Here is a 143,301-nt window from a genome sequence, read left to right as displayed (position 1 = left end):
AGGGGTATGGGAGGAGGGGTTTGGGAGGAGGGGTATGGGAGGAGCAGTATGGGAGGAGGGGTATGGGAGGAGGGGTGAAGGAAGAGGGGCGTGGGAGGAGGGGTATGGGAGGAGGGGTATGGGAGGAGGGGTATGGGAGGAGCGGTATGGGAGGAGCGGTATGGGAGGAGGGGTATGGGAGGAGGGGTATGGGAGGAGGGGTATGGGAGGAGCAGTATGGGAGGAGGGGTATGGGAGGAGGGGTATGTGAGGAGCAGTATGGGAGGAGGGGTATGGGAGGAGGGGTATGGGAGGAGGGGTATGCGAGGAGCAGTATGGGAGGAGGGGTATGGGAGGAGGGGTATGGGAGGAGCGGTACGGGAGGAGCGGTATGGGAGGAGGGGTATGGGAGGAGGGGTGAAGGAAGAGGGGCGTGGGAGGAGGGGGTATGGGAGGAGCGGTATGGGAGGAGGGGTATGGGAGGAGGGGTATGGGAGGAGCGGTATGGGAGGAGGGGTATGGGAGGAGGGGTATGGGAGGAGCGGTATGGGAGGAGGGGTATGGGAGGAGCGGTATGGGACGAGGGGTGAAGGAAGAGGGGTGAGGGAGGAGGGGTATAGGAGGAGGGGTATGGGAGGAGGGGTATGGGAGGAGGGGCATGGGAGGAGGGGTATGGGAGGAGGGGTGTGGGAGGAGCGGTATGGGAGGAGGGGTATGGGAGGAGGGGTGAAGGAGGAGGGGTATGGGAGGAGCGTTATGGGAGGAGGGGTGAAGGAAGAGGGGTATGGGAGGAGGGGTATGGGAGGAGGGGTATGGGAGGAGCGGTATGGGAGGAGGGGTATGGGAGGAGGGGTATGGGAGGAGGGGTATGGGAGGAGGGGTGAGGGAGGAGGGGTATGGGAGGAGGGGTATGGGAGGAGGGGGTGAGGGAGGAGGGGTATGGGAGGAGGGGTATGGGAGGAGCGGTGAGGGAGGAGGGGTATGGGAGGAGGGGTATGGGAGGAGGGGTGAGGGAGGAGGGGTATGGGAGGATGGGGTATGGGAGGAGCGGTATGGGAGGAGGGGTATGGGAGGAGGGGTATGGGAGCAGGGGTGTGGGAGGAGGGGCGTGGGAGGAGGGGTATGGGAGGAGCGGTATGGGAGGACAGTCTTCATTAGCTTCTGACTGAGTCTCAATAGAGCTGTTAGGTTTGGATTGAGACTCAAACAGTGATCTCAATCGGAGTGATGTGCCAAAGGGATTCCATCAGAAGCTGAGGGGGAGCTCAAGACAATGAAGTCCATTGAGGTCAAAGGAAGTGAAAAGCGGGAGTGCCGATTCGCTATCACCCATTTTACACTATCGCACAAAGTCAAAATGTCCTGGGGGAGTTTTTGCACTATACTGAAAAAGGAATAAGGCAAAAAAATACAACTCCCTATGAAGCAAAAAAGTAGAAGATAAAAACGATATAATACAATACTTGACTTGGCTAATTTACTATATTATCTACCATTTTCTTACTACCATCTTATCAGAAACAGAGAAACGTAGAAAAATAGGAGCAGGAGTAGGCCATTCGGCCCTTCAAACCTGCTCTGCCATTCAATATGATCATGGCTGATCCTCTATCTCAATACCATATTCCCGCTCTCTTCCCATACCCCTTGATGCCTTTTGTGTCTAGAAATCTATCTCCTTCTTAAATATATTCAGTGACTTGGCCTCCACAGCCTTCTGTGGTAGAGAATTCCACAGGTTCACCACCCTCTGAGTGAAGAAATTTCTCCTCATCTCAGTCCTAAATGTCCTACCCCTTATCCTGAGACTGTGACCCCTCGTTCTGGACCCCCCAGCCAGGGGAAACATCCTCCCTGCATCCAGTCTGTCTAGCCCTGTCAGAATTTTATACGTTTCAATGAGATCTCCTCTCATTCTTCTAAACTCTAGTGAATACAGGCCTAGTCGACCCAATCTCTCCTCATACGACGGTCCTGCCATCCCAGGAATCAGTCTGGTGAACCTTCGCTGCACTCCCTCTATGGCAAGTATATCCTTTCTTAGGTAAGGAGACCAAAACTGCACACAGTACTCCAGGTGTGGTCTCACCAAGGCCCTGTATAACTGTAGTGAGACATCCTTGCTCCTGTACTCAAATCCTCTTGCAATGAAGGCCAATATACCATTTGCCTTCCTAACTGCTTGCTGCACCTGCATGTTTGCTTTCAGTGACTGGTGTACAAGGACACCCAGGTCCCTTTGTACATCAACATTTCCCAATCTATCACCATTTAAATAATACTCTGCCTTTCTGTTTTTCCTATCAAAGTGGATAACTTCACATTTATTCACGTTATACTGCATCTGCCATGTATTTGCCCACTCACTCAACTTGTCTAAATCACCTTGAAGCCTCTGCATCCCCCTCACAACTCATAATCCCACCTAGTTTCATGTTGTCAGCAAACGTGGAAATATTACATTTGGTTTCCTCATCCAAATCATTGATATATATTGTGAATAGCTGGGGCCCAAGCACTGATCCCTGCGGTACCCCACTAGTCACTGCCTGCCACCCCGAAAAAGACCCATTTATTCCTACTCTCTGTTTTCTGCCTGTTAACCAATTTTCAATCCATGCCAGTATATTACCCCCAATCCCATGTGCTTTAATTTTGCACACTAACCTCGTATGTGGGACTTTATCAAAGTAACCTTCTGAAAATCCAATTACAACACATCCACTGGTTCTCCCTTATCTATTCTACTAGTTACATCCTCAAAAAACTCCAGTAGGTTTGTCAAACATGATTTCCCTTTCATAAACCCATGTTGACTTTGTCTAATCCCGTTGATATTTTCTAAGTGTCCTGTTATCACATCCTTTATAATAGACTCTAGCATTTTCCCTACTTGATGTTAGGCTGACTGGTCTGTAGTTCCCCGTTTTCTCTCTCCCTGCTTTTTTAAATAGTGGGGTTACATTTCCCCCCCTCCAATCTGCAGGAACTGTTCCATAATCTATAACATTTTGGAAGATGACAACCAATGCATCCACTATTTCCATGGCTACCTCTTTTAGTACTCTGGGATGCAGATTATCAGGCCGAGGGGATTTATCGGCTTTCAGTCCCATTAATTTCTCCAGCACTATTTTTTTACTAATACTAATTTCCTTTAATTCCTCCTTCTCACTAGACACTTGGTTCCCTAGCATTTCTGGGAAGTTATTTGTGTTCCGTGAAGACAGAACCAAAGTATTTGTTTAATTGTGCTGCCATTTCCTTGTTCCCCATTATAAATTCTCCCGTTTCTGACTGTAAGGGACCTACATTTGTCTTCACTAATCTTTTCCTTTTTACATACTTGTAGAAGCTTTTACAGTCCGCTTTTATGCTCCTTGCAAGTTTACTCTCATACTCTATTTTTCCCCTCTTAATCAATCTCTTGGTCCTTTTTTGCTGAACTCTAAACTGCTCCCAACTGCTACTTTTTCTGGCAACTTTATATGACTCCTCTTTGGATCTAATACTATCCTTAATTTCTTTTGTTAGCCATGGTTGGGCCACTTTTCCTTTTTTTTTGCGCCAGAAAGGAATGTATAATTGTTGCAATTCATGCATTCATTCCATAAATGTTAGCCATTGGCTATCCACCTTTTAATGAAGCTCCCCAATCTATCATAGCCAACTCACTCCTCATACCTTCGTAGTTTCCTTTGTTTAGATTTAGGACCCTAGTTTTGGATTGGACTTCTTCACTTTCCATCTTAATGAAGAATTCTATCATGTTATGGTCACTCTTCCCTAAAGGACCCCGCACAACAAGATTATTAATTAACCCCTTCTCATTGCACAATACCCAATCTAGGATAGCCTGTTCCTGAGTTGGCTCCTCAACGTACTGGTCTAAAAAACCATCTTGTACACCAGGAATTCATCCTCCACAGTATTATTGCTAATTTGGTTTGGCCAGTCTATATGTAGATTAAAGTCACCCATGATTACTGTAGTACCTTGTTACATGCATCTCTAATTTCCTGTGTGATGCCATCCCCTACATTACCACTACTGTTTGGAGGCCCATAGACAACTCCCACCAATGTTTTCTGCCCCTTGGTGCTTCTTAGCTCCACCCAGACTGATTCTACATCTTGATTTTCTGAGCCAATATCCTTTCTCGCTATTTTCCTTTTCGCCTGTCCTTCCTAAATATCGAATATCCTTGGATATTCACCTCCCAGCCATGGTCACCCTGCCACTATGTCTCCGTAATCGCAATTATATCGTATCCGTTTACATCTATTTGCGCTGTTAGTTCGTCTACCTTATTACAAATGCTTTGTGCATTCTGATACAGTTCCTTTAGATTTGTCTTTTTAGCATTTTTAGACATCTTAACTATGGTCCTATTTGTCTTATTACCATTTTTTCTTACCCGGACCCTATTTGTTAGTGCACTCCTTTGTTTGTACACTCTGGCCTAGAAATTCAGTTGTTTGCACCAGCCGCTAGCGCCTTAGGAGGAGGAGATGTGGGGCGCTAGGCGGCTAGCGGCCGGGCGCAGCGCGATCTGCGCCTCTCCCCAACTTCAGTAAAGATTTAGCGGCGGCGCAAAGCCTTTGCACGCGCTCAGCTGCGCGCGCAGATCCTGACGTCATTTCATCGTGCAACGCCCTTTGTTCGCCCCAACCGGAAATTCAGTGGCGCCGGCCTATTGTGCGCCTGGCGCCCCTAGCGACTGGTAGAGGGGAACGGTTCTCAGTCGCTGCGGGGCGCGGGGGGCGCAAATTAAAGGGCACTCCTCCTGCAGTAGAAAAGGCAACCATTTTGCAACACTCCTTCTTTGTGAGAGACGGATCTTTGCAGAGAGACAAAGGTAGAGAGCTTTCTGGTTTGGCTCAACACTCGCACAGGTACTTGTGGCTTCAGGCCACAGCTTTCCACTTGTCTTTAACTTCAGAGCCATATCATTGATTGGAAACATATAATGGGGGCTGCAATGGGTGCAAACGTTGGCCTTCTCCATTGCATTCAAAGGGCTCACAGACGCCGTGAGAGAGTGGCAGACATGGCCAGACGGAGAGGGGGCAACAGGCGTCGGCAAAGGAGGCCTTACCCACCCAGGGTATACCGCCAGCAGTTCTCATATCTGAACATGTCTGACGAGCAGTGTGTTCGGAGGCTGCGATTCCGAAGGGCGGTGGTCACTGAGATCTGCCACCTGCTTCGCGGAGATCTGCAGCCACATCTGAGGAGCAGGACGTCTCTGTCGGTGGCAGTGAAGGTGACGGTGTCTCTCAACTTCTATGCCACCGGCTCCTTCCAATCCGCTACTGGGGACATTTCTAACATCTCCCAGTTTGCCGTGCATTGCTGCATCCGCCAGGTGACCAATGCCCTTTTCAGAAGGAGACGTCAGTTCATCTCCTTCTCCATGGCCCTTGTCAAGCAGCAACAGCGTGCAATGGGCTTTGCAGCATTAGCGGGCTTCCCCATGGTGCAGGGCGCCATTGACTGCACGCATGTGGCTTTGCGGGCACCTCTGGAGAATGCCGAGGATTACCGCAACCGGAAGGGCTACCATTCGCTCAACGTGCAGTTGGTGTGTGACCACAGGCAGCTCATCCTAGCTGTCAATGCCCGCTTTCCAGGCAGCAGCCACGATGCCTTCATCCTGCGCCAGACTTCTGTGGCAGACATGTTCCAGGCCCAGCCTCACCCACGAGGATGGCTTCTCGGGGACAAAGGCTATCCTTTGTGCACATGGCTGATGACCCCGCTCCGTGCGCCCAGCACCCCTGCTGAAGAGGGATACAATGACAGCCATCAAACAACCAGGAACATCATTGAGCAAACAATCGGCGTCCTGAAGCAACGGTTCCGCTGTCTGGATCGTTCCGGAGGAGCCCTACGATATTCGCCTGAGCGAGTCTCCCATTTCGTGGTCGTGTGCTGCATGCTGCACAACCTGGCTATCCGCAGGACTCAGCCACTGCCACCAGACATTGGAGGACCACCAGAGGAGGAGGAGGAGGAGGAGGACCAGCACAGGAGGGAGGCAGAAACATAGAAACATAGAAGATAGGAGCAGGAGTAGGCCATTCGGCCCTTCGAGCCTGCTCCGCCATTCAACGAGATCATGGCTGATCATCCAAACCCTAGCACCCGGTCCCTACACCGACAGCCATCCCACCCAAGCCCTATCCCCGTAACCCCACATATTTAATCCCCCCTAAAAGTGCAAGGGCCGCCCGTCGGCGGCTTATTGAACGTCGGTTCTAGGCCCCCTCTCAGCACAAGAAGAATGTAGCCGCTCCACAAGCCCTCAGCCGAGCAGGGCAACCAGGACTTCCAAAAGAAAGCATGGACAGTGCGATTTAAGAACATTTATTTCTTTGAAACCTCTGCCCTTCCCACATTACAAACTAATGGAGAGAAGCCCCCCCAAAAAACACAAATCGACCAGTCTCGGCCTTTCAAAAAACACAAATCGACCAGTCTCGGCCTTTCAAAAAACACAAATCGACCAGTCTCGGCCTTTCAAAAAACACAAATACACCAGTCTCGGCCTTTCAAAAAAACAAATCCACCCTCCCCCTTTAAGAGCTCACCGGCGCCAGAGTGTCTGCCGTCAATCAGCAGCTCGCCGCACCTGCGCTGCGCCCGCCCTCGGGGGTTTCGCCCCGGGCCGCCGGCTTAGCGCCTAATGATAGTCGTGCATCGCCTGTTTTAGCGCAGCAGCAACCTCTTGGGGCGATGCCACTGAATATCGGCGAAGGTGGCGCGAAGTTGCGCCGGGCGCAAACTTTGCGGCCGCCCGGCTGTAGCGCCCCAAACGTGGCTATACTGAATTTCTAGGCCTCTGTCCCTTCCTGACTCAATCTGGTTATCCTTACCCCAATCACTTTCCTGCACTGCTTCCTTGTCTTTTCTCTTTAGCATTCTAAATTTCTCTCCACCGGAACCCCCCCCCCCCCCCCCCTCGCCACCTTATTTAGTTTAAAGCCCTATCTACCTCCCTGGTTATTCAATCAGTTTATCAATACTAATATTGCCAGTGCTTCCCTGAATTCTTTTGCTTCTTCTAACTCTAAACCAGTGGTTCTCAAACTTCTTTGGTTGAAGGACCCCTTTTCAAATAGATTAGTAATCACAGACCCGCCATCTAAATTATACTATATAATACTCATAATGTGAAAGTGCTGCATGTAAAGTGTGTTTTAATAATGCTTTTAAGAAAACAGGTATCGGTGAGACAGGTGTGCCTGCTTCTCACTGCTGAGTCTGTCTATCCTCGGTGTGACGTTTGACCATTTATTTAAAGCTGCGCCTGCTGTTCACTTTCCTATTTGTTACATTAATTTTAAGTACCGTCCTAAAAACTACTGCTCATCTACGAATTTTAACTACAAACCTTTTTTTTTAAATGTATAATTTGAAATTAGCAAATGCCTCAATTTTAATTCAGTGCTAAAGAAGTGAAATTAAAAAGAACTCAAGACGAAAAACAAATTCCCCAAAACATACAGCTGCTGGAGTGATTGGGATCGCCTGCTTCACACCCGTCCGCCGACATCCACATCAAACAAACTTGTTCTCTTCGCAGGTCAGAAACAAGTCCTTGCATTTCCAGCTCTCAGCCGTAGTCACTGATATCTTTGGGGGAGAAAACTGAGAAAAGCAATAACAGAAAATCCGCGCTATTGGAAATGATTTTTGTGTGCTTACCATAGTGAAGAATGACAGCAATATTAGCGGTTGCCCACAGACGATGGTGGTATAATTACATAAAATTTCCAAATCATTACTGATGATGCAGTGTCACCATCTGCTGACAGAACATGGTATTAAATACAGTTTACTGCGTACAGTTTTGGTCTCCTTATTTAAGGAAGGATATACAGTACTTGCATTGGAGGCAGTTCAGAGACGATTCACACGGTTGATTCCTGAGATGAGGGGGTTGATTTATGAGGAAAGGTTGAGCAGGCTGGGCCTATACTCATTGGAATTTAGAAGAATGAGAGGTGATCTTATTGAAACATATAAAATACTGAGGGGACTCGACAAGGTAGAGGCAGAGAGGATGTTTCCCCTCGAGGGGAAATCTAGAACTCGGGGGCACAGTCTCAGAATAAAGGGTCGCCCTTTTAGAACTGAGATGAGGAGGAATTTCTTCTCTCAGAGGATCGTAAATCTGTGGAATTCTCTGCCCCAGAGAGCTGTGGAGGCTGGGTCATTAAATACATTTAAGGTGGAGATAGACAGATTTTTACAGGATAAGGGGGTGAAGGGTTATGGGGAGTGAGCGGGGAAGTGGCTCTAAGCCCAAGATCAGCCATGATCTTATTGAATGGCGGAGCAGGCCCGAGGGGCCAAGTGGACTATTCCTGCTCCTATTTCTTACGTTCTTATGTAAATCAGACATTTTAATTTTTTTGGCTAAACAAAATTCAATGGCCCAAATGGGGTTTGGACAAAATTCCACTTTTTTTCCCGCAGGCATAGTGACAGGCCAGAAAAATCCACCAATCAGACACTATGTGAACCACAAATGCAGAGCAAGTACAGAGGCAGGGAAAGGGGGGAGGGGAGGAAAGAACAATGGGGAAGGTCTGTGATAGGGTGAAAGGCAGGAGAGATTAAATGACAAAGGATGATGGTGCAAGGCAAAGGGGATGGTAATGGGACAAGTAAAGAGACAAAAGATGAGTCTAGAAGAGGTGTAAATGGCAATGGCAGAATCATCAACAGCTGTCATGCGAAAAAACAGGGGCCGAGGTTATGGTCTGAAATTGTTGAACTCAATGTTGGGTCTCGAAGGCTGTAAAGTGCCTAATCGAAAGATGAGGTGCTGTTCCTCGAGCTTTGTTGGAACAATGTAAGAGGCCGAGGACAGAGAGGTCAGAGTGGGAGTGGGACAGGCGACCGGAAGCTCGGGGTCACGCTTATGGACTGAACGGAGGTGTTCTGCAAAGCGATCACCCAATCTGCGTTTGGTCTCCCCAATGTAGAGACCGCATTGTGAGCAGCGAATACAGTATACTAAATTACAAGAAGTCCAAGTAAATCGCTGTTTCACCTGGAAGGAGTGTTTGGGGCCCTGGACAGCGGGAAGGGAGGAGGTATAAGGGCAGGTGTTGCATATCCTGCACTTGCACGGGAAGCTGCTGTGGGGAGGGGAGGGGGTGTTGGGACTGATTGAGGAGTGGACCAGGGTGTCGTGGAGGGAGCGGTCCCTTTGGAATGCTGAAAGAGGAGGGGAGGGGAAGATGTGTCGGGTGGTGGGATCACGCTGGAGGTGGCGGAAATGGCGTAGGATGATCCGTTGAATGTGGTGGCTGGTGGGGTGAAAGGTGAGGACAATGGGAACCCTATCGTGGTTCTTGGAGGGAGGGGGAGGGAAGGGGTGAGAGTGGGAGTGGAGTGCAGGAAATGGAATGGAAGTGCGGGATATGGAATGGACACGCTCAAAGGCCATGTCAACCATGGTAGAGGGGAATCCTTGGTTAAGGAAAAAGGAAGACATATCGGAAGCACTAGTATGGAAGATGGCATCATCAGAACAGATGCAATGGTGTAGGAGGTTACGTTCCCTTACCCCCCCCCCCCTTACAGCCAGTTTTTGGACTTCAGGATTTATAAGAACAAAATACGCACAACAGAGAGTTTGGCTCAACCTTCGATTTGTTTGTTTATTGAACTTACAAAATTCCCCCCAGTACAAACCCCTCTGTGGTTTGACCGGGATAACACAAAACCCAGAATACAAAACCCTTACATAAGGTTACCTGAAACTGACATGAAATACTAGTTAAAACCCTTCCGCAGTTTAACTGAAACTAACACGAAATCCTGTGAAGGAATAATCTATATAGCCTTTTTGGAAAAATACACTATCTTATGAAAGAATTCTGGCCTTGTTGACTCTGAATAAATAGCCTTATTAAAACAGAAGAATGGGTGGCTCTGAATGGGTGGCCTTGTTGGAACAGAACAATGGTCAACCCTGGATAAATCATCTTGATTAAACCTCTTAAAGATGACACATGAGATAAGGGACATTTGCTCTTCAAACCTTCTATATGGTGAACCCAGAACACCTGGAGGTGTGGCAGAATCTGGAATATTACAAGCTGATGTGGCAGTAAGAATTGCGAGAGGTCAGCAGAAAGATGAATAGTGATAATTAACTTGCATCAACAGAAACCTTATGGAATACAACTGAAAAAGGGTATAAATATTGAAGTCTCAAATGAGTTATCAGAGTCGCTTTAATCGGGCAAGGCTGTATGCGGTTTTTGATCCTAGCCCAATTGCTAGACGGATGGTTCGAATCGCCTCCGCCTTATGAAAGTTCTATACCCGGGAATTATTATTCAGAGTGTAAATGAAATAAGTCATAGACAGGAATGCTTCGGTGAAAAATCAAACTTATATTTATTTGGTCTAACATACACTGGCTAAAACATGTACTACTAAACAAAATCACTGTCTCTGTGGAGATTAAAATCCAGGTTACAAACAACATACATACAGTACAAAACTGGGGACTATAACAAGCAGTAATTCCCTTGTTGCTATGGTGGACTCTAACTCCACCCCTACCAATGAATTACCCAGTCGCGTAAACCCCTTCGCCTGGCTGAACCAAACGAAGCTCCCACCCTCGGAATAGCCCAAAAATTTCACTTCTGAGAGCCCTTACAGCTCACCCAGCTCGCTTGGGATATCAGGTTACCGACTTGGGATATTCAAGACTATGCTTACCCCCACACGAGGTTGGTTTCGATCGCTCCGCTCAGCGGCTTCTCTGGTACTTCTTGTTAGGTTGATCTTGTTGGAGCGGGAGCGAGAGAGAGAATGGTGGGAAAGGATCTATCTTTATAGGAGTCTGGATACCCCTATCTTTCCCGCCAATCTTTAAAATCCTTTTGTTTCTAAGCACTCCGGTGCTTAATCAGTGACGGGTCATCATCAGACCCATGAGTATTCCGTGATTGGATTAATGGCCCTAAGTCTGGGACATATCTTTGGTCTTTGTGTTGGGAAAAACTGGCTCCTCTTCGGCTGGCTAGGCTAGTGGGTTCATTGTTCTGCTTCCCTTCTGAGATGGAGGTGAGAAGTTCTTTTGCATATTAGAGTGGCTTTCTAATAAGTTCAAGTTCAATGGCCCCCTTCCCTTTTCCAGGACTGTCGGGCGAACCCATACATTCTGGATGGCTGACAGTTCTTTTGTCACAGCCAACTGCCATGCGTTCTCTGGAGTTTTAACAAACCAGTCCCCCACGCATCTGCACAGGGCAATCCCACCACAGGGAAAACACACTCAGCCCATAAAGTCCACAAAAATATTCTCGACTGAGTCCATTCTTCAAACAGAGACTTTGCGATCTCTTCAGTCCCCCATTTGATGCTTTTCTTTCCACAAAGCATCACTCGACGAGAGAGCAAAGGCCAAAGTCTCCCACAAGTGAAGCTGTTTCCTTGTTTTTACGTTTAAACTGTACCCCTTACTGCGTGTCATAGTTCCCTTCTACCGAGTCAAAACATCAGCGAAACGGCTTCTTACCACATTCAAACGGCTGGGTTCCAATTCCCACCGACAAAGTTCAAGTCAAAATACAGAACATTAATAAGATCCACAGGACGTTACCAAAAAAGTCACCGCGCCCATCACACAGTACAGCATTGACAGGTGGCAACACATCACAAAAATGCAACAGCGCACATCGCGCAATACAGAGTGTAAAACTATAACCAGAATACAATACACTTGCTTACAGAACTTTGGTACATTACAAGTTTTGGCAGGGAGAAACCATCATCAAAATAAATCTGGATCGATCTAACACCCCTTGCCACCGCGCTTGGAGCATCTGGCTCCGTCACCTGCAGCTGGTGTAAAACAAGTAGCTTACAAGCAACAATTGTATGATAACTAATGCATGGGAACAGATACGGATCCAGGGAGGAATCGCTATACTCAGGCCGATGTCCCACCATGGTGGCGAGACAATTCCCTTGATCTCCTCCCCCACTTCCACTGTCTTTTGCTCTAAAGTGTAAAAATGTTTCTGGGAGAGCTCAACGGTCCTTATTAACTCAGTGAAGTGTTCCGGCAGAGAAGGATTCGGGAACCCAAAATGCTCCACATAGTACTGAACGCTGCGGCTACATCGTTCCAGGTCCCTCTTCGCTGCCTCCCGGACCCCACACAATCCCCAACATTCAGATTATAAAGCTGTTCTTTCTCTACATTTCCATAGTCCAGTTCATAAAATTCCTGAAACATTGCTTTTAACAGAGCTTCATAAAGCTTCTCCGTTTTCCTTGGACACCACACAGGCAGACGGACTTCAGTCAGGTTCAGGATCACGGATGCCACGGCATAGTGCACGTTCTGAAACAACACTTTGTCAGTAGGGATTAACACCAACCCATTCCCTGGATCCCTGGTGGTGGTGGGACACCCATCTACAGTCGTCTGTACCGTCGGGGCCTTCCTGGTGTATGAGATGAGCTCTGTGGCGTTGATGGTGTTCGGGGGTTTTGGGATCACACAGGAGTCCACACTCTGATCCTAACCGATCCCACCCCGGCGTCCTGCCATTGCCTGCTAAACGCGATCGACACACCCGCTGGGCAGATCTTTTCCGACCCCCACATACACACATAAATCCCTTCCTCGGATTCCCACCACTTATTCCAACACACATTCACTCCTCCCTGAGAACCCGTGATCATCCGGTACGTGTCATTACTTAGTCTTTCCCAGTCAGCTGTCTGGTCCCCTGTATCCGCGCTCAGTTTCATGAGCCACCACCATCTTCCCAGTGAAATGTGTCCCCTACAGCGAAGGCACACCTGTTTACCCTCTGTTACCCTAGCCCGGGAGGTGGTAACCCCTATTCTCGGGCATGGGATGGAACCTGTCATGGCTGGAATACCGGGTGGAATTCGACCCAAGCCATCCAGGCCATCTTCCCTCGTGGAGCTAGACGCTCGCCCCATCCTTCGAGCCACCTCCTGTGGTCACGGTCGGTCCGTCTCCGCCGGTGCAGCCGAAGACAACCGATTCCTCGGTGTCGTCCCTGTGACTCGTGCTGGCTTCAATCAGGATGATCAGGACTACCATGGCTGACTTCATCTTGTTCTTAGGCGTTCCCTGAAAACACACAGAATGCAACGTTGTCCTTGGGTGATGCCTCACCTTTCCAGACGCAGCTACACACGATTAAAATCCAAACTATACAGACAAGCTAAGGCAACAGACAGGAGAGAAAGAAGTTATGTACAACGCCACCCATCTCCAGGTGGCCACACTAGGTCTCCTCGACCCTGGGCCTCTTACAACTCCGGCTTCCTTCGTTCACCGGTGTGTAAGGAGGCGTCCACAGCACCCTCGGTCGTGGGATCCTGGCACTCCTTCTCACTCCTGCCCCAACAGGCGGGACGACTGGTCCCTCTGTGGGCTCCTCACAGTCCCAGATTATGGGCTGGAGACCCACACCTGTAGCGCAGCTCACCACTCCCTGCTGTTTCCTCCTCTTATCAGCTCTTTCCCCAGGGTTGAAAAGCTTGCACTGATTGATATGGAACCACTTAGTGCGTTGGGGCTTTTTGACCGCATATACCATTGGACTTGCCCTATCCACGATACTGTACAGTCCCATGTATAGCGGTTCAAAAGTCCCTACCCTGGCGAAGTTTCTAACCATTACTTGATCTCCGACCTTCCACTCATGGTGCCTCTGAGGCTCAAGCAATAAACGATTTCTACGATGTTGCTTCCCCATGTTACTGGCAGCCTGCCAATGGATCTGTCTGAGATGCTCAAGCAAATTCTTAAACCTGTCCCGGTTCACCTCTCTCAACTGACCTTCCGTGAGAACCGGGGCCAGTACATGGCTGGGCGTTCTCATGACCCTGCCAGTCATGAGCTCATGTGGGGAATACCCTGTGCTTCTAGACGGGCTGGCTCAGACCCCCATCAGAACTAACGGCAAGACCTCTGCCCATTTTCTAGGCGAGTCTCCTTCCGTAACCTTTCCTTGATGATCCTATTTATCTGCTCCACAATCCCCGATGACTGCGGGTTGTGTGCGACGTGCCATTTACCCTCTACACCTAGCATCTTCAGAGTCGCCTGCATGACTACCTCTGTGAAGTGACTCCCCTGATCGGACTCCACATATTGTGCTAGCCCCCACCTAGAGAACACTTCTCTCACTAGAATCCCTGTGGTCCCCAAAGCTGTGGCTGTTCGGCATGGGAAGGCTTCTACCCATTTAGAGAACACATCCACCAGGACAAAGCAGTGCTTGTAACCCCCCTGTGCGGTGGGCAGCGGTCCGATATAATCGACCTGTATGGACTGCCATGGTCCCTCCACTCTCCTAGTGTGTCCCATGGATACCTTCCTTTTCTGGGCATCAGGGTTATTTGCAGCACACACCGAGCAATCCACGCAGAAGTCGCTGACGTCCTCCCTCAGTTGCGGCCACCACCCTGCCTGTTCCACCCGTTGCCAGGTGGTCTCCGGCCCGGGGTGCCCTGCTCCTGGACCCTCGTGGGCCAACTGAAGGAATTCTCTCCAGTGCTGCTGCGGAACTACCCACTGTTCCCCTCTGAAAATCATCCCTTCCTTTACCGTAATATCTGCCACTCTGTATGGACCCTCTACCTTATCTCCCTTAGCCAGCGTCTCCAGAACAGTCATTAGGGCAGGATCCCATGCCTGGACCATCTTTAGGTCCAGGGCCAATGCTATCCCTGCACTCCCTTGGGTCCCACCTCTGTCTCTGATCGCTGCTACCAGACTTGACCCATATGGATCCCAAAACGTGCCCGTTCGAGCACCCTCTTTGGCCAGCATGTTGGCCTGCTGATTGCCCTTCGCCCGGGGTTCCGCCTTAGAATGGGCCTTGACTTTGTGGATGTAGAAATCCCCCTGGGTTCCTATCGATGTTATGATCTGTTGCAACAATAGCTTGGTTGCTAGGGGTTTCCCGTCTGCAGATGTGAACCCGCGACAAGACCAAATGGCTAAATACTCTGTACACTAATTGCAAGTGAACATGCTGTCCGAGCAAATCGTGTAGGGTGTAGGGAACTCTTCAGGGTGGGTAACCACATACACCACTGCCGACAGTTCAGCTTGCTGGGCGCTCGGGAGTTTAATGGCCTTGGCAATGCCTGCCTTTGGGTCAAAAATCCCGCGTCCAGTGAGTCGCTCCCCGGCCACCACTGCACTGGGCCCGTCTACATAGTTCTCGCGGCCCGTGGGATGGATCCCAGCCCGAAACCCTATGTCTATTTCCCATACCCCTTCAACAGAACATTTGTGGGCCACCCCTGGGTAGATCAAATTTGCGGCAAGCTTGGGCTCACAGAGGCCTTTCACACTCAAATTCGTCTGAGAGAGCAATAAAGTCCAGCGAGCAATGCGTGCACTACTCACCATAGAAACATAGAAACTAGGAGCAGGAGTAGGCCATTCGGCCCTTCGAGCCTGCTCCGCCATTCAACGAGATCATGGCTGATCATCCAAACCCTAGCACCCGGTCCCTACACCGACAGCCATCCCACCCAAGCCCTATCCCCGTAACCCCACGTATTTAATCCCCCCTAACACTAAGGGCCAATTTTTTTTTTATCATGGCCAACCATGTCGTCCTTTATCCTCCCATCCAGAAGCATCTGAGTGGGCGTATGATGGGTTAAGAGAGTTATCGGGGATGCCCGTGAAGATTTGTGATTTCCTCTCGGCCCAATGTGTGGCAATCAGGTGCCTCTCACAATTGGAGTACCCCCTCTCTACATCTGTGAGGATTTTTGATGAGTATACCACAGGCCTCAGCTTGCCATGCCACTCCTGGAGCAGCACTGCGCTCAAACTGTCCCCTGTGGCAGCTACCTCCAAAAAGAACTCCTTTCCCCCATCAATCGCTCCTAAAGCTGGTGCGGTCTGCAGATCTCTCTTCAGATGACTAAAAGCTGCCATGCAGTCCTCATCCCACTCCCAGCCCACTCCCTTGCGGAGGAGCCGGAGTAGGGGAGCTGCCGTAGCGGTATAGCCCTCTATGAAATCCCTGCAGTACCCTGTGAGTCCCAGGAAGGATCTTACCCCCGTTACCATGGTCAGGGCAGGTAGCTCCTGTACCGCCTTCCTCCTCGCCTCATCGATGGCCCTCTCCCCAGCACGCACGGTCAGCCCGAGGAATTTTACTTCCTGCTGGCCGATCTGTACTTTCTTGGGATTAACCTTGAACCCAGCTTCTTTTAACAGACTCAGCCATTCAGCCAGCAGTGGGCCATGCTCCTCCCCCTCGTTGGAGAACAAAAGCAGGTCGTCCACGTACTGCACAAGCTGCTGTGGTCTGCTGAACCCCTTTAAACAGTTGGCCATACATTGGTGGAAAATAGAAGGACTGTTGTGAAACCCCTGGGAAAGGCAGGTCCATGTGTACTGCTGACCCTTGAAAGTGAATGCGAACTTATACTGGTCCTCCCTTTTGAGAGGGATAGACCAGAATCCGTTCGAAATGTCCAGCACCGTGAATGTTTTCGCGGATGCTGGGATACTCCCGATCAGGTCGGCTGCGGCTGCGACGGTGGGGGCACAGGCTGGGATGTTCTTGTTAAGAACCCAATAATCCACAGTGGCTTTTCACGAATTGTCCGGTTTCCTAACCGGCCAAATCGGAGAGTTCACATGGGTCTCAACACACCCTGCTCAACCAGTGATCCCACGGCCGTCTCTAAATCCGCCTCTGCCTCTCTGGGGAAGTTGTACTGTTTCTGTGGTCGGGCCATGGGGTCTCCTTCTACTCTGACCTCCACCCCTATTACCCTCCTACAGTCGTGCTTGTGTGTAGCGAATGCAGTGAGGTTGGCTCGCACATCCGCTATGTACTCCGCCGGGATAGAAGTGACCAAAAGTTCAAGGTCATAACTACCCTTGGGCTTCATCGTACACATGGTTCCCTTGCCTTGCTTCCCTGGTATAACTACCACCTCCTTCTCCTTTCCCGTGCATACGGCCCCCCAAAGACAGTGATTCCAGAAACCCACCAATATCTTGTGGGCCAGTATGAAATCTGCCCCCAAAATGCCTATTTCCTCCCACTCCCACCGCATCAGGACACATTTCCACTCCGTATGGAGTGTGCCCAGATCGATGGCTAGCGGGATGGAGAAAGACCCAGCCTGTTCGTTCCCGGTGAACCCTACTAAGTTATATGGGACCCCGCTCGATAGAGGTGATGTGGTCGGTTTATCCGCATAGACAATGGTGCTTGAAGCTCCAGTGTCCAGCAGATAGGTCCCTTGCACCTTCTCCACCCCCATCTTTACGCACGGTCTCTTCCAAGCATCAGGTAAACGGGCTGAGAAGCCCCTAGTCATGGGTCGGGATTGTTCGGGGCGGATGGGAGTACGCTGCCCGCTGCCGCGTCCACCCTGCCCTGCCGGAAAGACTGCGCGGAGAGCAGCCACTAACACCGCGAACGGATTAGTGCTGCTTCCTGCCACAGCTGCGGCTTTCTGCACTGGCGCTGGAGGATCCCCTTTCCCGCTCCTTTTGTCAGAGACTGGGCAGTCTTTCTTCCAGTGCCCTTTACTCCCGCACCTATAACAACCCTGCTTCTTCCTTGAGCTACCCCCTTCCTGGCGCCACTCTCTTCTAATGTTGCCTCCACTAGACTTTAACTTGTGTACTCTGCCCTTTGGTTTGTCATCCTCACCCCTACCATTCTTAAAAAAGAGAGTCAACTGCTGGATCACACTCTCTTCTGTGGTCTGGGGATCCCTGGAATCGAACCACCCCTCTTGCTTTGGCCTTGATCCTGGGCAGGCTGTTCACCACCAGGGTCCTCAGCCAATGAGCCCTAGGCTCCCCCTGCAGCTGCACCCGGTTGGGCACCCCCGCACAGGCACTCCGGTAGACAGGCCAAACCTTGTCCGTGAAAGCCTGCGGTGCCTCCCCAGCTGACTGCAGTGTCCTTTCCACTCGGGAGAAGGGACTTCCATCATTGAGGCCCATAGCCTCTAGGATGTCATCCTTTATCCCCTCTAACGTACCCTGCCCCCTCTTGCTACCCACTGAGAGCGACTGGTACAACCTACTATCAAGGGAAAATAATAGTAATTTGGCTGTCTTAGCTTCGTTACAATTATTGATCCCCCCCACCTGCTCCACATCTGTAAAATGGACAGATGGGTCCCCTGTGCTGGTCAGTTTGGTCAGGTTAGAGACCATTGCCTGCAGCTGGGTGGTCGTATACGGGACCACGAAGTCACTCTGCAGTGCTCCTTGCTCTTGACCGTCTACGGGCGTACCGTATTTCCACTGCCGGACAGGGCACATGGGTCCTGGTCCCGGCACTTTGGGCGGTGATTGAGCGTTCTCCTCTGCCTCACAGTCTTCCTCATCTACCCGGGCCACTCCCGGAGCTATCAAGCAGACCGTCCCTTTGGCCTTAGATAGAGCATCGGTCAAATTCCGGATCTGCTCCTGGCAAGGACCATGATTACCCGTATCAAACCCTCCAGCGCTGGCGACTCTGTATGCCACCTGATATCCTTCAACTGCTCTCCCAGCACCTTTACCTTACTCGACAAGCGAGTGTTCTCCTCCCTAACCACCCTCCCATTCCCCTTTGCCTCAGTTACCTGGCATTGCAGGAACTCCTTATGGTTACGGAAGGTTTCCTCCTGGCTTATTCTTCCCTGCTTCTCATCCCTTAGCTTCGTGCATAACCTGCTCCCTACTATGGCCCTTGTGTCTGACTGTGCCTCGGACTCCCTGAGCTCTGCCTCTAACTTAGCAACCTGCTTATCTAGCAGTTGGACTTGTCTTTGTAGACAGACGAGCCATATCGCCTTTTCAATGCTGCGCCTATGCTCCTTGCCCTCTGTCCATTCTGCCGCTGCGTCCACCGGACGCTCAGCATGCAACAAGCCTAGCACTCACTTCTTAGTGACGTTAACCTTCTTAAACACATATGAAGAAATCCTTTCCTCCATTTGGGATCTTTCGCAAGAAGCGCTGTCCATGACTGATTTACACTCCTTTAACCCAGGTCCTGCCGCGGTCGCCAAGAGATGTAAGCAGTTTTTGATCCTAGCCCAATTGCTAGACGGACGGTTCGAATCGCCCCCGCCTTATGAAAGTTCTATACCCGGGAATTATTATTCAGAGTGTAAATAAAATAAGTCACGGACAGGAATGCTTCAGTGAAAAATCAAACTTGTATTTATTTGGTCTAACATACACTGGCTAAAACATGCACTACTAAACGAAATCACTGTCCCTGTGGAGAATAAAATCCAGGTTACAAACAACATACATACAGTACAAAACTGGGGACTATAACAAGCAGTAATTCCCTTGTTGCTATGGTGGACTCTAATTCCACCCCTACCAACGAATTACCCAGTCGCGTAAGCCCCTTCGCCTGGCTGAACCAATCGAAGCTCCCACCCTCGGAATAGCCCAAAAACGTCACTTCTGAGAGCCCTTACAGCTCACCCAGCTCGCCTGGGATATCGGGTTACCGGCTGGGGACACTCGAGACTGTGCTTACCCCCACACAAGGTCGGTTTCGATTGCTCCGCTCGGCGGCTTCTCTGGTACTTCTTGTAAGGTCGATCTTGTTGGAGCGGGAGCGAGAGAGAGAATGGTGGGAAAGGATCTATCTTTATAGGAGTCTGGCTAACCCTTATCTTTCCCGCCAATCTTTAAAATCCTTTTGTTTCTAAGCACTCCGGTGCTTAATCAGTGATGGGTCATCATCAGACCCATGAGTATTCCGTGATTGGATTAATGGCCCTAAGTCTGGGACATATCTTTGGTCTTTGTGTTGGGAAAAACTGGCTCCTCTTCGGCTGGCTGAGGCCAGTGGGTTCATTGTTCTGCTTCCCTTCTGAGATGGAGGTGAGAAGTGCTTTTGCATATTAGAGTGGCTTTCTAATAAGTTCAAGTTCAATGGCCCCCTTCCCTTTTTCCAGGACTGTCGGGCGAACCCATACATTCTGGATGGCTGACAGTTCTTTTGTCACAGCCAACTGCCATGCGTTCTCTGGAGTTTTAGCAAACCAGTCCCCCACGCATCTGCACAGGGCGATCCCACCACAGGGAAAACACCCTCAGCCCATAAAGTCCACAAAAATATTCTTGACTGAGTCCATTCTTCAAACAGAGACTTTGCGATCTCTTCAAGGCGATTCTCGACTACTGAGGCTTCTCTGTAGTCTTACACTCTTTGCACCTCGGGGATCGAAGGTAATTTGATGTTGATGGATATCCTGTATAGAAAATGTTAAGAACTGTAGCGAAGTTAAGATTTAAAAGTAAGATTCTCTGTTAAAAATAAGATTGTATTTTTTCTCTTTTTAGAACTGTTAACGTTGCGATTGACTGATTCACTAACTGTAAATTGCATGTCGGTTCTTTTAATAAATCTCTATATATTTTTAGAGTTGTCTCACATAAGTTTTCTGTATCAATAACTCGCGAACCCAATCTCTGTACACTCTTTGATGAAGAGGTACATTTCTGAGGGGAGATCTCCGGACCCTCATAATATCCGGGACGTTACAGTCTGGCTAAACTTATTAAAAGTGCTATCTGGAGGACGGTAACATTCTCGGGTTGTTCCTTTCCTTTATGTAAGAAGTCACACAACACCAGGTTATAGTCCAACAGCTTTATTTGAAGTCACAAGCTTTCGGAGTGCTGCTCCTTCGTCAGGTGAAGTGGAGAGATGCATAAAGACACAGCTTATATAGTCAGAGAATAATGCAAAATCGTCGAGCAGAAACTGATAGCCAAGTTCCGCACCCATGAGGACAGCCTGAACCGGGATCTTGGGTTCATGTCACACTACATGTAACCCCACCTGACGTAGGGTCATCCAGACTCGAGTCGTCATTGGCTTGTTCTCTCTACACAGATGCGGCCGGACCTGCTGTGATTTCCAGCAAAAAAAATGTTTTTTGTCTGTTTTTTTGTTTTTCACACAGACCCCAGCATCTGCAACATTTGACCCCTTGTGACCCCACCTCATTGTTCTTTGATGTAATGTTTTCCTGACTGACCTGTTTGGACACCATTCACACCTTTGATTGCTGTGATTATCTCTCTGCCGAGGTGTGATAAATGGCAGTTAGAAAGATTACCTGTAAACATCTGACATTATTCTCTGACTATATAAGCTGTGTCTTTACGCATCTCTCCACTTCACCTGATGAAGGAGCAGTGCTCCGAAAGCTTGTGACTTCAAATAAAGCTGTTGGACTATAACCTGGTGTTGTGTGACTTCTTACATTTGTCCACCCCAGTCCAACTCAGCATCTCCACACTATGGCTCCTTTCCTTTAGGGAGCGATAGCCCGGACCTTTAGACCCAGTTAAGCGTCTTTAGGATTCGGCTACCTCAACCTTTAGTTGAAAGTGAACATCTGCGAAATACACCTGATCCGGGATAGCCCCAAAGGTGCTAGGACTAGTAAATATCCTTTCAATCCCACAGCACAAACCCTTCCGCGATTCGACTGCTACTTACAAAATTACCCAAATCCCTCTATGATTTGACTGAAACTTACAATCACTCAGACAGCTGGTCATTCTGGTGTTGATTGTAGGCCCGGACTAGGTGACCAAACCTTCTGTCCTCCTTCCGACTGCAGTCCCCCTCTGTGAAGTTGTCCTCTTTTATGAAGATACCTATCACGATATCTCGAACATATTTCCTGTTGTAACGTCCGATGGTTAACACCTTTTAATGATGAGATTATTCCACACCCTGGTCTACACAGGACCGGGTGGGCCTGATCAGTTCTCATGCTGATTAAACAATGCAACCTTTCTATGGTACAAGATTCCTGGCTCCAAAGTTAACAAATGTGTGAATGTCCCTTTTTCTACTTAGCAGGAAGCATTCAGATGGTAATGGCCGTCGTCCAGTGCTATTGTCTATGCTGATGGCATTCTCAATACCTTACTTGTATTGAATCGATGGCAGTTGTCCTGTATCATTGACTATGATAATGTCTTTTCCAGTCTCTTTTACCGAGCCATAGCTTTGTTGCAATGTTTAAATTAACCCCTTACTGCATAGCCCACCTCTGTGTGCTGAGGTATGGCTTTTATATTTCACAGTTCAATGTCTGTGGGTTTTTTTTTTAATATTCCATAAATTTTACAGTTGTGGTTGGGGGGGGGGGTGGGAGGAACAGATCCTACAATGGGGATGGAGAAACTGAGAAAATGGAATAGAGTCCTTACAGGAAGCGGGGCGGGAGGAAGTGTAGTCCAGGTAGCTGTGGGAGTCAGTGGGCATATTATAGTGGATGTTTGTCGATAGCCTAGCCCTGGAAATGGAGACAGAGAAGTCGAGGAAGGGAAGGGAAGAGTCGGAGATGAACCATGTGAAGGTGAGGGAAGGAAATTGGAAGCATAGTGAATGAAATTTTCTAGTTCAAGGCGAGAACAGGAAACGGCGCCGATACAGTCAATGTACCGGAAAAAGAGGTGAGGGAGGAGTAGGACTGGACCAAATCCCACGAAAAGGCAGGCATAGCTAGGACCCATGCGGGTTCCCATAGCAACACCTTTAATTAGGAGGAAGTGAGTGGAGTCAAAGGAGAAGTTGTTCAATGTGAGAACAAGTTAGGCGTAGGAGGGTGGTGGTGGATGAGGACTGGTTGGGCTTCTGTTCAAGGAAGATGTGGAGCGCCCTCAGGCCGTCCTGGTGGGGGATGGAGGTGTAGAGGGATTGGACGTCCATAGTGAAAATGAGACGGTTGGGGCCAGGAAACTGGAAACTGTTAAAGTGGCGGAGGGCGTCGGAAGAGTCGCAGATGCAGGTGGGAAGAGACTGGACAAGGGGAGAAAAAGAGTCGAGATAGGAAGAAATCAGTTCCTTGGGGCAAGAACAGGCTAAAATGATGGGTCTACCAGAGCAGTCCTGTTTGTGGATCTTGGGAAGGAGGTAGAAGTGGGCTGTGTGGGGTTGGGGAACTATGAGGTTGGTGGCCATGGAGGGAAGATCACTAGAGGAGAAGAGGTCAGTGACAGTCTTGGATATGATGATGATCGGTAGTGGGGTCATGGTCCAGGGGGAGGTAGGAGGAGGTGTCAGAGAGTTGCCATTCAGCCTTTGCAAGGTAGAGGTTGGTTCGCCAAACAACAGCGCCATCCTTGTCAGCAGGTTTAATGACAATGTTGGGGTTGGATCGGAGTGCTGCAAGTTCAGAGGGAGGTAGGTTGGAGTGAGTGAGGGGAGGAGAGAAATTGAGACGGCCGATGTCACGCCGGCAGTTCGCAATGAAAAGATCTAGAGGGTAAGAGGCCAGAGGGAGGGGTTCAGGTAGACCGAGAATTCTGAAAGCGGGAGAATGGGTCAGCTGTGCGGGGGGAAGTCTCCTGGCCACGGAAAGGCGACAGAAAAAGACACTGTGTTGCAGCTGAAACATTAACCCAGCTTTTCTCTTTCAGACACTGAGTGACCTGACATGCAGTTCCAGTATTTGATTTTTTTTAAAGCTAATTTTGTGCTGCAAACCCATAAATTTAAGTTAGTTTGCTAGAAATAATTTTAGTTACAACTCTTATCAGGCAGAGGAAAGCTTCAACTAGAGATCACAGAAATGTAGAATTTACAGCACAGAAGGCGGCCATTCGGCCCACTGAGCATGTGTCAGCTCTTAGTCCCATTCCCCAAACCCTTTCATTTTTCAAGTATTTATCCATTTCTCTTTTAAATACTCTTGGATTCTGCTTCCAGCATTGTTTCTGGTTAGGCATTCCATGTAGCATTCGATTTAAAAAAAAATCCCAACCTTTCCCTTTGTGCCTTTTCCTTTTCTTTTCTCTCCCACATGGCAGCTGTCTCCCACTCTGCCAGCGCATTTCGCACTTCATCTAGAGCCGTCCTTTGTCTCTTTACCGGCCCTATTACCATCTCGTCTCGCCTTGAATATCACTTAATGTCTCTTCACCTCTCAGACCTTCCCTTTTGTCCTTTTATCCCCTCCCCCATACTTGCTTTTGCATCCGTTTCATTTCCTGCTTTTTTCTCAGTTCTGACGAAGGGTCTTCGACCTGAAACGTTGACTCTATTTCTCTCTCCACGGATGTTGCCTGGCCTGCTGAGTTTTTCCAGCATCTTCTGCTGTTATTTCCCTTCATTTGTTTGGTCTTACATTTATGCTCCCTAGTTACTGACTCACTGACCAGTGGGAATAGTTCCGCCCCCCCCTATTTGCTTTATCAAAAACATTCCTTATTTTGATCATCTGCTCTTTAACTTTCTCAATTCTAATAGATACCCAGCTTTTCAATCTCTTCTTATAACTGAAGGCTCTCATTCCTGGTATCATTTTAGTGAATCTTGTGTACACCCTCTCCATGACCTTTACATCCTACCTAAAGTGGGCAATACCCTAACTGCAGCCTACCCAATGATTGGTACTGGTTTAGCAATAGCTCTTTGCTTTTGTATTCAATGGCCTATTTATAAAACCTGCATCCCATGTGCTTTTGTTTCAAACCAACTTTATCAACTCGTTCTCCTACTTTTAAAGATTTGTGCATAAAACCCCCCAAGTATATCTGCTCCCTGTCTTTTGAAGTTTTACCATTTAGTGTATATCTCTCCTTATCCTGCCTCCCAAAAATGTATCACTTTACATTAAATATCTGGTCTACCTGCCCAATCTATGTCTTCTTGAAATTGCTTACATTCCTCTTCACATTTAACCTTGCTGCCTATTTTTAATGTTGTCTGCAACTTTTGGTATTGTGTCCTCTATACTCAAGTCCAGATATATCTATATGTTGAAAGCAATGGCCCCACCACTGACCCTCAGGGACATCACCATTTCCAATCTGAAAAACATCTATTCATCACTGTTCTCTCTCCTATACTTTAACCAACGTCTTATCCAAGTTGATACACTCCCTTTAAACCGTGTGCCGTGGGGGGTCCACCAAAGAGACTTGGCGGTCCAGGTACAGAGATCATTAGCAGAATGATATCTGGGCTCCAATGGTTAAATTTCGAGGAGAGATTACACAAATTAGGGTTGTATTCCCTGGAATTTAGAAGGTTAAAGAGTGATTTGATTGAAGTTTTCAAAATATTAAGGGGAACAGATGGGGTAGATAGAGAGAAACTACTTCTACTGGCTGGGGAGTCTAGGACTAGGGGGCGTAGTCTAAAAATTAGAGCCAGATCTTTCAGGAGTGAAATTAGGAAACACTTCTACACACAAAGGATGGTAGAAGTTTGGAACCCTCTTCCGCAAACAGCAATTGATGTGAGATCAATTGTTAATTTTAAATCTAAGATTGATAGATTTTTGTTAACCAAAGGTATTAAGGGATATGGGGCAAAAGTGGGTATACGGAGTTAGATCGCAGATCAGCCATGATCTCATTGAATGGCAGAACAGGCTCGAGGGGCTAAATGACCTACTCTTGTTCCTATTCCATCAACAAGCAGCATCTTATTCAAATTCCTTTAAAAAATCCAGATAAACAACATCCAATTTACCGCTATACTCGTTATTTTCTCAACGCCATGTCATTTGTCAAACACGGCTGGTTGTCCTTAATTAGCCTAAGTCTTTTTAAGTGAGTAATAGCTCTATCCTGTATCATGGCCTCCAGGGGATCAGCCACTACCGACGTTAGACAGACTGATCTGTAGCTCCCTGGTTGATTAGAGATGTAACACTGGCAACCCTCGAGCCCTCTGTCACAACTTCCATATCTCAGGATGTTTGAAAGATTGTATTCGGAGCCTCTGCTAGCTCCTCTCTTATTTCCCTCGTTATTCTAGAACGTACATATTCTTTTTACAATTTACAGGCTTTTAAAACCCAAGTTTGGTGCCACCTGATCACCGTTTCTTGGTTTGTCATCTCTCGCTTACGCTTTTCAACCTTGTCCTGCACTACAGGCCTTGGTCCTTTAACTCAATTCAATTCAATTCAATATTATTTGTCATATATGCGGCAGACGTGTGTACTGCACAATGAAATGTTGATTTTTACGAGTCCTCCCAACATTGGAATAAATATGGCATAGCAATGATAAAAATACTAATAGAAATACAGTAATAATAAATAAAACAACAGTAACAAATAATAATAAATTATTCGTTCATGAGTCTTATGGCCTGGGGGTAGAAGCTGTTTCGAAACCTGCTGGTACGAGACCGTATGCTTCGGTATCTCTTACCGGACGGGAGCAGGGCGAAGAGGTTGTGGCTGGGGTGGTTCGCATCTTTAATGATTCTCAGGGCCTTCCCCCGGCACCTCTCGGGGTAGATATCCTGCACAGCAGGTAGTTTAATTCCTAACCTTTACCTGGGTTTTCCAAATTAAAAAAAACCCCTCAATTATTTTAACAGTAAAGCACAGATGTTCAGACAATCCCACTGAGGCAGAATAAGTGGGTTCTAGAGACAACCGGATGAGTTTAGAAGAGAAAAGAGATACGGTGAGCAGGGAAGCATATGGCTTTGTTGATCGCAAAGAGTTGTTGGCGCATCAGATGCTTTGCCACGAGGAGTGGTTGAGGCAGACACCATTGTCTTTTTTAAGGGAGAAGGGAATAACTGTTTGAAGCAGAGGAAGATGCAAGGCAATACAGGGGGAGACAGCAGGCAGTAGTATTAGTTTTGTACAACTCCAGCAGAGAGCCAGGAGACACGATGGGGCAAATGGCCTCCTTCTGTGCTGTAAACTTCTATGATTCTATCTCTGAAAAAAAGGGATGGGCTTGTTAGGCCTAATGGCTTTTTAAAAAACAAATTCAAATCTCTGAAAACAGACAAGTGAAATGAATGTAATGCCTGCTGGTGCCTCTCTTTCCCATTTCTAGTGTATCTGTACCACCACCAAACATATTCCATTTTGAAGTCAGCAAAAAAGAGCACTCATTTTATTTGCTCCACTCAGGCTGATGTACAAATTGGTAACTTAAGAACACCTTTTTTTTGTCTCTGAATAGAATTTTGTTAAAGGGATCCTGATGATGATACATACCCTTTAAGGACTGAGCTGTTAATTTTGCACTCCTTCAATAAAATTTGCCTGATATGTGTGTGTGGCAAATAGTTCAACTAAATTCCCTTTTCTCCCTCAAAAAGCTATTCCTTTAAGAAATGCATTAAACAGCAAGTACTCAACTATAAGAGATAGAGTTTGTAAAAGCTTCCTCTGTTAAACCCAAGGGTTTGTAAACACATTATTGTTGCTTCAAGACTATAGGTTTGTGGCAAGTTAACTAATTTCAACAACGGTTTCAGTGCAAGTGCTATAATTAGCCAGTGTCCCTGAGCTAAGGAGAGGGAACTCAGTTGCTGATTTCTATCTAGTCACCCTTGCTAAAAATACATGCGTGTAGCTATCAAATGGAGACAGGGCTAGGCTTAATTGCGATAGCCTCCATGGTAAAATAATCTGTTTGGCAAACATCACTAAAACAGATTATCAGGCACTTGTGTGGCAAAATGTTACCTGCCACTTATCAGCCCAAGCCTGAGTGTCGTCCAGGTCTTGTTGCATGCAGGCATGGACTGCTTTATTATCTGAGATACAACAAGATGTTGTCAGACTGAGAAAGATGTGGGAGATTAGCAATTAAAATAATTCAGGATTCTAGTAAAACTATTTAAAAGGGATAGAAGCTCTAGGATATATATTCTCTATTTAAGTACGTACAAAGTGAGGGAAGCTCTATAAATACCTGTACACTCACACTGAGGTACTGTCCCCCTCCCCTTCAAATCTGCCATCATCAACCCCTCCTCAAAACCCAACCCTTGATCCCCCGTCTGTCCTTGCATACTACTGCTCGATCGCCAACCTCCCTTTCCTCTCCAAAGCTCATTGAACGTGTTGTTGCCCCCCAAATTGATGCCCATCTTTCCCGCAACTCCCTGTTTGAATCTCTCCAATCAGGTTTCTGCCCCTGCCATAGCACTGATCAGCTGTGGCTCAGTTGGTAGCACTCTCGCCTCTGAGTCAGAAGGTTGTGGGTTCAGAGTCCCACTCCAGAGACTTGAGCACAAAAATCTAGGCTGACACTTCAGTGCAGTGCTGAGGGAGTGCTGCACTGTCGGAGGTGCCATCTCTCAGATGAGACGTTAAACTGAGGACCCGTCTGCTCTCTCAGGTGGATGTAAAAGATCCGACGGCACTATTTCAAAGAAGAGCAGGGGAGTTATCCCTGGTGTCCTGGCCAAAATTTATCCCTCAATCAACATCACTAAAACAGATTATCTGGTCATCATCACATTGCTGTTTGTGGGAGCTTGCTGTGTGCAAATTGGCTGCCGCGTTTTCTACATTACAACAGTGCCTGCACTTCAAAAACTACTTCATTGGCTGTGAAGTGCTTTGGGACATCCTGAGGTTGTGTGCGGGGCAGTTTTACTGGAGACTGACATTGGTACTCACACTCCTGCCCTACTGGAAAATCTTACCTCCTGCTGACATTTCCCCAATTCACTGACAACAGGAACTTCACCAAAATTAACCAACAACAACCCCCATCCCCAAACACTGACATCATCAAATATTAAAAAAAATACTGCAGATGCTAAAAATCTGAAATAAAAACAGAAAATGCTGAAGATACTCAGCAGGTCAGGCAACATCCGTGGAGAGAGATACAGAGTTAACCTTTCAGGTCGATGACGTTTCACTGACATCATCAATACTGGCCCACCCTCGCAGGAAGGCCCCCGAACTAGCAGACCAAATTACTTGCCTGTCATGATTTAAAAAAAAATACATCATTGGTCGCAGTGTGCTGGATGTTTAATCTTTATAAAAATGGCGTCTGATTTTTGACATTGCCGACAGCACGAACATTACGTAGTAAACCCGGCGAGATCAGGCCGACTTCAGTGCGCAATCTTTAATCGGGATTCGTTCAGCAAGAGGAGGAAGGAAGACAGTTTGGCCAGCTTTGTTTGGTCTCCCGTAGATGTTCCGTTGAGGGGGGAAGCCAGACTCGGGCAGTGACGCAGTTGGCCAAGGGCAGCGAGGTAGAGAAGGACCTGGATGTGGCGGTGATTTCTTTTTGGAAGAAAAGAAAAAGATGCCGAAAGTGAAGCGGAGCCGCAAGCCGCCGCCCGACGGCTGGGAGCTGATCGAACCCACCCTGGACGAGCTGGATCAGAAGATGAGGGAGGGTGAGTGGATTCCCGGGGTTGCCATGGTATCGGTCAAAGGAAGACCTGCAAAAAAAAACCCCAGAAACTACAGGCCAAGGCAGCATCTGTGGAGAGAGAGAGAGAGAGAAACAAAAGCTAACCTGTCAGATCTGGTGAACTTTATTTCTTGCTGCACCAGGTGCCCTGGGCCAATATTTATCCCTCGACCAACTATAACAAAAAAACCAGATTATCTGGTCATTATCACATTGCTGTTTGTGGGAGCTTGCTGTGCGCAAATTGACTGCTGCGTTTCCCACATTACAACAGTGACTACGCTTCAAAAGTACTTCATTGGCTGTAAAGCGCTTTGAGACGTCCGGTGGTCGTGAAAGGTGCTATAGAATTGGGTGAAGTGGAATACGAGTGAAAGCTTCATACCATCACTGTGTGTTCTACGGTACCTTTACTATGATTACAGAATCAAGATTTAAAAAAAAAACGAATTTCCCCAAATACTTGGGAATCTGAAATCAAAATGCTGGAAATACTCAGCTGGGTCAGGCAGCATCTGTGGAGAAAGAAACAGAGTTAACATCGCAGGTCGGCGAGCTTCCGTCAGAACTGGAAAAAGTTCAAGATATAACAAATATTTAAGCAAGTGCACGGGGCAGGGCAAGAGGGGGGAGGGGAGGAGAGGAAGGAACAAAAGGGAAGATCTGTGATAGGGTGGAAGGCAGGAGAGATTAAATGACAAAAGGGATGATGGTACAAAGCAAAAGGTGATGGTAATGGGACAAGTAAAGAAACAAAAGATGAGTCTAGATGAGGTGTAAATGGCAGAATCATCAACAGTTGCCATGTGACAAAATAGGGAGCAGAGGTTATGGTCTGAAATTGTTCAACTCAATGTTGAAGGCTGTAATGTGCCTAATTGAAAGATGAGGTGCTGTTCCTCAAGCTTTGTTGGAACAGTGTACGAGGCCAAGGACAGAGCAGTGAGAGTAGGAGTGGAACGGAGAGCTAAAGTGACAGGCGGCAGGCAGCTCGGGGTCACGCTTACGGACTGAACGGAGGGGTTCCGCATAGCGGTCACCCAATGTGCGTTTGGTCTCCCCACTGTAGAGGAGACCGCATCGTGAGCAGCGAATACAGTATACTAAATTGCAAGAAGTACAAGTAAATCGCTGTTTCACCTGGAAGGGGTGTTTGGGGCTCTGGACGGTGGGAAGGGAGGAGGTGAAAGGGCAGGTGTTGCATCTCCTTTTGCTTTGTACTATCATCCCTTTCGCCATTTAACCACCCCTGCTTTCCACCCTATCACAGACCTTCCCTTTGGTTCTCCCCTCCCCCCTTACCCTGCCTGTGTATTTGCTTAAAAATCTGAACATCGCGACCTTTTTCCAGTTCTGACGAAGGGTCATCGACCTGAAACGTGAACTCTGTTTCTCTCTCCACAGATGCTGCCTGACCTGCTGAGTATTTCCAGCATTTTCTGTTTTTGTTTCAGATTTCCAGCATCCGCAGTATTTTGCTTTTGTGCTTGCATTTATATAGTGTCTTTCACAACCACTGGACGTCCCAAAGTACTTTTTGAAGTGTAGTCACGTGGCAGCCAATTTGCGCACAGTAAGCGCTCACAAACAGCAGTGTCATAAAATGATTAGATAATCTGTTTTTGTTCTGTTGATTGAGGGATAGATATTGGCCCAGGACACTGGGGAGAACGCCCCTGCTCCTGTTTGAAATAGTGCCGTGGGATCTTTTACATCCACCTGAGGGGGCAGACGGGGCCTCGGTTTAACGTCTCATCCAAAAGACGGCACCTCCGACAGTGCAGCACTCCCTCAGTACTACACTGGAGTGTCAGCCTAGATTTTTGTGCTCAAGTCTCTGGAGTGGCAGGTAATCTACATCCTAGGGTACTTAAGGAAGTGGCCCTAGAAATAGTAGATGCATTGCTGGTCATCTTCCAAAATTCTATAGACTCTGGAACAGTTCCCATGGATTGGAGGATAGCTAATGTAACCCCACTATTCAAAAAAGGTGGTAGAGAGAAAACGGGGAATTATAGACCGGTAAGCCTGATATCGGTAGTGGGGAAAATGCTAGAGTGCATTATAAAAGATGTAATAGCAGAGCACTTGGAAAACAGTGACAGGATCGGACAAAATCAACATGGATTTACAAAAGGTAAATCATGCTTGACTAATCTACTGGAATTTTGAGGATGTAACTGGTAAAATAGATAAGGGAGAACCAGCGGACGTGGTGTATTTGGACTTTCAGAAGGCTTTCAATAAGGTCCCGCATAAGAGATTAGCGTGTAAAGTTAAAGCACATGGGATTGGGGGTAAGGTACTGTCTTGGATAGAGAACTGGTTGGCAGACAGGAAGCAAAGAGTTGGAATAAACGGGTCTTTTTCCGAGTGGCAGGCAGTGACTAGTGGGGTACCGCAGGGATCGGTCCTAGGACCCCAGCTATTCACAAAATATATATAAATGATCTAGACGAGGGAACTAGATGTAATATCTCCAAGTTTGCAGACGACACAAAGCTGGGTGGGTGTGTGTGCTGTGAGGAGGATGCAGAGAAACTCCAGTACGATTTGGACAGGTTGGGTGATTGGGCCGATGCATGGCAAATGCAGTATAATGTGGATAAATGCGAGGTTATCCACTTCGGTGGCAAAAACAGGAAGACAGATTATTATCTGAACGGCAATAGATTGGGAAAAGGGGAAGTGCAATGAGACCTGCATGTCCTTGTGCACCAGTCGCTGAAGGTAAGCATGCAGTTGCAGCAGGCGGTTAAGAAGGCAAATGGTATGTTGGCCTTCAAAGCGAGAGGATTTGAGTACAGGAGCAAGGATGTCTTGCTGCAGTTGTACAGGGCCTTGGTGAGACCACACCTTGAGTATTCTGTGCAGTTTTGGTCGCCTTATCTGAGGAAGGATGTTCTTGCCATGGAGAGAGTGCAGCGAAGATTCACCAGACTGATACCTGGGATGGCAGGAATGATGTACGAGGAGAGATTGGGTCGATTAGGCTTATATTCTCTGGAGTTTAGAAGAATGAGAGGGGATCTCATTGAAACTTTTAAAATTCTAACAGGACTAGACAGACTAGATGCAGGAAGGATTTTCCCGATGGCGGGGGAGTCCAGAACCAGGGGTCACAGTCTAAGGATAAGGGGTAACCCATTTAGGACTGAGATGAGGTGGAATTTCTTCACCCAAAGAGTGGTGAACCTGTGGAATTCTCTGCCACACAGGGCAGTTGAGGCCAATTCAGTAAATATATTGAAGAAGGAGTTGGATATATTTCTTGAGGCTAAAGGGATCAAGGGATCAAGGGATATGGGGAGAAAGCAGGGACAGGGTACTGAATTTGGATGATCAGCCATGATCTCATTAAATGGCGGAGCAGGCGCGAGCGGTCAAATGGCCTACTGCTGCTCCTATCTTCTATGTTAACAACAATGGCAGTGCTGGCGTTGAGAGGTGGTGGAGAGGTACAGCTGGGTGAAATGGGAGATCATAGATATCTGGAACACTGCCTTGTAGCTAATAAAGTAACATTGGAAGGTTGCTGAGAGCACCTACCCTCTTGAGCATGTTTACATGTGTAAAATGGGGAAACGGGGACTATGAAGAAAAATATTCCGTATTTAAAAACGAGGCAGGTACTAAAATGGCCTCCTTCACATACAGACAGTGTAAGCATATGGGATCCTGGGCTTTATAAATAGGCATAGAGTACAAAAGCAAGGAGGTTATGATGAATTTTTATAAAATACTGGTTCGGCCACAACTGGAGTATTGTGTTCAATTCTGGGCACCATACTTTAGGAAGGATGTGAAGGCTTTAGAGAGGGTGCAGAAAAGATTTACAAGAATGGTCCCAGGGATGAGGAACTTCAGTTACGTGGATAGACTGGAGCGGCTGGGGTCGTTCTCCTTAGAGCAGAGAAGGTTGAGAGGAGATTTGATAGGTGTTCAAAATCATGAGGGGTCAAGACAGTAGATAGAGAGAAACTGTTCCCTTTGGTCGAGAACCAGAGGACACAGATTCAAGGTGATTGGCAGAAGATCCAAAGGCGACATGAGGAAAATCTTTTTTACGCAGCGAGTGATTATGATCTGGAATGCACTGCCTGAGAGGGCAGTAGAGGCAGATTCAATCGTGCCTTTCAAAAGGGAATTAGATAAGTACCTGAAGGGGAAAAAAAATTGCCGAGCTATGGAGAAAGAGGCGGGGTGGGTGATTGGGACTAGCTGAAGTGCTCTTGCAGAGAGCCGGCACGGGCTCGATGGGCCGAATTGCCTCCTACTGTGCCTTAACGATTCTATTCTAACTTGACATCAGCCATGTGATTGTCAGTCTAATCACTGGATAGATACAGATCAGGAAGTCAATTTTACCAATTTTCGCTCATCCATCCACCACTGGAACACAGTGGAAAATAGCTATGCCACAGCAAACAGGGAACTCGTGATCACAATAGAAGGATATCTGAGGGGAAATCTCTGGCATTTGCCCCTCAGGTTCCTGTCAGCAAGTATGTGAGGTTACATGTGGGCCATTCACCGAGACCAGCAATGCTGCTGGGAGACAGTATAATCATTGTTTTTTTTTCTCCATTTATATTGGGAATCAGTTTGATATTCTCTAGGTAAATGCTGTCTGCCTGTTGACTAGTATGATCCCAATATAAAGTGAGTACTGACTCTGTACTCAAAAGAAAGGTTCAATGTAACACAAGGCATTTATTTGGAACAAGGGCTGTGCTAAACATCCAGTCTTGTAACTTGAGATTCTGCTAATTTAACTTTGTTTTTTTTTCTCTTGTAGCGGAGACAGAACCTCATGAAGGGAAGAGGAAGGTAGAATCACTGTGGCCCATCTTCAGACTCCACCACCAGCGAACACGTTACATATTTGACCTATTCTATAAGAGAAAGGCAATCAGCAGAGGTATAAGTGTTAAAAATGACAGCTCTGTTTCTTTGGGATTTGATTGTATTACGATGTTCCCTAACTGTGTTAGTATATAGTTTTGGTGTTCTTAAATGGATATTGCTGTTAACTCTAAGAACTACTGCCTGTTAAACAAGGAAACCATTTTTGTGTCTCTTTCAAAACAAAATTACCCAGTTGGGTCTATTTCATACCTTCATTGATTTTCCTTCAATCAATTTAGTAGAATATTTATAACATATTAAGTGATTATGATTACTGTATTCAAATTAGTTTCTATATTAGAATCATAGAATAGTGCAGCACAGAAGGAGGCCATTCGGCCCATTGAGTCTGCGCCGTCTCTTTCGAAGAACAATCCAGTTAGTCCCGCTCTTTCCCCATATCCCTGCAATTTTTCTCCAAGTATTAATCCAATTCTCTCTAGCATGTTGTTAGCAGTTTATTTATTGTAGCAAACATTCTTTCAACAGAGATGAATAATCTTTGCCCCCACCATGGAAGCCTTTTCAGCATTATAAATGTTTAGCTTCCATTGAGAGTTTCAGTATTGTTTCAGTGCATTTACTGATTTTGTCAATCTAGGTTTATTATTTTATATAATAAAAACAGAAAATGCTGGAGATACTCAGCAGGTCAGGCAGCATCTGTGAGAAACAGAGTTAACGTTTCAGGTCGATGACCTTTCGTCTGACGAAAGGTCATCGACCTGAAACGTTAACTCTGTTTCTCTCTTCACAGATGCTGCCTGACCTGCTGAGTATCTCCAGCATTTTCTGTTTTTATTTCAGATTTCCAGCATCTGCAGTATTTTCTTTTTGTATTAGGTTTATTATTTGATTACTACAAAGTAAAATTTTAAAATGTGCCCAATACAGAATACATTACAAGATACTTTTGAATGCAAAAACGTTGTGACCCATTGCAGAATACCAACCCTACAATCTTCTAATTACAGCATCTTGCTGTTTAAGAGTCCACCAAGCATGGCTCACCCACCCTTGCTGGTAACCCATTCCAGCCCAAGTATGTACTTCCTGCGCCTGTTCTTAAACTTGCCATTTACATCTTGGCATTTTAGAAACAATTCTTGGGATGTGGGCAAGGCTACATTTATTGTCCATCACTTGTTGCCCTGAGAAGGTGGTGATAGGCCTTCGCCTTCAACTTCTGCAGTCCTTGTGGTGATGCTGCACCCACAATGGTTATTCTGCGGCGAGTGGCTCACCTGACTTCCCAAAGCCTTTCCTCCATCTACAAGGCACAAGTCAGGAGTATGATGGAATACTCTGCACTTGCTTGAATGGGTGTAGCTGCAGCAATACTTAAGAAGCTCGACACCATCCAGGACCATGCAATCTTGATCAGCACCAGGCTAAACATCCTGCGTACCGTGGCTGCAGTGTGCACTATCTACAGGATCCACTGCAGCAACTCGCCAAGGCTTCTTCGTCAACACCTCCCAAACCCACGACCTCCACCACCCAGAAGAATCTGGGCAGCAGATGCATGGGAACACTTATCTCCTCCGAGTCGCACAGCACACTAACTTGGACATACATCATCCGTTCCTTCATTGTCGCTGAGTCAAAATCCTGGAACTTCCTACCGAACAGTATTGTGGGAGTAGCTTCACTACGCGACTGCAGCGGTTCAAGAAGGCGGCTCATCACCATCTTCTCAAGGGCAATTAGGGATGGGCAATAAATTAATTCTAGTCTTTCCAGTGACTCCCGCATCAAAAGAATGAAGAAAAAAGTAGGGATTTGCAGGAATTTGAGCCAGTAATGGTTTTAGGAAAGGGAAATCATGTTTAACAAATTTGCTGGAGTTCTTTGAGGATGTAACAAGCAGGGTGGACAAGGGTGAGCCAGTGGATGTGTATTTGGATTTCCAGAAGGCATTCGATAAGGTGCCACATAAAAGGTTACTGCACAAGATAAGAGCTCATGGAGTTGGGGGTAATATATTAACAGACTAACTAACACAAAGCAGATTGTTGGGATAAATGGGTCATTTTCTGGTTGGCAAACGGTAACTAGTGGGGTGCCACAAGGATCGGTGCTGGGGCCCCAACTATTTACAATCTACATTAATGACTTGGATGAAGGGATCGAGTGTAATGTAGCCAAGTTTGCAGATGATATAAAGATGGGTGGGAAAGCAAGTTGTGCAGAGGACTCAAAGAATCTGCGAAGGGATATAGACAGGCTAGGCGAGTGGGCAAACATTTGGCAGATGGAGTATAATGTGGGAAAGTGCGAGGTTATCCACTTTGGCAGGAAAAAGAAAAAAGCAAACTATGATTTTAAATGGAGAGAGATTACAAAATGCTACAGTTCAGAGGGACCTGGGGGTCCTTGTGCATGAAACACAAAGTTAGCATGCAGGTACAGCAAGTAATTAAAAAGGCAAATGGAATGTTGGCCTTTATTTCAAGGGGGTTGGAGTATAAAAGCAGGGAAGTCCTGCTACAACTGTACAGGGAATTGGTGAAACCACACCTTGAGTACTGCGTACAGTTTTGGTCTTCTTATTTAAGGAAGGATATATTTGCATTGGAGGCAGTTCAGAGACGATTCACACGGTTAATTCCAGAGATGAGGGATTTGACTTATGAGGAAAGGTTGAGCAGGCTGGGCCTATAATCATTGGAATTTAGAAGAATGAGAGGTGATCTTATCGAAACATATCAGATACTGAGGGGGCTCGACAGGGTAGATGCAGAGAGGATGTTTCCCCTCGTGGAAAAATCTAGAACTCGGGGGCACAGTCTCAGAATAAAGGGTCGCCCTTTTAGAACTGAGATGAAGAGGAATTTCTTCTCCGAGGATCGTAAATTTGTGGAATTCTCTGCCCCAGAGAGCCGTGGAGGCTGGGTCATTAAATACATTTAAAGTGGAGATAGACAAATTTTTGCAAGATAAGGGAGTGACGGGTTATGGGGAGCGGGCTGGGAAGTGGCTCTGAGCCCAAGATCAGCCATGATCTTATTGAATGGCGGAGCAGGCTCGAGGGTCCAAGTGGCCTATTCCTGCTGCTATTCCTTATGTAATGATGAAGGAGCGGTGATGTATGTTCACGTCAGATGGTGTGTGACTTGGAAGTGCTCCCATGACATTGCTACTTTAGTCCTTCTTGGTAGTAGAGGTCATCGGAAAAGGAAGTACTGTCGAGGTAACCTTGGTGAGCTGCTGCATTGCATCTTGTAGATTATACATACTGCAGCCACAGTGCAGTGGTGTAGAGGGGGTGGATACTGAGTGCAGTAGCAGCGATATTGATTTAAGCAAAGTGCTCTGACCTGCTTTTTGATGGTTATTGCTGCTACATCCATCTAGGCAAGTGGTGAGTGTTCCATCGCACTTCTGATTTGAGCTTTGTAGGTGGTGGAAAGGCTTTGAGGGGTCAGGACGTGACCCGCTCATTGGAGACTACCCAGCCTAGGCCCTGCTGTTGTAGTCATGGTGTTCTGACTGGTCCAGTTAAGCTTCTGGTCAATGAAGAACCCCCCCCCCCCCCTGCCAGAGTGTTGATAATCGGGGACTCTGGTTGTGCTGTTAAAGGTCAAGGGATGATGGTTGGGCTTCCTCTTGTTCGAATAATGAATCCGTTGTGTTTTTACAACAATCTGGAAACTTTCTCTGGCACAAGTCCACAAATTCCCTCTGGTTTGCTAATATCATAACCTCTAGGCTACTGTGCTGTATTTTAAGTATGTTACAAATTATTTTTTTCTACACCTATTTGAAAGATTGGGGAGCTGTTCTTTGCCAATTAAATCCTTTATTGGAAGACGCCTCCCTTACAGTGGCCCTGTTTCTGGTTCCAAATATGTTCAATATGTCGAGTCAGCTAAGATGCGTGCCTCTCCAGGTCTGTTATTCGTGCATTAGTGTTGGAATTGGTGATGTTTTTTCCTTCATATTAATTAATGTATGTTATAGGGAACAAATGTTCCTGTAATTGTGCGCATTGTAACTGAAATTAAGTTCCAGCATCACAGACAGGAACCTGATGAATGTTTGCCCTCTGCCTGTATTCCAGCACTGGCAGTGTGATATCTCTTGAGTGTGACCTGCATGTATTTGTTGCAGTGGGGAGAGTGTTTCAGTTTTTGACCAGGTTGCACAGTGGTGTTTAAATGCTCCATCCTGGCAAGAGGGAGTAATAGGCTTGACATTTATTCCTACCTATGCCCAGAATGTATGTTTTGGCAAACCTATTTGCAGCGCATGGCTGTACTTGTCTAATTTTTCTAAAGCGCTTATAAATATGAGGTGATCCCTCCTGTGTTTCACAAAGAGGGCTCTTTTATAAAGTGTGTGTCAAGTTTAGTAACGTCACAATCTTGTTTTTGTAGAGCTGTATGATTATTGCATAAGGGAAGGATATGCTGACAAGAATCTCATTGCTAAGTGGAAGAAGCAGGGTTACGAGAACCTGTGCTGTCTCCGCTGCATCCAGACCCGAGACACCAACTTTGGAACAAACTGCATCTGCAGGGTCCCCAAGAGCAAGCTTGAAGTGGTGAGTCTCCCTTTACACTGAGGTCTCTCTACAGTAAAACTGTTCAGACTCCCCAAGTGAAATCATCAGTTAACATAAGAGGAATCTTAGTCTGACAGCTGTTTGTTAAAATAGTCCACTGTAAAATAATACTAACTCCTTTTAAACTTTCACTTGTTTGTGACCAGATATTTGATCCAAAAGTTTTTCATTTGCTTGCAAAACAATAATTACACTTCAAAAATAATTAATTAGCTGTGAAGTGGTTTGGGATGTCTTGAGGTTGTGAAAATGTCATATAAATGCAAGTTCTTTCACTTACAACAACTTGACATTCAAGACTAGATGCCGCCAAGCCGATTCCCTTAATTAGTAGATAAACTTTCAGGTCCAACGCACCAGTATTTTACTGCATGAATGCACTCTCGCTTTTTAAACAGGGCGTATTGTTCACTGGGGACAGTTAGCTAACTCCGATTTATGTCATAAATCTGGGACAGAAATACAATTGTTATTTGAAAGTCGTACTGTGGACCTCACTTCAACTAGATTTGCTTAAAAGATAAATATCCATAATTCTAGTATATGATCACTTGCATTTATGTAGCACATTTAATGTAGAAAAATGTCCCAAGGCATTTCACAGAAGCATAATCAGAGAAAGAACGACGTCAAGCCAAAGAAGATATTGGGAGGAATGACGAAAACCTTGGTCAGATAGGTGAGCTTTAAAGAAGGTCTTAAAGGAGGAAATCGAAGCGTGTAGGGCCTAGGTGGCTGAAGGCATGGCTGGCAATGGTGGGACAGAGAGAGTGGAGGAAGCACACAAGATCAGAGGAACGCAGAGTTCTTGGCGGGTTGTAGGGCTGGAGAAGGTTACAGAGATAGGAATGGGCAAGGGCATGGAGGGATTTAAACACAAGGATGAGGATTTTAAGTTCGAAGCATTAGAGGAACAGGAGCCAGTGTAGGTCAGCAAGGACAGGGGTGGCGATTGAGCAGGACTTGGTGTTGGATAGAATATGAGCTGAAGTTTCTGGAAGTTGAGAGGATATAGTCTAGATTGAAGGTAACAAAGGCATGGATGAGTTTCAGCAGCAGATGGGTTCAGGTGTGGTGGAGGTGGGCGATGAAACCGAGGTGGAAGTAGGTAGTCTTTATGATGGCGAGGATATGGGGGAGAGTTCAGCTTGGCGTTTAAATAGGATGCGTAAGTTGCGAAGAGTCTGCTTCAATCTCAGACATTGGCCGGGGAAGGGGGTGGAATCAGTGGCGAGGGTACGGCGTTTGTGACGGGGTCTGAAGAGAATAGTTTTGGTCTTTCCAACATTTAACTGTATGAAATGGCAACTCATCCAGGACTGGGTGTTGGACAAGCAGTTTAACAACAGAGCCAGTAAAGCTGGGTGCTGTTAGCATACATGTGGAAGCTGATCCCAATCTTCAGATGATGTCAACTCCAGAGCAGAATGTGTAAACAGTTCAGAATTCTTATGATCACCAGTATTCAGCTTGAGATTGCTTTATAATCATTTAATTTCTTTCTTTTTCCACAGGGGAGGATTATTGAGTGCACACATTGTGGATGCAGAGGCTGCTCTGGTTGAATGTTCCTTTTTTGGATGAAGGGGGTTTTAGTTTATGTATAATCAATTTCATTTTTAATCAAGAAAGTATGGACCACAATTAGGACAAGATGTACTGTATATGCCGTAGCTCTTCTAACCAGCTTTGCTTTTTTGAATGAGTAGTGAATTAAAGCTTTGTTGTAAAACCAAAACCTGCTAACACTGTAGTCTTTATAAAGTAACCAACATCACAAATAGATTGGATCTGGATGGCAACTATGTCTACTCTGAAGCACCTTGTAAAAGTATAAAAGTAGGGCAATTTGACTTGGTGCAATGTGACAACTATACTTACCACGTGTAACTTAAGTTTGGCGGCAGTAAAATCACTTGCCCCACAGACGGCCATTAAGAGATGACCACGGTCACTTTGGGGTGGTTAGTTCTGTCAAACCAGTTGCATCTATAATAAACTAAAATGGAAGACCATCCTATTCTATAACTACTCTTGATAGTCCTGAATCTGCATATTTCAGTAATCTTTTTGTAACTGCTTATTGATCTGTACTGAAGGTTACTGTGAAATAAAGTTTATTTGTTCATTTCCCTGCATTTTGTTTCATATGAGCTTCCTACAAAAAGCGAACATTTAAAAGTTGTAATTTCCAAATCAATTCTGGGGCTCAGATGGAAATGTATCTTGTTGCTTGAAATAGACTGCACTGTCAGCAATGCCAAGTAAACCCTTTACTGTGTGGGGCTCCTAAAACTAACCTCAGTAGGTCACTGCTCCCCTTAAGTTATTTATTTCTCCATGACCAAAGTCTATTTAGTGCATTTTATGCAGAAGAATTATCTCACTCTCAGATCTAGTACTCAATTAAAGGGAAGGATAGACTTAGATGGTTTGTAATAAAACCATCTGAAAGATCTACTATCCTTCCCTTTTAATGGAGTACTGGATCTAATCTTGTGGGGAGACAATTGCTTCAAGTTACATATTCTGGGCACTAGGCAATCATTCGTCATGGACAACGTCCTTGGACTTCATGCACATTTTCTCCTGGAATTAATTTCCCTGGTTATTGAGCACTATATCCTTCGCTTTCTGCTTGGTTTCTTTTGAGGGAAAGTATGTTTAGGGATCTTACCAGCTTTTACTGTGTTTTATCCACCAATTAAGTCCTGGATTTCTTTTTTAAAAAGTGGTAGAGGTAAAAACATTTGAGGGGAAACCCTAACATTTCCCAGTGCTTTCTTACAAAAAATCAGGCCCAGAGATGCATGCAGATTGCAGCCATCATGTCAGCATGGTCACTGATGTGATGTGTGTGTGTCCCTGGACTTGATTTTTGGCAGGAAAATAAATGAATTCTATGCCGTTTTAAGGGCCACTGTTGTGAGGAGTATATATTCCTACTGCAGCAAATGTCAGTCGTTCATTCCTAGGTGTGCATGGGGCAAGGGCAACGGAGTACTGACATAGTTGCCACACTAAGGTTATCAATCAAAGCCTGACTCTGATCACACCAAGGCACTGTGTGCTAAAAGCACGATCACTACTGTTCCCCTGTGCATAATCTCCTAACAATGTTTAATATTCCACCCTTTGAGGGAAGATAAGTGGCTGGAAAATATACGCAAGTCCTTCAAATTTAATTTAAACATAACACACTATCTAGGGGTTAAGTGACAGTCTGATAGTGAGCACCTCAAAGGGGTCTGTGAACTGTAAATAATTGCATGTTATTATTTAGCGTGACTACCTTTTTTAAGTCCCTTGCTTGTTTTTAGTTTGTGATATTCAAAATGTGTTTTTTCTTTGACCTTCAAATTTCCCACCCCACTGATGTTCTCTCATTTTTTACACTAAGAAAACCTGAAAACCCAAGTTAGTAGGTTGGCAATAACCACGGATCTTTAAAGTTTTAAATTATGCTCCAATGTGTGGATAAGAGAAGGCTTTGGTCTTACACAGAGACCAGAAAGTCAAGGCAATTGTTTTGGCCTTGCAACATTTGAATGTTGGAAATGGAAGTTCAGTGCTCCCTAGATCAGGGATGTCCAGACTGCAGTCTCCGAGATCTGGCAATCATAGAATGATGCAGCACAGGAGGAGGCCATTCGGCACGTCGTGCCTGTGCCGGCTCTTTGAAAGAGCTATCCAATTAGTCCCACTCCCCTATTCTTTCCTCATCGCCCTGCAAATTTTTCCACTTAAAGTACCTAGTGACTTGTATTTTGAACTCCTATTTTTATCCTATCCAATTTCTCTACTACCTCTTCCTTTTACTGTGACATTGGCAGCATCCTCTTTAGTGAAGACCGATGCAAAGTACTCATTTAATACCTCAGCCATGTCTTCTGCTTCCACAAGATGATTGTTTTGGTCCCCAATTGACTCCACCCTTCCCTTGACTACCATTTTATTATTATGTTTGTAAAAGACTTTTGGGTTCCCTTTTATGTTACCCACCAATCTATTCTCATACTCTGCCCCATATACTGTATTTCCTTTTTCAGATCTCCCCTGTACTTTATGTTCAGTTTGGCTCTATTGAATTATGAACGTGGTATTTATCAAGCTTTTTTCTGTTTCATTTTAATCTCTCTAACTTGAGTCATCCAGATAGCTCTAGCTTTGGATGTCCATCCTTTCTCCCTAGTGGGAATGTGTCTAGTCTGTACCCAAACTAGCTCCTCTTTGAAGGCCACCCATTGCTCATTTACTGTTTATACCTGCCAATCCTTGATTCCAATCCACCTGGGCCAGATCTCTCTTCAATTCAATTTTCACATTTGATTTATCCTTGTCCTTTTCCATAACTACTCTAAACCCAATGATATTGTGATCCCAGATATTCCCCATCACTGAAATATGCTCCATTTGCCCCACTTCATTCCCCAGAACTAGATCCAGCACTGCTTCCTTCTTGTTAGGCTGGAATCATACAGATCAAGAAAGTTGTCTTGTACACAGTTCAGGAATTCCTCCCCCTCTTAGCCTGTTACACTGTTACTATCCCAGTCTATATTCGGATAATTGAAGTCCCCCATTATCAGTACTCTAAAGTTCTTGCATCTTTCTGCAATTTGCTCCTCTTTCTCTAACCCACTATTTGGTGGCCTGTAATATACACCCAGCAGTGTAATAGCTCCTCAATTCTAACCAAATAGATTCTGCCTTTGAACCCTCAAGTACGTCAGCCCTTTCTAGTGCTGTAACAGTATTTTTGATCAATACTGCAACCCCCCCGCTCACCTTTTTTCCTTCCCTATCTTTCCCGAATACACTAGCCAGCAATATTAAGTGCCCATTCCTCCCTTGTTTGAGCCAGGTCTCCGTTATTGGCACTATATCATAATCCCATGAGGCTACTTGTGTCTGCAGCTCACCAACCTTCTTTACCACGCTCCGTGCATTTACGCACATGCGCTCCGAATCCATCTTAGCCTGAACTTGCATTTTCCCCAGGTTGGCTCCCTCCTATTTCTGAACTACTCTTTATTCTGATGCTGTTTGTCTCTCCCAGTCCTCTGTGCACCTTTGTTGCTCCTCTCGAATGCTTTATCCTGGTGCCCCTCCCCTGGCCAAATTAGTTTAAACCCTCTTTCACAGCACGAGTTAACCTCCTTGCGAGGACATTGGTCCCAGCCCTGTGGAGGTACAACCTGTCCATTTTATACAGGTCTCAATACCCCAGGAATCTAAAGCCCTCCCTCTACCATTTCTCCAGTCACAAGTTAGCCTGTCTTATCTTACTGCTCCTATACTCACTAGAACTAGGAATAATCCAGAGATCAAATTTCAGAAAACTCAGTCCTTTGTGCTTCTGTTCCTTACTGCTTTGACCTGGTTAAATTTTGTGGGGCTGGAAAGGGGTTTAAACTTTAAAAGTTTCCATGGTATACATCCATATGGGCCATAGAGGGAAAAAAAGCCAAGATATTCCTGACAGATGACTTGTAGAGTACACTCTACATAAAGAGAACTGATGAGGTTTAAATCAAAAAATAAATAAATAAATAGTGCATGTTCTCTAGTATTCTCAGGCAGGACTGCCTCCAACCTTTTCATCGTTTGTAGCTTCTTGCCACAACAGCATAGTTGAGGATAAGAATTACTGTTAAATAGCCCTGGGCATTGCCACCGCTCCTCGTTAGAGTTAAAGGACATTTTCTTTTCCATTGATGTCTTTATTCCATTGCACAAATATAGTAAATTTAAGTCAATAACTTATTTGAGCACATTTACAGAATTGACTTTCCTCTATATTCTTCTATTGCGTGATGTCTGGTGCACAGTTCCACCAACATCCAGGACTGCAGTAGACCGAGTCTGCACCAGTGAGTGAATTCAGTGGAAATGACGGGCTGAAAGTTGACACTGCAGGGTTCAGTTACACTAGCAATCTTCCATATATGTTTTTTCCTCTAGTTCCGATGTCTGCGTGTGGGTTAATCCTCTTGCTGGGACACGACTCTTAATTCTGTACTTTTCCCATGGATGTGGCGTCTCCGCTGCAGGCATAAAGTTTAACCAGCTATAGTAATACCCGCGAAAGCCATCAATCTTTTCCAGATAGGTATTCTTTGACTTGTACTGGGAAAAAGGGAAGACAAACCAGAGTGTGAGCATTGGAATTCCTTTCTCAGCTTGTGAAATTGCACTGTAGAGGATACTATACTAATACCTCCTACCCCATATGGTTCATGTAACAAGTGAAAGCCAACATAGTTGGACGAAGCCTGTATCACTGTTGTAGTTGGATGCAATGGGTAATTTAGCCCTCTCTAAGTAATACTGATGTCACATTGGTTTGGCCCATTACTGCCTTTGCACTTTTATTAACTAAAATAAGTGGGATAAATACTGATCAACTATAGCAGTGGGTTATAGGAAAATAACAAGGCTTGTGTAGGCAAATCCATCTCCTCACGACTTACAAAGCCTTCCAGACTCTTAGGAGTTAGTTACAATCTTGAACATATTCCCAAATGTTCCTTTCCTATTACTTTTTATTTAACTGCTCAGTGTATATTCTCATATTACTGTTGCTGAGTTTTTCCCCTAAAGCCCTTGTGGATTGGATGAGATGTTAAACGAGGTCCTGTCTGCCTGCTCCAGTGGGATGTTAAACGAGGTCCTGTCTGCCTGCTCCAGTGGGATATTAAATATCCTGCTGTACTAGAACGGGGAGTTCTCTCGATTCTGGCCAACATTCCTTTTTGAATCAATACGACCAAGCTCCAGGTCAACTTACATTTGTCTCACTGTTCTTTGTGGGATGATGCTATATTTTTCCATGTAAACTAAGGCACTTCAGAAGCAGTTAATTATGTGTGATGCCCTGTTAGACATTTCAATGTGACAGGAGCTACATAAATGCGAGTCTTTAGTCTGTCACCTTTACCTTCCAGTTCTGTCTTCAACCTATGCTTGCCGCCTGAGGCACTGCACAAATTAAAACACAGCGGCAGTGTTACTGAAGGCAGCAAAAAGCCACTGGAAATATGATCCCAGCATATGCCTATTGCACCACTCTGTCCCACTTTTCATAGTACAGGTAGACTACTCTTTATCCGGACTTCCGAAAACCGAAACCCTCTAAAAACCGAAGGTTTTTTCGGTCAGCGTAAGTCGTGCGCACGACATGACCAGAGTGGCGCACGACTTACAGGCCTAGCCGGGTAAGGGATAGTGTAGCATTTTTCCGCACTTCTGAAAACCGAAATCGCTCAGCGTAAGTGTACCAGCCTTTATCCGCACATCCGAAACCAGAAAACCTCTGAAAGCCGAAAGTGGAGCAAAGCATAACTTCTGAAAACCGAAATGCGCACGACCACGACCCCCCGGCCGAACCCGACCCCCACCCGCCGTACCCCACCCCCGCCGACCCCCACCCCATTTCGGATAAGAGATAGTGTATCCTTTATCCGCACTCCCGAAAACCGAATTACCTCTGAAAACCGAAGTGTTTTCGCGCACCTTCCGAAATCCGAAATTTTCCTAAAACCGAAACACGGCTGGTCCCAAGGTTTTCGGATAAAGGATAGTCTACCTGTATAAATTAATTGTGTTGGCTACGGCACACAGTCTCACATACAGCCAGTTTCTATAGTTAGCCATGTTGCCAGAGGGAACGAGAGAAAGTCTGAGCTATTAACCCTGGCTGCCGTCACATCCCTCAGTGACTGGCTGTAGTGCGCTTTGGCCCGAGAGGTGGTTGTGGTGTGGGCTGATACCCAGCTCATTTCTCTTGGTTTAGCAATAGTGCGTGCTACAGAAAAAAACCCTCTGTTTTAAAAAGAAAAAAAAGAGATTAATACTCATCACCTACCTTGTCAAATTTTGGAGGGTACTTGACCACAAATTCCAACTGCCTAAGGACGACCTCGTTGGGCGGAACTTGATTTTGCGCCATGTCTTGCAGGATCTCGGTGAGGTAGACGTAGTCCAGCTGCTTTGCGGCATTGTTGATCAGGGTGCTGTACACATTGACATTGGGGGTTACTCCAGACAGCTGAAATAATGGGAGAGTTTCAATGAACACCGCAATATGGATACTTTTGAATAACTTAGGTGAAACACTAAAGGGGGAAAAGAACGTTCGAGATGATGAGATTAATCAAATAGTCGTCGTTTAGTGACGCCAAGCCGGGAATTTTTTTTTCCCAAGACCGTTTGCGTCATTGTGCTTCCATGCAGGTAGGGCAGCAACAGCCAGAAACTTCTCCATAGTCTTCTGTCACCACTGCAGTCAGTCCAGCTGCATAGAGGTGCAAGACCAGTGTGTCCCATTCCCTGACTCCTGCCAATCAGTAGTAGGGCACAATCCTGCCAGCCTCTCTCTTAAAGAATGTTATAGGAAGGAGTTGACAGGAGCAAAATTAGTGGGATATATATATCTTTTATTCATAGTATCTCAAACTAGTCAGTTAATTCACACTGAATATGTTGGCAGCTCTTTAGAGTAAGTGGGTGGTGTAGTTGGGATAGGCTGACAAGGGAAGTATCGAAAAATGTCATGGAAAGTAACCTCTCACTGCAGCTTTTTTGCAACATTCTGAGTTATAATACTAATATTCCTACATTACCACAGTGACTACACTCCAAAAGTACTTCATTGGCTGTAAAGCGCTTTGAGACAACCGGTGGTGGTGAAAGGTGCTGTATAAATGCAAGTCTTTCTTTTATTTGACCCAGTTGGTGTTCCTTAACCCAGCTGTGCCTTTGTCCAGCTGTCAAACCCAGTTCGTTCCTAACACCTTAACCTTCTGCGAGTCACGAACATAGGAACAGGAGTAAGTCATTCGGCCCCTAAAGCCTGCTCTGCCATTTTATTAGCCATGGCAGTTCTTTCTTTTTAATCCCACTTTTTTCTCTATATCCCTGAATACCCTTACTTTCCAAATATCTATATCTTCCCTTTTAAACAGCTCAGTTGACTTTGCATCTATGGCTTTCTCATCCGCATCCTCAAAACTTTGTGAAGGGTTATATATTTGTACTTTGGTTTTAAAAATCATTTTCTTAGCAGGAGAGGTTAGCCTACAAAATTATTTATAACTACAGCCAAAGCTGTATGGAATACAGCAATGTCAACAAAAATCGCCTAATAAAAGTAGTAAGCATTGATTTTTTTGGTTTCTGTGGGATTAAAAAGGATGCTGAAATTTGGTCCAATAATTTGATGGATTAATATGCATTGGCCCAGATTTTGCGTTGAGAATAATGGTGAGGCGAACAGTGCCCACCGTTATTATGGAGTAAATCGGACAGCAACTTCCGGAGTACGCACACGCGCAGTTAAATGCGGAAATCCGAATGTTGCATTCCGTGTTACCCTGCTCCTCCACGGGCTGCGCTATAAGAGTACCTCGCCGGTAGACTCGGCATTGAAATCAGTGTAAGGTCATGAAGTTGCGGTACTTAACCACTAAACACGGCAGAAAAAGTTAGGGCTAGTGCATTGAGGTATAAGTGAATTTTTAATGGCGTGATCAGTCATAATTACTGCCAAACAACCACTCTAGCCCTGAAAATCACATTTTACAAGTGTGGAGTCTCATTCCTTTAGAATTTAATTAGTGGCGATTTAAAAAAATTAAATTTTCTGTCTCTTTTGTCTCTCTTAATCCCATCTGTCTTCCCTCTCTTTATTTCGCTCTCTGTACATGATTTAAATCTAATTTATATTTCCTGGTTTATACGTCCTGGTTTAGACTCTGCATGGCTCAGTGAGGATTCTTCAATCTGATTGGTTGAAGAGCTGCGCTGTTGCTTGGCTTGCTCACAGATGCCCTGTAGAGGGCACCGCGCTGGATCAGACACCCAATGACAGCAAGACTCCGCTCAAGGATAGAAAAAAGTCTCCGCTCAAAAGCCTGCGAAAACTCTGTGGGCAGCTGTCGGCATAGTGAAAGGCGAATCGCTGTTCCTTCGCCGCTGACCACAAAATCCAGGCTAAGAACTGTTAACTTGTTTTTATCAATTCCACTTTTTATTGTACGTCTGAATTTGGATGACCAAATTGTTAAATTGCACCAACCTTCTCCAGTTTCAAAAAATTGCAACCTCCTTTAATAATTTCCCCATACCACATATTGTACCCCAAATGAAATGCAACAGGGCTCTGCCATTGCCGTTCTGAAACCAGCTATTAGGAGGTGCTCAGGAGCAGGTAGGAGGACTCTGCCTCTGATTTTCATTCTATTCCTGTCGGCGAGCTGCTTCTTCTTCTCCCCCACCGAGATTCAGCAAGGCACAAACCTGGCTCACTTTACCCAGGCCACTGGATCATCCTCCACCATTTCCGCCACCTCCAATGTGATCCCACCACTAAACGCATCTTCCCCTCACCTCCCCTGTCAGCATTCCGAAGGGACCGCTCCCTCCGTGACACCCTGGTCCACTCCTCAATCACCTCTAACACCTCTTCCCCTGGCACCTTCCCGTGCAAGCGCAGGAGATGCAACACATGCCCTTATACCTCCCCCCTTCTCACTGTGCAGGGCCCCAAACACCCCTTCCAGGTGAAACAGTGATTTACTTGTACTTCTTGCAATTTAGTATACTGTATTCGCTGCTCACGATGCGGTCTCCTCTACATTGGGGAGACCAAACGCAGATTGGGCGACCGCTTTGCGGAACACCTCCGTTCAGTCCGTACGGGTGACCCTGAGCTTCCGGTCGCCTGTCACTATAATTCACCGCTTCACTCCCACTCTGATCTCTCTGTCCTCGGCCTATTACATTGTTCCAATGAAGCTCAACGTAAGCTCGAGGAACAGCACCTCATCTTTCGATTAGGCACTTTACAGCCCTCTGGACTCAACACGGAGTTCAACAATTTGAAACTACAACCCCTGCCCCCATTTTTCCTGCTGTATGATTTTGCCATTCCCATTTGCAACATTTTATCTTTCCTGCCTCTTAGATAAGTACAGTATGTTCCTTCAATTCCTTCCTCCCCTCCCACCCCCGTCTCTGCACCTGCTTAATATCTGTTACATCTCCAGCTTTTCCCAGTTCTGATGAAGGGCCCCAGACCTGAAACGTTAACTCTGTTTCTCTCTCCACGGATGTTGCCTGGCCTGCTGAGTGTTTCCAGCGTTTCCTGTTGTTATTTCACTGGAAATTCTATTTTCTTTCATATTTTTTTGAAGATGTCATCATGCACAAACTATCTGCCCAATGTTACAGAATTTAACCTGAACAAGGCCTGGAAGCCACTAAGAATCTTTGCATTTACTGGAAGTGCCCTCGGGATATTTTCTCCTCTATTTCATGTAAAAATGCTCCAGCTATGGCCAAGAATGAAGCGCCAGAGATTACCTTCATGTCACGGAGAAGCTTCAGTCCATCACTGTCTTTTCTGCAGGCGATAGCCAGGTTACAGAAGGTGTGCATGGTTGGCGATAGGCCTCGCTCAACTAGCACTGGCAGTAGCGCCTAAAGGGAATAAATACGCATCATCAGTGGGCTGGAATAAGAGAACGACTTACTACAGCTGTGGCTCTGCAGGTAGCTCCCTCGTCTCGGAGTCAGAAGGTTGTGGGTTCAAGTCCCACTCCAGGCTCTTGAACACAAAAAAAACAGGCTGACACTCCAGTGCAGTGCTGAGGGAGTGCTGCATTGTTGGAGGTGCCGTCTTTCGGATGAGATGTTAAACCGAGGCCCCGTCTGCTCTCTCAGGCAGACATAAAAAGATCCCATGGCAATATTTTGAAGAGGAGCAGGAAAGTTATCCTGGGCCAATATTTATACCTCAATCAACAGATTATCTGGTCATTATCACATTGCTGTTTGTGGGAGCTTGCTGTGCGAAAATTGGCTGCCGCATTTCCAGCATTGCAACAGTGACTACACTTAAAAAAAAAGTACTTAATTGGCTGTAAAGTGCTGTGGGATGTCCTGAGGTTGTGACCAGATAATCTGTTTTTGTTAGGTTGATTGAGAAATAAATATTGGCTAGGATACCGGGGATAACTCCCCAGCTCTTCTTCGAAATAGTGCCTTGGGATCTTTTACGTCCACCTGAGGGAGCAGACGGGGGCCTCGGTTTAATGTCTCATCCGAAAGACGGCACCTCCGACAGTGCAGCACTCCCTCAGCACTGCACTGGAGGGTCAGCCTAGAATTTGGTGCTCAAGTCTTTGGAGTGGGATTTGGACCCACAACCTCCTGACTCCGAGGCAAGAGTCCACCCAACTGAGCCACGGCCCACACTAAATAAAATTAATAAAATCAGAAGGCTATAACAATATACATTAGTAAACATTCTCTGAAAATAAATAGCTTACACAGCAACATGGCATGAATAATTTCCAAGAAAATGACTCCAGAGAACCTAAAGAACTTCCCCTCCTCCGAGCAGAAACTGCCACAACTTTAAAAAGCTGCACTTGGGGAGGAGGGGTGGAAACATTAAGCAAACATTTCTAAAACTTTAATTCTCCGCTTCACTCCCACTCTGATCTCTCTGTCAGCGGCCTCTTACACTGTTCCAATGAAGCTCAATGTAAGCTCGAGGAGCAGCACCTCATCTTCCGATTAGGCACTTTACAGCCTCCTGGACTCAACATTGAGTTCAACAATTTCAGACCATAACCTCGGCCTCCATTTTTCCTGCTGTATGATTTTGCCATCCCCTTTGCAACATTTTATCTTTCCTGCCTCTTACCTTAGCACAGTATGTTCCTTCAATTCCTTCCTCCCCTCCAACCCCCGCCCCCCCCCACCCCGTCTCTGCACCTGATTAATATCTGTTACATCTCCAGCTTTTTCCAGTTCTGATGAAGGGTCCCAGACCTGAAACGTTAACCCTGTTTCTCTCTCCACGGATGCTGCCTGGCCTGCTGAGTGTTTCCAGCATTTTCTGCTGTTATTTCTAAAACTCAGCTACTCTTGATTAAAAGTTCAATGTCCGAGTTGGCGCGGAATGCTATAGTTGGGAGGGGATGAACGTGGGTTTACTTTTCACATTTAGCTCCTGATTTTAGCCATTTCGTAGAGCAAAGGCTCGACACTTCCCGACTCAGAGAGAAGGAATAGCACAGGGAGAGCCAATATCTTGCATTACATCCAGTTTAATATCAATTCATCAACAAAATCATAAGCTAATTACTCCCAAAATGATCACTGGCAAAAGATTAATTTTCCATTTTAAACAGGTGTGGAGTTTTACTTCAGTATTTTTTTAAATTGCTACCCCTGTTGTTAAAGGCTTTGAAGCAATTGCAGATGGGGTAGCGTTGGAGCTCAGATTGCAGGCAGCTGGTAAAGTGGACACCACTGGGGCTTCGAGACATCTATAGCTTTCAAACACTGTGATTCGATCAAAATACCCCTCTCTGATTTATACCCTACCGCAGACATGTACAAGAACGTCGGGGCTAATCGATTTTAGATTTATACAGCACAGAAAGAGGCCCTTCGGCCCATCGTGTCCGCGCCGGCCATCAAGCCCTGTCTATTCTAATCCCATTTTCCAGCACTTGGTCTGTAGCCTTGTATGCTATGGCGTTTCAAGTGCTCATCTAAATGCTTCTTGAATGTTGTGAGGGTTCCTGCCTCTACCACCCTTTCAGACAGTGAGTTCCAGATTCCAACCACCCTCTGGGTGAAAAAGTTTTTCCTCAAATCCCCTCTAAACCTCCTGCCCCTTACCTTGAAACTATATCCCCTGGTTATTGACCCCTCTACTAAGGGGAAAAGTTGCTGTGCAGAATCCATGAAGGTTTCTCCAGTGAATGTTGGTACATGTCACTCAAACATGCTTTTCTGACTCACACGTTCAGGGAAAAAAAAAATCTAGGAGTCACTGGATTTTCCTCAGCCATGTTTCAGTGCCGTTGGTTACACTGGATGCAACTCCGACAGTGCATGCTGTAAGTTGGATGAAATATCGCCTGCCTTTTTTGTGAGCAGACTGTAAAATAGACAGTCTGATTATTGTGCCACTCTGTTATTAGCCTAAAGCTGGTTATCCGCACAACCACTTACCTTTGCGCCCTCCAAGTCACCCAGCTTGCTCTTTTTTCTAATGATGGTGTTAAAAAATGAAATGTCTGGCTTCACACCATGCTCATCCATGAGGGCCAGCAAGGAGGACTCAGACTGGCTCTTTGATTCCACCACGTCAGCCAACAGTGTGAAAGTTTTAATATCTGGTCGCGCGCCATCTTCCTTCATTTGACTTAGAAAGCCGCCCAGGTATCCGATCAGTGCCAGTCTATCAGGCGGTGTGGCTGCTGTTCCCAAAGAAATGAGGTTCTTCGTGTTGACCCGGATGTGGAGTAGATTAGGTAGACGGGCACTTTGAGCAAGCTTGCTGGAGTCTGAATCAACCGGAAGTGCTTGATCGCTGGGAACTAGTTCCAAAGATTGCTCTTCTCGTGGCGCTGGCTCTTTCCCTCGGCCATTACTGGATGGCAGGCTTGGTGCTTCACTCAGTTTTGATAACGTTTCGTTACTGTGCTCATCCTCCAGTTCGGAGACTCTGCAGCCAGTTGGTTGGTCAGAAGCTAGCCCAAACATCTGCTTTTCCAATAAGTCGACGACCAAAGTGGTTGTATTTTTGCTGCTTTTTGTCCCCTTTTGGCCTCTGAGCTTCTGAACTCTCCGGCGCTGCTTCAGCTGCCATATTCCGTCCTCCTCGCCCAACAGCAACCGCGAGGCCACAGTGGGATTCCCGATCCCACAGTCCCGGGCAGCCCGGAGCAGCAGGTTGTAGCTCTTGGCATCAGGCTGCACGCCAAGTTTTAACATCTCTCGCCAAATCTGTAAAAGGGAGAAAGCGAAGTTATTTCAACGTTAAAATGGATTCTCTGGCGAAGAGCCGGTGATATCCAGAATGGCATCATCGATCAAACTGGTGACAGGGAGCAGACTGCAGCTGCAGTAAAAACTTTGGTTTTTAAACCTATCTCCTCAGTCCCATGATTGGCTTACTGAACAAAGTTTCATCCTCTCATTATTTTTTTTTGAAATGCTTTGTCCTTTTCTCTCCTATCCAAGCTTGGCTCAGGTGACAGCACTCTCGTCTCAGAGTCTGAAGATCGTATATTTAAGCCCCACGACAATTTGAGCATATATTCCAGGACGACACATCAGTACAGTACTGCGGGAGCACAGAGTCCTCGTAGCTGCTGTGTTTCCGATGAGACATCAAACCAAGGCTCCTTATGCCTTCTCAGGTTGACTTAGACGATCCCTTGGCACTATTCGAAGAGTAGGGCTTCTCCCAGTGTCCTGGCCAGCAGACCGCCCTCAGCCGATTCAACCACACGCGGCAGCCAATTTGCACACAGCAAACTCCCACAAATAGCAATGTGATAACAACCAGATTTAAGTGATGTTGGTTACCGGATAAATATTGGCCAGAACACCGGGGATAACTCCCCTGCTCTTCTTCGAAATAGTGCCACGGGATCTTTTACGTCCACCTGAGAGAGCAGAGGGGCCTCGGTTTAACGTCCCAACCGAAAGACAGCACCTCCGACAGTGCAGCACTCCCTCAGTACTACACTGGAGTGTCAGCCTGGATTTCTGTGCTCAAGTGTCTGGTGTGGGACTTGAACCCACAACCTTCTGACTCTGAGGCAAGGGTGCTACCAACTGAGTCAGAGCTGTTCCCCTCTCTCTTTCCTTTTGGGGAGTGCGTAGTCCGCCGACCTTGCCTGGTTCCTTGGAGGCACTACTGTTAGCTGTTACTGTGGTGCCTTAGCTGCGCACAGTTTAGTGCTGGGTTTATCTGCTGTATTGCCCCTTTTGAAGAATTGCTCACTGCTCCTTTATTAACCGATTGGTGTTATATATTTTTATATATGTTCATTTTATAATATAAAAATAAAATCAACAAACAATAAAATAGCAATTCTCACTGCAATGCATCACAGTATCCACCTGATGCCACTGTGCTTCAACTAGAGCTGTGACATTTAGCACAATCACTGTTCCTTCGTAGAAGTTATACTTCCATTTTTGAAAACCATTGAGATAATAAGGAGATGACCTTTAAAGGGCACATCAATAGAAAAAGATTAACGCAGGGTATGCTGGCCCAGTGGTACACGCTGAATCACCAGCATGCCGCCCTGCTAAGCAGTAAGATGGGGTGCGAATATATCATCTGCCACACAGGAGAGACCAAAACCCAATTCAGCTTCAGCACTCCTCCACAAAGAAGGGAGAATCGTCAATACGTTCAACCCTCCTACTTATAAAATGGCACAGAAGGCTGGTGCTGCAACACCATGCGGCAGGGCGTGTCCTTGAGTCCATGATTCCCTGCTGCGAGTAGCAATAAGAAAGAAAGACTTGCATTTATATAGCGCCTCTCACAACCTCAGGACATTCAAAATTACTTCATTGGCTGAAAAGTGCTTTGGAAGTGTAGTCACTTGTAATGTAGGAAAGGCTGCAGCCAATTTGCGCACAGTAAGCTCCCACAAACAGCAATGTGATAATGACCAGATAATCTATTTTTGTTATGTTGATTGAGGGATAAATATTGGCCCAGGACACCAGGGATAACTCCCCTGCTCTTCTTCGGAATAGTGCTATAGGACCTTTTACGTCCACCTGAGAGAGCAGACGGGGCCTCGGTTTAACGTCTCATCCAAAAGATGGCACCTCCGACAGTGCAGCACTCCCTCAGCACTGCACTGGAGTGTCAGCCTAGATGTTCGTACTCAAGTCTCTGGAGTGGGACTTGAACCCACAACTTTGTGACTCAGAGGCGAGAGAGTGCTACCCACTGAGCCACAGCTGAGGGAGAAGCCAGATGGGGGAAATCAGAGAGGAGAAGTGACCCCAGGCTGCTTCGGGTGGCTCCAGTTTATCCTGCAAATGTAATGGCTGAGGGAGGGAACAGAGGAGAAAACGCCACTGTAACTACCTGTAACGAATATCTAAAGCCATTCTCGGTGTCCTTGATGCAGCCAATCAGTAAGGTGCTGAACGTTTCCACATTCATCTCGTGACCACTGTGAACTATTTCCTGAAAAATAAACACAAGAGGCAGCTCTGGTAAGAAAGGTAGCAACACTGCACAATCTGTTTAAAGACCCACACGCACACACACCCCACCCCTGGATCATTTCTGAGAACCATATTAGCCTCTCTTAACCTTCCCTATTCCAGTGAGAAAAGCCCCAATTTTGCAAGCCTTTCATAATTATAACTTCTTGGTCCTGATATCACTTTAGTGAACCTTCACTGTACCCTTTCCGTGACTCCGATATCTAATTGCACACAATACTCCAACTGTAGTCTAACCAATGTCTTGTATAAATTCCACATCGCTTCCCTGCTGCTGTATTCAAACAACTTGCATTTATATAGCACCTTTAACCTAGAAAAACGTCCCAAAGTACTTCAGAGGCCTAATAAATGAAAAAGATGGGAGCCCAAGAACAAGATATTAGGAGGGTTGATTAAAAACTTGATCAAAGAACTGGGTTTTAAAGAGGGTCTTAAAGGAAGAGAGGGAAGTGGAGAGATGGAGGGATTTAGGGGCAGAATTCCAGAGTGTAGGGCCCAGGTGGCTGAAGGCACGGCCACTACAGTGGGGGCGGCAAAGGGAGGGAGAGGTGCTCAAAAGGCCATGGCCCAATGTTGTGTGGCATCTTCTGAAACATTCTCTAATAATCCATACATACATCTACTGCATCCCCTTTATCTGTACTCTGTGATCCTATCAAAAATTGCAATTAAATCAGTCAAGTGTAACCTGCTCTTTACAAATCCACACTGACCGCCCCGAAGTAACCCATGCAGTACTCTTAAACACAAACATGAGAATGGCATTTCAAGTGAATAGCAACGCGAAACTTGTTCTTATAAGGGTAAGATAAGCACTTGGAGTATAATGCATTCCCCATCTGATTATTAGAACTGTTTTAGGACCCCTTGCAGTCACTACACTCCAAAATTCATTCATTAATTGTCTGAAATGTTTTGAGACTGTGATTAGGTGCTATATAGATGCAAGCATTTTTTTTATTTCTTAACTACCTTGTTGGAGAAATCATAATTTTAACCTTGCTCCCCACCTCCTCTTCAAGTCAGAGACCCAGCCGTGGGCTCCATCAGTAGACCAAGACCCGAGTGTGGAGCGCTCAATTTCACTCGGTACTGACGACAGCACACACTCAAGTGACAGCTCTCTGTGCAAACACTCACTCGGAGCAGATCGAAGCAGGCCTTTAGATCGGAGCAGACAGCGTATGCCTTCAGCATGGCATGGTATGTGATCAGGTTAACCCGGATACGCTTGCTGCTTAATTCTTCCCGGAGCTTGGTGGCAAACTGCAGGCCAGACTCCTTCCACGGTGACTCCGCGCAAGCATTGAACAGAGCCGTATAGGTAGCTTCAGAAGGGGTCACAGCTCGCTTCTTCATCTGCAGAGAAAAAAATTATTAATTCGAATTATAAAATTCTATAAACAACAACTGGCATTTATATAACGCCTTTAATGTCGTAAAATGTGCCAAGGTGCTTCACAGGAGCGTTATCAGACAAAACGGTCACCGAGCCAAAGTAGGAGATATTAAGACAGGTGATTAAAAGCTTGGTCAAAGAGGTAGGTTTTAAAGAGTGTCTTAAAGGAGGAAAGATTTAAGGAGGGAATTCCAGAGCATAGGGCCTAGACGGCTGGAGGCATGGCCTTCAAATGATGAATGCAATGACCAGTGTGGTACGGACCCTTATAAACCTCCCAAGCCTTATTTGATGTGCTTGAGGTTACATGCTGACACAGGGAGCTGGCATATCTGAGAGGGTCTAATGAGGGACTGGCTGGGCTACGCAGGATTTTAGATTTATACAGCACAGAAAGAGGCCCTTCAGCCCATCGTGTCTGTGCCGGCCATCAAGCCCTGTCTATTCTAATCCCATTTTCCAGCACTTGGTCCGTAGTCTTGTATGCTATGGTGTTTCAAGTGCTCATCTAAATGCTTCTTGAATGTTGTGAGGGTTCCTGCCTCTACCACCCTTTCAGGCAGTGAGTTCCAGATTCCAACCACCCTCTGGGTGAAAAAGTTTTTCCTCAAATCCCTCTAAACCTCCTGCACCTTATCTTGAAACTATATCCCCTGGTTATTGATCCCTCTACTAAGGGGAAAAGTTGCTGTGCAGAATCCATGAAGGTTTCTCCAGTGTATGTTGGTACATGTCACTCAAACATGCTTTTCTGACTCACACGTTCAGGGGAAAAAAAACTAGGAGTCACTGGATTTTCCCCAGCCATGTTTCAGTGCCGTTGGTTACACTGGATGCAACTCCGACAGTGCATGCTGTAAGTTGGATGAAATATCGCCTGCCTTTTTTGTGCGCAGACTGTAAAATAGACACGGTCTGATTATTGCGCCACTCTGTTATTAGCCTAAAGCTGGTTATCCGCACAACCACTTACCTTTGCGCCCTCCAAGTCACCCAGCTTGCTCTTTTTTCTAATGGTGGTGTTAAAAAATGAAATGTCTGGCTTCACACCATGCTCATCCATGAGGGCCAGCAAGGAGGACTCGGACTGGCTCTTTGATTCCACCACGTCAGCCAACAGTGTGAAAGTTTTAATATGTTACAACTGGTCTCAGATGCTCTTTAAAACTCATCCCCACGCTCTAGGTGCGTAGCACAGAGACTCAGGCTCACACTTAAAGTATAAGTCTATATGTTCGCACGTATCTCAAGTTGCTGCGGTTCATCCACCAATGAGGCAGCAGCGTTGACAATAGCGCTTTCCAAACCACGAGGCCCACAGAATTCAACAGAACACACCGACAAAGAAGAAACATACAAGTGCAAATAGGATTGAGTGACCTGGGCTGTATTGCCGAGGCTCAGGGTCTGAATGTGGCTCGCAGCCCACAGTCTGAACAACCCTATATTAGAATGAAGTTCCCTTCCCACACACCCACTTCATATAAAGAAAACGATATTGTGACTCTTTCACCAGAAATACAGCAGTCTCCAGTACTCACATCGCTGTACAGTTTAAAGGCTTTCTTCAAGTAGCCTGCTCGTCCACAGCCCCCTATCAGCACTGTGTAATTGCACTCCTCTGGGACCAGCCGCTCTTCCTTCACCATTCGAGTCTCAAACATGTCCAGGGCCTCAGCTAACTAGAGAGGAGAAAGACACCAGTGTGAGGATTACCAATGTAGGGAGTTAAGTGTCGGAACAGTCATGTGGTGTACTAACCAAAAAAATAGGAGTTCAAGCATTCAATCCCTCAGACCAGCACATGGCAGCAGTAACAATAACAACGTCCTTTGGTGGAGGACAATACCAATCAAAAAAGGCGATACAACAGTGATACAGCATTACAACAGTGACTCCACTTATTCGTTCCTGGGATGTGGGTGTCGCTGGCAAGGCCAGCATTTATTGCCCATCCCTAGTTGCCCTGGAGAAGGTGATGGTGAGCCGCCTTCTTGAACCACTGCAGTCCGTGTGGTGAAGGTACTCCCACAATGCTGTTAGGGAGGATGTGCCAGGATTTTGACCCAGCGACGATCAAGGAACGGCCGATATATTTCTGAGTCAGGATGGTGTGTGACTTGGAGGGGAACTTTCAGGAGATGCTGTTCCCATGTGTCTGCTGCCCTTGTCCTTCTAGGTGGTAGAGGTCGCGGGTTTTTGCATGTCTTAAGTCTTACATATCTGGTTTTATTGAAGCACATTTTGGAGAAATCCCAATTTCTACCCAAGATGAGCTGGGCCAGCCGTACAGTGACTGACCGTCACAAGTCAGTCTGGGGATTCAGTGCATTGAATGGTTGGTCTGCACGGTGCTCTGGACTGCAAGACGCCACGTGCGAAAAGAACTGACCTCAGCTGAAGGGCCGCACTATTCCATGACTCTGGAGTTTGCAGTAACCGGTTCAGCATCACGTCATACACTGGACCGATTCTATTTACAGTATTTCTGGCATGCATTCAACTGGAATTAAAAATCTAACAAATGTTTCCGTCATTCCAAACAGCCCCGGAAATATCTACTGAAGCTACCTTGTGATCTGACTTTGGCCATCACCCTGTGCAAGGATCTCCTCTGGCAACACCTCACATACACATTTGTTTGGGAGAATGTTAAAAAGCCTTTAACGGGAGCCGGGCTCCTGTTTGACGTAGAGTGCACTTCTCACAGATCTCCTTCCTACCAATTATCTTTGTGAGATCTGCTGGAATGATCCCGAGGGACTGGGCTGTGGGAAGGTGGAATTGTGGTTCCTTATGTGGGAAGGGGAGGTTGAATATATACGGCAAGACTCAATGCAGATCTGGGGAGAGAGGCGTGAAAGGTTTTGTGCTGCTGGGCCTGTCCCATTCATTCAGGGATCAAGGGATATGGGGAGAAGGCAGGGACAGGGTACTGAGTTTGGATGATCAGCCATCATCTCATTGAATGGCGGAGCAGGCTCGAGGGGCCGAATGGCCTACTCCTGCTCCTATCTTCTATGTTTCTATTATTAAGCACACTCTGCTCTGTATATAACAGTGCCTGGAGTTTGCTTGGAACAAATTACTGACTCTATCCTCTTGTATTGCATCTTTACACTTCATAAAACTGGGAAAAATGTTAACCAAACTTCAAACCTTATCTTCCTTGATGAGCTTTTTGCACTGTAGGAAGTACCAGTAGGTATTGTTCCTTCTGCCTGGTTTCCATCTCACTTCGGGACTTTTAACCTCCTCCTCATTCAGATCCGCGGTGTCACTGTATCTGGAGTCCTGCAGCTCCGACGAGCTTTTCCGGAAAGCTCTCCTGGCAGAGTAGACTTTGCCTCGTGCCCCAAATCCTTCCGAGTCAGCCGCCAATTTCTGCCCCGGCGCAGCTTGGCTCGGCCCGCCCTTTGCATCATCACTGCTCTGGGAGCTGTTGAGCGCCCGGGATAAACTCGTCCATCCGCGGTGCGGAGACAGCAAATTGCTTGGGTGTGTCGCACTTGTAGGGGGCACAGCTCTCACAGGACTGCTCCTCACAAGGGCACTCAAGCGTCTGAACGGCGACGGGTTTGGATACAGGGAAGAACAAATTCGCAAGGAAATGTACGCCTGGTAATGCCGAAGGTGCAAAAATCCAGGCCAAGTCATGTTTTGCAAAATCCTTCTGGCTTCAGTCTAGATTCTGTAGACTGGATATCTCTGCTAGGAGTGTCAAATGAAAAAAAAAAAATCAGTATTATAAACTTTTATGCAAGACTAACAAAATTTAATTCGCTGTTTGAAGATTATATGCAACCGTAGATGCTGGGGGTGAGGTGGGAAATCAGAGTTAAAGGCTGTAACACAAATCAAACTTTCTGATAACACAGATGAAAGTAACAAAGATCAAGCAGTATGACGTAGGAAAACTACTAGGCACTTGGTCTAAGTGTTAAACAAAGCTTTAATCAACTGTTTTACAACATGGAGATCTTGTGTCCTTCACTAGTTCCTGTTAAGAATGTCCTGCGCAAGCTGGGCCCGTGCCCGTGCCCGAGTATTTATACTCTCCCTGGACAGCGCCACCGGTAGGCCGCTCAGTATTATTTCATAAGTCTTTCTTTCATGAATGATTGATTCATGTCAGTGTACATGACGGGTCAAGGAAGCCATGAGATTGAATTAAAGCCTCTAGTTAATTTTTGGGCAGTGTTATGACCCCTGCCAGGAGACACTGCGGATCTAGTCCATCTCAGTGCCACCGACACACACACACACACAGCATACTTCAATCAGCAGACACACTGAGCGTGGATGAGGGGCAGAAGTAGGGAGATGGGCAATAGAGTTTTAAACAACTGGTAACAGGTCCATCCTGTTTATAACTGGGCCGTTCGTGTTTAACACATGATTGGGATAATGGAGGTGCGAGTGGGCTTTTGGCCAGGCTGGCTTCAGGCTGAACGGTTTTGCTCCAGGGTCTGCATCCCTGGGGTCTGTCTGCCTTTCTCCACCACATTCCTGCATCATGGGAGCCTTCTCTCTGCCAGATTTTCCATGTTTCCCACCTCCTCTGCTGTAACCATTTCCATCTCCTCTGGATCCAACTTTTGCTTCTGTACTTGTCCCATTAGCATCATCCCTTTTGCTTTGCCACATCGTCACTTCTGTCATTTAATCACTCCTGCCCTCCTCCCGATCACAGACCTTTCCATAGAATCCCTTTTGTTCTTCCCCTGCCCCCCCCCTTTCCCCCTGGCCCTGCACTTGCTTCAAAGCTGTTTACATCCTCCCGTTCTGATAAAAGCTCATCGACCTGAAACGTTAACTCTTCTTTCTCTCTCCACAGATGCTGCCTGAGCTGCTGAGTGTTTCCACCATTTCCTGGTTTTATTTCAGATCTCCAGCATCTGCAGTACAGGAAACGTTTTTTTATCCGGCACCGACGTGGTGCCGGTTCATCAAAAATTCCAGATAACCGAAAGCTATAGTAAAAGATACGGAGCTGAGAGCTCTGTATAAAGCAACAAACCCTGTTGCTTAGCAACAGGTTCAGAACAATGGCCACAAGTTCCAAGCGTCTCTGTAGCTTAGCAACAGCTGCAGCCACACCCTTGCACAGCAACAGATCGAGGAAGGCAAGTAATAAAACTTACCTGAACCTACTCCTGAATTTTGCCGGTTAACCGAGATTTCCGGTTATTTAGGTGCCGGTAAATCGAAAGTTTCCTGTATTGTGCTATACATTTACTCTTGCTGTGTTCTCATAAATGTTGCATCACTACCATCCGTACTAACCATTAGGATAAAAACAGACAGCAAATGACTGCAATGTAGGAACATAAGAACAGAAGTCGGCAATTAAGCACCTCGAGCCTGTTCCGCCAGTCAATTAGATCATGATAGATCTGTAGCTTAACTCCATTTACCCATATTGGTTCCGTAACCCTCAATACCCATGCCTAACAAAAATCTATCAATCTCAGTTTTGACATTTTCAATTGATCGAGGTCAAGGCATTAATTCAATCTCAAGGGTGCAGCTGACCTTCACAGATTGCTTGATTTCCACCCTGAGTATTTCATTCTCACAGTTTTACATCAGAACCATTCAACTCATTTGCCAGAAATAAAAACAAAATGCTGGAAATACTCAGCAGGTCAGGCAGCATCTGTGGAGAAAGAAACAGAGTTAACGTTTCAGGTCGATGACCTTTCATCAGAACTGGAAAAGGTTAGAGATTTAAAAGGTTTCAAGCAAGTACAGAGGCAGGGAAAGAGGGGGGGGGTGGAAAGAACAAACAGGAAGGTCTGTAATAGGGTGGAAGGCAGGGGAGATTAAATGACAAAAGGGATGATGGTGCAAGGCAAAAGGGGATGGTAATGGGATAAGTAAAGAAACAAAAGGTGTGGCTAGAGGAGGTGTAAATGGCTAAAGCAGAATCATCAACAGCTGCCATCTGAAAAAATGGGAGCAGTGGTTATGATCTGAAATTGTTGAACTCAATGTTGAGTCCGGAAGGCCTAATCAAAAGATGAGGTGCTATTCCTCAAGCTTACATTGAGCTTCATTAGAACAGTGTAGGAGGCTGAGGTCAGAGTGGGAGTGGGGTGGAGAATTAAAATGACAAGCGACCGAAAGCTCGGGGCCACCCTTACAGACCAAATGGGGTTCCGCAAAGCGATCACCCAATCTGCATTTGGTCTCCCCAGTGTAGAGGAGACCGCATCGTGAGCAGCGAATACAGTATACTAAATTGAAAGAAGTACAAGTAAATCGCTGTTTCACCTGGAAGGAGTGTTTGGGGCCCTGGACAGTGGGAAGGAAGGAGGTGAAAGGGCAGGTGTTGCATCTTCTGCACTTGCACGGGAAGGTGCCGTGGGGAGGGGGTGTTAGGGGCAATTGTAGTTTCTGGCCCTCTGATACTCTGTGTTGACACCCCATGCCTCACAGAGCAGACTGCATCCTTCTTACAACATACAACTTAGAACATCAGCCAGCGTCTGCAGAGAAAGACATGATCAGTGCTCAGATACAATAACACACAGAGTGCAGGAGAAGATACCCACCAGACATTACTGCAACAGCATCAACAAGGAGCCCAAACAAAACTTAAACATGGGTTAAAACATCCCAGATGACTTTTAGTACGATACAAATTAAACAATCTCTCTAAACTGCACAAAGATCATTCCAACACACAGGCCTTGTCCCCACGTGCTTCCGGCCTAGCTGGATCCCCGCCCACAAATCGCGCGATTGGTGATCTTTCAAAGATAGGCGCTCTGATTGGACAAGGCTTTCGCAGAACCGGGAAAGCGATTGGTCAATGTTGCTGTCAATCACAAGGCGGATCGTTACCAAGGCCACCGTGACCAGAGCAATGGATCGGCGAGTAATCGATTCCTCTCCACCAAGTCAAATTTCCAAGGAGTCTGAAATTTAAAAACTGTGAAGGTATTTTTCACAGCAAATGTAAAAAAGCAATAGCACACAGCTTGGAGTGTGTTAAAAGGCAAGATTGTACCATGAATTCTAAGAGGAAAGCTCACCCAGGCCCCATGCTCTGGGATTCCCTCCCAAAAGCTCTTTCCTCCTCTAAGACCCTCTTTAAAACCCTCCTTTTTTGACCAAGCTTTTGATCACCCCTCCTAATATCCATTTTGTGAAGTGCCTTGGGATGTTTTTTTTAACGGCACTATATAAATGCAATTTGTTGTTATCTGGTTTATCAATGTTATGTCAACTGCAACACATTTCCTCTTTCAAACACCAGTCTATTATCGATGATGATACAGCTGCAGGATGGCTTATTTACATTTTCAGCTTTATTGGGCAGAAACTGATCTCACATCCTCCCTGCCGTATTCACGCAACTTCTTTCTAAACTCTTTCTTGAACTTCCCCACAAAGTCTCAGCATTCATTCCTTCCTTCCTTTCTTTCTCTGTGAAGATCCCAAGGTTTTGCGACCTTAAAGGCACAGCACAAATGCAAGTTGAAGTTGTAGTTGTAACAAAAATGCTGCCAACACTCAGCAGGTCAGGCAGCATCTGTGGGGAGAACAGACGAGTTAACATTTCAGGAATGGACCGTTTGTCAGAACAGGAATATATTAGAGATGAACAGCATTTTAAAACGGAACAGAACAAGGGAAGAGGGATAAAAAAAACACATGAAAAGACACATGCACTGGAAAACAAACAGAATTACCTGTAAAGTGCTGAAGTATAAAGTAAGAGATGGTTAAACGGCAGACGTGTTATGAGCCTGAGACAATAGGAGGCATAATGAGAGAAATCAAATAAAAGACATGTGAACATAGGAGCAGGCCATACGGCCCCTCGAGCCTGCTCCGCCATTCAATAAGATCATGGCTGATCATCGACCTCAACTCCACTTGCCCGCCCGATCTCCATATCCCTCGATTCCCCTAGTGCCCAAAAATCTATCGATCTCAGACTTGAATATACTCAACAATTCAGCATCCACAGCCTCCTGTGGGGTAGAGAATTCTAAAGATTCACAACCCTCTGAGTGAAGAACTTCCTCCTCATCTCAGTCTTAAATGGCCGACACAGAGAGTAGCTAAAAGGGTGTGTGGGAAATGGAAGCATGAAAAACTGGCAAAGCAAAACAGGCTCCAGTGGCCCATGAGCCTTGCAGAAGTAAACAAGCCAACCATTGGTTTAAATTGGGACCGGGGTGGGGGTTTTCCCATCCCATATTCCTGAAAGAAAATGGGAGCTATAGTTAGAGCCTGAAGTTAACACTAAGGCATTACAACAGTGACTACATTTCAGAAGTACTTAAAAATAAAAACAGAAAATGCTGGAAATACTCAGCAGGTCAGGCAGCATTTCTGTTTTTTTTTCAGATTTCCAGCGCCCGCAGTATTTTACTTTTGCTTTAGAAGTACTTCATTGGCTGTAAAGGGCTTTAGGGCGTGCTGGAAGGTCGTGAAAGGCGCTATATAAATGCAAGTCCAGTCTTTTTTCAAAGCGCCGAGCAGAAAGATGTCCTTTTTAATCTGTTTTATTTCCTCTGTTTTTTCAGTCTTGACGACGGGTTTTGACCTGAAACGTTGGCTTTATTTCTCTCTTCACGGATGTTGCCTGGCCTGCTGAGTTTTTCCCCAGCGTTTTCTGTTGTTATTTCGGATTTCCAGCATCTGCAGTATTTTGCTATGGAGAAAGATGTCCTTCCTTCTTGTTGCTGGAATGAGACCCGGTGTCCTCCCAGACATGAGGGGGCGCTGCCCCGGGCGTGGAGGCTCGGTGTGCGCTCTTGTCGCGGGCGGCGGCTCCTTGTCGCGGCGGGGGTCAGGGGTCGGGGTGGGCGGCGCGGTTCGGTTCGGTTCCCGGGCTCGGTGCCGAGGCGGTAATTTCGTTGTGTTTGACTCGCCGGGCCGAGGGGGCTGAGAGCGAAAGATGCAGGAGCTCATTTCCACCGTGGAGCACATCAGGTTCGAGCTGGAGATGGCGGTGGAGCAGCAGCTGGGGGCGCAGCCGCTGCCCTTCCCCGGCATGGACAGTGAGTACCGGCCTGGCCCGCAGGACACGACAGGAGTCGGACCCCGTGGGCGCGCCCAACACACAGCCCAGGCCCCGGGGGGCCCACAGCCCAGGAGCTCAGCCCGACACACAGCCCAGGAGCTCAGCCCGACACACAGCCCAGGAGCTCAGCCCGACACACAGCCCAAGAGCTCAGCCCGACACACAGCCCAGGAGCTCAGCCCGACACACAGCCCAAGAGCTCAGCCCGACACACAGCCCAGGGGCTCAGCCCGACACCGGGCCCCGGGGGCTCAGCCCGACGCACAGCCCGGGCCCCGGGGGCTCGGCCCCACACTCAGCCCGGGCCCCCGGGGGGCTGAGCCCGACACACAGCCCAAGAGCTCAGCCCGACACACAGCCCAGGAGCTCAGCCCGACACACAGCCCAAGAGCTCAGCCCGACACACAGCCCAGGGGCTCAGCCCGACACCGGGCCCCGGGGGCTCAGCCCGACGCACAGCCCGGGCCCCGGGGGCTCGGCCCCACACTCAGCCCGGGCCCCCGGGGGGCTGAGCCCGACACACAGCCCGGGCCCCCGGGGGGCTGAGCCCCACACACTGCCCGGGCCCCCGGGGGCCGAGCCCGACACACAGCCCGGGCCCCCGGGGGTCGAGCCCGACTCAGCCCGGGCCCCCGGGGGTCGAGCCCGGGCCCCCCGGGGGGCTGAGCCCGACACACAGCCCGGGCCCCGGGGGTCGAGTCCGACACACAGCCCGGGCCCCGGGGGCTGAGCCCGACACACAGCCCGGGCCCCCGGGGGTCGAGTCCGACACACAGCCCGGGCCCCGGGGGCTGAGCCCGACACACAGCCCGGGCCCCCGGGGGGCTGAGCCCGACACACAGCCCGGGCCCCCGGGGGGCTGAGCCCGACACACAGCCCGGGCCCCCGGGGGGCCGAGCCCGACACACAGCCCGGGCCCCCGGGGGTCGAGTCCGACACACAGCCCGGGCCCCGGGGGCTGAGTCCAACACACAGCCCGGGCCCCGTGGGCACGCCCAACACACAGGCAGCCAGCCTCCCCCTTTAGTAGTTGGGCTACTAGCGGCCGTGGCTCAGTGGGTAGCACCCTCTCTCCTCTGAGTCAGAAGGTTGTGGGTCCAAGTCCTACTCCAGGGACTTGAGCACAAAATTCTAGGCTGACACTCCAGTGCAGTGCTTTGGGAGATCTGCACTGTCGGAGGCGCCGTCTTTCGGATGCGAGGTTAAACTCAGGCCCCGCCAACCCTCTCGGGTGGATGTAAAAGATCCCATGGCACTATTTCGAAGAAGAGCAGGTGAGTTATCCCTGGTGTCCTGGCCAATATTTATCCCTTCTACAACATCACTAAAAACAGATTATCTGGTCATTATCACATTGCTGTTAGTGGGAGCTTGCTGTTTGCAAATTGGCTGCCATGTTTCATACAATTCAAGTGACTACACTTCAGAAGTACTTCATTGGCTGTAAAGTGCTTTGGGACGTTTGGGCGGTTGTGAAAGGCGCTATATAAATGCCATTTTTTTTTGGGCTCACTTATTCTACTTTCAAATTGCCTGCCATTGGTTTGCTTGGAATATCCTGATACCCGTCCCTGAGTCACAAGCATTTCTGTGTTTGGTTCCCTGTCAGTTATTAGGGATACATTTGTGGTTTTAAAGCCTTTTTTTTTTAAATGCTGCAAATTTTAAGCTCTTGCGGCTTCACTTAGTAATTCCTGTAGATTATCAAATCTGAAGTCTCCATGTGTCTTCACATTTGTTTCATCAAAGGATCTTTTTTCCCCTCTTCTCCCAACTGATTTCTTACTGTGGTAGTCACACGGCTGCAGCAACCCTCTGATACATTGCCCTGGTGTCCATTCTGCATGTGCAAGCGTTTTAAAACATAGAAACATAAAAGATAGGAGCAGGAGTATGCCATTTGGCCCCTCGAGCCTGCTCCGCCATTCAATGAGATCATGGCTGATCATCCAAACTCAGTACCCTGTCCCTGCCTTCTCCCCATATCTCTTGATCCCTTTAGCCTTAAGAAATATATCTAACTCCTTCTTGAATATATTTAATGAATTGGCCTCCACTGCCTTCTGTGGTAGAGAATTCCACAGGTTCGCCACTCTCTGGGTGAAGAAATTCCTCCTCATCTCTGTCCTAAATGGCTTACCCCTTATCCTTAGACTGTGACCCCTGGTTCTGGACTCCCCTGCCATCGGGAACATCCTTCCTGCATCTAGTCTGTCTAGTCCTGTTAGAATTTTATAAGTTTCAATGAGATCCCCTCTCATTCTTCTAAACTCCAGCGAGTATAAGCCCAATCGACCCAATCTCTCCTCATACGTCATTCCTGCCATCCCAGGTATCAGCCTGGTGAATATTCGCTGCACTCCCTCCATGGCAAGAACATCCTTCCTCAGATAAGGCGACCAAAACTGCATACAATACGCAAGGTGTGGTCTCACCAAGGCCCTGTACAACTGCAGCAAGACATCCTTGGTCCTGTACTCGAACCCTCTCGCTACGAAGGTCAACATACCATTTGCCTTCTTAACCGCCTGCTACACCTGCATGCTTCCCTTCAGCGACTGGTGCACAAGGACACCCAGGTCTCGTTGCACTTCCCCTTCTCCCAATCTATTGCCGTTCAGATAATCTGCCTTCCTGTTTTTGCCACCAAAGTTGATAACCTCGCATTTATCCACATTATACTGCATCTGCCATGCATCTGCCCAATCACCCAACCTATCCAAATCATACTGGAGTTTCTCGGCATCCTCCTCACAGCACACACGCCCACCCAGCTTTGTGTCGTCTGCAAACTTGGAGATATTACATCTAGTTCCCTCGTCTAGATCATGAATATATATTGTGAATAGCTGGGGTCCTAGGACCGATCCCTGCGGTACCCCACTAGTCACTGCCTGCCACTCCGAAAAAGACCCGTTTATTCCAACTCTTTGCTTCCTGTCTGCCAACCAGTTCTCTATCCAAGTCAGTACCTTGCCCCCAATCCCATGTGCCTTAACTTTACATGCTAATCTCTTCTGCGGGACCTTATCGAAAGCCGTTTTGATGGGGAGTGTTGGCAGGATATTGGACTGTGGTGGGCATTGCAACAGGAGCCCCATAATGTCCAGTAGGTGCCACTGGATAGTCATTTTTTTTGTCTCTTTCCCTAGCATCAGAGTGCAAAGGCCTGCTGTAGCTTGCTGCTACCCCAAGCTGAGAGTACCTAACTCCGTAAACAGAGAACTGAATTTGGAACATCTGTTTGGCTCATTGTCAGTGAGTAAATGTACCACTTGGTGTGAAAATCAAGGTAGCTTCCTGAGGCCATTTTTTCAGTGTTGGATTTTGCACGGACAGATGGATATATTGACCACAGCATTCCACATATGCCTCCTTGATCCAGTGGACAGAGCCCTTCCCTGGGTAGCTTGTGCGAATGTTTACAAAGCCGTTGTCTTCTTTTCTATATATAAATATATTATTTTCATCTGGTGTGACAATCAAGATCTGGGCCCACCCTGATTTAGCACCAATAATTGAATTCCCAATGAGTGAGCTGTGATAAAGGTTGTTTTATTGACTGGAACATGCAGTGGTCAATACCGCATTGAACCTTTGTACAACCAATGTGATTGTACTAAGGGAAGTTTGTTCCACTAGTGCACAGAAAAGAAGCTTTAGTAAGTATATGCCATAATGTTTCTGCAGCGATCATGGATCAAATCTGCTTCTTGGGAATTGTTTATGGTGAAAAACCGATCGCTTTCTATCACTATTAACAACTCCCGCCCCCCCCCCCCCCCCCCACAACTACATGCTGTGCTTAAATCAAATTGCTGCTCGCTGCGCACTTCAGCAACACCAGGACCCTGTGTGAATCACCGCCTCTGGATAGAGCATGACATTGGCATCGTTGTAAAGAAGACATCTCTCAGAGGGTTGTGAATCTTTGGAATTCTCTGCCCCAGAGGGCTGTGAATGCTGAGTCTGAGCATATTCAAGGCTGAGAGAGATAGATTTTTGGAATCAAGGGATACGGAGATCGGACGGGAAAGTGAAGTTGAGGTTGATGATCAGCCGTGATCTTATTGAATGGCGGAGCAGATTCAAAGGGCCGTATGGCCGACTGCTGCTCTTGGTTCTTATGTACACTTGCTAGCGGCAACTCGCAGGCCACATCTTTCAAGCAATCTTAACAACGATCAAGCCCTCCACTCTTGAAGGAGCAGCAGAGTTTTGGATGAGTTGAATGGATAGAATGCTTAGAATAACATGCTTTATTCAGCAATCAATCTGTGTAAATGCAATCGCAATTTAAAAAAAACAAAAAAACAAAAACTGGTGTAATTGTCATCCTACCTGCTGCCCACTGTTGTCCCTCTCGTACCACCTGCCGAAACTCTGTCTTAAAGTCGACGTGTGTAGTGTGCTGATATGCATTTGTGCTGATTTTTTTCAATGCTGTATTTAGTGAACCTGCTCACTAGTGTAAATACAGCAGTTGTTCTAAAATCACTTGCGATCAGTCTCCTGCGCAGCCTGCATTCCACCACTGGGTCTTCACATCAACCATGGGGGCAATTGTCCACTTTGTGAGTAGTTTGTGTGTTTTGTACTTGTGCTCTCAAGGAAGTAGTCTGAGACTGTCCATTCATTCAGAATCCTTGCATTCATACAGTAGAGGGAAATAAACTATTTTCACTGGTTGGGGAGTCTAGGACTAGGGAACATAGTCTAAAAATTAGAGTCAGACCGTTCAGGAGTGAAATTAGAAAACACTTCTACACACAAAGGGTGGTAGAAATTTGGAACTCTCTTCCGCAAATGGCAATTGATGCTTAATCAGTTGTTAATTTTAAACCTAGATTGATTGATTTTTGTTAACCAAAGGTATTAAGGGATATGGGGCAAAGGCAGGTGTATGGAGTTAGGTCGCCGATCAGCCCTGATCTCATTGAATGGTGGAACAGGCTCGAGAGGCCAAATGGCCTACTCCTGTGCCTATGTAATCTGTCATGAGGTATAAATGATAGGCTCAACCCACATAATTGTAACCGGGACCTTTCAAAGCTAATGATCTTTCAAAATCTGCGCTGCTTGTTATTTTTCCCTCAGAGTCTGGGGCGGCCGTCTGTGAATTCTTTCTGAGGGCGTCATGTGGGAAAGGTAAGAGATCTGGGCTGAGCCCTTTCCATCTTCAGTTTGCTGCTGTTTTCCAATCTATTTTAATCCATTGGTGATCTAGTTTGTTTCATGACCATAGCTCTTATCACTGAGATTCCTTCCGATGCAGTTTTCTTGTGTTTTGCTGTAATTGTGCATAAAGTATTCTCGGAGGGGGGCACTTGTTTCCTCCTGTAAGCCCCCTTTCTACCCCCACACCCCTGTCCACTATGTCTGTTTTGCCCCTTGATGTCAGAGGGAGGTCTGAAGCAAGCTGCCTTCCTATGGAGAGAAGGCGAGGCACTTTTACAGTGCTCACATCGCACATGCCAGTGCCTGACTGAGTAATGCATTGACAGAAGTCCGGGAGCAGCTCATCTGCCTGCCTTCTCAGCTACACAGTGGAGGAGGTGAGGAAGGAGTAGGGAAGAAAATACAGTAATGTGGTTCATTAATATCAGACAGATTGCCTAGAAGTATTTCCTCCTCATGATAATGACTTAATGAAGCCATGCTGCCAGTGAGAGGCAGCGAGGTGGAGAGCCCGCGCACTGGACCATTGACCCGCACCTGCGATTTCCTGTTTTAGGACATTCTCAGTCTCAGCCCTGGACTCGTGAGGGGGTGGAGGCCAAGTATCTCCACAGAGAGTGAAGAAAAATCACGGGACTGTGGCAGAGCCACTAAGGGACTCCAATAAATTGTATATAATTCCCTTTAATAATATGTTGGCTGCAGCCTGAGTCTGTATCTTTGTTTTCACTGTTTACATGTACAGAGCGCGATCACTTTAATAGCGCAGGCAAACGCGATGACGTCACGCCGTTCATCACGTGATCCCCCACCGTTGGGAAAAACGTGATGACGTCATGAGGTCAGCCACGGGACCGCCCTAGCAGTCCTCGTGGAGCCTCCGAACTGACTAGACCTATATTCGATGTTCTCCTGTAGTTATCTGTTAAACTCTTACTTATCATTAAACCTCGTTGATTTAATCGCCTGAGTGGACCTCAGTCTTTTGGATAGGAACTAGACATTCCTACATTGGTGACCCCGACTTTTGCGAACGGTTTTCGCAGAAGTTACCGAACATGGAATCGAACGCCGTTGCTTTAAAGCTACCACAGTTCTGGGAGCAACAGCCAGCCGCGTGGTTCCTCCAGGCTGAAGCCCAGTTCGCCATCAGGAACATCGTTGCGGATCAGACCCGTTACTATCATGTGGTTTCCGCCCTCAACAGCGCCACAGCCTCGCGGATCATCAGCCTGCTTGGTAATCCACCAGAAGACCGCAAGTATGATACGATAAAGGCGCGGTTGTTACAGGTCTTCGAGCTCACGAAGTCGGAGCGCGCCCGCCGGCTGCTCAATCTGCCCGGCCTCAGGGACTCCCAGCCGTCTGAGCTCATGAGCCAAATGCTCATGCTCCTGGGCTCCGAACCGGAATGCTTCCTCTTCAGGGAGCTATTCCTCAGCCAGCTACCGGAGCAAGTTCAGGCTGCCCTAGCCAGGTCGGAAGTCACCGACTGCGCAGAGCTGGCTGCCGATGCAGACAAGATCTTCGCGGTGACACAGCAGTGCTGCGCTGCGCTGCCACGAGGCGCCCATCCACCACGGACGCCGCTCCAGCCCCTCAACCTGCGGGGTTGTGCTTCTACCATGCCCGTTTTGGCGCGAAAGCAAGATGCTGCCGCCCTCCCTGCAGCTTTTCGCTCAAAAAAACCCCCAAAAAAAACAGCAGCCACCCTGTCGAAGGAGGACCGGTTATAATGAGCGCCCCGCGGCTGCGATGGCAGTCGGTAATTCGGGAAAACTCCTCTTCATCGCCGACTCCTTATCTGGTCGACGTTTCCTCTGCGACACCGGGGCGCAGTGTAGCATCCTACCCGCGTCCAATCTTGATCTACAAGTTGGGGGGCACGGCCCCTCCCTCCAGACGGCTAATGGCGGGGCCATTCGGACCTTCGGAAGCCGGCGGGTCCAGGTGTGCTTCGGCGGCCAGCGGTTTTACTGGGATTTCATCACGGCCAAAGTCTCTCAAGCCATCCTCAGGGTGGATTTTTTGTGCGCCAACGGCCTCCTGGTGGATGTACGGCACCGCCGGTTGATCAATGCGGCCACTTTTCACTCCATCCCGTGCTACCGCGGTAACACCGTGGCGCTCACTATCTCCTGCGCGTCCCCACCTCCGGATGACTTCACTCGCCTCCTCAGAGATTTCCCAGACCTGACCAGACCCACCTTTTCTTCCACGGCCACGAAACATGGTGTCGAACATCACATCACCACTACTGGCTCCCCGGTCTACGCACGAGCCCGACGCCTCGAACCTGGCAAGCTCGCGGCTGCGAAAGCGGAGTTCGACACGATGGAGCGGCTAGGGATTATTCGCCGGTCGAATAGTCCCTGGTCTTCGCCTCTCCACATTGTTCCGAAACCCGGCGGCGGCCTTGCGGCGACTACCGACGCCTGAACGACGCCGCTACTCTTGATCGGTACCCGATCCCTCATATTCAGGATTTCTCTGCACATTTGGCGGGAAATACCATTTTTTCAAAAGTCGACCTTGTCCGTGGCTACCACCAGGTCCCCGTACACCCGCAAGACGTCCCGAAAACTGCAGTCATCACCCCATTCGGCCTGTTTGAATTTCTGCGGATGCCGTTTGGATTGAAGAACGCTGCACAGGCTTTCCAGCGCTTGATGGATTCCGTGCTTCGGGACCTCAAGTTTCTATTCGCCTACCTCGACGACATCCTCATCGCCAGCCCTAATAAAGCGGAGCACATCTGCCATTTGCGCACCCTCTTTAGACGCCTCAGTCAACACGGCTTGATCATCAACCCGGCCAAGTGCCAGTTTGGCTTGCAGCAGATTGATTTTTTAGGCCATCGCATCACATCAGACGGCGCAATTCCCCTGCAAACGAAGGTGGAGGCAGTTACTTCGTTCCCGCGCCCGCAGTCCGTCAAGGCCCTGCAGGAGTTCCTCGGGATGGTAAATTTTTATCACCGGTTCGCCCCTAATACAGCTCTGCTTATGCAGCCCCTGTACGAGGCCCTCAAGGGCAAGTCCGGCAAGGATCCGATCAGCTGGACGGTTGAAATGGACCGGGCGTTCGTCGACACAAAAGACGCTTTAGCCAACGCAACCATGCTGGCATACCCGCTGCCAGGTGCCACCATCGCCCTTACCACCGACGCGTCAGACTACGCCATCGGCGCAGTGGGTGCATGGGACGTGGCAACCGCTGGCATTTTTCAGCCGTCAACTGCGGCGAAACAAACAAAAGTACAGCACGTTTGACCGGGAGTTGCTGGCCCTTTTTCTGGCCATCCGCCATTTCCGGTTCTTGCTAGAAGGACGTCCGTTCACGGCTTTTGTGGACCATAAGCCACTAACGTTCACTATAGCCAAGACCGCCGAACCGTGGTCAGCTCGGCAACAACGTCAGCTGATGTTTATCTCAGAATTCACCACTGACATTCAGTATGTGTCCGGTAAGGACAACCTGGTGGCGGATTGTCTCTCCCGCGCAACCGTTCATGCAGTCCAGCTCGGCATCGACTATGCCCTCATGGCTGCGGATCAAGCCTCGGATCTGGAGGTCCAATCTTACAGAACCAACCCCTCTTGACGTCAGCCGCTTGGAGGCTAATTCCATGCCGCGGGCACTACGCTACTCTGCGACGTCTCCGTAGGAGAACTTCGCCCTATCGTCCCGGTCGCCTGGCGCCGAAAAGTTTTTGACGCCATACACGGGTTGTCGCACCCTGGCATGAAGGCCTCGCAACGGTTGATGTCGTCCAAATTCGTGTGGCGGGGCATGCACATGGATGTTCGCGACTGGGCCAACACCTGTGTGGTCTGCCAAAAGGCCAAGGTGTGCAGCGTCATGTTAAGGCTCCATTGGCCACTTTTGCCGTCCCGGAACGTCGGTTTGATCATGTGCATGTGGACCTGGTGGGGCCACTTCCGCTTTTGCACGGGTTTACTCATCTTCTTACAACGGTGGACCGCACCACTCGATGGCCGGAGGCGGTTCCTCTGTCTTCCACCACTTCCGCAGACGTCGCCAGGGCATTCATCTCCTCTTGGGTCACCCGCTTCGGTGTACCGGCAGACATCTCGTCCGATTGTGGGCCGCAGTTCTCTTCGGAGCTCTGGAACGCTGTGACTCAGGGGCTCGGCGTCAAGCTACATCGCACCACTGCCTACCATCCACAGGTGAACGGCCTGTGCGAACGATTCCACAGGTCGCTCAAAGCCGCACTGCGAGCCAGCCTTCAAGGCGCGGGCTGGGTGGACAGGCTTCCATGGGTCATTTTGGGTCTTCGTACGGCACCTAAAGAAGATCTTCAATCGTCCTCGGCGGAGCTCGTGTATGGCCAGCCGCTACGCGTACCAGGGGATTTCCTTCCATCTCCAACAGAACCATGGTCCGCGTCCCAGCAGCTCATCAGCCACCAGGAGGCAGCCAGAAGTTTCGCTCCAGTGCCTACGTCGCATCACGGCTTGCAGAGTTCCCACGTCCCAGCTGAGCTGAAGAACGCCGACTATGTGTTTATCCACCACGACGCTCATCGGGACCCGCTCAAACCCCCTTACACTGGTCCTTTCCGTGTGATAGAGCCGGGAGACACATCTTTTTCGGTCGATGTTGGAGGTAAACCGGACCACATTTCGGTTGACCGGTTGAAGCCTGCTCACTTGGACCTTGACCGCCCAGTCGAGATCGCACAACCGCCGAAACGTGGCCGACCGCCCACAGTCGCCGTGCCAGATCAAAAGCAACCGCCTGCCGTCCGTCAGCTTCCACTTCAAGGCTACAGAAGTCGATCTGACAGGCTTGTCAGGCCTCCTCGCCATTTTACTTTTGCTATTAAAGACAATTCTGGGGGGGCGCATGTGGTGGAGCCACTAAGGGACTCCAATCAATTGTATATAATTCCCTTTAATAATATGTTAGCAGCAGCTGGAGTCTGTATCTTTGTTTTCACTGTTTACATGTACAGAGCGCGATCACTTTAATAGCGCGGGCAAACGCGATGACGTCACGCCGTTCATCACGTGATCTCCCACCGGCAGGAAAAACGTGATGACGTCATGACGTCAGCCACGGGACCGCCCTAGCAGTCCTCATGGAGCCTCCGAACTGAGACGACCTATATTCGATGTTCTCCTGTAGTTATCCGTTAAACTCTTACTTATCATTAAACCTCGTTGATTTGATCACCTGAGTGGACCTCAGTCTTTTGGATAGGAACTAGACATTCCTACAGGACAATTCATTTCAGCCCCCTTACGTTCTTGTGCATCTCCTATTAGAGAAGGACATTGCCTCCCAGCTTCCCCCTCGGCTGGTACATGCCCACAGAGAGGGGAAGGGAGAAAATATTTTTGAGAGAAGTCAATTAGAAAAATATATCCAATTCCATCCCACAGATGTACAGTGTTCATTCCGCATATTGAGCGAGTCGCTATTCCCAAGAAACTGGCTGCTTTTTAAAATGTATAAGTGGTCCTGGCTCACATCAAAGCCAGTGTTCCCGCCTCTCTTGACCAACACCAGTTTGCCTATCGTGCAAACAGATCAACGGAGGATGCAATCACAACTGCTCTACACTCGGCACTGAATCACTTAGATGGTAAGGAGACCTACATCAGAATGCTGTTCATAGACTACAGCTCAGCATTCAACACTATCGTCCCCAACAAGCTGGCCTCCAAACTCTTGGCCTGAACACTTCCCTCTGCAACTGGACCCTGGACTTCCTAACAAACAGACCCCAGTCTGTCAAATTAGGTAACCACACCTCCCCCCCCCCCCCCCCCCCGACCCTGAACACGGGGGCCCCCACAAGGATGTGTGCTGAGTCTACTCCCTCTTCACCCACGACTGTGTGGCTGTTTATGGTTCCAACACCATCATCAAGTTTGCGGATGATACCACGGTAGTAGGCCAGATCACCAACAACGATGAGTCAGCCTACAGGGAGGAGGTCCAGCATCTCGTGAAGTGGTGCGCCGATAACAACCTGGCCCTTAATATCAAGAAAACCAAAGAAATCATTGTGGACTTCAGGAAGTCTAAAGGCGGAAGTCACACCCCCATCCACATCAATGGGGCTGTTGTGGAAAGGGGGTGGACAGCTTTAAGTTCCTCGGAGTCCACATCACGGAAGACCTCTCCTGGTCCCTCAACACCTCCTCTCTGGTGAAGAAGGCCCAGCAGCGCCTATATTTCCTAAGGAGGCTGAAGGGATGTAACCTGTCACCCCTGATCCTCTCTAACTTTTACCGCTGCACAATAGAGAGCATCCTGACAAACTGTATCACAGTATGGTATGGCAGCTGTAGCTACTATGACCGGAAAGCCCTGCAGCGGGTAGTCAAAACTGCCCAACGCATTACCGGCACCCGGCTACCGACCATAGAGCACATATACCAGAAACGCTGTTTACGGAGGTCACGGTCCATCATCAAAGACCCTACCCACCCCAGCCACAGTCTGTTCGCCCTCCTGCCATCTGGGAGACGCTACAGATGCATTCGCACCCGTACGACCAGATTTAGGAACAGCTTCTTTCCCAGGGCTGTCATCCTACTGAACTCCACAAATAAACTCTAAAGCCTGCACATCTGCCAATGCACTTTATTATGGTTATGTTTATGTTAATGTATTACAAGCCAAATGTATGTTGAATGTTTAAATGTCTTAATCTAAATGTACACTCTCGGGAGCCGCAAGCTTACATTTCGTTGTACTGCACTTGTGCACTAACAATGACAATAAAAGTTGATTTGATTTGATTTGATACTGTTCTTCAAGTTTTCAGCATTAAGTAACCTGTTGATTTCTACCTGTGCACCAGGGGTCTCTGCCTCTGCACAGCCCTCCCTGTCTGTTCATTGTGTGTCTTCCCCACCCCCCCAACCCCCACCCCCACCCCGCCATGAAGCAGTGTCCTGCGAGGAGGGACGGCTCTGGTGATTGAATCTGATTTTTGTTGTGCAGGTGGAATGTGCCCGTTTCGCCACATCAGCGGCGAGAAGACGGTGGTGTGCAAACACTGGCTGCGGGGGCTGTGCAAGAAAGGAGATCAGTGTGAATTCTTACACGAGTACGACATGACCAAGATGCCCGAGTGCTATTTCTATTCCAAGTTTGGTGAGCGCTGCCTGTGTTTGCTCCCCTCTTTGCGGTTTGCCAATGCACCCAGGTGTCTGATCGCAGGCGGGGATGGGAAGAGAAATAAAAACAGAAAAATGCTGGAAATACTCAGCAGGTCAGGCAGCATCTGTGGAGAGCAAGAAACAGAGTTAACGTTTCAGGTCGATGATCCTTCGTCAGAACTGGAAAAAACTGGAGATGGAACAGGTTTTTAAGCAAGTGCAGGGGCAGGGAAAGGGGGAGGGGAGGAAAGAACAAAAGGGAAGGTCTGTGATAGGGTGGAAGGCAGGAGAGATTGAGACATTGAGAGATTAAGAGATGGTGCAAGGCAAAAGGCACAAAGGATGACTCTAGATGAAGTGCAAATGGCACTGGCAGAATGAAAGACAGCTGCCATGTGGGAGAGAAAAATAAAATAAAATAATTGGGGAAAAAAAAGGATAGGGGCAAAGGTTATGATCTGAAATTGTTGAACTCTTGAGTCTAGAAGGCTGTAAAGTGCCTAATCGAAAGATAGAAAGCAAAGGCCTTCCATCACAGGTCACGACAGAGTGGTTGACTTGCTGAGATGGGACAATAAAGCAGCAGTGTGTCGCAACTCCCCTGTGCGGTAGAACGATAACATTGTGATTTTTACCTTCAACAAATCTGATATTTAAAAACATTTAAGAATAACTTTAGCAAAAGTCTTTTTCTTTTCTGGGCAGTATAGCGCGCTTTATTGAAAGCTGGAAACGCTCCACAGGTTGGTCACGAGCTGGTCGGAGCTCTCGCCACTTGAAGTGTTTCCCGATCTTTCTGTTTCAGAAGATGGTCGCCTGCTGTGTATTTTCAGCACTTTGCTTTTCATTTCCAGTCTGTATATTTTCTCTTAGTTTCGAGTCCACCTGTTGCCTCGCCAGGGCTGGGTTTAGGATTTGGGCGTCTTGCGCCCACATTGTGCCTGTGTTTCCCGATGCTTTCGACATCATCTGTTTCCTGGAACAGGCAGCCTCACAGAAACTGGGCTGGACATAATTTAAGAACTAATTTCTTCGCACTCGGAGTTAACTTCAGGAATAGACTGCCATCAGAACCATGACAGTTAGTACAGTTGAAGTGTTCAGAAAGGAACATGGATAGATTCCTGAATCAATTGGGGGTAGTGGGTTACGGGATGGCATCAAGGCAGAAGGGGGAATTGAAATGTTCTAAGCAAGTCCTAAATGTGCTTTTTCTTGCTCCTTTCTCCTTGTGGTCTATGTTCTAATTTGTTCCTTTTGCCTCTGCAGGAGAATGTAGCAACAAGGAATGTCCGTTTCTGCACATTGATCCCGAGTCCAAAATCAAAGACTGCCCCTGGTACGACCGAGGGTTTTGTAAACATGGTAAGTGTTCCGAGCTCTGGAAAGGAAAAAACTGATGAATTAGCTGCCTCTGGGTCACCCTCGTGTACATCTTCTTGGTATTGGTAGAGACCTGGGAGCAAGTCACTTTGCTCTTCTGTCAATCGGGGAAGAGAGCTGCAGCTGAGGGAATGGGAGAAAAGATCCAAAATAGCTTGGCAGAAAGAAACAACGCTCTTTTACTTTTTTCCTAAAGGGCACTGGCTCATGCTGGCAAACAGTTCCGTGGGTGCCGTCCACTCTCTGGTACATTGCCCAGGTGATCATTTGTCACACATGAACCAAGTGAGCATTGGCGGGCTATTTGACCGTGATTGGGAGCCCGATCCTGTTTTAACCTGCCGCCGCCACCTGCGTACTCTCCAGCAGGAAGCGCTGAATGGTGATCAGATGCAACAACCCAGTCTTTTTTGATTTTCCCCCTTCTTAATCCAGGGTGTTTGGGGCAATTGTAGTGGCACAGGTACCACCCTGCCTGAGATCACTTAATTCAGCACAGGCTAAGAACGGTTCCAAGACCTGAAGTTTCTTCCTGACTAAAATGTGGGTGAGCAAATTTTTTTTTTTTTTTGCTTTTGTTACTCACACATGCTCCAAATTAGAGAGGTTTTGTGAGCATTCCACAAGGTACCAACGACATAGGTAGGACAAAGAAAGAGGTTCTGCTGAGAGAGTTTGAGCAGCTAGGGACTGTTATAAATCTCATCATTCATCAAGAAACTACTCGTGAAATAATGCTGGACGGCCAGCTGGTGGCGCCGTCCAAGGAGTATAACTACTCGGGCGTGGGCCCCAGCTTGCCAGGGACGTTTTGTAAGACAAGGAACTAGTGAAGTACAACTAGACCTCCATGTTCTGAAACAAGTTGATTAAAGCCTTGCTTTATGCTCAAACCAAGTGCGTAGTGAGTTTAATTACGTCAGGGACTAAATTAAAAAGCAGAACCACAAAGGTCATCATCTCTGGATTATTACCGGAGCCGCGAACAAATTGGCATAGGGTCAATAGGATCAGGGAGATGAATGCGTGGCTCAAAGATTGGTGTGGGAGAAGTGGGTTTCGATTCATGGGGTACTGGGGAAAGAGAGAGCTGTTCCGTTAGGACGGATTACACCTGAACCATGTGGGACCAGAGTTCCAGCGAATCGAATAACTAGGGAGGTAGATAGGGCTTTAAACTAAATAAGGGGGGGAGGGTCCCAGTGGAGAGAAATCTAGAATGCTAAAGAGAAAAGACAAGGAAGCAGTGCAGGAAAGTGACTGGGGTAAGGATAACCAGATTGTGTCAGGAAGGGACAGAGCGTACAAACAAAGGAGTGCACTAACAAATAGGGTCCGGGTAAGAAAAAATGGTAATAAGACAAATAGGGCCATAGTACAAAAAAATGTCAAGATGTCTAAAAATGTTAAAAAGACAAATCTAAAGGCACTGTATCTGAATGCACGAAGCATTCGTAATAAGGTAGACGAATTAACAGCGCAAATAGATGTAAACGGATGCGATATAATTGCGTTTACGGAGACATGGCTGCAGGGTAAACAAGGCTGGGAGCTGAATATCCAAGGATATTCGATATTTAGGAAGGACAGGCAAAAAGGAAAAGGAGGTGGGGTGGCGTTGTTAGTAAAGGATGAAATCCGAGCAATAGTGAGAAAGGATATTGGCTCAGAAAATGACGGTGTAGAATCAGTCTGGGTGGAGCTAAGAAGCACCAAGGGTCAGAAAACATTGGTGGGAGTTGTCTATAGGCCTCCAAACAGTAGTGGTAATGTAGGGGATGGCATCAAACAGGAAATTAGGGATGAATTTAACAAGGGTACTACAGTAATCATGGGTGACTTTAATCTACATATAGACTGGCCAAACCAAATTAGCAATAATACTGTGGAGGATGAATTCCTGGAGTGTGTACAAGATTTTTTTTTTAGACCAGTATGTTGAGGAGCCAACTAGGGAACAGGCTATCCTAGATTGGGTATTGTGCAATGAGAAGGGGTTAATTAATCTTGTTGTGCGGGGTCCTTTAGGGAAGAGTGACTATAACATGATAGAATTCTTCATTATGATGGAAAGTGAAGAAGTCCAATCCGAAACTAGGGTCCATAACCTAAACAAAGGAAACTACGAAGGTATGAGGAGTGAGTTGGCTATGATAGATTGGGGAGCTTCATTAAAAGGCATGACGGTGGATAGGCAATGGCTAACATTTAAGGAACGAATGCATGAATTGCAACAGTTATACATTCCTTTCTGGCGCAAAAACACAAAAGGAAAAGTGGCCCAACCATGGCTAACAAAAGAAACGAAGGATAGTATTAGATCCAAAGAGGAGTCATATAAAGTTACCAGAAAAAGTAGCAAGCCTGAGGATTGGGAGCAGTTTAGAGTTCAGCAAAAAAGGACCAAGAGATTGATTAAGAGGGGAAAAATAGAGTATGAGAGTAAACTTTCAAGGAACATAAAAGCAGACTAAAAGCTTCTACAAGTATGTAAAAAGAAAAAGATTAGTGAAGACAAATGTAGGTCCCTTACAGTCAGAAACGGGAGAATTTATAATGGGGAACAAGGAAATGACAGCACAATTAAACAAATACTTTGGTTCTGTCTTCACGGAAGAGGACACAAATAACCAAGGGTCTAGTGAGAAGGAGGAATTAAAGGAAATTAGTATTAGTAAAAAAAATAGTACTGGAGAAATTAATGGGACTGAAAGCCGATAAATCCCCAGGGCCTGATAATCCGCATCCCAGAGTACTAAAAGAGGTGGCTGTGGAAATAGTGGATGCATTGGTTGTCATCTTCCAAAATTCTATAGATTATGGAACAGTTCCTGCAGATTGGAGGGTGGTAAATGTAACCCCACTATTTAAAAAAGGAGGGAGAGAGAAAACGGGGAACTACAGACCGGTAGCCTAACATCAGTAGTAGGGAAAATGCTAGAGTCTATTATAAAGGATGTGATAACAGGACACTTGGAAAATATCAATGGGATTAGACAAAGTGAACATGGATTTATGAAAGGGAAATCGTGTTTGACAAACCTACTGGAGTTTTTTGAGGAGTTAACTGGTAGAATAGATAAGGGGGAACCAGTGGATGTGGTGTATTTGGATTTTCAGAAGACTTTTGATAAATTCCCACAAGAGGTTAGTGTGCAAAATTAAAGCACATGGGATTGGGGGTAATATACTGGCGTGGATTGAAAATTGGCTAACAGACATAAACAGAGAGTAGGAATAAATGGGTCTTTTTCGGGGTGGCAGGCGGTGACTAGTGGGGTACCGCAGGGATCAGTGCTTGGGCCCCAGCTATTCACAATATATATCAAAGATTTGGATGAGGGAACCAAATGTAATATTTCCAAGTTTGCTGACGACACGAAACTAGGTGGGATTGTGAGGAGGATGCAAAGAGGCTTCAAGGCGATTTAGAAAAGTTGAGTGAGTGGGCAAATACATGGCAGATGCAGTATAACGTGAATAAATGTGAAGTTATCCACTTCGGTAGGAAAAACAGAAAGGCAGATTATTATTTAAATGGTGATAGATTGGGAAATGCTGATATACAAAGGGACCTGGGTGTCCTTGTACACCAGTCACTGAAAGCAAACATGCAAGTGCAGCAAGCAGTTAGGAAGACAAATGGCATGTTGGCCTTCATTGCAAGAGGATTTGAGTACAGGAGCAAGGATGTCTTACTACAGTTATACAGGGCCTTGGTGAGACCACACCTGGAGTACTATGTGCAGTTTTGGTCTCCTTACCTAAGAAAGGATATACTTGCCATAGAGGGAGTGCAGCGAAGGTTCACCAGACTGATTCCTGGGATGGCAAGACCGTTGTATGAGGAGAGATTGTGTCGACTAGGCCTGTATTCACTAGAGTTTAGAAGAATGAGAGGGGATCTCATTGAAACGTATAAAATTCTGACAGGGCTAGACAGACTGGATGCAGGGAGGATGTTTTCCCTGACTGGGGGAATCTAGAATGAGGGGTCACAGTCTCCGGATACGGGGTAGGACATTTAGGACTGAGATGAGGAGAAATTTCTTCACTCAGAGGGTGGTGAACCTGTGGAATTCTCTACCACAGAAGGCTGTGGAGGCCAAGTCACTGAATATATTTAAGAAGGAGATAGATTTCTAGACACAAAAGGCATCAAGGCGTATGGGGAGAGAGCGAGAATATGGTATTGAGATAGAGGATCAGCCATGATCATATTGAATGGCGGAGCAGGCTCGAAGGGCCAAATGGCCTACTCCTCCTATTTTTCTATGTTTCTATTCCTTACCAACATTAGTTGCAATTATCGCACAGGTATTGTTCTAACAAAGTAAAAAAGACAATTATAATGCTTTTAACCAGGTGCAGTTGTGCACAGATAGGATTGGTCAGCCCCTTTGGGACACGAAGGCAGCTGAGCAATGTTTGCTCTAAATTGTTTTTGTTGTGCGCGCGGCCTGTTTATTTCAATGCGCGGTCCCTTTAAGCTTCTGCGTATGTGCGTTATTTCAGATGGAAAAGCTTGCCAGCAGCCTGCGCGGTGCCTTTGCAGATTACAGCGCGGCTGTGCATGCGCGCAGCCTACAGGGAACATTGCAGCCGAGTCCTACTGTACTACATCCACCAAGGGTGCAAGGCTGTTATTTGCTGAGTTATGATTTTAGCAGATTACTGATCTTGAATCCTATCTTGTTGCAGGCCCCCTATGCAGGCACCGGCACACACGGCGAGTCATCTGTGTAAATTATCTGGTAGGGTTCTGCCCCGAAGGCCCCAGCTGTAAATTCATGCAGTAAGTATACAGTGACAAAGTAACGGGAGCAGGCCATCCAGCTCCTCGAGTCTCTTCTGCCCCTTCTGTCGGATCATGGCTGATCACTACCTCAATACCATTTACCCGCCATTGCTCCACATCCCTTGATGCCCTTGCACAACCAAAATCTATCAGTGTCCGTCTTGAAGATTTCTATTAGCAGATCAGTCTCCTCTTGATCAGAGGAGATTGATCAGTGATTTTCTGACTGGCTATTGGCTATATCAGTAAAAATTGGTGAATCTTAACAGAAAATGCTGGAAACACTCAGCAAGTCAGGCAGCATTTGTGGAGCGAGAAAGAGAGTTAACGTTTCAGGTCAGTGTTTCAGTACTGGCGAAAGGTCATCGACCTGAAACGTTAACTCTGTTTCTCTCTCCACAAATGCTGCCTGACCGGTTGAGTGTTTCCAGCATTTTCTGTTCATATTTCAGATTCCGCAGTATTTTTCCTTTGTATGATGAGTCTTATTTGGGTTTAACAGGCTTGTGTTCATGCCTCTTCTCATGTTCCAATTGGACCTGAATAGTGGTTATTTACTATTTTTACCGTGAACTTGGAGATGCATTTTACAGTTCCCTGTAAAATAATATCCTGGAGAAGCTTTCCTTTGAATTTTGACTCGTCTTTTATTTTTCTCGCTGCTTTCTCCTAATTTTCCTCCGTGTTTGGGATTGCCTCCGATGCTGCACAGACCTCTGACTAAAGTTTCAGTCCTGGGTTAGCCTTGAGGCCTACTGCCGGGTCAGGCTGAAGGCCTGCTTCCAGGCCTCTGGAAACACCACTGAAAGCACCAGTAATGAGTGCGTAAGAACAACCTCATTTTCTTGTCTGCCAGAGAGACTAACTGACACCCCGGAGTGATTTAGAATTTAGTTTTTCGATTATAACTAGGTGATTTCCTGTGGCATTGCAATTGGAAAGTCCGGACCAAGCACAGTATCAGGTGACGCAAGGTGAGAAGAGAATTACTGGATCCAGGCAGGGCAGGGGGTCAGAAAAGAGGGGGGGAGGAGAGAAGAGGAAAATTGGAGAGGAGGGTGGAGGAGGTGAATGGGTTAGGGAACGAAGAAGAGAGAATTGGAGAAGATAGGCTGGAGCAGGAAGGGAGAAGATGAGGGGGACAGGTTGAAGGAAAAGTGGAACAAGGGTGGCACTGGGTTAGGGCTGATTTTCTTTGGTGGGGGTTGGGTGCAGTGGGCTGGGATCTTTTTCCAATTTTGCGGAGGGGAGGGTTGGAACGATTTTCTTTTCAGTGGATTTGTGGGCAGAAGTCAAACTCCAATTTCTTAGTGTGGGGAGGGCATTGGGTCAGGAGAGGTTCCCATCTCAGCGGGAGTGGGGGGAAGGAGGGAGAGAGGCCCGAGTTACCCCGGCGTGGGAGAGGAGATTGTTTGGGGTTTGGTAGAGATAGACTTGTTTCTACGTTGGGGAGGGGGGGGGTGTGGGTGGGAGTAGCAGAATGCTTCTCAATGGAGGGGAGGGGCCTGAAGTTTCTTCTCATGGGAATGGTAGATCATGAGCGCATATTCAGTGTGGGGGGAGTAGCATGTCGTTTATGATTGCAGCAGAAAAGAACACCTGGCCGTTGACTCGTGACTCGCTAAGGTAGGCCCAGTGGTGTTCAGATTCATTCGGCTGTGGCAAGGTATGGATCCGTTCCCAGTGTGCACATGGCTTGTTCTTGTTATGTGTATGTTGTTGAGGTTTGCGCACTGGGTGCTGGCCCCTTGAAGCTCGGCCTATTCACCCCGCTGGACCATCAGTGTCTGGCCAGTGGGCCTATGTGGGCCCATCATTATTGCAGCTGTTGGTGGAGGTGCTTTCGATTACTACCATCGAGTGCCATTCCAATCCTGGTGGAGAATTCACGCTTTCACAATTGGGTGAGTGTGGAAATACAGTAATAAGATTACAAATCTTTACACAGTCTTTGCTGATGTCAGGAGGGAGTTCAGCCTAAATTGAGGCTGTCATGTAACATTAGGGGCTGTTGCCATGTATCTTAATGGGTCACATAACTTTCAGTGCCACCTACAGGCACAGTATAAATGGAACGTTGTAACCACTCACCGTTTAAAAAATATAATTGATGTACTCTAGGTTGGTGGGTCAGTTTGTGATGTAATAATCCATATAATTCTATTGAGCAATCAGTTTTCAGTAATTAACTGCAGATCAATACAGTCTAGAAGGTTGAGGGGTGATCTAATCGAGGTCTTTAAAATGATAAAGGGGTTCAGTAGGATAGATACGGAAAAATTATTTCCTTAGTGGAGGGATCCAGAACAAGGGGGCATAATCGTAAAATTAAAGCTGGACCATTCAGGGGTGAAATCAGCAAGCACTTCTCCCACACACAGGGTAGCGGAAATCTAAAATCTCCCTCAAAAGGCTGTGGATGCTGGGGGCCAATTGAAAGTTTCACGGCTGAGATCAATAGATTTTTGTTAGGTAAGGGTATCAAGGGATATGGAGCTAAGGAGGGGAAATGGAGTTGAGGTAACGATCAGCCATGATCTGAAGTGAATGATAGAACAGGCTCGAGGGGCTGAATGGCTTCTTCTTGTTTCTAAATTACTACAGTCAGAACGTGTATTATCACCTGGTAATGTTCAGCCGTGTGTTCCAGAGTTAGAATGCACTCTCAGGGTTCGGGTGGCTGAATGAGCTGCTTAAGCTGGGTTCTCGTGGTTTATGGTGTCCTTGGAAGCCAGAGAGTATCACAGCCTTGTAACAGTTCCCAGCCATAAAATGTCCTTTATATGTTAAAATAATAAATGGAGTAGAGAGCCCTACAACCCTTATATTCTGTCAGTAGACTGGTTGGATTTTGTACTTTGACTTAGCTGAGGTGCTTTTCAGCCTATTCCTCTCATACTGGTCTCTTTCTTTGTTTGCCTGCCAGAAATGCGGATCTAGAGATTTGTTTAAATGAAAACTCTCAATGTTTTTATTCCCTCCGTCAGCCCTCGGTTTGAGCTGCCAATGGGTACCGGTATTGACCAACCGCCATTACAGCAGCAGCAACAGATACTACAAAAGGTGAGACAAAAATACTGTTGGTTATTTTTCCAAAATCTTTTATGCTATGTTACTTTTTACAAACCACTCGATGAATGCTGCATACTATTACCAATGACATGGTGGACTATCTGCTCCCGGCCTCTGCCAAAGTGGCTGCATCTATTTGAGTGACTTGGACTAAGTTTATTTTGCTGTTCCTTCCTCGATATAGAGGATGTGCTTCAGCTCCACCAAGAACCTTTCTCCTCCCAGCCTCCACCCACAGTGAATCCCTGGGGTCAACTGGGTTATCACGGCATCTTAGAGGGACAATACTCAGACACTGCACGGTGTAGCACTAAATCTTACAGATCAGAAGGCCCCAGGCTTGATCCCTGGTCTTTGTTGAGTTAGGCCGTTTTAGTTAGGACAAACCATGGCACTACAATTGGCTTCAGTGACCCTAGGCTAGGAAGTCAAAAATCAGCCAAGGTTCCCGCTACTGATGGCTGTCCAGTGATTGTTGCAAAGTACATTGTGTTGGGCAAGGACCGGATCGAGCTTGACCATGGATATCATTGGTCAAGTAGCCTGCCTACTCAGGGTTAGAGCTCACACATGAAGAATGGTCAGTTGTGTGAGCTAGTGTAGAGCTACCAGCACCTACAGAATCATACTCCAGCAACAGTTAGTGCCTTTGGTGGGTGGGGCAAAGTGTTATGAAAGCAGCTATTGGTGTCAGCCTTGGCTTAGTGGTAGCACTCTCATCTCCAAGTCAGAAGGTCATTGTTCAAGCCCTACTCCAGACTTTGCACATAATCGAGGCCGACACATACGTGTAGTACTGAATTTAAGTTTGTAAATTGGCGTGAGGCAGTGGTCTGGTGTGTTTTCTTTGAATTCAGCCTTGTGTTTTGTAATTCTTTATATGTAACTTGGGACTCCATGGTACACAACCAAACAGCTCACGAAGACATAGGCCTAGAAATTCACTTGGGCGCGGGCAGCTCGCTCGCGCCCAAAAGTTAGCGCTGGGCGGGGAGGCATTAGCGCACGCCGTATATTCGTCTTCTGCGCCCCAATTCGGAAGCGGGCGCTATACCAGGGTGTGCCCACCTCCGTTTGGGGCGCTGCAACTGAATATCGGCGCGCTAGTTGCCGCAGCGCCACCCGATGCGGTGCGGCAGGCTGCGGTACTGCAGGCCTCCTCCTTCTCTTAAGGGGGAGGTGCCTACAACGGCCGGAGCCCCGATCGCGAGTGCCGGCAAAAGAGCCCGGCACAACGGAGAAGTGCCGGGCTCCACGGAAACCAGCCGGCAATGCCGCGGGGGGGGGGTGGAGGAGGCCGGGGAAGGAGGCGCGGGCAGGCGGCCGCCGAAAAAGCAGCCGGCCGCACCTTCAGCTTTAAAGCGCCCCACTATGGCAGCAGGACGGCCCCGTTTTCTGCTCGCTGTTTGCGCCCGCTTCGGAGGAGGCGGGCGCAAATAAATATGGGGATCGGCGCGGTTTCGGGGCGTTACGGGCCACCGTGCACACCGATGACGTCATCGGTCCCGGCGCAGTGCTAACGGCTACCGCCGCCAATACCGCTGCACTCAATTTCCGCGCTACCACCCCGCCGGCGCAAAAGACCTCTTTAGGCGCTAAGTGGGCGCAAGGCCCACTGAATTTCTAGGCCATAGAGTGTTGAACATAAGAATATAAGAAATAAGAGCAGGAGTAGGTTATAGAATAAGATCATGACTGATCATAGACCTCAACCCCACTTTCCCGCCCGATCTCCATATCCCTTGATTCCCCTAGAGTCGAAAAATCTATCTCTCAGCCTTGAATATACTCAAAGACTCAACATCCACAGCCCGCTGGGGCAGAGAATTCCAAAGATTCACAACCCTTTGAGTGAAGAAATACCTCCTCATCTCAGTCTTAAATGGCCTACCCCTTATCCTGAGACTATGCCCCCTAGTTCTAGACACTCCAGCCAGGGGAAACAACTTCTCAGCATCTACATTGACAGTCCTGTGCTAATGTCTCTCGTTCTCTCTTCACAGCAGAATCTTAACCCATTTCTGCAGCGATCATCCTCTTTGGTACAGATTCCTAGTACGAACATCACTGTCGGGCAGCAGAGGCCAATGATACAATCCGGGGGACCAATGCAGCAATCCCAATTTCAGACATTGTCAAATCGGGGCCCCAGACCTTTGGAACAAGTCACGTGTTATAAGGTAAATGGAGGGTACTTGATGGGTCATTGTCATTGAGAAATGGTTCCATGAGTGAAGAAGATTCAGTTACTCATGGGTGACTTTGTCATGCCTGAGTTATGAATATCATTCACTCTGATAGTGCTTTATCCCAGTCTATTTGAATCTATGAACTTTTTTGTTAAAGATAATCTTTTAATTTTAGTGAGAATAATTATAAGCACGTAGGGTGCATTGCATGGTGTTGTCAGAGCTCCATTTTATACTTCATGGAGCAGAATAAGATTAAGAGGAAAAAGCCATCGAGTCCCATCAAAGCTCATCCCTTTAGTACACTAACTACCCCATTATAGCATACAGCTGCATTTTGAAGATCTCTACTGTTTAAAACCTCTTCTGCTCTGCCTAGATTGTTTCTTAAACTTTTTTTTTACTAATTTCTCTTACTTTCCTGATTTAACTTGGAAGTAATCTGGATTTCTCGCTTCTATGCCATTTAATATAGATGTGGGCTCATAGATATGATCCCGTTTAAAAAAAAAAAAAATCTGAACCCCACTATCCTGTCGAGGCGTAAAGCAGAGGTACATGTCAGAGTGACAATCCCTAGCTAATTTCAATAAGAGTTGCTGGTGGTGGAGGGTGAAATTATTTGTATTCATAAGATACAAGAGAGAAATGCCCCAGGACATCGCTGCAGGAGTTCCTCAGGGCAGTGCCTTAGGCCCAACCATCTTCAGCTGTTTCATCAATGACCTTCCCTCCAACATAAGGTCAGAAATGGGGATGTTTGCTGATGACTGCACAGTGTTCAGTGCCATTCGCAACTCCTCAAATAATGAAGCAGTCCATGCCCGCAAGCAACAAGACCTGGACGACATTCAGGCTTGGGTTGATAAGCGGCAGGTAACATTCGCACCACACAAGTGCCAGGCAATGACTATCTCTAACAAGCGCGAGTCCAACCACTGCCCCGTGACATTCAACGGCATTACCATCGCCGAATCCCCCACCATCAACATCCTGGATTTTGCCATTGACCAGAAGCTTAACTGGACCAGCCACATAAATACTGTGGCAACAAGAGCAGGTCATAGGCTAGGTATTCTGCGGCGAGTGTCTCACCTCCTGACTCCCCAAAGCCTTTCCACCATCTACAAGGCACAAGTCAGGAGTGTGATGGAATACTCTCCACTTGCCTGGATGAGTACAGCTCCAACAACACTCAAGAAGCTCAACACCATCCAGGACAAAGCAGCCCGCTTGATTGGCAACCCATCCACCACCTTAAACATTCACTCCCTCCACCACCGGCGTACTGTGGCTGCCGTGTACAGCATCTACAAGATGCACTGCAGCAACTCGCCAAGGCTTCTTCGACAACACCTCCCAAACCCGCAACCTCTTCCACCTAGAAGGACAAGGGCAGCAGGCGCATGGGAACGCAACCACCTCCAAGTTCCCCTCCAAGTCACACACCATCCTGACTTAGAAGTATATCGCCGATCCTTTATCGTCACTGGGTAAAAATCCTGGAACTCCCTCCCTAACAGCGCTGTGGGAGTACCATCACCACATGGACTGCAGCGGTTCAAGAAGGCGGCTCAGCAGCACCTTCTCGAGGGCAACTAGGGATGGGCAATAAATGCTGGCCTTGCCAGCGACGCCCAGATCCCAATATACGAATAAAAAAAAAAGGCAATTAATTTCAAAAAGACGTTGGTAATAGTTTACTTTGAATTAGCAACGGCCTTACTCTTTTCTACTAGTATGATCTGGTATATATTTCCTGGTACATGTCTATCATTAATGAGCATTGCCGCAGTCTTTCTCCCACCAGCCCGCTGCAAGAGACTCCATGGAGCGTATATATTTGTATTTGTGGTTATCATGGTGAGGTTAAAATTGCCCATTGGCTGGAACATGTTGACCTAAAATGATTTGGATAGCAGTGCTGGGTTTTTATTTCACTTTGTATTTAAGAAGTATATACCGTATATAGTCTAGCGTAGTTACACGCACTGTATACATTCAAATGGGTTTTACTTCATTCAAAGTACATTGCAGCATTGTATTCTGGTACATTCCACATAAGGAATAAGGAGTTGATTGGCCATGGATTCTTCAGTTAGAACAAAATGAACAGGATTATAGAATCATAGAATAGTACAGCAGAGAAGGCGGCCATTCGGCCCATTGAGTCTGCGCTGACACTTTCGAACAGCAACCCAGTTAGTCCCACTCCCCTGCTCTTTCCCCATATCCCTGCAATTTTTTCTCCTTCAAGAATTTATCCAATTCCCTTTTTAAGGCTACTATTGAGACTGTATCCACCACCCCATCAGGCAGTGCATTCCAAATCTTAGCCACTCGTTGCATAAAAAAGTTTTTCCTCATGTCGTCTCTGGTTCTTTTGCCAATCACCTTAAATCTGTGCCCTCTGGTTATCAACCCTTCAGTCATTGGAAACTGTTTCTCTTTATTTACTCTACCTAAATCCTTCATGATTTTAAACACCTCTATCAAATCTCCTAGCCTTCTCTGCTCCAAGGAGAGATCCTAGCATTTTTGCTTCATTACCTTCTAGGATCAGGAGAATCTATCACTGTACAAATCTCATGGTGTGTGGCTGGGCGGTGGATAGTGATGGCCAACTGCACCGCTCTCGTTCCACACTTTAACTGACTCTGTGGTTTGTAGAATTATGGCCTTTGAAATAAATTCTTGTGCTTTTTCTTTTCAGTGTGGTGAAAAAGGACATTATGCTAACCGATGTACCAAAGGACACTTGGCATTTCTTAGTGGTCAGTAGTAGTCTGACTGGCGAACAATACTCTGGCGAACTCTCGAGCTCAATTGATGCCCCAGATGGAATGTACATTATTTCTTGGATGGGGTTGGGAGTTGGAAAACTTAATTTGTCTTGTTTTTTTTGCCCCCTCCTCATGCGCACTGTGACAGTTGCTACTGTAGTGTGTGCCACTGTTTTAAGGTTTGGTATCAGGAAGCACTGCACTCTGAAGAATGGAAAAGCTACTTCGAATAGCTACTGTAGCTTTTACTCTACCTGTTTCCAGCCATACTGTTTAATGTCTTCTAGTCCATACTTTCCAGTGAAACCTGTTACAGGATTGGCGAGAAACTGAGGGAGGGAAAAAATCACCAAATCGCTAGAAGATGCTTTAAATTGTGATATTTCTATCACATAGTTTGTGCCCGTACTTTGTTATTTTTCTAAAGTGCCAATTGTGAGGGCAGTTTTGAGATTTCCTGTGTGTCAGGAATTGAGCTGAAGCTGCTCAAATTTGTTTTAATTCGAGCCCCTTTTGCAAACGTACCTCTCAACCTGCGATGTGTCCAGAGCGGGATTCGGCTGGATGTTCTGGGGCAGGTGTGCAGTTCTCTGTCGAACCAGCAAATTGGCTGGTCTTGGTATCTTTCACAAGCCTGCCACTTTTCTCCAGTTGGGATGTCCTGATTAAAATGAGTCACTTGAGAGGTATGTTTACATGTGAAGGTTGGGGGGGGGGGGAAAGGTGGTGGGGGTTGAGGACATCCTTACTCCAATTGGCATTGGATAGATTCCAAACCAGGTGTAAAGAATAGCGTTCCATCCCACTGACACCCAGACTCCCCGCCCTCGTATATCAACATAAAAACCAATAGAAAATCAATATCAACTTGGGTGCAAATATCTGTTGGATTTGTGAAATAATAATTGATGGGGATTACTTTAGGTCATGTAGGATTACTTGCTAGGGTGACCTATTAATTTGCCTGTGCATTATCACATTTTATAGGAAGATAAATTTTTAGTTTTGTGGCAGAAGAAAAATGCAATGTAAGTCGCAGAAATTCTACTCTTGAAGCCTCAATTACCTTATGACTATAAAGTGTTCATTTTTATCCAATTTAATAAATATTTTTTAACAAAGACCTGCCTTGTTTTGTTGCCCTGATTTAATCTCGTTATGGATGTATTCTGCAGTATTACCCTCAGATTTCTCAGTGAAATGCTTAAACTGAATCTGCGGGTTGAAAGGTTTTGTGCTAAGGCTCCTTTTAAAGGAATTCCTTTTCAAAACAAAGTGAGGTCTCAATTAAGATTCTGGCCTTCATTGGGCCACGGAGAAGCAGCTGGACGGAAATAAGGGTAGTCAATTTAGGGCAAATTTTCCTTTTATTATTGGGGAAACCCCAATGAAGGGGCGAGCACCCATAGAGAAGACTCTAATTGGTTCTTCCATATCTCACAGTGGCTGATTATTGAGCAGCATCAGTACATACTTGGGATTAGCTTACCCTTTCATTCCAATGTGTGTGAGGTAAGGAAGGAATATAGCTGGGAAGGCCGAGGTAAGCATTCTATAGCCTGTCTAAAATGCACCTTTTTTATATTGTACACAGCACTTGGATTTTTTTTTCTTTTAAAGGCAAATGTCCTACATGGTGGTTGATTGATTGTTATTGTAAAAGCACAGCAGTCAGATGGGATCCTGACCCATTGGGGCTGCTTTCCTACTTGGGAATGTGGAGGAATCAATTTACTTTTCTCAGTATATTATCACACTTTCATAGAAACAAATAAGGATAAATGGCAAGATACCAGCTACCTACTGGAGCAACCCAGGACTCCCATCACCCGGCTGAGCTTCCTGCTCGGAGACTTGTAAAGAAAACTAGCATTTATATAGCCTCTTTCACAACATCGCAAAGTGCTTTGCAACTAATGAAGTACTTCTGAAGTGTAATCACTTGTAATCTGGGGATTTGCAGCTGTCAATTGGTCCCACGAACAGCAATGAGGTAAATGACCAGATAATCTGTTTTGGTGAAATGGTTGAGGGATAAATGCTAGCGATGACACCTCTCCTTCGAATAGTGCCATGGGATCTTTTACAGCCATCGGAGCGGGTTGGCAGGACCTCTGTTTAATGTCTCCAAAGGCAGCACCTTCGGCAGTGCAACACTCCCTCAATTCTGCACTGAAGTATCAGCTTAAATTATGTGCTCATGTCTCCAGAATGGGGCTTGAACCCACAAACGTCTGACTCAGAGGCACGAGTGCCACCACTGAGCCAAGGCTGACCTGATTGAGCATTATAATGGTACTTCAATTGTCTGCATTCCCAATTATCGCCAGAATTACTACAAACACAAATCATGGACAAGACTTGTGCCTCACTGTACAGCCAGCCAACACCAAGCTGACATCAGACAACCTCACAGCCCAAGAAAGATTAAATTCATGTTATATGCATTGTACTTCTCATCATTCCCAGCCATAGAGTATTTCTGTACCATGTGTCAGACCAAAATTTGAGGATTCTTGATTATCTTCCAATTTCCATTGGCCACCAGATGGCATACTCCATTATGGCAAATAATGTGGGTCCCAGTGTAATACTGCAAACTCACTAGTGATTTTTTTTAAAGTTTAGTTTTTAAGGAATACATAAAAGCTTCATAAAAGAAACTGCTGAGTTATTGGAAGAACTAATGCATTAGCAATGCTGGCATTCTTCAGCAGTCCAACTTTAAAGTGCATTTGTTGGATCATTTTACTATGGACAATGAATTGATTTGTTCCTGCCATGATTATTGCAGTGTCAAAAATGTAAAATGTCCAATTAGTAGATTGCAGTGACCTGCGTGGCTAGCAAGCACACCCTAATTCCCAGTACAGTATGACTTTAGTAATAGCAATTATTGCCTGTACTATTTAAAATCCCTGTTTGAATGCAATTAGTGCTTTTTATGTTAATGGTATACAGAAATGCCTGAATAATAGCTGATTCCTAGGCAGCTCGTTGCAGTAAGGGTGGTTGAAGCTTTGTGGTTTGATCAGCTGTCTTGCTCTCTTTCAGTACAGGCACCTGCACATGCCTTCCTCAGTCAAAGAAGTTGCCAATCAAAATTCCTGAGAAACAAGTGCCAAGGAATTTTTCTTTCTGTGGAACTGAGATATGTAACACTTTGACCTTAGAGTGTGTAACTCGCTACCTTAGCAAGAACAGTTGTGTTCTTGAATTAAAAAATGCACCATAGCAATCAACTTGCTTCATGCAATAGAATCTTTTTCTCTCTTCAATCATTGAACACTTAGCAGTTCGGGGGAGAGCAGCAGCGGAGGAGGAGCCCGGCTTAAAAACCGGCGCGAAGGCAGAGGCCCGACCAGTTCGGGGGAGAGCAGCAGCGGAGGAGGAGCCCGGCTTAAAAACCGGCGCGAAGGCAGAGGCCCGACCAGTTCGGGGGACAGCAGCAGCGGAGGAGGAGCCCGGCTTAAAAACCGGCGCGAAGGCAGAGGCCCGACCAGTTCGGGGGAGAGCAGCAGCGGAGGAGGAGCCCGGCTTAAAAACCGGCGCGAAGGCAGAGGCCCACCAAATCAACAGCAGAGGAGAGAGGTAAAAAGTAATCAGTGTGTGACGTCACCAGGGAGCAGGTAAGTGATTGGTTGGTGAGTATTTCTCTCTTTTCAATACAAGCTTGACTTCTGTGGTGTTAAATTTCTAGGGTCTCTGGTGTAGTGGGGACAGTTGGTAAATAAAGCGCCCTAGAGTATACCTGTAACTGGGGTATTGAATAAATTTTTTAATTAATTAAAGGAGTAAGTCATGGCAGGAGAGCTCAGACCCGTGTTCTGCTCTTCTTGCTCCATGTGGGAAATCAGGGACGCTGCCAGTGTCCCTGGCGACCATGTGTGCGGGAAATGCATCCAGCTGCAGCTACTTGCAGACCGCATTGCGGTGCTCGAGCTGTGGGTGGATGAATTTTGGAGCATGCGCGATGCTGAGAGGCTCGTGGATAGCACGTTTAGCGAGTTGTTCACGCCTCGGTAGGGCAGCACAGGGGGTGACCATCAGGCGGAGCAACAAAGGCAGGCAGGTAGTGCAGGGAACCCCTGCGGACAGCCCCCTTTCAAACAAGTATACCGCTTTGGATACTGTTGAGGGGATGACTCACCAGGGGAAGGCAGCAGCAGCCAACTTCCTGGCACTGGGGGTGCTCCTGCTGCCCAGGAAGGGGGGAAAAAGAGTGGGAGAGCAATAGTGGTAGGGGATTCTATATAGTAAGGGGAACAGATAGGCGTTTCTGTGGCCGTAGACGTGAATCCAGGATGGTTTGTTGCCTCCCTGGTGCCAGGGTCAAGGATGTCACTGAGCGGCTGCAGGGCATTCTGGAGGGGGAGGGTGAACAGCCAGTGGTCGTGGTCCACATTGGTACCAACGACATAGGTAAAAAGAGGGATGAGGTCCTGCATCAAGAATTTAGGGAGCTAGGTAACAGATTAAAGAGCAGGACCTCAAAGGTTGTAATCTCTGGATTACTCCCAGTGCCACGTGCTAGTAAGTATAGGAATGGGAGGATAGAGCAGATGAATGCGTGGCTAAAGAGTTGGTGTAGGGGGGAGGGTTTTACTTTCCTGGATCACTGGGCCTGCTTCTGGGAAAGGTGGGACTTGTACAAGTCGGACGGGTTGCACCTGAACCAGAGCGGGACAAATATCCTTGCGGGGAGGTTTGCTAGCACTGTTGGGGGGGGTTTAAACTAACTTGGCAGGGGGATGGGATACAGAGGGGAGCTGAAATAGGGGGGGATGTGCTGCCAATTATAGAGAAAAAAACAAGTCAGCTTGGTAGACAGGGCAAATATATAAGGGCAAGGCTGGATGGCATCTATTTTAATGCAAGGAGTCTTGCAAATAAGGTGGATGAACTGAAGGTGTTGATAAACACATGGGAGTATGATATTGTTGCTATCACGGAGACATGGTTGAGGGAAGGGCAAGACTGGCAGCTCAATATTCCGGGGTACAGAATCTTCAGGTGAGACAGAGGGGGAGGTATAAGAGGAGGGGGTGTCGCAATATTAATTAAGGAGTCAATTACTGCAGTAAGGAGGGATGATATATTAGCAGGGTCCTCTAATGAGGCCATATGGGTGGAGCTTAAAAACAAAAAGGGGGCAAGCACTTTGCTGGGAGTGTACTATAGGCCTCCAAACAGTCAGGGGGAGATAGAGGAACAGATATGTAGGCAAATCTCAGAGAAATGTGCAAATAATAGGGTAATAATAATGGGGGATTTCAACTTCCCCAATATTAACTGGGATAGTCAGAGTGTGAAAGGCTCAGAGGGTGTAGAATTCTTAAAGTGCATCCCGGAGAGCTTTTTGAGCCAGCATGTAGAAAGTCCTACAAGAGAGGGGGCGGTACTGGACCTAATTCTAGGGAATGTGGCCGGCCAAGTGGAAAAAGTGCTAGTAGGTGAGCACTTTGGTGATAGTGACAATAATATGGTAAGATTTAAGGTGGTCATGGAAAAGGACAGGGATGGGCCGGAAATAAAGGTTCTAAATTGGGGGAAGGCCGATTTTAATAGGATAAGGCAGGATCTGGCCAAAATGGACTGGGATCAGCTACTTGTAGGAAAATCCGCATCGGAGCAATGGGAGGCTTTCGGAAGGGAGATTGAGATCATACAATGGCAACATGTTCCCGTAAAGGTCAAGGGTGGTTCCAAAAACCACAGGGATCCTTGGATGTCAGGGGATATATGAGAATGGATTAGGAAAAAAAGGAGGGCTTTTGGTAGATACAAAAGGCTAAAGACGGAGGAAGCCCTAGAGGAGTACAAAAAGTGCAGGGGGATACTTAAAAAAGAAATTAGGAGATCAAGGAGGGGCCATGAAATAACACTGGCGAGCAAAATAAAGGAAAATCCGAAGATGTTTTATAAGTATATTAAGGGTAAGAGGATAACTAGGGAAAAAATAGGGCCCATTAGGGACAAAAGTGGCAATCTGTGTGTGGAGCCGGAAGATGTAGGAGGGGTTCTAAATGAATTTTTTGCATCTGTTTTCACTATGGAGAAGGACGGTGTAGACATAGAAATAAGGCGGGGGGACTGTGATATGCTCGAACATATTAACATCGAGAGGGAGGAGGTATTGGCGGTTTTAGCTGGCCTAAAAATGGATAAATCCCCAGGCCCGGATGAAATGTATCCCAGGCTGCTGTGTGAGGCAAAGGAGGAGATTGCGGGGGCTCTAACACATATATTCAGGACCTCTCTGGCCACAGGGGATGTGCCAGAGGACTGGAGAACCGCTAATGTACCATTATTCAAGAAGGGTAGTAGGGAAAAACCGGGGAACTACAGGCCAGTGAGCCTAACATCAGTGGTAGGAAAATTATTGGAAAAAATCCTGAGGGACAAAATTTGTCTCCACTTGGAGAGGCAAGGATTAATCAGGGATAGTCAACATGGCTTTGTCAAGGGAAGATCATGTCTGACTAATTTGATTGAATTTTTTGAGGGGGTGACTAGGTGTGTGGATGAGGGTAACGCAGTGGATGTGGTATACATGGATTTCAGTAAGGCCTTCGATAAAATCCCGCACAGGAGACTGGTCAAGAAGGTAAGAGCCCATGGAATCCAGGGTGCCTTGGCACATTGGATACAAAACTGGCTTAGTGGCAGAAGGCAGAGGTGATGGTCGAAGGTTGTTTTTGTGACTGGAAGCCTGTGGCCAGTGGGGTACCACAGGGATCGGTGCTGGGTCCCTTGCTGTTTGTGGTCTACATTAATGACTTGGATATGAATGTAAAGGGTATGATCAGTAAGTTCGCGGATGATACAAAAATTGGTAGGGTGGTAAATAGCGAGGAGGGTAGCCTCAGTCTGCAGGACGATATAGATGGGTTGGTCAGATGGGCGGAACAGTGGCAAATGGAATTTAACCCGGAAAAGTGCGAGGTGATGCACTTTGGGGGGACTAACAAGGCAAAGGAATACACAATGAATGGAAAGACCCTAGGCAAGACGGAGGGTCAGAGGGATCTGGGTGTGCAAGTACACAGATCCCTGAAGGCGGCGGAACAGGTGGATAAGGTGGTAAAAAAGGCATATGGGATACTTGCCTTCATTAGCCGAGGCATTGAATATAAGAGCAAGGAGGTTATGATGGAGCTGTATAAAACACTGGTTAGGCCACAGCTGGAATACTGTGTGCAGTTCTGGTCGCCACACTACAGGAAGGATGTGATCACGTTAGAGAGGGTGCAGAGGAGGTTCACCAGGATGTTACCAGGGCTGGAGCGCTTCAGCTATGAAGAGAGACTGGGCAGATTGGGTTTGTTTTCCTTGGAGCAGAGGAGGCTGAGGGGGGACATGATTGAGGTGTACAAAATTATGAGGGGCATAGATAGGATGGATGCTGAGGAGCTTTTTCCCTTAGTAGAGGGGTCAATAACTAGGGGGCATAGATTCAAGGTAAAGGGCGGGAGGTTTAGAGGGGATTTGAGAAAGAACTTTTTCACCCAGAGGGTGGTTGGAGTCTGGAACTCACTGCCTGAAAGGGTTGTGGAGGCAGAAACCCTCACAACATTTAAGAAGCATTTGGATATGCACTTGAAATGCCATAGCATACAAGGCTACGGGCCAAATGCTGGAATATGGGATTAGATTAGACAGGGCTTGATGGCTGGCGCGGACACGATGGGCCGAAGGGCCTCTATCCGTACTGTATTACTCTATGACTCTAAATGTTCTGACGCTACAGCCATCTCAAACATCTAGTAATCCTCTGAGGGGGCATTTCAACAAGTTGCTAAAACTAGAGACCAAGTGTTGCAATTGTCTGAATATGAGATGTGGTTGGCCAGGAGACATGGACCATGATTCTGTGCTCCTACAATTTAAAAGATTTTCTTGTGGAAAATGCCAGGGCCAAAGCAAGGGATGCCAAAGGCAGTGATGTTGGCACAGTCCTAGACAGGACAGAGGAAGGGCCAATAAGACTGCTGGCAAAAATGTAGGATCCCATTTTCGTGGTTGCTTTTTACTGGGTGCAGCTTTGGGCCAGTGGGAACTTGGCAAAATTCAGTGTTTGATATCATTCAACATTACTTCAAGCACTGCTTTGAAAATCTGTAGAAAGTCGATGGTAGCATAGATTAGGATAGACAAGGCAACCAACAGAAAAAATAATAATGACAGAAAGTGTAAATTAAGACTTGCATAAGAACACAGTGATTTGGTTTACGTTCAGGAATGCGACGAGAGCCCTTCCTGGAGTGTTTTATATTCCTTCAATATTTATACCTCTAATTAAGCCAAATTCAGCAACACATCACCTTTAATTCTAAAAACAAAGAACTAGGCTTTTTGACTATTCACACTTTCACAAAAATCACTACAGGACAATAGAACAAAAGGAAAGACACTCAAAGGGTACACAATGAGTTTTATTTGTCACCAATTTGTGTAAAAAAAAACACAAAAACAATGTAAATGTTCAATAACAACCATATCAATTCACTGAAATAAAAACAGAAAATGCTGGAAATACTGAGCAGGTCAGGCAGCATCTGTGGAGAGAGAAACAGAGTTCACGTTTCAGGTTGATGACCCTTTGTCAGACCTGAAACGTTAACTCTGTTTCTCTCTCCACAGTTGCTGCCTGACCTGCTGAGTATCTCCAGCATTTTCTGTTTTTATTTCAGATTTCCGGCATCCGCAGTATTTTGCTTTTGTACCAATTCACTGGTCCAGCTGAGAGGTTTTGTCACCTATTAATGTAACGTTGAGCTGTGACGTATTAGCAGAGCCATTTAGTGGTACTTCCTCCAGCGATCATGCTCTGCAATACAAAGGAATAAAATCCACCATTATACACGTGCCCTCGATTTTCTGTTGCAATAGTAGGTCTAACTTTTTTTCGCTTTGACTCTCTGGCGCACCAGAAGGAGCAAACCCATCTGCTCATCAATGTGGCTACAGCAGTGCCGATTGTGTTTGGAATTTTCAAGTGAGACTGCCCTCTTGCTGTGCGGCATCTTGTCGCGATTGTATTGTATTTCAGAGGTTGAAACTAGTCTGACGTTTGGAATCTGGCCTCTGAAATAGACATCAGTTTAAGATCGATCCACTGAGGGGTTTCTTGTTGATACCAAATTGGATGCATAGCAACTAAACCTATTACGATTGCAAAATTAAATTCTCCCACCCCATGCGATCGCCACATTCTTCTCTCCCTCCCCAACAGGGGCTGTGAATGTTCTTTGACTTTTTTCCTCATAATTTTAGTCAACTAAATCAAAATGATTGTATTTTCCTCAACTGAATTATAATTGGAACCGGATTTCTTAAGAATGAAACAAAAAAAACAAAAAAATTTAGAATAAAATTCACAATGAATAATACGGTGTAATTGTTTTAATTTAGCTTGTCACCAGTAATGGAAGATTTGTTTGGAGAGAGTAGTGTGCACCAGCCATCATTCCATTTTATTTGCATATAATGTTTCCCACATTACAACAGTGAATACACTTTAAAAAAAAAGTACTTCATTGGCTGTAAAGCGCTTTGAGACGTCTGGTGGTCGTGAAAGGTGCTATATAAATGCAAGTCTTTCTTTTGTTTTATAAGCAACCCTGCATATAGGCAGCAATCCAAACTTGAGCCCTTAGGGAAAATAATTATAACTCACATATAGCCCGCACCCATGATTTTAAAAATAAGCGTTAAAATATGCAGCCTGTGCTTGGGTAAATCTGGTACATTGTATGAAACATATGTGAATTCATGAGTTAATCCTATCAATGGGTAGATTAAGGAGGATATTTGCATGCCGTATACAGTATATACAAATTTACTGGTGTAGCTTGCACACCTGCGACAGCCACAGGACAACTGTAGTAGGCTGGTCAGGATTTTGAATGAATTTGTTTCTTTAAAAAAAAACTTAAACACCTGAAGTGAAATGGAAAAACAATTCTGAATTTAGCCAGCCTTCAAAGAGGTTAACCAGGCTGTTTTACCTAATCATAGATGTCTTTAAGGGGAAGCTAGATAAACACATGAGGGAGAAAGGGATAGAAAGATATGTTGACAGGGTGAGATGAAGAGGGGAGGGTGAAGGCTCATGTGGAGCATAAACACTGGCATGGACCTGTTGGGCAGAATGGCTGGTTTCTGTGCTGTACATTCTATGTAAATTATTTCTAGAGCTAAAACAACACTGGCCAGTAGCCCACAACTTTTGGGAATGAACTTGGAAATTGAAACACAATTAGAGTCTTAGGGCTGGATTTTGTCAATGGGGAGCTTTTGGAGGCGGGACTCCCACTTGTTGGGTTTTAGTCCCGCCTCCATTGACTTGTGGCCAACCCACGCTATTTTCCCTTGATTGACCTTGTTAAGCCCGCCCAGCGGGCTCAGCAGGCCAATTAAGGGAAAGCCAGTTACAGGTGACGTCAGCGAGTGACGTTTCAACTGTCAAGAGCTTTTGACAGATGAAATGTCATCATTTGACGGCTCTTTGAAGCTGTCAAACACTGACAATCTGTCTTTTAAGCTGTGACTTTACTCAAGACTCAATTAGAAAGCCTTCCTGGCCAGAAAGCAGAAGGCTGCAGCTTTTGACAGTTCAGCGGCCATTCTGCTTTCTGTGCCGGTGAGCTGAGCGACTCCCGAGACCTGAAGGGAGGAAGCCTGCAGGAAGAAGTAAAGGTAAGTAAAACTTATTAAAACACTTTACACACATCTCGCACACTTACCTCTGCACACATGCACCCATGACTCACCTGCACACCGGACATCTCGGCCCCTCCAACCCCCGTAGACCGACGGCCCGCCTCGCTAACCCTGGCGAGGTTCGGAGCCGTCGGGAAGCCCACACTTCAGGGCTCAAAATAGGGATTAGCCAAAAAACTGCCTGTTAACAGGCAGTCAATTGGCATTAATCCCCTTCCCGCCTTGGCTACCCGCCTCCTGGCAAGATGCCATGGAGGCGGGTTGGGGGCGGAATAGGCACCCACCTCCAAATTCTGCCATTATCCTGGCAGTCCCGCCTCCCCAGGGCTGGCAAAATCCAGTCCTTAGTTTCCATTTAAGCCTCAGTTTATTCTTTCTCAACAATTCATCTTGTTTCAATTTCCAAAATCTGTTCCAAAAGTCATGGCCTTATGAGTTGTGTGAATGTAAAAGAAGAATTACCACATTATTTGAAAAACACTGGGGAGAAAAAAATCCTGAAAATTCTGAGGCAAACTTAAAACTTTGATTTAAAAACTTGGGAAATAATTAGTCTAAAACTAGCACTTTTTTTCTCCTTAGATTATAGACTAAAACTCGAGAACCAAAAATAGGATGAAAGTTACAATCATTTCTATGATTAAACATTTCAGTTGATTGTCTGCAGCAGTCTCCATTTATAATGTCATTGCACCAGAATTTCATGATGTCAGGGACTGGCAGTGGAGGAGAGTTGCTTCTGACCATCAAATGGCAACAAGTGACTGAGGGATAACTGATGAATGTACAGGTCCCTCTTTTTATAACACACTGGATTACAGGACAAATTCAGTGAAACACGTAAATTAAATACAATTCAAGTCTTGGGGAGGTCTGTTCGGGTTTACTTACTAATGTGGCTGTATCCCCAAACGTAGCTTATCATAACATAACCCATCAGGAACATTGCAACTCCACCAACGCCGCCCTTCTTCACATCGATGTACTTCTTGTAATACGCACCATGACCTGCATGACAGAATAGAGTAGAACAGGGTGAAAACACCTGCTACACTAAAGGGAAGCTTTACTCAAAAGCTAATCCATGTTATACCCGACTATGGACTTTCAGGGTGACACTGAGTGCGAATGTGTAAAATTACATTATCTGGATCACACTTACCTCTGCAGATAGCATTAAGGATGGATTTTGGAGATAGTACTCGATTTAAAGTCCAGCTAGGAACCTCTGTCAACTTCAAATCCAACAACGTCTGCTTGACAAGTGGCACTGCAAGGCAATCACAAGTTACTCAACAGGAGCGCCTAGTGCTATACAGGAAACTTTTTTTATCCGGCATGGACGGGACCGACGTGGTGCCGGTTCATCAAAAATTCCGGATAACCGAACGCTATAGTAAAAGATACGGAGCTGAGAGCTCCGTATAAAGCAACAAAAGCAACAGCTTCAGAACAATGGGCACAAGTTGCAAGCGTCTCTGTAGCTTAGCAACAGCTGCAGCCACACCCTTGCACAGCAACAAATGGAGTAAAAAAAGTAATAAAAGTTACCTGAACCTACTCCTGAATTTTGCCGGTTAACCGAGATTTCCAGTTATTTAGGGGCTGGTTAATCGAAAGTTTCCTGTACTACTAAGTGGAAACTTGGAGGAACACGGGCACAGCACGGCGCACAATCAAATACTTCCTTACAGAGATAATATAATCCTGAGTAAATCACCTTGGCCTACACAGTGTGCACAACATATTTCAACCACAGAACTATACAGATTTACAACAGGTGCAGACCTGAACCAACAATGGTCCATCTCTGAACACTCATCATTTCTAACTGACCTCCACTTTAATTCTGTCTGACATTGAAGAAAGACCTGCCCCAATAGGTTGGTGGGTAAGAAAACCATCTGGTATGGTACTAAGAGAGTTTGCAGGTTTGATTTCCAGCCTTTATTGAGTCAACTGGCAGCCCAAGTAGCAGTCGCAATGTTCTAAATGAGCTTAGTCTCCTTGTGTTAGGGAGGAAGTGTCAGCCAAGCTTTGCACTTTGGATCACTATCCAGTGGTACCTGCACACTGTGATTGAGATTAGGGCCAGGATTGGCTGGTTGTCCTCTGCTATGCAACAGCTTGTAGATACTCACTGTCAGGTTCACACGAGGAAAATGGCCATGTTACATGGAGTGCCAGAAGGCTAGAGGTGCCTATGGGACTCTACCCAACTAGAATTAGCATCTGCAGGAGAGAATAAAATTGTTGAAACAGGAAAAAAAAGCTTTCAGTATATTACTGCATTAGAATAACTGAATTGATAGTGTATAAAGTCTTGGTTTGTACAGGTCTCAAATTGAATATTGATTAACTGGTAAAATAGTACTAGATTGTTCATGTTTTTAAGGAAAAAGTAAAGTTTGCCCGTGAAGGTGAAGGATGTCAATGCTAGGGAGAGGGACATGATCCTGTTTTTCATTAAAATGTAAGCATTCCTGGGTCAGGGACAGCACTGAATCCAAGGGAAAAATGGGCCTTGCACCATGTGTTTGTACCTGACTAATGCCACTACCATGGATGCTGTGTTACTGCGTAACTGTGTACAAATTACTCTGAGTGATAGTTGCGAAACTAACAGAATTGGGGGGGAAATGTGTTGGTTGTGAAAGGCGCTATATAAATGCAAGTCTTTCTTATTGTAAGGTGGAAGATGTCACTGTATATCAGATTCAGTCGTTTACAACTCGGTGTCTGTAATGTGCTGCCTTTGTGGTTAATTTTAATTCTGTCAAAAACTTGTCAAGAAAAAAATTGGTTGTTGTAAATTCTATTCCAGACTGATTTAGTCAGGCTACATGTTGTCCTATTCTCTTCAAAAGGTCTATTATTATTTCATTTTCTAAGCTAAAATGCACCAAAATAACTCCAACAAGAAAAGTTAAACCCCCATATATTTACCCTTAAATTGTTTCTAGAAAACGGAGGCAGTCTTCTGGTTATAGGTCCTTTCTCTTTAACCAACAATGTGCTCTTCCAATGCAGGAAGGCAACTCAGAGCCCTTTACAATAAGGAGGGAAAGGATACAATGGACACCAAGCATAGGAAAAGGAGGCAGAAACGGAGATGCTGGAATGAAGAGCCAATGGCACAGTTACAGAGGAGGTAATTTGAGGACGTTTCTGACAAGGGAAAAAGTTGGGAAGGTGGAGGGGATTGGGTAGAGAATTCCAGAGGGCAGGAGCTTAGTGGCTGAACAAGTGATCACTGATGATGGAGTGGAGGGAGCGAGGAGAGGTCTGTTGTAGAAGGAAGCGGAAGGCACATACAGGGACATAAGGGAAGAGAAAGTCACTAAGGTTGGGTGGAGACGTTTAAAAACAAGGATGAGAATTTTGAAATCAGCACCCCTGGACACATGCAGCCAGTGGGGCTGGCATGTCGCATGTGTGGAACTCAGTTGGGTTAGAACATTGGCTGCTGCATTTGGGATGAGTTGAAGATTTTGGAGGTTTAGCATGGGGAGGCCAGGTGGAAGGACATTGGAGAAGTCAGACCTTGAGGTGATGAGGCAGAGACAAGGGTTTTGGTGGCAGAAGAGAGATAGGAACAGGTTAATGTGGTGGTCAAGGAGGTTGATGGACTTCAGGCTAGAGCTTCAAAGGTCGTAGAAGTTTTGGATGATCCAGGTCTTGATATCAAACAGGCAATTAGAAATTATCTTTGGGTCAATGGAGGAGGCAGCAAGGTGGAGCAGGGTTAAATCAGGATATTTATAAGAAGTAGCATGTGTCCAGCGAAGAGCCGAGGGTGAAGGATGGACCTTTGGAGGACAACAGAGGTGACCACTTGGGCAGAGGGGAAGCCAGTCCTCAAAGACAAATAAACCCATAATTTCAGACTTTCTGTGACATAATTACCAATGTCCTATACCAAATGGAATTAACGGTATCTCTAGGTCATAGAACAAAGTTTTATCCCGTGTAATCACGGTTTTTATAAATTCCTCCTCCTATGTTCCATGTGCCAAACATCAATAAATTCAGGGACTGATTGGACTTTAATTATTTTTGACACTTTTCCAATGATCTGAGAATGGATTGGTGGTACCACTAATGCGATTGCATAAAGATACAATAAAATGGGATACCTGGCAGCAATCAAACCGACTGAATTTGAAATGGTTTGTCGTCATTGTGTAAACCCTTAATAGTAGATGACTGTATTTAGTAGGAACTCCAGCCAAAATGTAGTTGCTGAGTGAGGGACAGGAATGGGTTCAGTTGAGATGCCCCATTACAATTCAAAACAGGGTTCCCCTTTCCGACTCTCACTCTCCAGGTCATCCATGCTGAAAGTGTGTAAGTGTAGATGTTTGATGAGGATAGGATGGGGCTCAAAGGTGATGACCTCTATGACTGAATAGCTGCTGACACTCTATAGTTAGACTAACAAATGCCGAGTGGCAACTTAGGCACAATACCAGAGGGCTGCTGATGCTCAACAAGAGTTGGTGCCTTCACAAAAGTAGGGGGAGAAAATGGGTGGATATAGAAATGAATTCCAGAAACTTTTTTTTTCCCTGCAGACTTCCAGTTATACCAGCAGCTCTTCACAAGTTCTAAAATTCGAGATTCTTCGAGATAAAATGCACCCTACGTGTGGATTTTCTTAAAAGAAATCATTTTTAAACTGCCGGGTGCCGTTCAGGCCTAGCAGTACAGAATGGAGGAACAAAAATGGCAGCTAATGCCGAGACAAAGAAAGATTTGTCGGTAGGGTTGAAGTAAAAGAATGTTAAGGGAAAGAAAAAGCACAAAAAAAATAGGAAAAGCAAACAGACTGGGAAACAGAGAGTGAGCTACGTAGTCTGCATCCCATGTACAATTATTGAGAGTTACTTACTACACTTATGTTTGTGTGGCAACTTAATAAACAAGGCTACGTAATAATCAGATTTTTTTCTCTTGTGAACTGAGGGCAACATTGATAACACAAAAAATATTGGACATTGAAATAAAGCGCAGAGAATAATAAGTTTGCATCCCACCGTTGGTAGAATATAACCTCACATATAATATACATGGCAACAATTCCAAAATTCACTTTGTTTGGCATCCTCTGCCTTTTGTGTATACACAGGGAAACTGACTAGCTTGGTCATCAGGCTATTCAACCATGGAGGGTACAGTATATATAAAAAGACGAGTGATGATCTGGGAGCATTGGATTGATTGCAGCCTTGATATTAGTCCTTTTTTCGCTATTAAAAGACTTAACATAGAAGATAGGAGCAGGAGTAGGCCATTTGGCCCCTCAAGCCTGCTCCGCCATTCAATGAGATCACGGCTGATCATTCAAATTCAGTACCCTGTCCCTGCCTTCTCTCCATATCCCTTGATCCCTTTAGCCTTAAGAAATATATCCAACTCCTTCTTGAATATATTTAATGAATTGGCCTCAACTGCCTTCTGTGGTAGAGAATTCCACAGGTTCACCACTCTCTGGGTGAAGAAATTCCTCCTCATCTCTGTCCTAAATGGCTTACCCCTTATCCTTAGACTGTGACCCCTGGTTCTGGACTCCCCGACCATCAGGAACATCCGTCCCGCATCTAGTCTGTCCAGTCCTGTTAGAATTTTATAAGTTTCAATGAGATCCCCTCTCATTCTTCTAAACTCCAGCGAGTATAAGCCCAATCGACCCAATTTCTCCTCATACGTCATTCCTGCCATCCCAGGTATCAGTCTGGTGAATCTTCGCTGCACTCCCTCCATGGCAAGAACATCCTTCCTCAGATAAGGCGACCAAAACTGCACACAATACTCAAGATGTGGTCTCACCAAGGCCCTGTACAACTGCAGCAAGACATCCTTGTTCCTGTACTCGAATCCTCTCGCTACGAAGGCCAACATACCATTTGCCTTCTTAACCGCCTGCTGCACCTGCATGCTTACCTTCAGCGACTGGTGCACAAGGACACCCAGGTCTCGTTGCACTTCCCCTTCTCCCAATCTATTGCCATTCAGATAATAATCTGCCTTCCTGTTTTTGACACCAAAGTGGATAACCTCGCATTTATCCACGTTATATTGCATCTGCCATACTTCTGCCCAATCACCCAACCTGTCCAAATCATACTGGAGTTTCTCGGCATCCTCCTCACAGCACACACGCCCACCCAGCTTTGTGTCGTCTGCAAACTTGGAGATATTACATCTAGTTCCCTCGTCTAGATCAGACACTTACTTAGTGTCTCTCGGACATGTCTCAAATGTTTCACGCACAATGAATCACGTCAAAGGGCACCGATTCTTGTGTCGGCAAATATAGGAGCCATTTTGTGTGATGCATGCTCTCATAATAGCAATGAGATGAATGAGCAAGTCATCTGTTTTTGGTGGAGGGAGGAATATTGGTCAGGGCACTGGAGATCTTTAATGTCCAGCTGAACATGCAGACTGGGCCTCTGGTTAACATAGAAGATAGGAGCAGGAGTAGGCCATTCGGCCCCTCGAGCCTGCTCCGCCATTCAATGAGATCATGGCTGATCATCCAAATTCAGTACCCTGCCTTCTCCCCATATCCCTTGATCCCTTTAGCCTTAAGAAATATATCCAACTCTTTCTTGAATATATTTAATGAACTGGCCTCCACTGCCCTCTGTGGCAGAGAATTCCACAGGTTCACCACTCTCTGGGTGAAGAAATTCCTCCTCATTTCAGTCCTAAATGGCTTACCCCTTATCCTTAGACTATGACCCCTGGTTCTGGACTCCCCGGCCATCAGAAACATCCTTCCTGCATCTAGTCTGTCCAGGCCTGACAGAATTTTATAGGTTTCGATGAGATCCCCTCTCAATCTTCTAAACTCCAGTGAGTATAAGCCCAATCGACACAATCTCTCCTCATACGTCATTCCTGCCATCCCAGGTATCAGACTGGTGAATCTTCGCTGCACTCCTTCCATGGCAAGAACGTCCTTCCTCAGGTAAGGCGACCAAAACTGCACACAATACACATCTAATCCAAAGGGCAGAACATCTGGCACGGCTCCACTCAGCACTGTATTGGCATGTCAAGCCTATTTATCATATACTTGGCTATAGTGTTTCCATTTTATTTAAGACTTTTATTCTATTTTTTCCATTTGTTTTTGTGCTAGCAGCTCCGGGTCTAATGTTAACATGAGAGATAAACAACTAACATCATTTGAACAGGCTTATCAAGAAAAAAAATCTTGTTATCACTGTCCTGCATGTAGTAAAATGCCAGAAAATTATGGAATTCTTCAATTAATGAGCTCAAACATTTGTTTTTAAGCCAGATTGGCCAGCATCCACAATAAACTGGCAGATTTGTAACCATTTAGGCAAGATTTTAATACATGGAAATTGTCAGAGCGCTTGTCAGGTTAAGTTAAAAGTTAATTTATAGGGAGCGGAAGCCTATACCTCAGGGACGCTCCATTCACGCCAACGAAAGCTGGCACTTTGCGAGACCAGCTTGGGAGGCAATGCAGAGTGCTCGACCTTGACAAACACACTACTGGTGGAGTGATGTACTAAATTGCTACAGATTTTTTCACGATTGGTTGCCTCCTGGAGCAAAAAGATCCTAAAAGGCAGTTAGCCGTGAAGCATCAAATGCGCAGATATGTTTTTGACACAAATAAATTAGCATATTATCTTCAGTATCTATTGTGGCCATATGTTGGATAAAATGTATTCCGCCTACACGTTCGCTCCTCATTGAAAGTATGATTAACAATCAACAGGAGTTATCTAACATGAATTGTTGCTCTACCACATTTAAGCTATGGTGAGTTCCTGATCTCAACCATACTGTCGCGGGTTAGGCAGAGCTTGGGAAGCTACTGGGTATTTCCCCCGTTAGGAAAATAAAAATAAAAAGGTGTTGTCATTATATTCTTACAGGGCTTGACAGGGGAATCTAGAACTAGGGATCAGTCTCACAATAAGGGGATCGGCCATTTAGGACTGAGATGAGGAGATATTTCTTCACTCAGAGGGTTGTGAATCTTTGGAATTCTCTACCCCATAGGGCTGTGGATGTGCAGTCTCTACCTCATAGGGCTGTGGACTGCGTGTCCGACATCCAGTTCTGGATGAGCAGAAATTTTCTCCAATTAAATATGGGGAAGACCGAAGCCATTGTTTTCGGTCCCCGCCATAAACTCCGTTCCCTAGCCACTGACTCCATCCCTCTCCCTAACGTCTGTCTGAGGCTGAAACACACTGTTCGCAATCTTGGTGTTATATCTGACCCTGAAACGAGCATCCGGCCACATATCTGCTGCATAACAAAGACCACCTACTTCCACCTCCGTAACATCGCCCGTCTCCGCCTTTGCCTCAGCTCATCCGTTGCTGAAACCTTCATCCATGCCTTTGTTACCTCTAGATTTGACTATTCCAATGCACTCCTGGCTAACTCGCACCAAGTCCCGCTCACATTGGTTCCCAGTTAAGCAACGACTCAATTTTAAAATTCTCATCCTTGTTTTCAAATCCCTCCAGAGTCTAACCCCTCCCTATCTCTGTAATCTCCTCCAGCCCCACAAACCATCCCCCCACCCCAGATACTTGTGCTCCTCTAATTCTGCCCTCAAGCACCCTGATTATAATTGCTCAACCATTAGTGTCCGTGCCTTCTGTTGCCTAGGTTCTAAGCTCTGGCATTCCCTCGCTAAACCTCTCCGCCTTTCTTTCCTTCTTTAAGACGCTCCTTGTTTTAATGTCAGCTGTGGCTCAGTTGATAGCACACTTGCCTCTGAGTCAGAAGGTTGTGGGTTCAAGTCCCACTCCAGGGACTTGAGCACATCAAAGCTAGGCTGACACTCCAGTGCAGTACTGAGGGAGTGCTGCACTGTCAGAAATGCCGTCTTTCAGATGAGACGTTAAACTGAGGCCCCCATCTGCTCTCCCAGATGGATGTTAAAGATCCCATGGTGCTATTTCAAAGAAGAGCAGGGAGGTTATCCCTAGTATCCTGGCCAATATTTATCCCTCAACTAACATAACAAAAACAGATTATCTGGTCATTATCACATTGCTGTTTGTAGGAGCTTGCTGTGTGCAGATTGGCTGCTGCGTTTCCCACATTACAACAGTGACTCCACTTCAAATGTAAAGTGCTTTGGGACGTCAGGTGGTCGTGAAAGGCGCTATATAAATGCAAGTCTTTCTTTTTCTTAAAACCTTCCTATTTGGCCAAGCTTTTGGTCATCTGGCGTAAGTAATATCTCCTTATCTGGCTTGGTGTCAATTTTTTTGTCTGATAATACTCCTGTGCAGCACATGGGGACGTTTTACTACGTTAAAAGGTGCTATATAAATACAAGTCGTTGTTGTTGTATATTCAAGGCTGAGATAGATTTTTGGACTCTAGGGAAATGGGAATCGGGCGGGAAGGTGGAGTTGAGGTCGAAGATCAGTCATGATTTTGTTGAATGGCGGAGCAGGCTCGAGGGGCCGAATGCCCGACTCCTGCTCCTAATTGTTATGTTCTTATAAACCCCTCCCTTCACATAACTCTTGAGCATCGTAAATGGAAGAAAAATTTAACACCAGCAACCCCCGCCACCCTTCGCATAACTCTTGGAGCATCTTAAATGGAAGAAAAATTTAACACCAGCCCCCAAACAAAAGGGTTGATGCAACACTGAAGATTGCTGCAATTTTGTGAAGTGCATTAATGTCCAGCTGTGTTTCTCAGGGTGTGGGTCTCCAGGAGCCATGTACAAGGTCAGTGGGGCTGGTTTCCGTGGCAACCGGGGCCACGGCACCGATTCATTTACACCGAATGCGATGCTTCCTTTTCCCTTTCCCCGCCCCATTGCTGTCTCCGCACACTCTGTACTGTCAGCCATTCGGTTCCTAATTTCTATACTCTGACCTGCTTTCCCCATGGTCCCACTGCACGCGCGCACAGCAGCCTGGGAGTGAGGTCAGCGGGCTGCCGTGGAGTAAAGCATGACGGGAGTGAGGGCAATACGGCCTGGTGCGGAGCAAGGCATCATGGGAGGGAGGGCAACGGGTGCAGAGCCGTGCATCATGGGAGGGAGGTCAACAAGCCTGTGCAAGAAAGGCCCTGGCCAAAAATCAAGCTAATACTTTATTTTGTTTAATTTTCTATATATTTTTAAAAAATGAACCATACTGTCATGTGTTTAACACAGCAGGCTTTTGTTTTGTTTTGTTTTTGCAGTCTCAGCCTGACTGTTTTCCCAGAGGTTGACAATTTGTGCCAATTGTGTGCTGTGGGCCCCACGCCCACTCAGAGTTGGATTGAAACTGCCCAAACTCACTTGTACCCAGCAGTCAGGCCAGGGTTGTCAATCCTTCAGGAACGTCAAGAACTAAAAATTAATCTCCTGGACACTTTTGCGAGCAACCCAGGAGAAACATCATGGGGTCATTACAAAAAAAAATGTTTGTTTTTCCATTTTCTTTGAACACTTTATAAAAAAAACATTGGAGATGGGGGCCCCCTCATTACCATTTAGGGCAGCACGGTGGCATAGTGGTTAGCACTGTTGCCTCACAGCACCAGAGACCCGGGTTCGAATCCGGCCTCGGGCGACTGCCTGTGTGGAGTTTGCACATTCTCCCCGTGTTTGCGTGGGTTTTCTCCGGGTGCTCCGGTTTCCTCCCACAGTCCAAAGATGTGCGGGTTAGGTTGATTGGCTATGATAAATTGACCCTTAGTGTTAGGGGGATTAAATATGTGGGGTTACAGGGATAGGGTGGGATATGTAGGGGTTACGGGGATCGGGTGGGATATGTGTCGGTGCAGGCTCGATGGGCCGAAATGGCCTCTATCTGCACTGTGGGGTTTCTGTGATTCTGTGAAGGGTGTTTGAGTGTGTGGGGTGGTTGAAACAGGATGACACCTCCAGGAATACGTCTACCCAGAGTTGGCAACCCTAAGTCAGACAGAAGAGAATTTGATCCCATCAGTCTGGCCTGGTACCAGCTGTTCCCTTGAAATGTAATGCTAACAGCATTGTTGAATTTTATATTGTCCTGCTACTGTTCAATCTCCTTTGCCATTGCACACAGTCAAGACCAAGTGTAGTTTTCAGGTGAATTGGGGGTAGAGGTCAGGGTGCACACATAATTCAGTTTTACATTTTGCTCTTATTTTAATATTCCCATTGTAAATTCATATGTCCATATTTATGCAGCCTATGTACACTTATGCTGTAATTACACCCTCCTGAAAGTGGGGGGTGCTGTAGCTTCCCTCTGTCTATCCCAAAATGTGTTGGAAGGAGGTGATCAAAATTTTTTCCAAAACAAATCAGAAACTGAACAGATACGCAGAGGGCATTCCATGAAATACTTTTCCTTCTGGATTTTGATGATCATCAAATATGATCATCACAACATCCCAGGGGTCACAGTTCGCGGGGAGGGGTGTTGTTAGTCGGGCAGAGTTGAGGGTGGTGGTCGGGGGGTGGGTCGGGGTCTGATCACTGGTGGGGAGATGGTGGTTGGAGGTGGGAGAGCAGATGGTTGTGGGGATCTGATCACGGGGGGCGGGGGAGTAGACAAGCGGTGCTGTGTGGTAAACCACTGTATTGTATATTGCCACCTCTGGGTGGCGCTGTGTATGGAGGCATGCCTCAGCTGACTCCACCCACCACTGTGTGGGTTTCGTTCAGCCTTATTCATCTCTTCTTTCGACTCATCATCTCTTCTTCGACTCATCACCTTTTATGAAGTAATTGATAAGCGTATCAATTTTATTAGCTAAAAGTTAAATGGCGACACCTGAGGAGCAACAACAGCAACGGATACAGCAGACATTGCTGAGAGCCCTCAGACCACCACGCCTGGACCTCGACCCTCAAGATGTGGGTGCATCAGCCAAGTTTGAACACTGGCTGAGCTGCTTTGAATCCTTCCTCGCAATCTCACAGGTTACAGAGGAGGATCACAAACTGAAAATTTTGACCGCCCAGGTGAGCCATCAAGTATATATGCTAATCCGGGACTCTAATACGTACGTGGCGGCCCTCGAGCTACTAAAAGGGCAATATACGCGCCCAGTGAACACAATTTACGCCCGACACCTCTTGGGATCCCGCAGGCAGCAACCGGGAGAATCGGTAGGGGCATTTGCACGGGCGCTACTGGCACTCTGCAGAGACTGCGATTGTAAAGCGGTAACGGCTGTGGAGCACGCGCAGGGACTCGCCTGTGATGCCTTCGTCAGGGGCCTCCAGTCAGACCACACCCGGCAGAGACTGCTAGAAAGCAAGGAACCCGACCTGAAGACGGCCATTGCCCTTGCGCTCTCGTTAGAGGAGGCCCACCGAAACCTCGAGGCATACCCCCGTAACGGCGCCGAGACATGGCAATCGAAACCGTGGGACACGGGACCGCCGCCCCCGGCACCAACCGCTGCAGCGACCCAACCGAGACAGCAGCCTCCGGTAAGAACTGCTTCGATGCCCAGTAACCAGGCCCAAAAATGCTATTTCTGTGGCCAGTTAAAACATCCCAGAGCGCACTGCCCAGCTAAGACAGCTACCTGCTCGGGCTGCGGGAAGAAAGGCCATTACGCTAACGCCTGCAAGGGGAAGCCAGCCAGCAGCGCAGCGTGCGGGCCGTGGGAGCAGCCATCTTATCCGCCATTTTGTGTACCCCTGGCCGCATGGCATCCGCCGCCATCGTATCCAACGCACTCAACCGCCATTTCGTCACCGGAACCGACCACCGTCTCGGCGGATGACTATAGTGACTCACTAAGCCACATACTGGCCTCCGTGACGCTGGATCAAGGCCACCCTCACCATCTATCCAGCTCCATGATGGATATCGCGGTAAACGGCCGCGCCACCAGTTGCCTGATCGACAGCGGGAGCACAGAGAGTTTCGTCCACCCCGACACGGTACGTAGCCACTCCCTCACGATTCTGCCAACGCACCATCGCATTTCTATGGCGTCCAAGTCCCAGTCAATGGACATCAGCGGCTACTGTGTGGTGACCCTGTCAGTAGGGGGCACTGAATATCAAAAATTTAAACTGCTAGTCCTGCCCCGTCTTTGCGCTGCCGTCCTGCTAGGGTTGGATTTTCAGTGCCACCTTAAGAGTGTCACACTAGCATACGGTGGACCCCTCCCCCCACTCACAGTCTGCAACCAACAACTTTTAAATCGCCCGCTGCAAACCACCTGCAGCCTTTCCACATTAAAAGTCCCCCCCCCTCCCCTGTTCGCTAACCTCACCCGCGACTGTAAACCCATCGCTACCAAAAGCAGGCGGTACAGTGCCGGGGACAGAGCTTTTATCAGCTCTGAGGTGGAGCGGCTCTTGAAGGAGGGCATTATCGAAGGTAGCACTAGCCCCTGGCGAGCCCAGGTTGTAGTCGTTAAAACCACTGCAAAACGCCGCATGGTAATCGACTACAGCCAAACCATAAACCGGTACACCCAGCTGGACGCGTACCCCCTCCCTCGCATATCTGATATGGTCAATCAGATTGCGCAATACAAAGTATTCTCCACCATCGACCTTAAGTCAGCGTACCACCAGCTGCCCATCCGCCATGAGGACCGCCAGTATACTGCCTTCGAGGCAAACGGCCGCCTCTACCACTTCCTTAGGGTCCCCTTCGGCGTCACCAACGGGGTTTCGGTCTTCCAAAGGGAGATGGACCGAATGGTTGACCAGAACGCGCTGCGGGCAACCTTCCCCTATTTGGATAACGTCACCATCTGCAGCCACGACCAGCAGGACCACGACGTTAATCTAGCAAATTTCCTCCGTACGGCCCAACGGCTGAACCTAACGTACAATAAGGAAAAATGTATGTTTCACACCAAGCGCCTGGCCATCCTCGGCTGCGTGGTGGAGAACGGAGTCATCGGGCCCGACCCCGACAGAATGCGCCCCCTAATGGAGCTACCCCTTCCCCACTGCCAAAAAGCACTGAAGAGATGCCTGGGGTTTTTCTCCTACTACGCCCAGTGGGTGCCCCTCTATGCAGACAAAGCCAGGCCCCTCATCAAAGCCACCTCCTTCCCCCTGACACCAGAGGCGTGTGCAGCCTTCACTCTTATCAAGAACGATATCGCGAAGGCCGCAATGCACGCGGTGGATGAGTCCATCCCCTTCCAAGTGGAGAGCGATGCCTCCGACTTCGCCCTAGCCGCGACCCTTAACCAGGCGGGCAGACCCGTGGCCTTTTTCTCAAGGACCCTCCAGGGCCCCGAGACGAGACACTCCTCCGTCGAAAAGGAGGCCCAGGCTATTGTAGAAGCGGTGCGTCACTGGAGGCATTACCTGGCCGGGAAACGATTTACCCTGCTCACTGACCAGCGTTCAGTAGCTTTTATGTTTAATAATAAGCAGAGGGGTAAAATCAAGAACGACAAGATCTTGAGGTGGAGAATCGAACTCTCCACCTACAATTATGATATCTTGTATCGGCCAGGGAAACTCAATGAGCCCCCAGATGCCCTATCACGTGGTACATGCGCCAACGCGCAGAGTGATAGGCTGCAGTCCCTCCACAATGACCTCTGCCACCCGGGGGTCACCAGGTTTTTCCATTTTATCAAATCCCGTAACCTGCCCTACTCCATCGAGGAGGTCAGGACCATGACCAAGAGCTGCCAAATCTGCGCCGAGTGCAAACCGCACTTCTATAGGCCGGACAGAGCAAGCCTGATCAAGGCCACCCGCCCCTTCGAACGCCTGAGCGTCGATTTTAAAGGGCCCCTCCCCTCCGCTGACCGCAATGTGTACTTCCTCAACATAGTTGATGAGTACTCCCGTTTCCCCTTTGCCATCCCTTGCCCAGACATGACCAGTACCACGGTCATCAAGTGTCTGAATGACATCTTCGCTCTGTTCGGGTTCCCCAGCTATATACATAGCGACAGGGGCTCATCGTTCATGAGCGACGAACTTCGGCAGTACCTGCTAACAAGAGGTATCGCCACGAGCAGGACCACCAGTTACAACCCCCGGGGGAACGGCCAGGTGGAAAGGGAGAACGCGACGGTTTGGAAGGCAGTCCTCTTAGCACTAAAATCTAAGGGCCTTCCGACCTCCCGCTGGCAGGAGGTCCTCCCTGCAGCGCTTCACTCCATTCGGTCACTGCTTTGTACTGCCACTAATGCGACCCCTCATGAGAAAATGTTCGTTTTCCCCCGGAAGTCTACATCGGGAACCTCGCTACCGGCATGGTTGACTTCTCCTGGGCCCGTCCTACTGCGGAGGCACGTGAGGACGCATAAAACGGACCCCCTGGTCGAGCGGGTGCACCTCCTACACGCCAACCCCCAGTATGCCTGGGTGACATACCCAGACGGGCAGGAGGACACGGTCTCCATACGAGATCTCGCACCCTCGGGTACCCCTGAATTACCACCGTTATCCCCCTTACCACCGTTATCCCCCTTACCACTGTTATCCCCCACCACCCCTCCCAACCCAACCCCTGCAGACGGCATGCCAAAGCCCCAGGAATCTTCGCCAACCACCCAGACACCAGACCCGACGTCGGATGCTGCAACACCACCGCCGCCACCACGACGATCAGGACGTCAGACAAGGCCTCCTGATAGACTTAACTTGTAGTACCCTTCACCCCGCCGGACTTCACATTAAACAAGGGGTGAATGTGGTAAACCACTGTATTGTATATTGCCACCTCTGGGTGGCGCTGTGTATGGAGGCATGCCTCAGCTGACTCCACCCACCACTGTGTGGGTTTCGTTCAGCCTTATTCATCTCTTCTTTCGACTCATCATCTCTTCTTCGACTCATCACCTTTTATGAAGTAATTGATAAGCGTATCATGCTGTAAAGGCACTTACCTCACGGATTGAGTCCTTCTCGCCCCCTTTTACCTGCCGGGTTTCCCAAGGCCAGGTAAACCCGGCCGACTGTAGTTAAAAATAGAATGACTCTTAAAATGGAGGCAGGCAGCCTCCTTAAAAGGTTTCAACAACCGACCCGCCTCCTGCCTCCGTTAAAGCCAGAAGTGGGCAGGTTTGAGGCAGGATGGGTTCCTGTTTCAGATTTTTACCTTTTTAACCCCCCCCCCAATCCGAACCAAACCCACCTGCTTTTGGGGGTTAAAATTACCCCTTGATTTCTGGACTTCTCAGTAATCTGGCTTCGAGCCAGCTTCCCTGTCTTATCCTTTTTCAGAAGATGTGTAGCCACTAATTCTATTAAAAATATCAGATTTTAATTTTTGTTAAATGAATTACTAGTAAATTGTCTGTGGCATTGCCCATGGTCAGTTGATAGATGTAAGGTATTTTTTATATGGAAGATTGTGATGGAGTTAGGAGAAACCTTCAGAAACTCACCGCACACTGCCACCTCATGGCCAAAACCTGCAAGTACATCATCTCAGGCAATTTAACAGGAGGGGGCTTTCATTCTAAATGTTTACATAGGCAATTTCACAGATAAATGTTGACATAAACGCATAATGAAAAATTGTGGCACCACGAAATGCATGAATATATGAGAATTTTAATAATATAAATATAGATAGACAATTTTATGCTTGGATATTCAGTTTTGTGTTACAATTTTGGCAGTTAAAGTTGATTTTCTCCCCTTACCCTTCCTCCCCCTCAAGGAGTAAGCACACTAAACAACTCTCCAGTACTTCATCCAAGTCACCATTCTGTACATCTGAAGTAGAATAACGAATGGTGGCAGATTATTTGACAACGGAGGCTGTAACATCAGAGTACAACATTGTACACATATGCACGCGCGCACACACAGACACACACAGATACTCACACACAAACAGACAGACACACACACACACACACACACAGATACTCGCACACACACACTCAGATACACACACAGATACTCACACACAGACACACACACACACACATACTCACACAAACAGATGCTCACACAAAGACACACACAAACAGATACACACACACAGATACTCACACATACACACAGATACACACACACACACACATACAAACACACACAGATACACACAGACACACACACAGACTCACACAGACACACACACACACACACACAGACACACATACACACACAGACAGACACACACACAGACTCACACAAACAGACACACACACACACAGACACATACACAGACACACACATACAGACACACACACACATCTAACAGGAATCTGGACAGCAGTTGGAGTGGAAACCCTCCTCATTTTTTAAGCGAGCACTTCCTAGCCAGAGACAGCTAACATGAACTGCGGCACCCCCACTGCAGCCAGCCTGTCATCAGCTAATTCAGCACGGACCAGGGATTGAGTCTCATCTGCGGGTCTCAGCAACACAACATCGACCCTTCATCCACTAAGGGATCGGGCAGTGGGGAAGAAGGGATGTGGGCAGTCTCTACAGTTGATACAAAAATGGTTATGAAATCCAGCATTTTCTGCCGAAGCCACCCCCAAAGTCACGTCCGTGGGGATTTCAGTGCACAACATTATGGGCTATGTTGAGGGCAGTGTTGTTGCCCCAACTCCTCACTGAAATTAATTTTTGAAAGTGGGTAGCAAAGAGTAGGAATGATATAGGCAGTCGGTGTAACAATGTTGAAGTATTTTTGTCTCAATTTTAGCTGCTGCGATTCTGGGCACATAAAGGGTTAAAGCAGGCTCCATTCCCGGGAATGATATCCAGCTCACAGTGCTGCTAATATTTCTTGCTTGGTTTCCAAGCAGCTTACTTTGTGGAAGAACCAGGCCACTCAATTCAAATATAAACATGCCGTGTGATTTGTTCAGATGTGTGTCTGATTTGCAATTTTGTTTTGCATTAAACAGTTATTTTAAATTCAAGAAACTCTGCCCGGCGTTCCAGAGGGAGTTATCAGTCTCCCTCTTTTCAAATCGCTGAATTTGATCTGGAGCGTTTGAAAGAGGTTATTAGATTAGAAACTCCGAAGGAAATAAGAAAAGACAGGCAAACCTCCATAGTCTTTTGAGGAAAGAATTAATAAAACAACTGTACAAAAGTGACTTGTGGCCATAGATTTAGCACTAATAATATGACTAAATTCCCGTCCGTCAGCTCAGCAGCGACGATGGGGTCGAATGAGTTCACGCCACTGTTGTCGGTTCTGGACTAGCCGGGCTGTTTCAGTCACCTGTAGCCCTTCTGTGACAAGTCACTCTTGATACTGTCCATCCAGCCCTTTCTTGGACTTCCTCAGCTTCTAGTTTCATGTATTACATAGAATTACATAGAGTCTACAGCACAGAAACAGGCCGTTCTGCCCAACTGGCCCATGCCCTACACCAGCCTCTACACCAGCCTCCTCCCACCCCATTTCATCTCACCCTATCAGCACATTTCTTTCCCCCACATGTACTTAATCTAGCTCCCCATTAAAGGCATCTGCTATTCGCCTTCACCCACTCCCTGTGGTAGCGAGTTCCACATTCTCACCACTCTCTGGGTAAAGAAGTTTCTCCTGAATTCCCTGTTGAATTTATTGGTGACCATCTTATATTGATGGCCCCTAGTTTTGGTCTCTTCCCCCATAAGTGGAAACATCTTCTCTACCTCTGTGTGCTGGGCCATCAAAGGTATTCCCGCTGTTTCCATTCATGAAATGCGCCCAAAACCATCACAGTCGCCTCTCTCGGACTTTCTGTATCAGCATTATGTCTTGTCCAAGTCTTGTTCTTATTACATCATTCTCCATTCCTTGAATCCTGGACACTGCTGGTATTTCTCTCAACCAACTCATCTCTGCTGTTAGTATATTTTGCTCCTCAATTTTTCTCATGCTCCGACGCTCAGATCTGTATAATAATATGGATTTAGTTTGGTTTTAGCACCAGAGTTGCAAATTATTTGCTAGTTTCTACTTTACCAGGAGCTAGTATAGTTTAAAACCACTGTAAGTAGAATCACATCGAGTCCACAGCACAGAAACAGGCCATTCGGCCCAACAGGTCTATGCCAGTGTTTATGCTCCACACGAGCCTCCTCCTACCCTGCTTCATCTCATCTTATCTGCATAACCCTCTATTCCTTTCCCCCCTCATGTACTTATCCAGCTTCCCCTTAAAGGCATTTATGCTATTCACCTCAACCACTCCTTGTGGTAGCGAGTTCCACATTCTAACCATAAAAGAAAGACTTGCATTTATATAGCGCCTTTCACGACCACCGGACGTCCCAAAGTGCTTTACACCCACTGAAGTACTTTTTGAAGTGTAGTCACTGTTGTAATGTGGGAAACGCGACAGCCAAATTGCGCACAGCAAGCTCCCACAAACAGCAATGTGATAATGACCTGATCATTTTTTTTTAGTGATGTTGATTGAGCGACAAGTATTGGCCGGGACACCGGGTATAAACCCCCTGCTCTTCTTCAAAATAGTGCCATGGGATCTTTTACGTCCAACTGAGAGAGCAGACTGGCCTTGGTTTAACGTCTCATCGAAAGACGGCTCCTCCAACAGTGCAGCACTCCCTCAGGACTGTTCACACTTCAGTGAGATGAGGCCAGAATGAAACATACGGTTGTTTTTATTTCTTACACAGCAAGTGAACATACAGAGCAACATAAGAGCCAGATAAGGGAAGCTAAGTATGAGGAATTGTAAAAAAAATAAAAAAGAACAGTAAAGTATTTTACTGCAATCTAAAAGATTGCAATACTGTAATTTTTGAAAGCAGCCGGCTGGATGCAGAATCTTTTCACAGCCCTTTGTCTTCTGTGAGAGCTGCAGATGAAGACAGTCCTGCTGTCCCGCTCGTCACCACCAGGAGGCACATGATTCGCTTGCAAACCAAAGGTTTCAGCTACATCCTCAACTGAGCTGACCCACGGCCGGTAAAGGTTTAGCTTACTGGAAGCCTCAGTCGGTTTCCTACATAGTTTTAAATATCTGCTGGTAAGTTCCTCGCAGCTGCTCCCGAAGTAACTTGACCGAAAGTGTGGCGGAAACGGGAGTAACTCCGAGGAAATTCCATGTGAGAGAAACACCCCCTGGTGTTAACTCCCCCTGGACCATGACCCCACCACTGAACATCAAGCCATCGTTTCCCAGACTATCATTGGAGATCTTCCCTCCATGGCCGCCAACCTCATAGTTCCCCAACCCCGCACAGCCCGCTTCTACCTCCTTCCCAAGATCCACAAACAGGACTGCCCTGGTAGACCCATCGTTCCAGCCTGTTTTTGCCCCACGGAACTGATTTCTTCCGATCTCAACTCTATTTTTTCTCCCTTTGTCCAGTCTCTTCCCACCTATATCCGCAACTCTTCCGACGCCCTCCGCCACTTTAACAGTTTCCTGGCCCCAACCGTCTCCTTTTCATTATGGACGTACAATCCCTCTACACCTCCATCCCCCACCAGGATGGCCTGAGGGCTCTACGCTTCTTCCTTGAACAGAGGCCCAACCAGTCCCCATCCACCACCACCCTCCTCCGCCTGGCTGAACTTGTTCTCACATTGAACAACTTCTCCTTTGACTCCACTCATTTCCTCCAAATTAAAGGTGTTGCTATGGGAACCCGCATGGGCCCTAGCTATGCTTTGTGGGATATGTGGAACATTCTTTGTTCCAGTCCTACTCGGGTCCCCTCCCTCACCTCTTCTTCCGGTACATTGATGACTGTATTGGTGCCGTTTCCTGCTCTCACCCTGAACTGGAGAATTTCATTCACTTTGCTTCCAATTTCTACCCTTCCCTCACCTTTACATGGTCCATCTCCGACTCTTCCCTTCCCTTCCTCACCTTTTCTTTACTCCATTTCTGGGGATAGGCTGTCGACTAATATCTACTATAAGCCCACTGACTCCCACAGCTACCTGGTCTACACTCCCTCCCACCCCTGTAAGGACTATTCCATTCTCCCAGTTTCTCTGTCTCCGTCGCATCACCTGATGCAACACCTGCCCTTTTACCTCCTCCCTTCCCACTGTCCAGGGCCCCAAACACTCCTTCCAGGTGAAACAGCGATTTACTTGTACTTCTTGCAATTGAGTATACTGTATTCGCTGCTCACGATGCGGTCTCCTCTACAGTGGGGAGACCAAACTCAGATTGGGTGACCGATATGCGGAAAACCTCCGTTCAGTCCACAAGCGTGACCCCGAGCTTCCGGTCACTAGTCATTTTAATTCTCCGCTCCACTCCCACTCTGACCTCTCTGCCCTCGGCCTCCTGCACTGTTCTAATGAAGCTCAACAGATGCTCGAGGAACAGCACCTCATCTTCCGATTAGGTACTTTACAGCCTTCTGGACTCAACATTGAGTTCAACAATTTCAGATTATAACCATTGCTCCCATTTTTTCGGACAGCAGGTGCTGGTGATGATTCTGTTGCCATTTACAGCTCCTCCAGACCCATCTTTTGTTTCTTTACTTGTCCCATTACCATCCCCTTTTGCCTTGCACCATCATCCCTTTTGTCATTTAATCTCTCCTGCCTTCCACCCTATCACAGACCTTCCCTTTTGTTCTTTCCTCCCCTCCCCCTTCCCCTGCCTCTGAACTTGCTTAAAACCTGTTACATCTCTAACTTTTTCCAGGTCTGTTGCTGCGTGCTGTTGGAGTCATTGCCATTACATAGAACTACAGGAAACTCTCTCTTAACCGGCAAAATTCAGGAGTAGGTTCAGGTAAGTTTTACTGTATATTAGTGGCCGTGTAACCGGGGTTCCTGGAGCTGTGGCCGTGTAACCGGGGTTCCTGCACCTGTGGCCGTGTAACCGGGACTCCTGGATCTGTGGCCGTGTAACCGGGGCTCCTGCACCTGTGGCCGTGCAACAGGGACTCCTGGATCTGTGGCCGTGTAACCGGGGTTCCTGCACCTGTGGCCGTGTAACCGGGACTCCTGGATCTGTGGCCGTGCAACAGGGACTCCTGGATCTGTGGCCGTGTAACCGGGGCTCCTGCACCTGTGGCCGTGCAACAGGGACTCCTGGATCTGTGGCCGTGTAACCAGGGTTCCTGCACCTGTGGCCGTGCAACAGGGACTCCTGGATCTGTGGCCGTGTAACCGGGGTTCCTGCACCTGTGGCCGTGCAACAGGGACTCCTGGATCTGCGGCCGTGCAACAGGGACTCCTGGATCTGTGGCCGTGTAACCGGGGCTCCTGCACCTGTGGCCGTGTAACCGGGGTTCCTGCACCTGTGGCCGTGTACGGGGCTCTCGTCCCTTGGTAAATATACCTCTCAGTAATCTGGACTTTTTGATCAATCGGCACCACGCTGGTCCCATCGGTGCCGGTTGATCAAAAAGAGTTTCCTGTACATAGAATGCACAGCACAGGCCATTCGGCCCAACTGGTCCACACGAGCTTCCTCCCACCCCTCTTCATCTAACCCCATCAGCATAGCTGTGACTAATTCAAGCTAAGAACTGCTTTTTCCAGTTCCGATGAAAGGTCGCTGACCTGAAACGTTAACTCTGTTTCTCTCTCCACAGATGCTGCCTGACCCGCTGAGTATTTCCAGCATTTTCTGTTTTTATTTCAAAACACCGTCCGTGCCACTTTATTCAAATCATCTGCTAATTCAAATTGTGCTTGACAGAAGAACCTCACTGCACTGTTTGCAGTTGCTCAGTTTTTAAGTTGCTGGAATTACTGGATAATTTGCATTTTTTTCCAGGCAAAACATAAATTTGAAAAAAACCCAGACGTCCCAAAGTTTTTACAGCCATTGAAGTACTTTTTTTGGAGTGTAGTCACTGTTGTAATGTAGGAATCGCGGGAGCCAATTGAGCACAGCAAGCTCCCACAAACAGCCATGTGATAATGACTGGATAATCTGTTTTTAGTGATGTTGATTGAGAGATAAATATTTGCCAGGACACCGGGGAGAACTCCCCTGCTCAAACTAGTGCCACGGGATCTTTTACAACTCCCCCAATTTTCCTGCTCTCTGCTGGCTTAATGGTTCCTATGTGTGATTTATTTCTTCAGGTTTTACATTCTTCATGAATCTTTTCATTTTGCTTACAAAAGCAAGAATGTGCCTGTTTGATCTCTTCTATCACGAATTTTCTTGGTGGCAATCTAAAATATTGCGATACTGTAATTTTTGAAAGCAGCCGGCTGGATGCAGAATCTTTTCACAGCCCTTTGTCTTCTGTGAGAGCTGCAGATGAAGACAGTCCTGCTGTCCCGCTCGTCACCACCAGGAGGCACATGATTCGCTTGCAAACCAAAGGTTTCAGCTACATCCTCAACTGAGCTGACCCACGGCCGGCAAGGGTTTAGCTTACTGGAAGCCTCAGTCGGTTTCCTACATAGTTTTAAACATCTGCCGGGAAGTTCCTCGCAGCTGCTCCCGAAGTAACTTGACCGAAAGTGTGGCGGAAACGGGAGTAACTCCGAGGAAATTCCATGTGAGAGAAACACCCCCTGGTGTTAACTCCCCCTGGACCATGACCCCACCACTGAACATCAAGCCATCGTTTCCCAGACTGTCATTGGAGATCTTCCCCCCGCTGCCACCAACCTCATAGTTCCCCAACCCCGCACAGCCCGCTTCTACCTCCTTCCCAAGATCCACAAACAGGACTGCCCTGGTAGACCCATCGTTTCAGCCCGTTTTTGCCCCACGGAACTGATTTCTTCCGATCTCGACACTTTTTTTTCTCCCCTTGTCCAGTCTCTTCCCACCTATATCCGCAACTCTTCCGACGCCCTCCGCCACTTTAACAGTTTCCAGTTTCTTGGCCCCAACCGCTTCCTTTTCACTATGGACGTCCAATCCCTCTACACCTCCATCCCCCACCAGGATGGCCTGAGGGCGCTCCGCTTCCTTGAACAGAGGTCCAACCAGTCCCCATCCACCACCACCCTCCTCCGCCTGGCTGAACTTGTTCTCACATTGAACAACTTCTCCTTTAACTCCACTCATTTCCTCCAAATTAAAGGTGTTGCTATGGGAACCTGCAAGGGCCCTAGCTATGCCTGCCTTTTTGTGGGATATGTGGAACATTCTTTGTTCCAATCCTACTCGGGTCCCCTCCCTCACCTCTTCTTCCGGTACACCGATGACTGTATTGGTGCCGTTTCCTGCTCTCGCCCTGAACTGGAAAATTTCATTCACTTTGCTTCCAATTTCTACCCTTCCCTCACCTTCACATGGTCCATCTCCGACTCTTCCCTTCCCTTCCTCACCTTTTCTTTACTCCATTTCTGGGGATAGGCTGTCGACTAATATCTACTATAAGCCCACTGACTCCCACAGCTACCTGGTCTACACTCCCTCCCACCCCTGTAAGGACTATTCCATCCTCCCGGTTTCTCTGTCTCCGTCGCATCACCTGACGCAACACCTGCCCTTTCACCTCCTCCCTTCCCACTGTCCAGGGCCCCAAACACCCCTTCCAGGTGAAACAGCGATTTACTTGGACTTCTTGCAATTGAGTACACTGTATTCGCTGCTCACGATGCGGTCTCCTCTACAGTGGGGAGACCAAACTCAGATTGGGTGATCGATATGCGGAAAACCTCCATTCAGTCCACAAGCGTGACGCAAAGCTTCAGGTTGTTTGCCATTTTAATTCTCCGCTCCACTCCCACTCTGACCTCTCTGTCCTCGGCCTCCTGCACAGTTCTAATGAAGCTCAACAGATGCTCGAGGAACAGCACCTCATCTTTCAATTAGGTACTTTACAGCCTTCCGGACCCAACATTGAGTTCAACAATTTCAGATTATAACCACTGCTCCCATTTTTTCGGACAGCAGGTGCTGGTGATGATTCTGCTGTTGCCATTTACAGCTCCTCCAGACCCAGCTTTTGTTTCTTTACTTGTCCCATTACCATCTCCTTTTGCCTTGCACCATCATCCCTTTTGTCATTTAATCTCTCCTGCCTTCCATCCTATCACAGATCTTCCCCTTTTGTTCTTTCCTCCCCTCCCCCTTCCCCTGCCTGTGAACTTGCTTAAAACCTGTTACATCTCTAACTTTTTCCAGTTCTGTTGCTGCATGCTGTTGGAGTCATTGCCATTACATAGAACTACATACAATGCACAGCACAGGCCATTCGGCCCAACTGGTCCACACGAGCTTCCTCCCACCCCTCTTCATCTAACCCCATCAGCATAGCTGTGACTAATTCAAGCTAAGAACTGCTTTTTCCAGTTCTGATGAAGGGTCATCGACCTGAAACGTTAACTCTGTTTCTCTCTCCACAGATGCTGCCTGACCCGCTGAGTGTTTCCAGCATTTTCTGTTTAGCCTTCAGGCTAGCTGACATTGTAAGTAATTCCCTGTCCGTGGGATACTATCCCCCTTCCTTTCAAAACTGACATCATCACCTCTCAAACACCCTCGACATCCCTGTCCTTGCCCCATCTCCAATCTCCATATACCCACCGCATTACTTGAACATCTCGTCACCTCCCATCTTCTCCACAACTCCCTGTTTGAATCTCTCCAATCAGGTTTCCGCCCCTGCCACAGCACCAAACGGCTCTAACCAGCGTCAATCATTTGTGACTGTGGTGTATTATCCTTCCTTTTCCCCCCTTAACCTCTCTGTAGTCTTTGATACAGTTGGCCACGCCATTCTCCTCCAATGCTTCTCCAGCTCAGTAGGACTGCCCTCGTCTGGTTTCATTCTTGTCAAATCCAATTGTAGCCAGAGCATCTGCAGCAATGGCTTCTCTTCCTGCCCCCACACCATTACTTCCAGAGTCCTCCAAGGGTCTATCCGTGGCCCCCTCCGCTTCCTCATCTACCTTGGCGACATCATCTGCAGACGTGAGGTCAGCGGCTAGTCTGCGGCCTCTGTCTGGGGTTGAACCAGACTAACTCTTCCCTCTCCCTCCCCTCTCCAAGGTCATCAGGGGAGCTCTGTATATCAGAAAGTTTAGCGAAAACCAACCTTGGATTTTAGCATCCTGTCTATACCACAATCATCAATTTCTAACTCATTGCTGGAATGCACTGCCTGAAAAGGGTGGTGGAAGCAGATTCAGTAGTAACTTTCAAAATGAAACTGAATATATGCTTGAAAAGGAAAAAAATTGCAAGAGATACAGGGGGATGTGAGGAAAAACTTTTTTACACAGCGAGTGGTGAAGACCTGGAACTCGCTGCTGACGGAAGAGACTGGGGGAGCACTATTTAAAGGCAGCCGCTTCCTGCCTTTTTTTGTCGGCGACATTTTTGCACCACGCATTCTGAGAGAGAGAGAGAGACTTCTGAAGAGATTCAGTGCTGTGTGAAGGAGTTTTGGGTACTGAGCAGCACTTTGCAGGTTCATTTTGATTTGACCTTCCTTTCATCGATTTATAAGATGGGGGCTGCACTCTGAGCTCTTTCCCTGGGCCGCTCCATTGTTCTTTCCAGCAGATTTGATGTACAGGTCTCTCCAGGCCGAGATTCAAGGCTGCAATGAGCAGGGTGTGGATGGAGAGCAAGATCGACCCTCCCCTTTAAGAACTGGCCGTCGCCAGTGTGCCTGTGTTCCATTGTTGACTGACATCACGTGAGCTTCGCCAGCGCTCTGAGGTAGCGCCTCGCTCCTCGGCGTTAGCGCCTTAAGAGAGGTGTGTAGTGCCTGATTTCGTGCTCAAATCACCTCCAGGGGCGATAGAAGCCAAGTTTGCAGTCGGAGACGATAATTAGTGCCAAGCGCTAAACTTTGCGCCCGGCCGATAATTGCGATACGGAATTCCTCCCCCTATGACTGTGGGGAAAGAGCAGGGGGAGTGGGACTAATGGGATCGCTCTTTCAAAGAGCTGGCACAGGCACGATGGGCCGAATGGCCTCCTTCAGTGCTGTATGATTCTACGATTAAAAAAAAAGTTGTTTAACTTAATGCGTCTCTGTTCATTTTGCTGCAAATACTTCTGACTTAAAAAATATATATAAAAATTTATAGACGAGCAGTTTCATATTTAATTTCAAAGACCTGTATTTAAATATAGATCCCAGCCTCTATTTCTTAATTTCCACCCAGAAGGCAGTTCATTGATTTTTGCTTTACTTTTAGTATCTTTGCTAATACAGGCTCTGTGATGCCTGGTTGCTTATACATGGTGGATTTGACTGGTTAATCACATTCTGGGGAAATGCTTCTCTTCCAGGCTGAATGCCAAATGTCACTTACTGTCTACAGCAGCGCAGTAATGTACCTCAGCGATTCATGCCTTGATACCCAAGCAGCTTGGCTGTACATATGCTAAGCTGAAAGATGATACGCATATTTTCAATTATGCTGCGATGTTGCCATCACAGTGCGAGACTAAACACCGCAAAAGAGTCAAAGAAATTAACCCCCTGTCTGCAAAGAACTTATTCCTTCTCTGCCATAACCAATCGGGTGAGCGTTGATCTCGGATGTGGAGATCCCTGCCCAACATGTCATTGCTGCTCTTGCAGGTTTCATTCTTGGCTAGAACTCGCCCCGGTGCTTGAAAGCTTGTTACCAGTTTTGACTAGAGATCAATTCGATTTTCTAGACCCAAGAAATAAAATGAAGTCAAATTTTAGTTATCTTTTTGAAAGGCTTTCCCAAGAGACCAAAACTGTGGAACTTCTCACTTCCCTCCGTCTTCCCTTCCTCCAACAATCTTCAGGATTTTCGAACCCAAGCTTGTCTTCATCTAATTACTGCTTCCTGACTCACCTTGTCTTCTCTTTTCCTCTTCTCAGTCTTGGTGATGTCCTACACTCTGGGCCTTTGACCCTTCATCTTCACTTTTCATTTCTTTTATTTGAAAAAGAATTGGGAGGATTGTACTGCTTATCCTTGGATGTTTGTGCATTGTTCTAAAACTCATTGTCCCTCCAGTGGTTCAGCAAGTTTATTCAGTGAGTAGGTGAGCCATGGAGACCAGAAGGATACAAAGTCCGATCCCCTGTCTGTGCTGACTTTGTTGATTTTAGCCAGCAATTGGCCTGCTACAATTGGCCTCAGGGCCCAAGGTTCGGGAAGGGGAATATTGGCCAGGGCTCCTTCTTGTTATCCTGTGATCTTTGCTAGATGTGGGCATTGAGTGAAAACAGGATTGGACTAGGCTGTGGCACCTTTCACAGTTGAGTAATCCACCAGTGACCATTGTCAAGAAGTGGGCTCAAGACTGACAAATGGCTTTCAATATAGATAAGTGGGCACTCATGTACATAGGCGCACAGATATAGAGTATCGCACATGTGATAGTAGGTTAAAGGGACAGGAAGGGAGAGTGAATTGGCAGTGATGATTGACTGCTCCCTAAAGGTTCAAGCTCACTGTTAGGAATTTGCAACCAAAGTGAACAGACCCTTGGGGTATCCGGACCATTCAGTACAAAGCTAGGGCAATAATAATAGGCTTACACAAGAGTTTGCTGAAACTTTATTTGAAGTATACCGTGTACAATCTTGGTTCTCCATCTCAAGAAGTAAATTGTGGCTCTAAAGAAGGTACGGAAAAGAGCAACAAGGATGATCCCTGACCTAAGGTCGTTGAGTTAGGAAGAGAGACTTCACGTTTTGGGTTTGGATTCGTTGGACTAAAATAGGCTTAGAGGAGATTTGATTCAGCTGCTAAAATGATAAAAGGCATTGACAACATGGAAGTAGATAGAATGTTTGAAGGTGAGTAGAACTAAGGGCCACCCTTTTAAATTGAGAAAGCAGGATGTAAGGTTAGATGTTTGTAAGTTTCTCAGAGGGTGAATAACTTGTAAAACTGGATTTTGGAGGACCTTCAAGAAGGCATTAGGCGGACATTTGATAAATGATATTATTATGGCATATGGAAGGTAAGGCTAATTATTTCAGAAAATAACTAACAGGCTTGATGACTCATGGGGCTTGCCTGATTGCCTTTGAGGGGTCAAAGAGGAATTTTTAACACAGAATTTCTGAATTGGCTATACATCTTTTCCTTTTCCCTCTCCCGGAGGTGGGGGAGGGGAGGTATAATAGGCACCTGGAGATAAGATCCAGCAAATAATGGGGCTGGTGCGTACGGGAATGATAGCCGTCTTTCATCCTAGGTACATAATATATATAGCATGACCACTTGGATGAGGTACTGGAAGGTGATAGGTTCTGGTAACTGTGGAACCTTACCCCAGCAAGGAGGCTTCAGAAGAGGAGCAAAGAAAATGAATGAGAAGAAAAATGCTATTAAAAAAAAATAATCTTGGGACGTGGGCATCACTGGCAAGGGACAGGCATTTAATGCCTGTCCCTAGTTGCCCTTGAATAGGTGGTGGAGAGCCGCCTTCTTGAACTGCTACTGTGGTGAAGGTACTCCCACTATGCTGTTAGGGAGTTTCAGGATTTTTGACCCAGCGATGATGAAGGAACGGCTGATATATGTCCAAGTCAGGATAGTGTGGGATCTGAAGGGGAACTTGGAAGTGATGGTGTTCCACAACATTGTTGCTCTTGTCCTTTTTGGTGGCAGAGGTCATAGGTTTGGGAGGTGCTGTCGAAGAAGCCTTGGCGAGTTGCTGCACTGCATCCTGTAGATCGTACACACTGCAGCCATGGTGCGCCGGTGGTGGATGTTTGGGCTATTGAGGAATTCCAATAAAAAGTAGATAAAAGAAATGAAATGATTAAGGTTGGGATGGAGTGGAGCAATGTGACCATGACACAGGTTAAATCCCTCCACTGAGCTTCTGAACTTAGTCATGATGCCCCAGGTTAAAATCCAGATATAACCTTTGTCCAATATGCTCATAATCTTGCCCCTGGTATACAACTGCCCATAAATTAGCCACTTTGGACAAACTTTGCAAGAAAAATTAGCATAGAGTTGGCAGAAAGACTGGAATTTCCTGAGTGTCGGACCTCAGGATTTGATAAAGGCAAAGCCCACTGACATGCAACAACTCCCTTCTTACTGTCACAGTCCACTAAATGCACTCACAACATTATATGACTTTCGGTCTGACTCAAGATGTAGTTGTGGGACATCTGAACAGATGTCTTGGTATATAATAAATTAATGGCCTATTTTCCATCATAGTGGTGGCATGGAAGAACTATAAAGAAATACCTTGAGGTGTCAGCTGTGGCTCAGTGGGTAGCACTCTCTCTCGCTTCTGAGCCAGACGGTTGTGGGTTCAAGTCCCACGCCAGAGACTTGAGCACAACATCTAGGCTGTCACTCCAGTGGAGTGCAGCACTGTCGGAGGTGCCGTCTTTCAGATGAGATGTTAAACCGAGGCCCCATCTGCCCTCTCGGGTGAATGTAAATGATGGCACTATTTCGAAGAAGGGCAGTCGAGTTCTCCCCGGTGTCCTGGCCAATATTTATCCTTCAACCAACATCACTAAAACAGATTATCTGCTCATTGCTGTTTGTGGGACTTTGCTGTGCGCAAATTGGCTGCCGCGTTTCCTACATTACAACAGTGACTACACTTCAAAAGTACTTCATTGGCTGTAAATTGCTTTGGGACGTCCTGAGGTTGTGAAAAGCGCTGTAGAAATGCAACTTCTTTCTTTCCTTCTTTTGCTCAAACTTGGAAATATGTCTCATAAGTTTTATGATAGTAGCAGCTGTGAGGCTGCTGAGAAGAGCTGACCAGAGGCATGATTCCCCCTTCATGGGGTGGGGGCAATAGTGCAAGAAAATCAGGAGGGTCAGCCATTGCCAAAGGATTGTCATGTACCTCTTAGCAGATGGCGCAAAAGTAGGCATTGGTGAAGGCCTAGGAAGAGGTCTGGTGGCCATTGCCTCTTCCACAGGAGATGTTTAGCCTGGACAGACATTTATGGAGAGGAAAAGGTGAGAAACAAAGGGATTTCATGCCCACAGGGAATGAAACTGTACCAAACAATAATGTAATCTTCAAAACTGAAATGATTAATTGACCCAAGTAATGCTTATAGTGTAATTGAATCGAGTGAAACAACATTTCTAATGAAAATCTTCCAGTGCCCTAATTCACTTAGCTTGTAAATGAATGGCATGACACTCTGATCTAATGAAGTCACTGTTTACTCAGAGTGAAAATCTAACACCCCATTTATATCACCGCCCTGTGGAGGCAGCAATGTAATATAAATGTAGGGACAAGAGAAATGGCCTGCTGAGGGAGTTATTCTTTTCCTTTGCCACAGAACACATGCCAGCAGCAACGGTAAATTACATGGTGCCGCTGGATTCAGGGCTGCCATGTTGTATCTGGGTGTGTGTGTAGACAGAATGGGAAAGCTGCGAATGCGACGCTGTAACACAGTTACTTTAAAGTTGGGTTTTGGTATTGCCAATATTCTCTGAATTGACGGGCAAACTCAGGGCGCAATAGGAAGCGGGCCACGTGGGAAGCGATTCTGCAGTACAAGTGGGGAGTCAGTGCTAACCGTGCACTCTTTAACCCAATGGGGACCAATGAAAGGCATCTGACAACACGGTAAAAACCGGTGTTTCCACTCACACGGTGCACAATTAGACAATCAAAAGGGGGTGGAATTCTTACTGTCGCTAACTTCAATGTAGAAGATGAGATGAAACACACTAATTTTATGTCACTAAAATTGCACATTGATACCATGCGGAGCCAACCCAGACTATCGCGGTTCAATTTTTCAGCCGATATAAATGTAAGACATGGATGTTTAAGCAGAAGATGAAACATAAAGTGTGTTGAGGGAGGGGCAGTCACAGTCCAACCAATCCGTACTCTCTCTTTTATCTTCATTTCCCCTTTCATTTCATTTTCCCTGCCCTTTTTAAAAGAAAAAAAAATCCTGTGATGTAAATCCCAGTTTGTGTGTTCTGCATCCTCTTTAAATTAATTTTTTACATTACATCTGTTGTGACCTGAATATTAGATATCTGACCCGGGCCAGTGACATTAGAGAATCTTGTATCCATTTCCACATTATTTTCAATTTTGGCCCCTGGATTTAGGCCAAAGCCTCGGTGGGTACGAGACTCGATTTGGGACCTTCAATTTTCAAAGGCTCTCCTTCAGAGGTTTGCATTCCTTCATCTTCAGTTATGGTCTGCGGCGAAATTTTCCATTTGCGTTTAAAAGAAAAATGATCAACTGCAGGAAATCTGAAATAAAAACAGAAGATGCACAGCGGGTCAGTCGGTCGCTGGAAGAAGTGGATGTTTCAGGTGGGGACCTTTCCTTAGAGCCCTTCTGGTGTAGGGTGCCACCTGAAACCTTTCTGTATTTGCTCCACTAGACTCGCCCGAATCCATTTACACTGCAGCCCCACTTTATTGTTTTTTAAATGTTTGTTGCCTGATGTAAAACCTTGCTGGTTTTACATTTGCTGCTATCAGTTTTGCATCCCCTTGGTTTTTGTTGCGAATGTGTTGCAAGCATGTTCCATCTTTAGTCTGCACAAGTCTTCTATTTCCAAAGTTTCATTGTGTCAGCCGTGGCTCAGTGGGTAGCACTCTCTCGCCTCTGAGTCAGAAGGTTGTGGGTTCACGTCCTCACTCCAGACACTTGAGCGCAACAATCTAGGCTGACACGCCAGTGCAGTGCTGAGGGAGCGCTGCACTGTCAGAGGTGCCGTCTTTTGGATGAGAAGTTAAACCGAGGCCCCCGTTTGCTCTCTCAGGTGGATGTAAATAGATCCCATGGCAACACATTGAAGAAAAGCAGGGGAGTTCTCCCCGGTGTCCTGGCCAATGTTTATCCCTCAATTAACATCATTAAAACAGGTTATCTGGTTATTATCACATTGCTGTTTGTGGGAGCTTGCTGTGTGCAAATTGGCTGCTGCATTTCCTACATGACTACACTTCAAAAGTATTTCATTGGCTGTAAAGCGCTTTGGGACGTCCCGAGGTTGTGAAAGGCGCTACATAAATGCAAGTCTTTTTTCTCTCTAAACCACTGGAACGATAAAATGAACAGATTCCTCGACACTAAGCATATGCCGTCGTGGATTAGTTGGTAGTATTCTTGCCTTTAAGTCGGACAATTATGGGTTTGAGCCCCACACCAAGTTTAAAGCTTCGAATCTAGGCTGACACTCCTAGTCCTGCATTTTCAGGTGTCAGATGTGGCTCAGTGGCAGCACTCTCGCCCCTGCGTCAGAAAGCTGTGGATTCAAGTCCCAATCCAGAGACTTGAGCACAAAAATCTAGGCTTTAGAATAGTAACACCTGGCATATTCCCATCACGACTACATTCTTCACTTGACAGTTAATATACCTATTGATACAGAAAGTGGTGAGGGAGAGGGAAGCCTGCTACCCTGCTGTAAATCTCAGATAATTTGTATGCCGATAAGTAGACATCACTACAGGCAGCTCTGACTACATTAGCTTAATTAAGACTGCAGTTCATCCAGTTTTAAAAAGAACATTCTATTATTAACTCATTGAGAATTTTACACTTAAGACGTTTTTCCTTTTCTTAAGATTTTGGCATCAGCAACATGTAAAATATTTTTTGGAGTATCATTCATTGCTGGTAGAGGTAGCAAATGCAATCTCATTCATTATTTTATTTGTTTATGCAGAGAGCCGCTTCCAGTGGGTATCTCGGTCCTAGTTAGTGCTTAAGCAGGCAATCCGTGCACATCTCATTAAATTCTGCACATCATAAATTAGCTGAACTAATTGATCAAATTCCCAGTCTATCTCTGCGTGTAGCTGCGGCAGATTTGGTAATTTGCGGGCACAAAGACGTATAAAGAGGCACAAATGAAGACATCTAATATTCGAAACGCCAGAATCGCAAACACGGGTGATTGCTGTAGTACTGGGCGCAAGAAGATTTCTCCGCTCCACATTCGTGAATTTCCTACCTGTCCCAGCACAAGCTGTTGGGATGTGTTCTTGTTCCCCCCCCCCCCCCCAATTGTCTTCCCTCCTTTCCCGGAGGCGCCGATTTCCACTAGCTCCCTCTTCCACCATCTTGTCTGTCCTCTGGTACCTTGCCCAAGCACCGAGCGATCTGCAAACTTCCCTCACCCACAGCACTCGACCTGGAATTGACCCGAGGATGTTGTGCGGCAATTAGATTTTGTGATCTGAAAGGAATGGGCTGGCTTAAACACAGCTCCACTTTCAATTCAATTCAATTCAATTCAATTTTATTTGTCATATATGCAGCAGACGTGTGTACTGCACAATGAAATGTTGATTTTTACGAGTCCTCCTTTACTTTAGCACTGGCCTCATGTATTGTGTGCTACGTGGTGTAACGCTCCTACCATGAGCAACACCAAAGGAGATCTGCTAATGGACTATATAAAAGGGAGAATCCTGCAGAATTGAATAATTGCATCCGAGTATTCTTTGGCGAGTAAACCTGAAGGAAACACCACTACCTGTGATCAATAATGGCTCTTTTCCAGTTTCACCGTCAATTTATGGGGAGCTGGGAAGGATTACCCTTTTCTACTGCTGTTGGGGAGAATAGGTTTGTCCTTGTCCACCTAGAAGCAGCTTTGACCTGTTGAGAAAATAGACATGTAATGATTCCAGGTGATTACATAGCTCACTTTCACGTAGCGATCTGAATGGTTGCTGCCACCAACCTCTCTGACCGTCCTCAGCAAATTCACGCTAGCTGAAGCCTGAGTTATCTATTGGGTCATTTGAGGATCGCGTACATTGCTCCATGATGTGGGTCTTTGGGCCTCATCCTGCATCCATGTGTGCAGTGTGGAGTTTGACTCCTATAGGTCTTTAGGGGGAGAAATTCGGTGGGTTAGCGTCTCTCGTTAGTGCCGGGGGGGGGGGGGGTGTGATAACGGGGCGCTAACGACTTACCGCCCATGAACGTCTCCCGCGAACTTCGGTGAGAGGTTTGCGGCAGCGGTAAGACTTTGCAACACGATCTCCTTCACCCGGAGATCGTGACGTCATCGCTGTTCGCAACACCCCGGTTGCGCCCCGGACCCGAACTTCGGTTCCGCCCCCTGCAGCATTGCTGGGCGACGACACCGACAGCTGCAGAAGGCGTTGATCGGGAGGCCGGGCGCTTCGGGGGGGCGAAAGTTAAAGGGGAGGTCGCCGAGGTAAGTACCTAAACTTGTGAAATGGTTTTGGTCAATTTTTTTTAAACTTCTCCTGGCCTGCCATCGATCAGCCCGGCACTCTGCTGGAGTGCTTGGGGCTGATCGGGCGGTATCGCGGCCGCCATCGGGGACCAGCTAACTGGTCCCAATGCAGAGCCTACAGCGATGGCCCTTCCCTTTAAGGGAGGGGAAGGAGCCTCGGAACGCGGCAACACTGCACGGCCCAAATGGGGCAGAGATGGTTAAGGTGAGATTTAATAGAGGTGTTCAAAATTATGAATAGGATGCCAGCCAATTCTCTTATAGTTTTGGCAGCTGCTACTCATTATTCAGGGCTGACAGCTTTGACATAATCTGTGATTAATTGGCAGACAATGGGTTTGAATCTCAGTTACCCAGCTTACTGACCTTTCTACTGTGCAGAGCCATCTGTCAAAGCAGTTCCTTCACTAGAAGTAAAATTGGGGGCTTGACATCGTAGCACAGTCTCCTGAAGGCTGAATGGTTTGGAGCAAGAAGTTGACGTGAAAGCCTGCCCCTCCAATAAAGAAAAAAACACACACAAGCTTTAAAGTTAGCTATTACATCTCTGAAGGCTCTCTTCTTGATCTGTATCATCCACAAATCAAAATAACCTTTTCTTTAAGAGGATTGGGATCAAGCGACTACCCAGTGCCTCACCTTTTGATATTTGAACTTGAAAAGCTCCTGTCATGGAGCGGAAAACCTGCCGAAGGAAGAGAAGCCAGGGAATATGATTATAAAATTGGTGCAAAGAAAAGCTTCCTCACATTTAGCTGTGAACTTATGGCATAGACTTAGGGTTACCAACTCGTGTTGGGCGTACTTCTGGAGGTTTCTTCACATGAGCTCCTGCCACCAACCGCCCCGCCCCCACTCAAACAGCCTTTTTCCCCATTTCCAATATTTTTAGAACTAAGAAAATGAAAAGAACATTAAAAAAAATACCCGACGATTTTTCTCCCGGTGTTGCTCACAGCAGTGTCTTGGAGATCAATCTTTAATTCCTGGACAATCCTGGAGGGTTGGAGACCCTACGTACAGGAAACTTTCTGGTATCCGGCACTGACGGGACCGAGCTGGTGCCGTTAGATCAAAACTGCCGTATAAACCAGCGCTAATGTTAAAACATACAGAGCTTCTCAGCTCCGTGAGAATCAACAAACCCTGTTGCTTAGCAACAGCTTCAAAACAGTCGGCTGCAGCTGCAAGCGTTTCTAGCTGAAGCTGTTGCTTAGCTACAGACCTTGCAGAGCCTGACTGGGAAAAAAAAAGCAACGAGAAGTAAAAAACTTATAGAAAACGGCTCCTGAATTTTGCCGGTAGATAAGAGCTTTCCGGACTTTTAACCTCCGGTTAAACGAAAGTTTCCTGTAGACTGTCACTTGGTGCAATGGATACTGACTGTTGAAAATCATCCCTGCATTGCTCACAATATCCCTCCCCTTCTTTACTCAATGGATGGAAAATTGTAAGCAAATCTTGCACTATTTTCTGATAACTTGCCACAGAATGCAAAACCCCAATGCTGCAGGGTGCTGGAAAGTTGCAACCCGATAAACTCTTCCAGTCATTTAAGGTGATATTGTTGGTGTCAGTGTCAGCTGTGGTTCAGTTGGTGGCACTCTCTCTCGCCTCTGAGTCATGAAGGTCGTGGGTTCAAGTCCCACCCCAGAGACTTGAGCACAAAAATCCAAGCTGACACTCCAATGCAGTGCTGAGGGAGTGCTGCACTGTCGGAGGTGCTGTCTTTCGGATGAGACGTTAAACCGAGGCCCCACCTGCTCTCTCAGGTGGATGTAAAAGATCCCATGGCACTATTTAGAAGAAGAGCAGGGGAGTTATTCCCCGGTATCCTGGGGCCAATATTTATCCCTCAGCCACCATCACTAAAACAGATTATCTGGTCATTATCACATTACCGTTTGTGGGAGCTTGCTGTGCACAAATTGGCTGCTGAATTTCCTACAACAGTGACTACACTCCAAAAGTACTTCATTGGCTGTAAAGCCTCTTGAGATGTCAGGTGGACATGAAAGGCGCTATATAAATGCAATTCTTTCTTTCTTTCTATATTCTGATTTGACCAGGACAGTTCAATTTGGATTCACCTGTCCCAGTTTTGATTCCTGTATTTTTGGATTAGTCAATAGTTTGGCTTTGAATTAAGATAGAGCATAGAGTTTACAGCACAGAAACAGGCCATTCGGCCCAAGTGGTCTATGCTCCACATGAGACTCCTCCCATTCGACTTCATCTAACAACAACTTGCATTTATATAGCACCTTTAATGCAGCAAAGCCCTATCAGCACATCCTTCTAGAGCAGAGATGGTTACGGTGAGATTTAACAGAGCTGTTCAAAATTATGAATGGGTTACATTCCTCTTTTTCAAGCAACTATATAATTCCCTTTTAAAAGCATTTTCGAGGCGTTCAGATTTGAACAGGACACATGGGGCCATTCTGTGGGGTTCCCCGGACAGCGCAGAGCCCCCCTCTCCCTGCAACCCTGGGGAGGGGTGGCAGAATTTCCTCTTATTGCCTCTTGGCACATTGGATTGCCGGGAGAAAATTTAAGTGGAGAGAACTGCACTGCTCACAAGTGACCCTGCCTGGTTTCCCATCCATTCGTTAAAATTCTAAGCACCACATTCTCAAGACTCTGAATAAGATGGTATTTGAAGTCCAACACTGCAAGCAAAGCAGATGAAAGAGTCTGACTATCAGCTTGCATTAAGATGGTGCGTGCAGTATAAGGGTCCAGAGGAGCAACGAGAGCCTCTAGTTTGGTCCGTGCACAAACCATTTTGTTGTTGATCATTGGAGACTTTGACATTTGGAGTGTGCCAGCCAGTGCTTTGGGCAATCTCTGATGCAAGTATTTTCAGATAGGATCAAGAGCTGTTGTGTAGTGACAAGAACATTTTCTGATTTTGCTCACAGGTTGACATTGGAAAACAAGTTTGTTGCATCGATATATTTCCTGGTGCTTTGTGCTACAGCTAAGCTGAATTGTGTGAGGAAAGGAAAAAATTGCAGTTCTCCAGCACCTCACATTACATCTCTCAAAAAAACCATCCCAGTGTGCATCCCTTGCAATGAATCACCCTTTGAAGTGCAGCCATGTGACGCGTATGTACATAATGGCACTTTCGTCAAATGTCTCTTCCTGCTTCTCACCCAGACTATCAGTGTCATCTACATTGCTGCTGCTTGACTGGCCATGATAGATGGGTACAGTAGCGTCGTGGTTATAGTAGTGGACTAGCAACCTGAGGTCACAAGTTCAATAAATCTGGTCATTTGTGGGCTAGTAGCAGAAAAAATAACCATGAAGGCTGCCAGATTCATTCCTGTCCCTGGAGTAAAGGAGTCTCTACCCTGTCTGACCTACACATGTCACCAGTCCCACACTACGTGGCTGACTCTTAATACCCTTTGAACTGGCCTTGCAAACCATTCAATTATAAAAACAATTGCTGCAAAGTTCAATAATAGGGGAAAAAAGCAGACAGGCCAATCAGCAATGACTGTGGCATTATATTGGGACAAGACTTAGGCAATTTAAGTCCAGAGGGTACGGTAGCATAGTGGTTATGTTTTTTTTTTCGTTTATGGGATCTGGGCGTCGCTGGCAAGGCCAGCATTTATTGCCCATCCCTAGTTGCCCTTGAGAAGATGGTGGTGAGCCGCCTTCTTGAACCGCTGCAGGCCATGTGGTGATGGTACTCTCACAGTGCTGTTAGGTAGGGAGTTCCAGGATTTTGACCCAGCGACGATGAAGGATTGGGGATATACTTCTAAGTCAGGATGGTGCTTGACTTGGAGGGGAACTTAGAGGTGATGGTGTTCCCATGCGCCTGCTGCCCTTGTCCTTCTAGGTGAAAGAGGTCGCGGGTTTGGGAGGTGCTGCCGAAGAAGCCTTGGCGAGTTGTTGCAGTGCATCTTGTAGATGGTACACACTGCAGCCACGGTATGCCAGTGGTGGAGGGAGTGAATGTTTAAGGTGGTGGATGGGGTGCCGATCAAGTGGGCTGCTTTGTCCTGGATAGTGTCGAGCTTCTTGTGCCTTGTAGATGGTGGAAAGGCTTTGGGGAGTCAGGAGGTGAGACACTCGCCGCAGAATACCTAGCCTCTGACCTGCTCTTGTTGCCACAGTATTCATATGGCTCGTCCAGTTAAGTTTCTGGTTAATGGTGACCCCCAGGATGTTGATAGTGGGGGATTCGGCGATGGTAATGCCATTGAATGTCAAGGGGAGGTGGTTAGACTCTCGTTTGTTGGAGATAGTCATTGCCTGGCACTTCTGTGGTGCGAATGTTACCTGCCACTTATCAGCCCAAGCCTGAACGTCGTCCAGGTCTTGTTGTATGTGGGCATGGACTGCTTCATTATCTGAGGAGTTGTGAATGGCGCTGAACACTGTGCAGTCCAGTGAACATCCCCATTTCTTATGTTGGAGGGAAGGTCATTGATAAAGCAGCTGAAGATGGTTGGGCCTAGGACACTGCCCTGAGGAGCTCCTGCAGCGATGTCCTGGGGCTGTGATGATTAACCTTCAACCACCACAACCATCTTCCTTTGTGCTAGGTATGACTCCAGCCAGTGGAGCGTTTTCACCCTGATTCCCATTGACTTCAGTTTTACTCGGGCTCCTTGATGCCACACTCGGTCAAATGCTGCCTTGATGTCAAGGGCAGTCACTCTCACCTCACCTCTGGAATTCAGCTCCTTTGTCCATGTTTGGACCAAGGCTGTAATGAGGTCGGGAACTGAGTGGTTCTGGCGGAACCCAAACTGGGCATCAGTGAGCAGGTTATTGGTGAGTAAGTGCTGCTTGATAGCACTGTCGCTGACACCTTCCATCACTTTGCTG

General features: G+C 46.8%; 4 protein-coding genes across 14 annotated transcripts; 2 read left to right on the top strand and 2 right to left on the bottom strand.

Moving 5' to 3' along the window:
* Positions 1-28,759: 28,759 nt before the first annotated feature.
* On the top strand, positions 28,760-40,800 carry bud31 (BUD31 spliceosome associated protein). The gene is made up of 4 exons (XM_086000366.1): positions 28,760-29,177; positions 33,993-34,115; positions 38,482-38,648; positions 40,184-40,800. The coding sequence occupies exons 1-4, from the start codon at positions 29,084-29,086 to the stop codon at positions 40,232-40,234; spliced, it is 435 nt and encodes a 144-aa protein (XP_085856492.1). The 5' UTR covers positions 28,760-29,083; the 3' UTR covers positions 40,235-40,800.
* Positions 40,801-44,371: 3,571 nt separating this feature from the next.
* On the bottom strand, positions 44,372-65,870 carry ptcd1 (pentatricopeptide repeat domain 1). 8 transcript variants are annotated; one of them, XM_086000358.1, is made up of 11 exons: positions 65,534-65,870; positions 64,845-64,901; positions 64,451-64,684; positions 60,304-60,855; positions 58,686-58,826; positions 56,886-57,104; positions 55,600-55,701; positions 52,704-53,480; positions 50,034-50,150; positions 46,537-46,719; positions 44,372-44,798 (listed from the first exon to the last, which is right to left on the bottom strand). In XM_086000358.1, the coding sequence occupies exons 4-11, from the start codon at positions 60,799-60,801 to the stop codon at positions 44,601-44,603; spliced, it is 2,235 nt and encodes a 744-aa protein (XP_085856484.1). In that variant the 5' UTR covers positions 60,802-60,855; positions 64,451-64,684; positions 64,845-64,901; positions 65,534-65,870; the 3' UTR covers positions 44,372-44,600. The 8 variants fall into 8 exon arrangements, with proteins under 8 accessions (XP_085856484.1, XP_085856482.1, XP_085856485.1 ...); XM_086000356.1 differs by lacking the exon at positions 64,451-64,684; XM_086000359.1 differs by lacking the exon at positions 64,451-64,684 and having other exon boundaries at positions 60,304-60,852.
* A 67-nt stretch (positions 65,871-65,937) lies between these two features.
* On the top strand, positions 65,938-93,855 carry cpsf4 (cleavage and polyadenylation specific factor 4). Of its 2 annotated transcripts, none has more exons than XM_086000365.1 (8): positions 65,938-66,164; positions 71,285-71,335; positions 78,350-78,502; positions 79,777-79,872; positions 84,592-84,685; positions 87,676-87,751; positions 89,767-89,940; positions 92,663-93,855. In XM_086000365.1, the coding sequence occupies exons 1-8, from the start codon at positions 66,062-66,064 to the stop codon at positions 92,729-92,731; spliced, it is 816 nt and encodes a 271-aa protein (XP_085856491.1). In that variant the 5' UTR covers positions 65,938-66,061; the 3' UTR covers positions 92,732-93,855. The 2 variants fall into 2 exon arrangements, with proteins under 2 accessions (XP_085856491.1, XP_085856490.1); XM_086000364.1 differs by having other exon boundaries at positions 65,940-66,164; positions 89,764-89,940.
* Positions 93,856-101,149: 7,294 nt separating this feature from the next.
* On the bottom strand, positions 101,150-113,451 carry atp5mf (ATP synthase membrane subunit f). 3 transcript variants are annotated; one of them, XM_086000351.1, is made up of 4 exons: positions 113,362-113,451; positions 104,620-104,731; positions 104,349-104,465; positions 101,150-101,562 (listed from the first exon to the last, which is right to left on the bottom strand). In XM_086000351.1, the coding sequence occupies exons 1-4, from the start codon at positions 113,371-113,373 to the stop codon at positions 101,534-101,536; spliced, it is 270 nt and encodes an 89-aa protein (XP_085856477.1). In that variant the 5' UTR covers positions 113,374-113,451; the 3' UTR covers positions 101,150-101,533. The 3 variants fall into 3 exon arrangements, with proteins under 3 accessions (XP_085856477.1, XP_085856479.1, XP_085856480.1); XM_086000353.1 differs by having other exon boundaries at positions 104,620-104,727; positions 113,361-113,409; XM_086000354.1 differs by lacking the exon at positions 113,362-113,451 and adding an exon at positions 105,599-105,695 and having other exon boundaries at positions 104,620-104,727.
* Positions 113,452-143,301: the final 29,850 nt, after the last annotated feature.

This window comes from Somniosus microcephalus, chromosome 11 (genome assembly GCF_052327205.1).
Source record: "Somniosus microcephalus isolate GS21.2 chromosome 11, FLI_Smic_1.0, whole genome shotgun sequence".
Lineage (NCBI taxonomy): Eukaryota > Metazoa > Chordata > Chondrichthyes > Squaliformes > Somniosidae > Somniosus > Somniosus microcephalus.
This window is presented reverse-complemented; position numbering and strand designations above follow the sequence as displayed.

Excerpts from the sequence above, each read along its gene's own strand:
- bud31 (XM_086000366.1), top strand. The coding sequence starts at position 29,084 with ATGCCGAAAGTGAAGCGGAGCCGCAAGCCGCCGCCCGACGGCTGGGAG. Across the intron at positions 34,116-38,481 it reads GAGAAAGGCAATCAGCAGAG|AGCTGTATGATTATTGCATA; the intron begins GTATAAGTGTTA and ends TTGTTTTTGTAG. Across the intron at positions 38,649-40,183 it reads CCAAGAGCAAGCTTGAAGTG|GGGAGGATTATTGAGTGCAC; the intron begins GTGAGTCTCCCT and ends CTTTTTCCACAG.
- ptcd1 (XM_086000355.1), bottom strand. The coding sequence starts at position 60,801 with ATGACTTGGCCTGGATTTTTGCACCTTCGGCATTACCAGGCGTACATT. Across the intron at positions 55,702-56,885 it reads CCTGCTTCGATCTGCTCCGA|GAAATAGTTCACAGTGGTCA; the intron begins GTGAGTGTTTGC and ends TTTATTTTTCAG. Across the intron at positions 46,720-50,033 it reads AGCTTCTCCGTGACATGAAG|CTGTCTGGAGTAACCCCCAA; the intron begins GTAATCTCTGGC and ends CCATTATTTCAG.
- cpsf4 (XM_086000364.1), top strand. The coding sequence starts at position 66,062 with ATGCAGGAGCTCATTTCCACCGTGGAGCACATCAGGTTCGAGCTGGAG. Across the intron at positions 71,336-78,349 it reads GAGGGCGTCATGTGGGAAAG|GTGGAATGTGCCCGTTTCGC; the intron begins GTAAGAGATCTG and ends TTTGTTGTGCAG. Across the intron at positions 79,873-84,591 it reads CCGAGGGTTTTGTAAACATG|GCCCCCTATGCAGGCACCGG; the intron begins GTAAGTGTTCCG and ends ATCTTGTTGCAG.
- atp5mf (XM_086000351.1), bottom strand. Across the intron at positions 104,466-104,619 it reads CCTTAATGCTATCTGCAGAG|GTCATGGTGCGTATTACAAG; the intron begins GTAAGTGTGATC and ends TCTGTCATGCAG. Across the intron at positions 101,563-104,348 it reads TTGGGGATACAGCCACATTA|AGCATGATCGCTGGAGGAAG; the intron begins GTAAGTAAACCC and ends TTTGTATTGCAG.